The 144,179-nt window shown below is 33.3% G+C and overlaps 4 protein-coding genes across 8 annotated transcripts; 2 read left to right on the forward strand and 2 right to left on the reverse strand.

Annotated features, from left to right (window-relative positions):
• Positions 1-3,644: 3,644 nt before the first annotated feature.
• Positions 3,645-21,524, forward strand: LOC136969800 (snake venom 5'-nucleotidase-like). 3 transcript variants are annotated; one of them, XM_067264060.1, is made up of 15 exons: positions 3,645-3,802; positions 8,103-8,325; positions 12,215-12,301; positions 12,378-12,517; positions 12,706-12,831; positions 12,899-13,024; positions 13,129-13,297; positions 13,361-13,456; positions 13,530-13,697; positions 13,772-13,944; positions 17,182-17,259; positions 17,337-17,464; positions 17,694-17,705; positions 18,036-18,228; positions 20,608-21,524. In XM_067264060.1, exons 2-15 carry the CDS (start codon positions 8,151-8,153, stop codon positions 20,713-20,715), a joined length of 1,779 nt encoding a protein of 592 aa, XP_067120161.1. In that variant the 5' UTR covers positions 3,645-3,802; positions 8,103-8,150; the 3' UTR covers positions 20,716-21,524. The 3 variants fall into 3 exon arrangements, with proteins under 3 accessions (XP_067120161.1, XP_067120163.1, XP_067120162.1); XM_067264062.1 differs by lacking the exon at positions 20,608-21,524 and adding an exon at positions 20,111-20,507; XM_067264061.1 differs by lacking the exon at positions 17,694-17,705.
• A 40-nt stretch (positions 21,525-21,564) lies between these two features.
• Positions 21,565-29,606, reverse strand: Sys1 (Sys1 golgi trafficking protein). Its single transcript, XM_067264064.1, has 4 exons — positions 29,509-29,606; positions 22,055-22,304; positions 21,923-21,990; positions 21,565-21,856 (listed from the first exon to the last, which is right to left on the reverse strand). The coding sequence occupies exons 2-4, from the start codon at positions 22,220-22,222 to the stop codon at positions 21,616-21,618; spliced, it is 477 nt and encodes a 158-aa protein (XP_067120165.1). The 5' UTR covers positions 22,223-22,304; positions 29,509-29,606; the 3' UTR covers positions 21,565-21,615.
• A 300-nt stretch (positions 29,607-29,906) lies between these two features.
• Positions 29,907-49,108, forward strand: LOC136969803 (cytochrome c oxidase subunit 4 isoform 1, mitochondrial-like). 2 transcript variants are annotated; one of them, XM_067264067.1, is made up of 4 exons: positions 29,907-29,983; positions 36,115-36,399; positions 45,132-45,263; positions 48,666-49,108. In XM_067264067.1, exons 2-4 carry the CDS (start codon positions 36,123-36,125, stop codon positions 48,797-48,799), a joined length of 543 nt encoding a protein of 180 aa, XP_067120168.1. In that variant the 5' UTR covers positions 29,907-29,983; positions 36,115-36,122; the 3' UTR covers positions 48,800-49,108. The 2 variants fall into 2 exon arrangements, with proteins under 2 accessions (XP_067120168.1, XP_067120169.1); XM_067264068.1 differs by having other exon boundaries at positions 29,916-29,972.
• Positions 49,109-49,145: 37 nt separating this feature from the next.
• LOC136969802 (alpha-(1,3)-fucosyltransferase C-like) lies at positions 49,146-91,263 on the reverse strand. 2 transcript variants are annotated; one of them, XM_067264065.1, is made up of 4 exons: positions 68,288-68,401; positions 68,079-68,195; positions 51,715-51,865; positions 49,146-51,127 (listed from the first exon to the last, which is right to left on the reverse strand). In XM_067264065.1, exon 4 carries the CDS (start codon positions 51,102-51,104, stop codon positions 50,010-50,012), a length of 1,095 nt encoding a protein of 364 aa, XP_067120166.1. In that variant the 5' UTR covers positions 51,105-51,127; positions 51,715-51,865; positions 68,079-68,195; positions 68,288-68,401; the 3' UTR covers positions 49,146-50,009. The 2 variants fall into 2 exon arrangements, with proteins under 2 accessions (XP_067120166.1, XP_067120167.1); XM_067264066.1 differs by lacking the exons at positions 68,079-68,195; positions 68,288-68,401 and adding an exon at positions 91,245-91,263 and having other exon boundaries at positions 51,715-51,762.
• Between the last annotated feature and the right edge of the window lie 52,916 nt (positions 91,264-144,179).

Consider the following 144,179-nt stretch of genomic DNA (forward strand, 5'->3'; position numbering starts at 1 on the left):
TTAAATATTAAAAATAGATCCAGGGAGTTGCGTGACTTTCCGGGCAAAAAAAAAAACTTAAAATTGCATGTAGCGCCATCTGTTACGAGATTTTATTTGAAAACAATTTATATTAATAATTATTATAAAATGACAAAAAGCTTTAGGGTAGAAACAAAGTTTTATTTAAAAACAAAAAAAAAAAAAAATAAATAGATTGTAGATGCTAATAACGAGTAAAATCTTCATTAGGTCTGACCCCACTGGGACTCCCTCTATCTCCCACACCCCTCGACTTTTCACCACCAAAATTTAACAGCATCAATCCCCCTAACACACGAACCTCCTCGCAAAATTTCAGAAATTTTCGACAAAAGGCACGGGAGTTATTAAGCTTCACAGTGGGTAAACAAAATCGTGCCTCCCCTACACACTACCCTTCATAGATACAGAACTCCGCAATTTTTGGCATTTCTCGATGTTTGAAGATCCCCGAGTCCAATAATGTAAATCTTTGGGGGTCATTTCTCGACCGATCGCCATACTTTTCCCCTGTTATACATAACAGCTGGGAGAGTAATGTATATAATTTTGCTGAATTATAACGAAATATGGATTATGCCAACAATCATTTGACGTTATAAATTTGTTAAATATATAACTGCTGTCATTACGGTAATGTCCACATGCGACCCGGTGTTGTTAAGCTATTATTTATTTAACATGGCAACTGAAATCGCTAGTTTATAGCTATTATACACGAAGAAGTATTTGACAATGAAGCAATACATTAAAAAACACTCGATATCGATCTCCCTTTAAATTAACATAAGAACTGAGATCTATTGTGTTTACTACACTTTGTATTCATAGAATGTAGTAGACTACACCATTTTTTAGGTCAATACAGCTGTAATCTGCAGTGTAAGTGTGTATAAGGAATATATAAATGCATAAACACACTTACAGCTTCTATAAATGTGTATATACCCTTGTATTCCTCACATACAATGTACAGGTATGAATTGAGGCTGGCATGTAAGGAACAATGAAATATATATGCATACATACTGTATATGCTCAAATTGTAATAACTGCGCGGTATTTCATATATACAGTAGACAGGAATTATGAAGCATGTATAAATGAAACGTTTAACAGGACATAATAATTTTATATGTAGATATACAGTTTCTACATGTAGTCTTTTACATGCCTATTAGTGTTCTTTTATGTTTTATGTATACAAGTTTCATAATGGATACTATGTGGAATACAATTCTTACAGCTTCATCATTACATATACATGATTATATTTAAAAAATTCTAGTTATAAAAATGTCTGCTAGGGCGGTAAACGGCGTTGCAATACCATAATGTGTAACTGAAAATGTTTGAAAAATTTCGTAACAGCATGCTCCGTTGTCGGTAATTTGATGAAATCACTGTGCACATGAAACTGGAGTAAACAATCATATTTTCATGTTACGGAGCATGCTGTTGCGTAACCACGTACGTATCGTGACTTTTGAGACGTTTTGAGTTATACATTACGGTATTGCAACGCCATTTACCGCCCTAGCTGAAATTTATATAACTAATATTATTTTCTGTTTCAAATAAATTTCCATTACTATACAAGTATCCGCGTGAAATGTGACGTCATTTTGCCGATTAGTTTCCGAGTTATATCGTTTTGAAATGCGAACTTTAATTATAAACGCGTAAAATGTATTTCATGGTTCCTTACACGTGCCTTACACTTTCTCAATTTATACATGCCAGTGCATGTACAAATTGAGAAAGTGCACCACACACGATAATTCCAGTATATATGAGCATATTTCGCCACAAATGGCCGCTAATTGCATTATTGCGTCATTAACTGCGTTCCGATCAAACGCAATTAATTGACTTACGTAACATGGCAATTAAGTGTATTTTATTCAAAATATTACGTAAAAAATCTATCAAAAATTCATTAAAACAATTTCCCGAGACAATTCGATCGTTGGAAATAATATTTTATAAAGTAATTTAAAAGAATAAATTAATCTAATTAAATAAATAATAAAGTTCGTCTGCGCCGAATTAAACGTCATTAAATGCGCATTTTTATTTAATTAAAAACTATAAAATTTAATTTCTTTCAATGGGAAAGCGGTCATATTTTATAAAATAAGAAATAAAATTACATAATTTTTGGAAAAAAATATTAAAAAATAATAAAAATTGTTTAATATTTCAACTCCATCTTTAAACGAAAGAAAATTCAAACCGACCAATCACGAAAAGCGGAACGGAAAAACTTCGGTCGGTTTCTATAGAAACGGCGATAAAATTTAAAAATAACTTATTATTTTCTTAAATGTAATGATCGAAAACGACAATAAATTTTTATAAATAGAATAATTTGATAAAAATAATTTTAAAAGTTTATAATTAATTAAAACAGGAAACAATTATCGTCGTTCGGCGTAGGATGCGGGATGATCGTTAAGCAAACAAATTCGACGTTGCTATGGAGAATCACGTAATCGGACGAAGTTATTAAATTTATTTTTGAATTTTTTTTTTAGATAAAATTAATCGAATGTTAAATCTAATCGATTTATGTTTATTATTATTTATTTATGCGAGATAATGACTATCTAGCATGCGTTCGGGCAAGTTATTGAACTTTTTATCGATGATTAATCACTTTTATGTAAAATGTTATGAATTTTCTACCTTATAAATGCTGTAATTAGCAATTTATTCTTGGAAATTTCCCTGTCCTGTATAAAACACGATTATTTACACCGGAATCACGTGATAAATAGACCACTTCATCCCTATTTTTGTGCAGAATTTCTATTTGTTACGTAATTATAAATTAGTCTGAATTATTAAAAGTAATTTTTCGATAGGGAATTTCCCCGTCAGAACGATTTCCCTGCATCTTTTTGTTAAAATCTAATTGGATTTTTAAAAAATCTAAAAAAGAAATTCGAAAGCAAATCTATTTGAAATTTATTGTAATAATTAATATTCCGATTTTTTAATTTTATATACGTAAAAATTTAATTTTATAATTTCCCTAACGAGGGAATTTTCAAACGATAACAAAATTATTCCTGATTTTTAAATTATTTTTTTTTCTTTAAATTATTACGTTAATTTATTTTAAATCTAGATTATAAAAAAGAAGATATTTTTTTAAACGCATTTCCGTTCTGACAAAAGCTATTTTACTTCAATCGAAATTTAAAAATAAAAATATAAAAAGCAGCACTTTCATTTCCTGTTTTTCGTAAAATTCTCTAAAATGGATTTCCGGGAATATTCCCCAATACTCGGGAAGAAACATTAACCCAATTTTAGTACTTAAAACCTTCAAATTTCAATCGACGTGACATTTTAACACGACTTTTACGACTTAAAAAACCTCTAAGAAACGTTAAAATTCCCTAAAGACGCGAAGTAAAAAAATAAATAAATAAACAGACAACAATAATATCCCTACGCATTCCCGTTCTACGAAATTTAAGATGGCGGCGCGGATATTTTTACGCTTAAGCGATTTAAGTAGACTTTTAATTGGGGAATTATTTTATCGGATTTTAAATTAATATTTTGGATAGATTTCGGTTCGGATTCGAATTTAATCCTCTGAAAATCGATAAAGTTTTCCCCTGCAGGTAGGGAAAATTCCCCGATTGGAAGAAAAAAGTTGGATTGCGTAATGTGAAGGCCGCGCATGGAGTCCATTGATTAGTCGGTTTGGTAGCGGTGGAGAGAGCGTCCGGATGTCTTCTCGAAGCACAAGTGATAAATTGTGAAGGTAAAAAACAGTCGAAAAGCCAGTTTATAGCTTATATATAACCTCAGATTACTTTAATATAAGTAAATAAATAACTGTAAGCCGCGTAAATGTGTGGCCCTCCATTAAAAGTAAATCTTGAATGGCATCCTGCAACTTGACATCATTCTACACAAGAGGAAGCCATGATTTTATGGCCATTTAACCTTGATAATTCAGAAAAAATGTGGTTAAATTAAACTGGAAGCCATTTAAAATGCTTGCCAATGTATTTTTTCTTTTACTATTGATATTTGTTTAATAATATTTTTTTTATTTTTTAAAGTTTTATTGATTTCTTGCTGTCAAGGCAACCGGAGTTTCTCTTGTGTGTACCATAACTGTGCCACAAACAGTCCCACTGACCATTTGTACGTGGCGGAGATGCCGTTAGGGTTTGTAAATGTTGGAGGTTCCTTCCGTTGGATTTTTCGGGAGGTTTACTCAGTGAACGATGGGGGTAAGTTACTTCTACCACCGCAATTTGCTTCGGTTCAGCGTAGACCCCGTTCTGATGCGCGGGGAGAGGTAACGCTCGACTTCGCCTCTCGGTGAGATGTAATTTGCGGCTTAACAGATATAATCGTTGTTACGTTGATAACTGTCCTGTTAACCGTATTCCTGTTCATTTCCTCTGCAGCTCTGAATGAGGTGGTTAGGTCCTCAACAGTGCAGTAGATCACACTTGTAAGAGGAAAAAAGTCAAAGTGCCAGTCTGCTTGTCATCCTTCGTGACGTGTATTTTCTTTGAAATTTGTCCGTACGGAATTTCGAAGACCTCGAAATTGGGGTAGCATTTTAAAAATGAAAACGTTCCGAACTATTTCTTGAATCAATACTAAAAATACCCTTTTTCACTTTACTAGAGATGGCTAAAAGCCTGTAAAATGTGAGAAAGGCCACTGTGCTGACATTCGGTGGCACGATTGGACTCGCGCTGCATGCTCCGACTGATCTCGGAAGTGCTGTATTTTGTGGTGTCTCATACAAGCTGTCGTTCCTTTGACATTTTTTACTCCTGTGAGTACCGTCTACAGCACTTAAGATCCCAACTGCCTTATTCACAACTGCAGTTTTACCTTCCTTCCTCTTGTTCTCGCTACAGTCCCCCCCCATTTCTACTTGTGAACTTTTGTCGATGAGTCGAATGACTTCTCACTTCAATTTTTGATGAGAAATTTGTCTATGTTAAAGGAAATAACTTCTGTTGTATGCTGCAATTGATAATCATCCTGTTATCAATTGACACAGTTAATAACTATATTCCTGTTTCTTCATTTCCATACATGCCGTACATTGGAATGTGTTTAGATAGCGTTAACGAAAGATAAGTTTACAGTTCTTATTGCACGTGCTCTTAATCGATAACCTGCCCGTTAAGTTCCTCTTTGTGTGTCGCCTTTCGAATTAAGCTAGAGTTTGAACAGCGTCTAAATTAAGAGCTAAATTTGCAGTTTATAATAGACGTAACTTGTTACGGTTGCTCTTAATTGATAATCGTCCCATTAAATTACGTTCCTGTTTCCGCATCGGATTAAATTACAGGTTCTTATGCAACTCTCTATACTCAAATAACATCGAACTTAAGGGTTAAATTTGCAATTTATAGCAGAATATCCTCTGTTACATGTTCGTAAGCGATAACGACCCCATTAAATTAATAATTACATTTCCATTCACATAACTTCCTACGAAATTACCTTAGGGGTGCATTTTATATATCGTCAAACTTGATTAAGAAAGTTTGCACGGGTCCGTAATTAACGCAGTGTGTATGGCAGGAATGGGGTCATGGTTACAAACAAGTTTCAAAGTGATATTTTGTCAGCTGTAATTACTGCAAGTAGCATTTAAGTTAGAATAAAGTACTTAGGCTAAGTAAATCTAAGAGTTAATCAAACGCAAACAGGAAATTATCTATCCGAGCGATTAGATAATCGTTACGTGAGAGATTCCACAGATAACGCCGCTCTGATTCCGTAACAGAGTAAACTGTACATTGAGAAATTGTTTAGTGAGTTAGGGCTGTATTGTAAATTGCGTAACGGAATTATCTGCATTCAGTCGACCGTGTCGATACTCGGAATATATTAACTTAAATATCTTTTGCGTCTAGTCTGACGACCGTCTGTTTGCGCCGAGATTTTGTAAGCAGTTTCAAGTGGGAAGAGCCGTCAATGAATCACTTTGTATGTGATTTTTGTATGAAAACTTACTAAATACGAGAATGTTGAAGGAATAAATATGTTAGAATTTTATGCTGTTTCATCCTGACAACTGGAATGTTTACACTACCTGTTAGTAACTGTTTAATGTGTAAGACGGAGGAGAAAAATGTGACTCGAGTGGTATGCGATTACGAGAATCCGTAGCGAAATTGAAGTTTCACAATCTCGGTACTTGATAGAGGAATGGATTTAAGCTGTAAAATGTTTTAAAAATATAATTTTGAGCAGAACGGTGCTTATAAATCTATTGAAATCCCCATTTAATAAGTTGCACGACTTATTAAATATCAGTTTTGCTAGCGCAAGTGTAATTATTATTACAATTGCACTATTAAGAAATGACAATTCCTTACTAGTGCAACATTAAGAAATTGTCAATTCTTGTAATTATATTGCAAGAATTGATAATTTCTAATGAAAATCGCATGGTAGATATGCAGATTTATAAACAAAGCAATTAGTAACACTCAAATCCATGCTGAAATTTTGATGCCGATGCGATTTGTTGAAGCTGCTAATAAGTGTAATGTTGTGCTAATATAAGTAAATGATGGTAAGTGTGTTAAATTTTCTTCACTTTTATTTCAAGCCAGTAATTGCATTTAAATAACCTTGCATTAAATTATTTTTCTAAATGGGTAGGTCTGTTACTACAGATATAAGTGCAATATCTCCTGCTGTAATTTAAATATTTGTGTTTTGAAGCAATTTATGTTAAAAATAAACAAGAAAATGTATTTCTAATTTTAAATTCAACTTAAGTTTGTCACAGTTTCAGGTAAAATTGATAAATATTTTTGCTTTTGTGATTATTTTTATAGTAATTTTTCAGAATAGTTCTTAGAAATTATGACTAGTCATTAAGATCGTTAATCATACAGCACACTTTATTCCAATTTCTTGTAATGATTCAAGTCTTAATTATATGATAATATAATTTGAATCATTAAAAGACGTGGATGCTCAACTTTAAATACTTATTTCTATAAAAAATTACAATTTGAAATTAAACTCCTACTTCCTTATATACTTTGTAATTCTTACTAACTTTGGGCTTACTCATGTTGGGAGTTAGCAGTAGGTTCTCTCTATTCCTACTGCTGACTCTTAAGTCTTTGTTTTCTACTTTGCTACTGATTTCTCCTATTTCCTACTATTCCTCTATTTTTCAAACTAGTGCTTCCTACTTCAACTACCAATTCTTATTTTCTTATCCCTATTTCTGCTCTTATTCTTTGTGTGAACTCCTCGCAACTACTTCCTTACTTTATGCTCCCACCACTAACTCCTCGCAACTACTTCCTTACTTTCTGCTCCCACCACTAACTCCTCGCAACTACTTCCTTACTTTCTGCTCCCACCACTAACTCCTCGCAACTACTTCCTTACTTTCTGCTCCCACCACTAACTCCTCGCAACTACTTCCTTACTTTCTGCTCCCACCACTAACTCCTCGCAACTACTTCCTTACTTTCTGCTCCCACCACTAACTCCTCGCAACTACTTCCTTACTTTCTGCTCCCACCACTAACTCCTCGCAACTACTTCCTTACTTTCTGCTCCCACCACTAACTCCTCGCAACTACTTCCTTACTTTCTGCTCCCACCACTAACTCCTCGCAACTACTTTCTTACTTTCTGCTCCCACCACTAACTCCTCGCAACTACTTCCTGCTCCTCCTAACTCCATTGTTATCTAAATCAAGGGTTCATAATTTTAGCTATAATGCTATGATGTTCGTCAATGCATTCATAAACATAGACGAAGATTAAATTCTGTGAAGATTGTCTGTCTGTCTAGCTTTTTTCCTATACAAAGAACACAATTTATGATATTCGAACAACAGTAAACACTTTTGTTGTTGTCGTCGTCACAGTTTTATGGTACGCACCTTCCGCATGCATAATTTTCAAGTTAAGAACAGTAAAATTGAATGATTGTGATAATGAAAAGTGATGAATGCAACTAGAGTAGAGTAATTCCAATAGATGTGTGTGTGCTGTAAGTGCATAAACGTGTTTCTGTTAACTAGAATTTATTGTAATCGTTTCAGAGTGGCGTATCGACCTTGTTCCCTTTCTGTTTTTCTACCAGTAATGACATGCCCGCCTCGCAGGGAGTAGTGACGATTCTGCACTTCAATGACTGTTACAATGTCGAGACGCAGCAGCAGGAGCCAGTGGGAGGTGCGGCGAGGTTCTGTGCCGCCATTAAGAGTTTTGCCCATCTCAATCCCTTGGTTTTGTTTAGCGGGGACATCATCGCACCGTCAATAAGTAAGCATTCTGCTTATTTTTCAACTAATTTTAATGCAAATCGATCAGTAGTGCTGTGGAGAGAGCAATGTTAGCATTTCCGATAAGGTAGAGTACCTACCTCACCATTCCAACAAACAGATGATCGGTTTTTGGCATTTAGATCATTCCGCAATTGCCATTTAGCATCTCTGGATGTAAATATCGAAACTAGAGACATAAATTGCCACTAAGCAGCTATAAAATTGTGCAAACTGACTGAAAAAATTGCACACTACACACTAAAACTACCATCATTTCTGGTGTTAAATTAACAAATGTTCATATTTAATAGGCAAATTAAATGTTAATTTGTATTATAATTGAAAAATGAACAGTTTAATGAGCCAGTTTCTTGCACAATTTCGCAAAAAATTGCCTTCCGAATAAGTATAATACACCATTCAGTTTATAATCACAGGAAATATTCAGTGTAAAAGAGGTATAGATGCATAAGACCGACAGTTTTCATTGATTTCGTGCAAATTTTGCCGGTGTGAACCTTTATACGGCATCGGTATTTCTAAAGCTACAAACAGACGTAACGAGAATGAATGCTGACTGTAAAATGTGACTTTTCAACTCCTGTTTTATTACTTTGAAGGTCATGTACAGGATAACGTAGCTTGTTTAATATCAGATAAAGACAGAAAACAAGTTTTCTTTGTGTTTTTATTATTAAGTTTTTTACATAAGTTAAAAGGAAAAATGAATAAAAATTTAATTTTAAAATTAAAATTATAAAAATTCACTTTTTTTTAGTGTTGGAGCGACCGAACAATCATTAACAACATTAACAAATGACAAAAACTTAATCGTGTAAGGCTCAATGTCGCTTGCATGCATTGTCATATGATTGTTTACGCAAATTAAGTGACACGGTGTTTATTAATTATTTAAAAACAAGGCATCGCGAGAGAAACTAATTAAATTAATTTCTTTTTGAATTTTATTCTGAATTAGCGTCATTGTAACTAAATATTTTGGCTGTTTTTAAAGTCATTTTAAGTGAATTTCTTGACACATTGTCTTGGTGTATTGGGCAAACAGCAAGTATTTGTTTTATCATCATGAAAGATGATAAGAGGTCAACTGATACTGAAAAATTCCCATCGAGTTTATTGGATGGTCCACATCACCGTAGACTCGATAAGATCCATCTTTTGATGGTGGTAAAAACATAGTACGAGTCAACCGTCACATTACAAAACGGCCTTTAGCAATTTCGATAATACTACAGTCGAGTCCGCATAAAGGTTCGTTCACATCTACAGACACCGTACGTGGCAGACACCGCCAGGGCCGGATTATCGAATAGGCAAAGTAGGCAAATGTCTAGGGCCCGTAATTCGGAGGGGCCCGGCTTCAGTAGCCATTACCTAAAAAGAAAAAAAAAAAAGGTCAACAGCCATCCGTGCGTGAGAAGTAATCTCCGCCACGAGATCTCTAGCACCATCTAGAAATATTCCTAGGGCCGCCTCTCATAGTAATACTGATGTATGGTTATGATTCATTTTCTAAATTTAAACTTATACGTCGCGACATCGCATATTCGATGTAGCGTTCAAGTTGCTCGAGTGCAAAGTTATTACAATTCAATAGTGTTTTATAAAACAGTTAAAAAGGGTGACACCACGATATCCGCACCGGGTGTCACCCATGCTAGCTACGCTAATGTCACATTATATAAGATTTGTTTAGAAGCAACTTATTTAAATGGGGCCCCAATTTAAATTTTGTCTAGGGCCCGCTAGAGGCTTAATCCGGCGCTGGACACCGCACAGACAATAGTTTTCACATCTACAATCCAGCATGCACAGATGCATTCAGACATACTAGGGAGTGCACGCACTTAAATCATAAAGAAATGTATATTCCCGAACTAATTCAATTAATTTCTCTTGATTCATCGTTTTAACCAAGCACTGTCTGTGCGTGTCGACGACGGTGTTCATACTAACCGCGCCGACTCTCACAGAGTTGTACAGATACGCGCCGGCACAGACAAAACATTCTCGCAGACAATGCTGTCTGGTGCCGGCCCGTGTCTGTGCGGACATGATCCGCTCACGCGCGGTATATGTAAATATGCCCATTGAAAATGTATGTAATAATCTTTTTATATCTGTGCTGTTACGTGTCTGTAGATGTGAATGAACCTTAAGTCGACACCCCAAGGGGAAGTGAAAATGTGTTGAGTTATCCGATATGACGACTAAAGCAAAGTTGAAGAAAACCACAATACTACAATTAGAAAATACAGTAGTACAATGTTCCTCTCTGACCATCCATCACTGGCGCTAAAGTTAGTTTCTAAAAAAATGAGCTCACGCCACAATACGTGGTGTAGAGTCATTTTTTTCAGGAGGGGAGTCGACTTATCGGACGTCTAAACGAGTGTGGGACAGCAAAAGTATGTCAATTTACCCAGTTGTGACGAGTTAAACGGTGTCGAGTAAACCAGAGTTTTTAACATTAATGCCTATGTAAGTTGGCCGGGACCACAGAAAACTGACTACTTAACCGACGGTGTCGAGTTATACCTATGACGACTTATGCGGACTCGACTTTATTTGCACGAACAAGCCTTTATCAAGCAGTTTTTCCCCTTGCTCGATAAACAAAGGGGGAAAGTGCACTCCTAAAATGTTTTCAAGAAAATTTCCGAGCAATTTCTGTGAATAAGTTCTGCAAAACCTTTTCCCGAAGACTGTGCGGCTCGGTGGCAGCAATAGTCTACTCACAAATTACAATTTGGATTGGCATTTTTTAACTGATTCAATCATAGTATGGGTTGATCATCTGGCTAGCATAATTTCAATTTTTCCAGGTTGCCACACCAAACCCATCACTATCATTTGGTGGTGTTTGGCATTACCGTCACGAGTGATATATGATAGTACCTAGAAAGTGACATAACCTTCCTGTTATTTTACCCATGCTTTGTTAAAATTTTGCTTGATTTTCATTTATTGTATCTATTTACAGGGGGATGGTTACGTGTATTCTAACATAGTCACCCTGCAATCTGGGAAAACTGCTAATCCGGCACCCTACGGGTCCCAACGATGCCAGATTAGTGAGGGTTGACTCGTATTTGAATGGAAAATAAGAGTAAGCAATAGCCGATTGTCCCAGTCGAGAGGATGTTTCGGATCAGATACCGCGACTTGACATTTTCAATTCCTCAAAACTTACTTCCTTAGATTGCATTTATGTGAATGCAAGACAGGAAAACGAGCAAAAGAGACCTTACGGAATCAGAATTTGCACTTGTAATGCAGTTTATGCAGAAGAGGAAAACAGAGTTCTTGTGCGTAACGTGCAAGAAATACCAATTTCCCTCATCCTTCAAAATATTTCCATTAACTTCCTTTCTGTAAAGATTTATGTACTCGAAAATGCTTCGGTTACTCTAAAATGTGTCGGTTACGTGTAACCAAAGTGGTTTTCGTGCAAGCCACGAGTAATTTGAAATCTTGTTATAGGAAATAATTGAATTATTGCATATTCAGTTGATTGTTGTCGTAATTTGATTGGGTGGATCGATACCGCAAATTGGCAATGCCTTGGGATAAACATGTTCGAGAAGTTAAGTTTGTGTATAATTATTCTTTCTGTAGTTGTGCTTTGTCGAGCAGATCAGATTGTCCCAATTTTTTGAACTGGGTATCTTTAAAAGAGGGCCCCCTCTAAGAAATGGAAGTATAGTTTTTTCTTGAGGTGCATGTTAGGGAGTTTGCGGGATCTAAATGCACACTTTCCTTTCGAATGACATTGCTTTCAACGTACAACCAGAAGCATTGAAATTTACAGTATATTTCGATTGTTCTTATGTATAAGTGGGTATGATTGAATGTTGTTTTCACAGTGAGCACGTTCACGAAAGGGGAGCAGATGATTCCGGTGTTGAATTCCATCGGCGTTCACTGTTCTGTGTATGGGAACCACGATTTTGGTAAGCTTTTAAGCAATTTTCTAGGCGATTGTGTTGCCCTAGGGTATAAATTTAAGTCTTGTTGTCGTCGTTTTAGATTTTGGAGTGGACAACCTGGTCGATTTCACCAAGCAGACGACTTTCCCATGGTTAATGAGTAATGTCAATGACAACGACACTCATCAGCCTTTGGCAGAAGGGAAAGTCAGTTACGTTCTCGAGCGAAACGGGAAAAAGGTAATTGAATAACAGAAAATTTTGCTTAAATTTTCATCCGATTTAATCATGTCCGTGAGATTTTCAGACAAACCGACGTTTTTAATGTGTAGAAATCATAATTTTGTTAAGATTTTAATAAAGTGTGTGATAAATTATGAAGGTGGAACAAAACTTTCTGGGTCATTAACAAATTCTAACAATTCCAGTTTGGATTGATAGGCCTAGTCGAAGAGGAGTGGCTGTCCACCCTGGCAACCATAGATCCCGAAGACGTCACTTACATAGACTTTGTTTCCGAAGGACGTAAGTTGGCCAGACAACTGAAGGATAAGGTAAGTCCTTTGTATGTAACATAAGCTTGCAGTATAAGAACTTTTTTCCCTATTAAAATCCTTGCAGGAGGGAGTTGACTATGTCATTGCCCTAACGCACATGAGGACGCCCAACGATTGCCGTCTGGCCGAAAACGTTGATGAGATAGACCTGATTCTCGGAGGACATGATCACGTTTTTGAAGTAAAGAAGGTGAGGTTGTATTTCCACAGTCTTGTTCCAAAACTATGGATTCGATTTTAGTGCACCCGACTTTGTAACGTAAGAAATGACAATTAGCTTTCGTTTAAATTCAGGTGAATGGAAAGTACATTATCAAGAGCGGTACGGATTTCCGAGAATTCTCGAGAATAACGCTGAACTTTTCCAACCCCGAATCCGTCGACGTACAGTGCGAGAAGATCGAAGTCACTTCGAAGTTTAGCGAAGACGAAGATCTAAGGCTGAAATTAGTGAAGTACCAAGGTTGGTTTTTGAGTCAGGTGTTTAATTTTTTAGGAGACTTTCAACAATGTTGGGAATTTTCAGATATCGTCGAGGGGAAAATGGACGAGGTCCTTGGCCAATTTTCCGTGGATCTGGACGGTCGTTTCACAAGCATACGCACTAGAGAAACCAACTTAGGTAAATTCGTTGTTTCTATTTGTAACCCTGTATCGTATTTATCCGAGATTATAAATTTCGCTTGTCGTTCCAGGTAACTTTGTCTGCGATATAATGTTATCATCTACTCATTCCGATCTGGCCCTACTGAACTCTGGCACTCTGAGATCCGACCGCATACACCCAAAGGGAGACTTCACTCTCAGGGATTTGGTTACGCTGTTACCGATGATGGATCCTCTGGCCGTCGTAATTGCAACCGGTCGGTAGAGTTTATCGTTCAAAACTCAACTTTTGACTAGTAAACAAATTCATTTAAGAAACTTAACTTTTCAGGTTATCAGATCTGGCAGGCTTTAGAAAACGGAGTGTCTCAATATCCAAAATTGGAAGGAAGATTTCCGCAAGTATCCGGAGTGATCTTTGCTTTTGATCCCAGTAAACCTCCCGGAAAGAGAATAGATCCTAGTTTCATAAAAATCGGAGATGAATATCTTGATTTGGAGCAGGTAAGAATTGTAAATTAATGTGTGACAGCAGCTTTTGGGCCATTGAATTAAATTATGTTGTCTACACTTCTTGTGACAGTAGTGTTGTCAGAAGCAATTGTTTTGTGTGACTGTCTAACAATTTTGTTGTAACTGCTGCACTACTGTTGAAAACCAAGTTTGTAGTGGGCAAAAACTAGAGGATATAATGGATACGGAAACAGTGGTGCAGTGTTTTGTTAGACAAGTTCCGTATTGTTACTGAATATCTATCGTTGTATTATAAAAGTCAATTCCCTGATTTCCATAATGTGAGATTGAGAAATCTTGCTCAGACAATGAAGAATATACCAATACATCATTTTGGTGACTGTTTATACAAGTACATTTTATGAGACCACATTATATTGATCATTGAAGAACACTTCAAAATTACCGTTATGTTCATTATCCTCAGAGGATTCCCACTCTGCCTAAAATTGCCATCTTCCAATAGTTGAGACACGCATTCATCTTCTTAGATAGTGCTCTGTCTCTGTTCTTAACACACAACTTGATGTCAGCTGTGCCATCACACTGCAACAAATCTGTACCCAACTTTCACCCTCTCTGTATCCCAGTATATTTTCATAGTGCAGTATAATGCAACTCAGCAACATGTCTAAAAGGCATAACGACACTTCCAATGAAGATTGGAAGTGTCGTTATGCCTTTGTTTTTGTATTACGGATCAATACAATACCACGAGTCTCAATTTCTGTCGTCTTATATACACTATATCCTTCCTCCACCATTACTTGCAATCTTTTCAAAGATGTTTCACATTGTTGAGTGCTTAAGATGGTCGTGTGATCCAAGTACTTTGTAAGTGTAATTTATCCATCATTACAAGCTCAGTCATCGTGTATTTGGACCTTTTTCTATTAGATAATGCAATAGATGTGTGTATGTTTGCATTTATTGACAAGTAACAAATATGCTATAGTCACAGTTGAATGGCAGCCCCACCGTTCCAGATATCTGTGAATGAATCTGGACAGGTGAAATAAATGCAGGAATTTTTGGGAGGTGCTCCATGTGACTGGCTTCGTCCATTACTTATGGCCCCATCTTAGTGCCCCACAGGGTTGGAGGGTTAAAAACCTGCTTATAAGAACAACGAACACCATATAAAAGTAGCTTTATTATATATATATATATTATCTGCTACAAACAATTAAAAGTTTTGTAACCTTTAAAAAAACACTTACCACACAACAATGTCCTTCAGTATTATGCTGTAGCCATGAATAGAACATCATGTTATTTAATAATAAGATGCTGAACTAATGTAGACACCTAAAACTATTATCTTCCTAAACTGCAGATATCATTTTTGGAACAGGAGTGTAAAGGAAGTTGCCTATTAAGGCAATTTCCCTAACACTCCTCTTACTTCGATTAAAGTACGATTGACACCTAAATTTAATGATTATAAACAAGGTTATACAACTCTAAACTTGACGTTAATTTTGATCTTAACACTGATTTTGTTCTGTGTAATAATAGATCAGAAGTGGAAACCTGTATTTAATCAGAAGGCATGTCTGTATAGCAGGTTGCATTGAAAATGGAGGCTCAAGTTGTATGTTCATCATCATAAATGCAATCTGTGCTGTATGTCTGTATGTGTCAAAGTGGTTTAAGAGGTTCTGTACAAGGAATTTTTCTTTAGGAGATGCATCACAGTCCGGAAGATCCTCAGCTGACAATGATAATTTAATCGTGGCATTAATTCGAGAGAATCCACATCACACCACCAGGGAAATTGCAGAAGTGTTATCTATTTCTCGGGGATTGGTCGTTTGCCATTTACAAAACTTACAAATGAAAGTCAATAAAAGATTACCACGAAGGAATGGATGGCAATAATTTCAAAAAATGGTTTGAAAAAAAGATTATCGAAAGTAGAAAGTAATGCTGTTGTTGTTGTGGACAATGCTCCACATCACTCAGCTAAAATTGAGAAGGTTCCTAATTGTAGTTGGAAAAAAAGCTGACATAATTTCGTGGTTGGAAAAACATAGGGTTTGTCATAACGACCAAATGTTAAAAATAGAACTTTCGGATATTGTTAAAAAAGTAAAACGTAAATACGATAAATATATTATTGACGAAATAGCCAAAGAAGTAGGTGATGATGTGTTATGTTTACCTCTGTATCATTGTAATTTAAATCCCATTGAATTGATATGGGCAGATATGAAATGTTACGTCGCACGTCACAACGTTCAAGCTGACGGATGTGCGAATTTTAATGAATACAGCTATCGAAAAAATAACTGAAGAAAGATTACTGGCAACGAAAAATGATTTGCTTACGATAATGTGCAGCAAAAAAGTTAAAAGAGAAAGTCAACTGACCTGCATCCATAAATGGTCATGCCAAGTATTTGGTGGGACTGGCAGGGAATTAGCTTTAACGAATTCCTACCTCTAAATTGAACCGTTAATTTGAAAAAATGTTCCCAACTCAAAGGCAGGCGTCGAAGAAAAACAGCCAGCATAACAGAGAAAGGGTGATCTTCCGGCACGACAGTGCTAGACTGCTTGCGTCTTTAACCACTTGGAAAAAATTACTGGAATATACGTGGGATGCTTTGTGTGACCCCCCCTCATTCTCCCAATCTTGTACCTTCAGATTACACTTATTTCGATCTCCAGAATAGTTTGCAGAAGTTAGTAAATCAAAGTACGAAAACCACTTAATACCTTTGCATATGGGATAATGGAGTGATAGAAAAGTTATTTTTGTCCAGAAAATGAAAACTTTTTGATGAACCCAACAGAATGATGAAAGTAGAACTTGCAAGAAATAGTGCCGGAAGTTCAGCAAGTTTAAGCAGGCTGTGCTGCCAACTCCTTGCAAACTTTAAAGAGAATAAGGGAGAGGAAAGAACTTGCAAGGAGTTTGGCAATGCCAGCAAGTGTTATTGACAAATTCCTCGCAAGATCTTTCCTCTCTCCTATTCTTAGTTTGTGAGGAGTTGGCAGTACTCCAAGCACTGCCAAACTCCCGGCACCGTTTCTGGCAAGTTCTACTCTTATTTGATCACGTAGTACTTTCATAGCTCACAAATTTTATCCTTTGATATGTAAACTAGAAGCCACAAAAGGCTGAGTATACAAAAAGTGAAAGTAACTTACTTTAATTTTTAGACCTATTTTACCATAAACAAATCATCATAACTTTCCAATTTATTTCCAATTTTGTTACAGAAATACAGACTAGCCACTAAAAACTATCTGTGTCAAGGGAAGGATGGTTACGACGTTCTCAAAGATTGCGAAGTTGTGGTGAGTCTCTTGCCGGTGATGCCATTAATTTCAGTAAGTAAACTTGTATCGACTCATTTTTACGTACTTGTTTTCAGCTGGGCGACGAGGAAAGTCCAGAGCTACGCACTGCAGTTCAAAACCATTTTGAGAGCATCAAAATAGTGATGGGAACCGTAAACCACCGATCCCGACATCGGCAGAGTCTAGTCTGTCTTTCTCGTAGGTGAGACTTTCGATCTGGTCATTCTAATTAGTATGGTAAATGATCGTGCATAAAAAAAAAAAAAAAATCGGTTGTGTTCATTTCGAGTAGAGACACAAAAATTATAAGCCATTTTTATTGGCGCGTAACTTGTAAAAATAATCAATTCTGTTGTTCTATGTTTGGATGTCGTTCTGTGGTTTTCAAGCTAAACGGAACACTTACTTGCATCTCCGCTCCTACCATATAGGGATAGTCTGCCGTAAGTTTCTTCTCTATCCTGATTACTGGTTTGATTTTTTGCCTTGTGAGCATATTTTTTGCTTTTTTGAACAATTTTACTAATTTAAAAATTACACCACTTTTGGCGAGTGATTGAATAACAAAGCCATTCTTTTTAATGTTACAAGCCAACACAGTTTGAAATATACATGTTGTTTTTTGTTTGCTTTTATACCCGATTTCTTCTCACAGACTGCACATAACAAGGATGTTTCACCATTAACAATGCTAACTGCCGCACTCTTCCTGTAAATCTGCATTGCAAATTTGTAAAATTGTCAATCTCGTCTACTTAAGATTCTTTTTCTAGGCACAGCGTCGTAAAGATGTTTGAAGACAGCAGCTTACAGATGCGAGCTCCCATGAGGAGAGGAGTCAGCTTGGATGCAGCTGCTAGACGTACAATGTTCTTAATGCAACAGCCCTCCCTAGATAAGGTCGAGTACGAGCAGTGTAAGTTAGAACCTAGAGTGGAAGGAAGAATTTCGCTTTTGACCGATCAGGTAAGATTAAAAACTAAACGTTTTGATTTCATACTATAAAATTGCAATGACAAAGTTCTGAAACTTTCCATATTTTCTAACACGGTATGTACCTAGATGAAAACTATGCAAAGTTTAAATTTTCCACAAATCATGTTTTTGATGTTTAAAATTTATCTTGTAAGCACATAAAATTCAAAATTGGTCTTCCAAAACAAATTCTACACCATTTTGACTTGTTCCTGGTGATTGGACATGTCCAATCACCAGGAACAACAGTCTTCTACTGCATTCTCTCCATTTCTTAAGGTTATCTCACCAACTTAATTGCACAGAAAGAACTATTTTAAATAGTAATGAGAACAAGCAAAAATCTGCAATTTATTGATAAAAATACAGTGATGCCTTGTACTTTGAATCGAAACGACTTTCCGAAAAGAATTAAACTCAGAATCAATGGAATGTAAATTATTAATCCATTCCCAGACGCTAAATAATACCCATTTTGATAAACAGCAATTACATGTAATTTGGAGCATTTAATTGTCATTTTTAATTTGTGTGTTTTTTTTTTGTTATAATCAAATATACCCAAAACTAGTAAAAGGAATAAAGTTATTTAACAATTGAACGTTTTCGTTTGTTTCTAACAAACATCGAATGTATCTTAATGAATACTGTACAGAATAACAACATATTTAAATGTGTTTGTTTGTTTAAAAATTTGAAGTGGTTGTATCAACAAACATGTGCAAGATTCAATTGTTAGCAATGTAGCACACAGAAATTGAAAAAGTAATTTTTAAATTTGAACCACTTCAAATCTTTGTATTTAAATGTGTTCAATTGCTAACATTGTTCTGTTCAGTATTCGTTAAGATATACTTAGCGATAATTGTTAGAAATGGATGAAAACACTCGTACCATTAAATAATTTTATTCCTTTTTACTGGTTTTGGGTATATTTGTGCGTGTTTTCATTATGTATAAGTAATTCAAAAAGCAGTAAACTGTCAGATCTAATTCCTTTTTACCTCAACTATCAATACTATCACCTTCCTCTTATGCTTCATTGCTTCCACGGTTAACAGGTAGGGGTTACATATACACCGAACACACCAAAAGCAAATGAGTATAACACAAGATACATTTGCAGCAAGAGCAAGACACAACTTGTGCGAAACAATCCTCACTAGTGACTACCTGTACATGTAAGATCAAATACAGCCTCTTCAAATTTCCGGTACACAACGATGAAAAAAATGGATGCACAAGTTCGAACGTAAAAGCACCGTTTTAATTCTAGATCAAGTTTCTCTCAAATTTAGCTTTCGAAGTTAGAATCATTCACAGTATGAGGTACCACTGTAGTAAGATGATCTTTGAAAATTATTGACTTACAGATGAATGTTAGCGTAAATTTACTGTAATTTTGTGGAGAATTGCAATGCTTCGACTGGTAACTATTATATCAGAGGTGCATCTTGCATATAGAAAACATGGTTTGACAAAAGGAGAATAAATTAGAATAATCTGATTAATGAAATTACTTGTTATAAATAACTTTTTACAGAACATATTTAAAACCAGAACTGAGCAGGTTGAAAAAATCATATCATTTGATGATTAAAAGTGTGTTAAATACAAAATTTAGGTTTATAGCTGCTTGAGGATGCAACACAAAAATTGGAAAGCATCCATGCTTGCCCATCTTTCATCACTGTTAATAAAATTAGAGATTACTGGTAATTTTTAGCATGCTTACTGGAGAAGTTTGCATGTAATTGGATGACTCATAGTTCTGTCTAGTTATGCATGTCTTTTTTATTCCTTTTATTATTTTTAGTGTGTAGTATTAATTTTGATGTGTGTAGAAAATTACTTCTGTTTTTTCTGTTTCCAGCACATTTCTCCGTGAAAGCCTGCACCCGAACTGGACTGTCTCCGTTTATTGCTATACTTTTAAAAGCTGTTGCATGTCTTACGCACTTTTTATTTTCAAACTATATTCTGTAGATGCTCCTTTCGTATTAGAAAATTTACAAAATATTTAAAGTTTATACTTCATTTTTTTTTTTTTTTGCAAGAGAACTTTTTATACAAGAATCTTTTTATTTTTAATTCACTTCAGCAATTAGAAACTACTTATGCCAATTTCTGGAATGTGCAGGAGTGTTTAATCTGTAGAGATCGCTGCCGCAGCTATTTTTGTGCTAAAGTCAATGTAAAAAAAATGTATTAATATATTATCTATGTAAATTAGATAAACAAAAATTAAATATATTTTTATTAATTATAAATGTGCACCATTTTCTTAAATTCCAGTGGAATTTTACGAAATTTCTGCCACTGAAAAGTAAAGACGCTTTTAAAAAAAATCATTTAATTGTATTTAAACAGATGAGAGAGATATTGGCTAAAGAGAGAGAAGACAGGGGTTGCAGTATTATACAGGAAGTGATCGAAGAAGACGAAGAATCGATTTTAGAAAATGCCGACAATGTCTAACTCACGAACGAATTGTTTTGTTTATAAATAGTTTATTATTTTTAATGCATTAGTTTAGTTTTATTTAAATTTTTATATGCACTCGTTCTTTGCCTTAAAGGGAAAACAATTGAAGAAGTTGGAGATTTGCACATTATAGTTTACTCGTTGCATTTTAGGTTTGGAAGGATGTCTGAAAGTCCGATTGACTTTGATGTGGAAACTATCTTTCGACCGAGGTTTTCCTTTTTGTAGAAAATGCAATGTGAGGTGTTTAGATTCCACATTACTTGCAGTTTATGTACACAGGTTTAATTTACATATTAATCACTGTCGAATTACTCGCCAAAATTTTACAAAACATTACTGCAACCATTGTTTATTAAACTAAGTCCACAAGCGACAGTTTGGGATTTAAAGACTGCATCGGGAGTACGATGCGAGTCTAAGGAAATCCATCCATAAAAGCTAGATATCAGGATGTAATTGAATCTTCCCAATTCTTAAATAGCTGGATTATTTTGATTAATCAAATATTTGAGCAATAATCTGTTGTAACTGTGTCGTAAATGCCTTTCTAGTTCTTTTTAGCATGTATATCCATATAAGATGTGTAAATACAGACTGGAGAGAATGTACAGAATTTAAAAAAAAATTGATGTGTGTACAGTGTGTGATGGAAGAGTATAACTTAATGTCGGCAGAGAATATGTAAAGATTCTTGTAATTATCATTAAGCCTTCCTAAATTGTCATGGCTGAGCTTCTTTCGTATGTATGCATTTCGACAAGCTAACAGTCCTCTATTTGGAAATAAAATGATCAAATTAATTGTGTGTATGTTTATTTTAGCTTCTTATTTTCATGGGAATGATACTTGCTTCTTTTTTATTACAAAGAGAGACAGACATACAACTACACATCACAAATCAGCCTTTGGACCCAGGCTGAGTGGTATGGCTTTCAATTCGGTCCTCATGCACAGAAATTCTCCACAGACGCACATGATAGTTATGCAGACTATATTAAGTAACCACCAGGATAACGTGTGTGGAAAACTGCTGTTGTAGATCCAACAGGCTATCAGATGAAACAAATGGGCAGTTACAGTAAAGTCCAAACACAGTTTTGTTCTCTGTACAAAATACCAGAGTCCCAATGAACTGAAAGCAAGAAATAAACTGTAATCTGTTCCAAGTTTTACAAATTATAAAATGTTTTCAACTTACCAACACAATGAATTCAATAAATAAGATCCTACAATGCACTGTCCATGAAAATCTTTCACATGTATTTGCTGTAAAATAAATAGGTTTATGATTGCGTTAAAAAATTTTATTTGAACAGCAATTGCGACTCACCTGATATAGAAATATTTGATCTAAAGAATGAGCTGTACCGCTCAAAATGTTAGTAAGAAATATCCACATTCCTAAAGAAGCATAAAAAATACTCTGAATAGTTATAATTTGAGCCACAATGAGAGGCGGATCCCATACTGAGTAACGAAAGTGACCGCCCATAACCATAATTTCTTTCTTATACAGCTACATGGGACTTCACACAAATTTGGCTAATATTGTAATGCTTTGCACGAATCTTCATGATTATCTGAAAAATAATTTTCTTTCATTTAGTTTTAGATAATTTCATAGACATTTCAAAAACTTATTAAACAGTACACATTTTTCATGCTTACAATGTGCCTTAGGCAGCTGTTTAATATATATTTATATACACACACACACACACTATTAAAGAATTTAAAATAATTCTCTTAGATATTTTAACTGATTCTTTTTTATATAAACAAAGTGTTATTACTGAAGTTACACGAAATTATAATATGGTACGCCTTTGATTTTACGGACTAATCGGAAGAAAGGGGATTGTCTAAGTCACTCAATGTATACATCATATTAATTTTAATCAAATCAGAAATTATTTTTTTGTTCAAATGGAGGGTTTACTGTATATGATGATTTAAATTAACGTTTGTCGTCGCGTCTTACTGTTATTTTATTAATACTTTCGATAACATTTTCTACTGAAAGTTAAAAGGGATCAATGTGGTATTTTTAATTTTTAGACATCTTTAAATGTGGTAAATGAGTTGACAATGAGGTATAAATCATCATAAAAAACATCTGGAGTCAACATTATTAGCAGCGGTGTCTTATAAAACAGTGTTGCTAATCAAGAAGTAACGAAAATGGAAGTGTTTAATTGTATTGGGTTGAGTCATAGATAAGTTCCGTTAGCGAGTAAGTGTAAATGACTGTCAAATACTTGCCAGATGTTGTGTTGCTTGTTGCTTCAACTGAGTTTTATTAGTGGCTATTAGCAAATAGTCTATAAATGTAAATTTTAACACTGAAATGTCAATAATGTAATAAAAAATTATTTTTGAATTCATTTGAAATAGAACATTTGAAAGTGCATGTACACCATATCATGTTGTGGGAGTTTAAACTCGGCAATAACGCTACAGAAACAACAAAAAAGATTTGCAATGTCTACGGCAGTGGTGTAATTTCAGACAGAGCAGTTCGAAAGTGGTTTACAAAATTTCGTTCTGGTGATTTCTCCTTAAAAGATGAAGAAAGACCAGGCCGCTCCTCAGACTTTGACAACGACGTTTTAAAGGTCCTGATTGAGCAGAATCCACGGCAAACGACGAGGGAGTTAGCAGAGAAACTGCACACATCCCAATCAACCATCAATCGTCACCTCCAAAAACTAGGAAAAGTAAGCAAGCTGGGAGTTTGGGTTCCACATAACCTCAGTGGACGGAATAAAGCTGACAGAAGATCGATAGCTGCTACCTTGCTTTCTTGGCAAAAAAGGAATCTTTTTTTGGATAAAATTGTTACGGGAGATGAAAAGTGGATCACATACGAAAATGTTATTCGAAAAAGACAATGGGTTGACAAAAATTATCAGCCACAACCAGACCCTAAGCCCTGTGTGCATGGAAGGAAAATTTTGTTATGTGTATGGTGGGATTGTCGAGGAATTATCCATTTTGAGTTGTTGCCACGCAATGAAACTGTTACTGCAAATGTATACATACAACAGTTAGAGCAACTTCGGTTAAAACTTCATGAAAAGCGTCCTGCACTTGTTAACAGAAAAAAGATCACCTTATTGCATGACAATGCAAGGCCACACACAGCGAAGATTACACAAGAAAAAATTTTGGAGTTTGGCTGGTCTGTTTTGCCTCATCCACCATATTCACCGGACCAACAGATTTCATGGCACCAACAGATTTCCATCTTTTTCAGGCACTGCAGGATGCTTTACAAGGGCAATGCTTCCAAAATGATGACCAAGTCCAGGAGTTCTCAGGAGTTTTTTTGAAAACCACCAGAATTTTATGCAAGGAGAATTGACAAGTTGCCCGAAAAATGGCAAGAAGTCATTAATAATGATGGTGAATATGTGTTAGATTAAAGTCTATTTTTGTACATTTTATTGGCAAATAAATTTCAGTTTAGAAAACGGAACTTATTTATGACTCAACCTAATATTTTCTTTATCTTGACATCAATTAAGATAACATTAGCACTACATATAAAATCAATATCCAAAAAAACTTCATAAAAGTAAATGTTTGCTTTTATATAGTTTTTTTTTTGTAGTTTCTGGCTGGATATTAGTATTATGTGTAGTGCTTATTTACATATACCCAGTACGAGTTGTTGAATTTATTTATTTTTATAAATAATAAAGATTCAGAGAGTCTGATTGCATGATAATACAACTTCTTAAAACTAACATACAAACTTTTAGATTTTTAATCCAATATATTTAGCATTTCTGCTATGAAAACTCAATTTAAAAAAAAAAATGTACTGGTATTTTGGTCATGCATTGTTTACTTTGCATGCTCTGACAGCATGCCTTTTAGATGATATATTGAGAAATTCTAGAGTTGAAATGCTACAATATCTAATTTCACACTGAATTGAAGTTAATTTGTCCTTAATTTATTAAAATAAAACAACTAAAATTTTATAATGTTTTGAATCAATGTTTGGATTAAATAACTATTCATCAAACCCGATAATATTAATCAATTACATCATCCACTGCCGTAAATAATCGGGCTATAAACGATTAAAGATTATAAATAAATTTAATACTTGAGGTAGGTGTTATGCGCCATCTCTTATTAAAATTAACAACTATAATAATTTAAATAAATTTAGATTAAACTGGAAGAAAAGAATCGGCCCGAAGCGGGACTCGAACCCGCAACTGCCGCTTACCGTTCGGTTGCATTGCCAGTTACGCTACCCGGACCTTCGGTCTGATCTCTTCCAGTATATATAAGCCAAAGCCATAACCATCGACTTCTATTAAGGCACTGACTGGCTATCTAAATTTATTTAAATTATTATAATTATTAATTTTAATAAGAGATGGCACCTAACGCCTACCTCAAGTGCCAAATTTATTTATAATCTTTAATCGTTTATAGCCAGATTATTTACGGCAGTGGATGATGTAGTTTGGATTAAATTAATATTTCATAAATGTACAGGCCTTGGAATTCAGAATGTATAAACAGTGGATAGGTAGGTAGGTTTTCTGTACACCTGGGTAAAGAAGTGGCCCTCTGTATTGTTACGAGGACATTGAGAAGTGGGCCAATAGATGTCCTCCAGCTTCAAGCTGAACAGGAAAGTTACCTCTCAGGCACTTCCTTGATGTCCCATTAATGATGCAGCATTCATAAATAAATTTTAATACGTAACATTTCTAAGGATGCACATATAAGAATTTTCAAATCAAATATGCAAAACTCAATAAATTTGTCTTCAGAAAGTATTATGTTTCATGCCATTTCTATTTATTTTTGTGAAGATTTTCAGGAATTTCTCAGGGAGCACTTGGAAGACTATGACATCAAAGAACAACCAATTATATTGCTAATAAAAAAAGCTATTGATTTTTAAATGTAAACAAAATAAATTAAAAAGTAAAAATGAAAAAATTAGTGCAATATTAATTATAAGAATTGAGAAAGGCGATTTGGTCACAGGCTATAACAGGTAGGCAACCATTTTTAATACCTGTAAGCTTATTTTTAAGAGAAACAAAACGGAGGTAAACTGTCTGGAGTATAGAAGATTCGGGAGCTTAATGTTTTTTATATAATTTGAATTATGCAATATACATAAAAATATCCTTTTGCATAATGAATAAAGGCTAACTTTTATAATAAAACCCAAACTGCTGTATTGGAATTTTCATATTTAAATTAAGTATTGTTTCTCTAATAAAGTTTGTCTTAGAAACACTAGAGAAATGATACTTAAATTTATGAGCACTAATAAAGCAGAATTTAGGTTTTATACATTGTAAATTTCTGTACCAGCTAACTCTGTACGCATTGAAATTCTTCAGAATCAGAAGTTTTGATATGCAAATTCAATCAGAACCCATTAGAATATACTTTTTCTAAGTATGAAGATGCAGAATTATTGCCATTTTATCTGTTTATCCATGTTTAAGCTATTGTTTACAAAAACTGATGTTACGCATTTTTTCCGTGCAAGAGCTGAACGAAATTCTGAAGAGGACATGGTGAGGTTTTATCATCATTAAAAGATATGAAGCAACACGTAGCATGAGTTCAGTCCTTGTTTCAACAAACTGAAACTACTAATTGATCATTTTTAGATTTTCCTACTAATGAACTGAATTCACAGAAAGAAATATTCTATTTTTATACAGCAGGGTGTAACAGTCAAGATGGTCGCAACTTTAAGGGGTGATAGAACATGGCAAAAGTAACAATTATTGTAATACAATGTGTGGTTGGATGCCGAGCAGTTTACTGCAAGAGAACACTTGCTGGTGAGAAGGGCCACATTGCACACACGTCATCATTTGGAAGTTGTATAGCTGCAAACGGCAATGCCACTGAATTGCAATGACTTTACCAGGAACATTTTCCAAATACGCCAGTTGCCGATCAGAGAATCTCTCAGCGTCTGCACAAACAACTGTGTGAGACAGGGTTGTTCCTTGCTCACATCTGAAAAGCCTTGTAAATGAGGCTTTTCAGATGTGAGCAAGGAACAACCCTAAATCAATGGACCAAGAGAATCAATGGACATCTTGTTTACAAGATGCCTATTTGATTCTCCTGGAGATCTTGTCTCCAGAATTAGTGCCTCTGCAGCAGAAGTACATCTTCCAAAGTATACACCAATCACTCAATCACCATTGTGATGCATAGTGGTTGTTCATTTGAACAATTTTTGTAAATGAAACATTATTTCTTGTAAATATCCATGATTAAAATGACATTTTATTTTCCAAATTCTTCGTACTTACTGTGTTTCTGCATTCACATTCCACCACGCATTGTATTACGACAATTGTTACTTTTGCCATGTTCTATCACCCATTAAAGTTGTGACCATCGTCCTTGTTACATCCTGTATTGCAAAGCAAGTATTGTTAAATATAATTGAAAGGTATGCAAAAAGTTGTTGGTAGATGAAAATGATATATTTCTACACAATCTTTACTAAAGCAATTTTAACAATAATGCAAATTCATCATAATATCCCCCATTCATTAAATTTATATATCATTTGCTGTTTATCACAGATATAAGTAGAATATTTAATTTCAGAACTAAATGTATTAAAAGAAAATTAGAAAAAATAGTGCATACTTCTATTAGAAAGAGTACCACAACCATAAAAACTGCCTTTCTACAGAGAATGAAATTCAGATCAACCTTAAACAAGCTTATATCTTACATTCAACTTGGGAGGTGGCTCAACTTATATATCTGAAAAACTAGAAATATACAAGGCAACTAGAAAACTGATATCATGGTCATCGATTATAGAGAGAGAGAGAGAGAATCTCTCCAGCATGGAAGTCTTTTTTTGAAGTACAGTAATGAAGACTATGTCATTTGTGACATGTGGTTACAACCAATAAAATAATGTTCCATTTTTTAAAAAATTATGTTCTAATTACGTTCTAAATCACCATAAAAAGAAATTAAATATTTCCAAATAAAACTGAAGTTATGATTGTTGTCACCTTGATGGCCAAAAAAGTCAAATAATATATCAAATTTCAACCCTTGGTGGGCTATTCACATCCAAAGGTTTGACCAGAACACACGATAGGCTCAACAGAGCATGCAGTGCAACTATGATCGTCCTGGAAATAGTCAGTGCAATGACATTTCTTAGTGTTTTACAAGCTCTTAGCCATCTCTAGTAACGTGGAAAACAAGCTGATTTTTACCATTGGAACAATGGTAAAAATCAGCATGTTTTCCATAAATGGTTCTGGATTTTTACACTTTTAAATTTTACCCAATTTTTGAGGGTCTTCAAAATTCCAGACACCTATTTTGGGGCTATATCACACAAAGAATGACATGTAGACTGTCAGTTCTTTGACATTTTACTTCTGTGGGCATGTTCTATGCTATGATGAGGTCCCAACTATCTCATTCAGAGTTTCAGTTTTACTGGTGGTTAAAGTCCATGCAATGAAAGAGGGAGTTGTGAAAACTTCATTGTAAAATGGGTCTAAAAAACTTTGTTTTAAGAAGAGGTTGCAGATAAAAAGTTTAAGAGATTCTGACATAGGGCAAACCTTGTTAATATTTCTATGGATAGAGGATGCAAGTGTAACATTTTGAGATGGACATACAATAATTTTAAGTGAAATACAATAATTTCAAGAGGCAGATACAATAATTTTCTCCAGTAAGGTTGGCAAATCAGCTTAGCTGCTAAACTAGGAAATGGACCCCATGATAGGTTAACCCAATGACTGCATTCAGCAGCCTTTTTATTCAAATTTTCAAATGTTTTCGGCCAGTTTGAATAGCCTTTGTCAGGAACAGAAGATTTGTTTCTTCTGTTCCTGACAAGGCCATTCAAACTGGCCAAAAACATTCGAAAATTTGAATAAAAAGGCTGCATTTTAAAGGTTTGTGACAAGGTTTGATTATTAGTTAAGTGCAGTTAGAGAAAAATGCATTCAGCAGAATCAACAGTTGAAACTGAGCAAAAGTGTTTCAATCAATAGCTATTGCATAGTCACATTTGCCGAACAACATGACGTATGTGTTAGAGCAGGAAGCCATCACTGGTTAGTTACAGGTAGCGTAAATGAAAGACACTACTAAATGTGATGTCAAAACACCAAATACATTCCGAAATGGCACTACTGCAGAGGGCATTCGGCAGAAAAATACCCAACAGCTCTGAAACTGTCAAGTCTGCTGAACACAGTTATCGGGATCATCACATCTTTACTTCCCCAACATAGGGTGGATCCGTAACTTTCAGAACCACTATACCGACTCGTGCCTTTGTACATTCTCAATTAGGTTAGAATATGTTTTATTTATAAATTGTTTTGCCTATTTAGCTAACGAAATAGATAATATCAATTGTTCATATGATTGTAATGGGGTCTGAATGGTATAGGAACTCTGCAGCTATTCAGTACTACAGGATTGATGACATATATGAGCTGTTTATTTATTGACTTCTAATAAAGTTTGACACTTACTTTTTTGGTATAAAAGCTTAACAGATTGAACAATAAACGTATATTTCGTTAATTGGGCTTTAGATTTAATGAGAAATCAATCTTATAAATGGATGTGATGCAAGATCTCACGAACATCAGACCAAACGACTTTTATAACTGCTAAAAATGACATTTTTTAACTTATTTTAACGTTAATGCATGTTTATTACGAATCTAAACAATTTCAAATCGATTTATACACAAAATTCGAATTTAAACTTACCGACTTTATTCGCTAAATTGACAAAAATGCCAAATTAATGAACATTTACTTCGTTACATCATCAAACAACATGGCGGCAACCATACAGACGATATTCGATAAGAACGTAATAATAATTAAAGTTTATAAATCACAGTCACAATATATTTATTAATAAATTTTGTGAAATTTAATTAAATAATACATGTAAAATAATTATTATTATTTATGGATTTTGATAATCGAAACAGACGATAAATGATATATCATAAAACAATATGGAGATTGCCGCAATAATATTTATTAATATTTAAATTTTTACGCTTTCCATATATTTATTAATAAATTTTAAGAAATTTAATTAAATAATTTATTTATAATATTTATTATTTTTTTATTTAATGTGATAAAGGTGAGAGTGTAGTGATCGGGACGAGAGTTTGTCGCCATTTTGATTTGGAAGGTTAGGTGAGGAAGTGGACGAAGTAAACAAATTGTGAGTGTATTTTATTGCGAATTTATGATATTTAGTTGAAGAAAATGTTATTAAAGCGAACGAATTCCGTTTATATTAAGATTTTATTGTTTAAAAATGTGTTTGAGTGGATTATTTGACGAATGACCTTCGAGAGTTTACAAAGGCAGAAGAATTGTTTCGATTTTAAGCACGAAAAGTAGAGTTTTTTTCGAGTTTAAATAGCTTTTTTATTGTCATTTTTGCACTTATTACGCAATATATTTGTATACGAAGAGATTTAATACATTTTCAAATAAAATTGATGTTTTTACAAAATAATTAAATGACCTCTCATAGATGGCTTCTGCATCCTGTAATTAGGTTGCATAATGTTCACTTAACATAAAACAGACACGTGTTTACGTGTTAGGGTTCTGTGCACTATGTCAATATGTTACTATGCTTGGGGATTTATCTCTGTTTTTTTTTTTTTAATTAGTTGCTGTCATGTATTTTTATGTGGATTATTGGTTGGAACAAGGGTACAATTGCAGACGTGAATGACGCTGTTGGCACCTAAACAGAGCTATATAACATGTCCATATAAGCAAAAAAGTCAAATGAACTGTACCTCTAAATGTTACCCTTTGTGAGATGCAGCCACATGCAAGTTGCACCATACACCACTAAGACTATAGTATTTAATTATTTAGTCCATGTGACTACGCTGGCTTTGAGTAGCTCACTCGACTGTTTGTGGAGTACTTGATGTTACATAGTTTTAGGGGGTGTGAGGTGCTTGCACCAAAGTGCATGACTATGTGCAGTGCATTAGTAAATGTGAGCAATAGTGAACCTTGATGATACGGAGCATAGAGAATGAGGCAGCAGTACTAGTTTGAGGTAAAAGCTGTTTTTAGTCAGTAGAAGTTAATGCAATAATTATAGACACTGATCGCTGTGCCTATAAAATAACTTGCTTGCAAGGGTGATGTCCACAAGCAAGATGGCGAGCGGAATTGCCGCCATTGGGTTCCACATTTGGGTTTGAATATCTCGCAAAGGGTCGGCTGTTGGATTTTCTTTATTCTTTGCTGATAAATATCATTAGGATGTCTGGTCACCATTGCTGTACTGACTGTTAAACACATAATAGGCTTAGTGAAGCATGCAGCATGACTCTATAATGCCTGGAAGTAGGCTTTAGGTGGATTTTGGGAGGCTATATCATGCAAAGGTTCACATTTAGAGGTATGGTTTTTTCGACTTTTTCTGCTCCTATGGACATGCCCTACTGCTGTGTTAAGGTCTCAACAGCATCATTCACATTTGCAATCTTACCAAATCGAGATTCCACAAGAAACAGCACAATTACATCTATGAATGAGATGGTTGGGACCTTATCATACAACACCCACAACACCCTAGGAACAAAAAAGTTGATGGAATTGTACCTCTACATGGGGCCCCTGAAATTGGCCTACTTCAAGTTGCAGGTGATTGCAATGTTTGTCACTCAGCTAAGACTATTATGTTAATCTATTTAGCCTGTGCAGTTATGTTAGCTTTGAGTAGTCCACTTGACTGTTCATGGAGTATTTTATGTTATATAGTTTTAAGAGAGTGGGTGCTGAGGTGCAAGCGCCGAAGTGCACGACTCTGTATGGAGCATGGAGAATAGGCAGTATATTGGTACATGGTAAACTGACTTTGGAGGTGAATAGCTTTAGAAGTGTGTCATGTACAGGTTTGGTTCTGTAGACTTTTTTGCTTGTATAGTATGTTTACAATTTGGGAGTGGATGGGAACTCCTCATTGAGTACACATGATATTGTTTGGGTAACACTACATTACTGTTAACATTTTCAGGGATTTATCCCTGTTTTTCTTTAATTAGTTGCTGTTATATTGTACTTTTATGTTGATTATTGAGAGAATCAAAATCCCATGAGAAACTGGATGTAACACAAATTCACATATCAACCAGAAAATCCATCAGAAATAATAAACTTTATTATAATACACTTCTTGTCTAGTCTTGGTATATACTTGTGAACACTATGTTGGCCTCTTTATTCCTAGACTTGTTACACCATCACTGGACACAAGATCAGCCTTAGAAAACTGATTTTTTAAGGCTGATCTTGTGTCCAGTAGTGTCTTGTCCCTGTATATCATACTTTACCTGTTGACAATGGGTTCATCTATCTAACTCCGTTTTGGGGAATATTTTTGAATTGAAATAACATGATTTGTGGTCTAAACCAAAAGTTTGTTTATAGTGAATTAGGGCCTCCTATCCCTAAGTTTTCTATATCTGGGGGTGTATTCTGGTCATTGTCTCTCACGTCTGAGAGCAGTGTCTGTCAGAAGCTGGTTGCTGTTTGGCTAATCATTTGTTTACGTCTCAAGATCATGTCTCCGAGATGAGCGGGTACTTCGACCAGTTTTTCATCTGTAGCCTCTGTTTTGTTATATCTAATTTGGACGACTGGATGCTACTTACCTTATAAAACCATATTAGAAACATTCTCTATCTCAGAAAAGAATATTTTGAGATAGATAATGCTTATGATTTTTTTAAGTGGCTACTTGGGAATGCCACTGACTCCATCTTTTTTTAATGATCCTGCATCAGTTTCTGAACTGAATATGCTGTTAACCTTATCCATCTAAGTATTTCTCGAAATATTACCGTTGTAATTTCTCTATAAGTATGTATGCTTTTCTAGCTTAGGTTAATAAAATTTTTATTTGTTAAGAGACAGTGTTACCTGAGACATTTTGACATTACGATATTTAAAAACATTGCTAAACATTGCATATCTTTATCAAAATTATGTGCTTTATTTGAACACATGCTTTCCTTACCACATGATCTATAATTTCATACTCTTCATTTTTTAAAATTCTATACTGTGTTGCATGCACAGATAACCTGAAAGTGTATAATCAACCTAATAGAATTGTGACGTCAATAACAAAGATGAGATCATTATGATCAACTGGAGTTGCCTCTCTCTGAGAGACAATTTGACATCATTTGTCTCTGAAAGAAGAGATGAGAGAGAACCGACCAGAATACAGCCCCTGGTCTCGACTTTCATCTCTCTAATTCTGTTCTCAAGATTCGGGAAGGACGGACAGTCGAATGCCAGTGGGAATTTATACCGTAGGTCTGTAGTTAATTTGTAAAGTATGCAATACACTTAACTGTGAGTGAGAGACATGCTAATGGTTTTAGTATAGTTATCAGGCCATGTTTGGGGTTGAACAGACATTCCTCTTACACCTGTTAATGCCTGAAGATGATCTATTGATCAAGTTGAAAACATTGGTTAAAGGTATATTGATTACTTCATCAAATAGAATGGTTTACTGTTAGTAAAGATCTATTTTGTTTTCAATTAATTTTATACTACTAAAAAAATGATAATCTTAAGACATTCTGCATATTGTAATCCGAAATTATTATATTATGCATCATGTTCGGTTTAAAATCTTTTGTTTTTCCTTCTAAGCAATTTTTTTTCTCAACTTAATAAATTTAAGCTATGATTCATTATAATAAAATCAAATAAAATATTTTATTTATTTAACCTTTGACTATAATTTGTTTCATTTTCTTGTGTAAAATGACTTCAACATATAGCTTTGCATATCAGTTTTGTTGTGTTGTTTTCTTTCTTCGTTATTTAATTGTAATCTTGTGTAAACAGAGCTTTGTACCTGGTTTAAACTTTACTTTTCTGTTTCTTGTTTCTAGTGGAACAACAACAAACAACTTACATTTGTCACTTAAATTTTAATAATTCTCTGTTCTTTGCTATTGTTTGAATTAATCAGAACTTGAAGAGAAACTTCAAACTTAGATCTAATACAATTGTTTTCAGCTGGGATTCTGCAGTGAACTTCCGGGTGCCATAAATTGCTGAAGAAGGCAACACTCAGACAATCTGCCATGGAGGACTTTCTAAATTGAAAAACACTAATCAATTTTGTTATACACACACCGGTGTGTGTGTAGAAGTTACACTAATCAACTTATGTTAGGATTTTTAGCACGTTACTTTGAATTTTTATTTTTAAACATTCCACTTTGAAATTACTGCAATAAATTTTCATAAAATAGTATATAATTATGTGAGGCTTGCAAGTGATGTACTTTTTAATAACATAAATCGAGAAATAGCATTGCGTATTGATTATAAAAGAATAAAAATATATTGCTATCCATCATCATAAACTGAAAATAGTTTCTTTTATTATACATTCTTATGAAAATTTTTTTATTTGATAGTATATTTATTTCGATTTTTTAAATTTATATATTTAATTTTTATGAAAGATTTACATTACATGCTTTATAAAGCTGGGTCTATGCATGAGCTGTTTCACGGTCAGTGATGAGTAAATGTCATCAGATGGTTTCATTGTTATTTTTTACAAAATGACTTGCAGAAACTTAAAAAAATTAATGGAAGTTTGCAATTTTCCATGCAGATGTGTTAGTTATTCTACTTGGACTTCCATCTGATCTTTGCTTCTGGAGCTATTAATTTAGATATAACCATACTGGTCACTCATTGCACTGGGGATGACTTTAGCACCCACAGTCCTCCATGGCTATCCCTTTCATCTCAATATGGTGTATTTCTACATATGTAACAATCCATAAACCATGCCAAGCCATTAAAAATTGGGTTTATAGATTGTTTATATTTGTATATACACAACATATCAAGTTAAAAACAATAACTGGCTGAGATCCATGGAGGGCTGTGGGCACTAAAGTCATTCCCAGTTGGCACTGTCTGCAACTAGTATGGTTACATCTAAATTAATAGCTCAATTTTCCTGAAAATTTTTGATAAAAGTGATAACATTAAATTTGTTATTGTTTTTATCTTTTTATTTTTTCTAAAAGAACAGGTAATCCAGGCTCTTAGCAATCTTGGAATACATGGAATTTTCATGGAAATTACCACCCAATGTTAATGCAGATGAGTGCAAGCACATAAATATGTAAATTTAATTGAGATTAAATAGAAATTAATGTTAGACTTCTACTGTCAGTTTGTAATTTCTGTTTATGGTCATTATACTTTGTTGATTCTCCAAGAAGTGATGTTTTTTCTTTCTATTGCAGTTGGTCAATGATATTACTATTGACTCTCGTCATTAAGGCCCGATTCACATTACCGTTCCATTTACATTTATGTCAAATATTTATCAATTACGTCAAATGTACCAAACCAAGACTTGAGCATTACTCATAGTAGTGTAAATACATGTTGAACACAACTGATAAATATTTGACTGAGTGACTTGTTATTAGTGGATTTAATCTATAGTTAATTTGAAGCATATTTCTAAGATAATGTTAATATTTAATTTGATGTGGTCTGGATTATTCATTATATCAAAATTGACTGTGATGATATCATTATGCCAATTGATGTGAGGTGACAGTTTACTTTCATCATTGACTTACAAAGAATTTTGTATTTTTACTGTAAGTAAAGAATGAGCTTTAAATTAACAATATTAGGGCACTGGAAATTTACAATGACAAACCCTGATATCAGTAAGTTGATTGTATCATCATCATCTGTCCTCAAGTTATTTTTCGTCATTCTATCAGTTAATATACAAATGAAGCATAGTGGATATCAGTGTTGTAATATGCATGGAATTTATATGATACGCTGGCTTGACATGGCGAAATCACTTACGGATACCCAGCTTTATCAATCCTTTTTTATAATTCATTAAACATCACATAATAATCCATTGTTTCAATACCATAAACAAATACTAATCTTATGATGATTAAGCAATGAATAGAACATTTGAATTATATCAATTGATGGTGAAAAGATATGTTTACCTCATCATTAGTATTTAAAATGTCTTCTTCAAGGTTTGAGGTACATTTATATGGTCTTTTCCAAATAGGAATAGTCTTTAATAATGTATCTTGAGCGCCACCTTAGATATATGAATATGTTTCATTTGCATTACAATTTTCATCACAGCTAGTTGATAAAATAGTTTTAATGAGGAGAGAGAGAGAGAGAGAGAATTTTAACTGTTCCCTATATTAAAATTAGAAAAATGGTAGTTTTTAACACAATCTTTTTTCTTATTTAATTTTTTTCAATTTTTAGCTAGCAAAATGGCAAGTCATATGTTGAAAGTTGCTTCAAGACAGTTACCTTCAAGATGTATATTTAATACATTAATACAGCCATCTGCATCTTACTATGGAAGAAGTTTGATCGGCAATAGAGATGTAGTTGGATATGGTCTGAATGGAACCTACATGTACATTGACAGATTGGATTTTCCCATGCCGGCAATAAGATTTAAGGAAAATACTCCCGACGTTATGGCCTTGAGAGAGAAGGAGAAGGGTGATTGGAAAAATTTAACTATAGAAGAAAAGAAAACTTGTAAGTACGAAATGATTTTTTTTAAAAAAAATAAATACAATTTAGAAGCTTGTTTTGAACTGATGAATCATCAAAAAACATTACAATTATGAAGATCAGTTTGATTTCATAGTTGATATTGATAAGACTCATTCACATTTTCAATTATATAGACACACACTACATTTACACTAAAGTTAAACAAGTTTAAGTCAGTCATAGTATGAACAGAATTGGTTCTGTCAAACTAGTTTAAAACAGCATAAAGACTTCTTAGGTAACTACATTTACATTAAATGTAGTTACCTAAGAAGTTTAAACTTACAGTACTCAAACTTTGTCATTGCAGAGAGGTCTTGAACAGAACCGAATGTGCTGCCATTAATTTTTCATTGCTTTAGAAATATGATTGTGCTCGCTGAAAATTTGGATGCCATTTTAATCAGAATTATGATTTCAACGCTTTATATGTAACATTGTAGATTAAGTACAGGTGGCCATAATTCAAGTTTCTCTATTCAGAGCACACTGTAGCTGTAACCAGATGTACACCAAAATTTGTGTATGGATTGTGCAAAGGATGCCGAAAAGGATTTTTCAAAAAACAAAAGTTCAGAAACTTCTGTTAAGCGGATGCTTTACAGGAAAAAGAAAAATGTTTATTTGCAGAATGCATGTAAGGAACATGCCTTTTGCAGAGGCTGTTTACTGATGTAAGGAATGTTGCTCAATGTGTGCCCCATTGTTCAGGTGTAAAATTTGCAGCTGGTGAAGTGTTTACAGCTGACCATAACTGCTATACCAGGGTTGTCCAACCTTTTTTCCTAATGGGCCAAATTAGAAATTTAGGTGTATTCAGCGAGCCACAAAGGTACTTTATATACATATATGCTTTTAAAAAGTTCAAAATGTGAATGTCAAATTTTAATAAGTACAGTAGAGTCCCACTAGTCCGAACATCTCCTAATCCGAATATGTTTTGGTGGAGAGGAAATTTTTTAGCTCGCAAAATATACATTTTTTTGTAAATTTCCAATTGAATTTAAATGGTATTAATGGTACAAAAAGATTTAGAATTCCACAACAAAAAAAGATTGTATTGTAGTACTATATTAATACTGTACAAAATTAATAAATCAGTGTTTGACATGACCTATTAAAACAGCAGATCTATACTTTACACCAGGGATGGGCAACCTTCTTCCATGTAAGGGCTGCATTTTAAAACTTTTGAACTGATGTGGCTGCATACAAGAGAAAAGAGAAAAAAATGCTGGTAAATCACAATTATTTATTCATATATAATTATAAATTAGCATATGTGTGCTTAATTTAGCTTCTGGAACGGATGTAAATGTAATATATCGGAAATATTTGGTTAAATATTCATCACTGCTAGTTTTAAATTAGTTCCTATGTGTGTGTTATCCGGTTTCTTGTTTTAATTTTTACTAAATTCATTGCGGAAAAACTATTCGCATACATAAGTTATAGAAATAATGTTTGAATTTTTGTTGCATACTTCCTTAAGCTGGGAAATTGATATATTTATTCATATTTTATGCACAATTTATCCCTGCTTTATACACAAAAACAGAAACAAAAGTCATTGATGGTATTGGATCTATATAAACTGGACCTGTTTTACTACTTGCTTCTGCATTATTTCAATTATTCAGATAATCCAAAAATCTGCTAATTCGAACAGGGCTTGGTCTCAATTAGTTCGGACTAGCGGAACCCTACTGTATACATAATTACGAAAATACTGTATTATTGAGAGTAAAAAAAGAAATTATACTCTTGCAAAATAAACATAAATTCAATGCAATTTTTAACATTGCCGTCCTTTTATAATAATGTCAATACCTGCTTTTATGGTACTAATCGTAATTCTAAGAATGTTAGTTAAATGGGAATCACTCAACTTATTTCTATCAGCAGTTTTGATGTTATTCATGCGTGAAAAGAATTGTTCACAATTAGTATGTACTGTACTACTCCACGTGCATGACAGTTTTCTAGATAAATTGACAATTTCACTAAATTTATTGAGAGGATGAACTTCTTTATAAAATTCAAGAAGGGAATGTTTTCTATGATAAGTTTTCAAAGATTCCCTGCTTTGAAGTTTGATGAATTATAGCTGGTATTCAGCTGATTCATCCACATAATTAAATGAAAATGGATCATTAAACAAATTTTAATTCAGTTTTATTTTTCTGAACAGAAAACCTTTTAACAAAACTTCACATAATTTACTATATTTCTCAAAGTTCACAGGAAATTCATCTTTTCTTTTTTAATAACCTCTGAAAATGCACAAATTCACGCAGAAATCTTATCATGACAAATAAGGCAAATAATATTATTACATGTTTCATTTAAGAAATATTTTTCTGGCCGATATTGAATTTTCTCTTTTCTTAGTATTAGATGCCACGACAAATTCTGGATTATTTAAAGTTGATGAAATAATTATGAATATAATTGGAGGTTGAAAATATTTGAATTATTACATTAGCAAAAGAAATGTATAGCTAGATCTATGTCTGTATTACATACCTTTAATTAGAAAAAATGCTGAAGTGGAAGAGATTATTTTTCTTTATTTCTATAAAGAATAAATTAGCCCTTTCCACTTTGGCATTAGGCCAAGCCTCGAATCACTAAAAATGGCTGGCACTCTTTTGAAAAGAGGGATTATGTGTCTTTTTCATCTGCCTGATGAAATGTACCATTCTTTATCACTAACAACATCACTTCATTACAAAAATCTTGTAAATTTTGGCCTTTTCCATCTCCAGCACAATGGATGGAGCATGCACCGTTTTAATGACTTTCGCCTCTCCATTTTACAACAGCTCTTTGGTCAGTGCCATAATTGCTAATATTGTGTTGTTGTGTCCTCTGTCAACGTTGTACTTACGTTTTTGCAGACATACCACCAGGTTTCTTCTAGTCGTGCCACATAATCTTTTTCGATTCATAATTGCCCTTACATGGAAGAAGGTTGCCCATCCCTGGTGTAAAGTATAGATCTGCTGTTTTAATAGGTCATGTCAAACACTGATTTATTAATTTTGTACAGTATTAATATAGTACTACAATACAATCTTTTTTTGTTGTGGAATTCTAAATCTTTTTGTACCATTAATACCATTTAAATTCAATTGAAAATTTACAAAATTCGATTAGAAATCGAAAAAGATTCTGTGGGTGTGACTAGAAGAAACTTGGCAGTATGTCTGTGAGAACATAAACACAACAATGCAATATTAGCAATCACGGCACAGACTGAAGGCGCTGTTGTAAAATGGGAAGAGGCAAAAGTCATTAAAACGGTGCATGCTCCATCCATTGTGTTGGAGATGGAAAAGGTCGAAATTTACAAAAGTAAAATTACGGTTGCCTGAATGCTAGGGATGCTAATGCGCTTCCAACAGCGTGGAAATATATAATAGAAAAAAGGATGGGTCTTAAAAACCCTTAAATCATGTTTCTTTATAGTTAGCTTTGTTTAATCTCTCTTATTTGTTTATTTATTTTAGTATACACACTTCTTTCAATTCATGTAAAATTAAATTATTTTTAAATTTTAAAATATTCGAAAAATGGTACATTCCATTTTGGAACATCTATATTGTTAAGCCTGACAATGGCCTATATTAATAGATTGAAAACGTTAGTAAAAATAAAAGAATTTTAATCTCGGCAAAAAGTTGGGTGTTTGTGAAATTAGTGTGTTTCCAATTTGCAGTTCACGATTAATTTAAAAAAATTACACAATTTAATTAAATTAGATGACAAACTAAAATTTATTCCTATGGTATAAAACAATTATAGCTGACAAACGATGGTAAAGAAGAAACTATATCCCATCTCAACATTTTTTTTAAAAAGGATTTTGACTTTAAAGCATAGAATAATGACTTTTTAATCTTTCAAAAGTTCTCATTTAAAACGTGAATTTTGCTTTTCATCGCTATTATTATTTGATGAAATTTTAAAAAGTGTTTTCTCAAGTAACTGATCAAAATACTAATTGTTTGCTACCTTTTTAAATTGTCATTTCTGATTTATAGTACATTATTTATCCATTAGTAGACTTTGCTATCGACAGTCTGTTCGTTTCTTTGACGAGGAACTAAGTGATTTGAAGAGTTGTTTCTGTTCGGGTAACAAAATCCAAAAGATAAAAAGGACACAAAAATGCTGTAACAAGTTGTTTCAGTTTAATGAGACACAAAATTTCCCTGTAGTTATATGTTCATTATTACAAGATTGAAGTAAATTGCTCGTATAACTTTTTAACAATAGAAGAATGAGTATTTTTAGAGAATTTAACAATTATAAAACTGTTTAATTATTTAGTCATGATAAAATATTTAGATACAATAACTAAATATTTAATTTTTTTACACGAAAGAAACTTAATTATTAAACGTATACCATACATAATTAATGAGATTACGGCAATAAAAGAGAATTTTCCTCCCTTATTATACATCCTTTATGAATGAAAAACTCGACGATGTTCTGAATTAGTTTCGAATATTAAAGCCTTGATAATTAATTACAAAATAATTAATCTTAATTTTTGTCGTTGGCTGCCAATTTTGTTTTTTATAGTTCAACCTTGAGGGATAGAGTTGAAAGACTTTGGATAGTCAGATTATATATTTTAATAGTCGTAAACTATTAAAATATATAATATAATCTGAAAAAACTTTTTATTTGCAATTATTATACAGTTGTGAGGGGTACAGAGTTGGTTGAACTCTTGTACTACTTATTCGGCAGCTAATCGTTGAGATTGGCCCTTGGTTTGTCAAAAAGAATGGCTTTTGTTTTGGTGAATAACAAAATGCAGAGAGCGATGATCTCGTAATTACCTTTCTCCTACATCAGGCTCCCGACACCAGATAGTCAATTTTGCGGGCTATCACGCATCTAAATTATTCATATATATCTATGACGTCCGAGTGACAACGTCCGTATTTTTTCTATTTATGAGTGGAGTGTAGACTAATTGATAAGACCATTTTTATAAACAAACAAATAAAATTTAATTAATTCAAATGAAATAAAAATTACAATAAAAATACAAATGATATGAGAATACAATAAATGGAATTACAAATGATATAATCTAGGTCTATTTTTGTGGAGATAGGTCCTAGTATATAAGATAGATAGTTTAGTATCTTGCGGAGAGAGTTTACATCAATTCTAACAATATACTACCTTCGTAGCACTTTTCTTGATTCGTTCACGTTTGTTCAATTTGAGGAGAATCTTCTATTCAAACCTTTATGGCCTATGACACTCTTTTTATGGTGCTTCTATGACTAAGTCTCGTTGAAATAGGCAAATATGGCCAATTCGGGCCTTCATTATGATGAACTGCCCGGAGTTTGGCTCGCATTCTCTATTTATACCTTTTTAATTTCTTCAGATCTCTTCCAATGGAGATCGAGCTTAAAGATCATCTGACTGGGTGTGGTTGATGCGTCTTTCAGATTTAGTCACCCTTTTAGTCATGGGAGATAAAGATCTCTCTCAGGAATGACTGTTATACAAAGGAAGCGTTTGTTCCTTATTCTCTATGATTTTTTTAACTTGATAAAAAACGTCGATTTATTATGTTAAATTTTTAACAAATTGTTATTAATTTTCTAAAATAACTTCTCTAAAATTCCCGACTCTCGCACAAGTATTCTGAATTCAAATACAAATGTAGTAGCAACTACCATTCTTCACATATAACTTGATATAAATTTAAATTCAAGAATTTTTGGATAAATACAAAGCGAATTCAAATTGAAAATATACATTCTTGTTTTATGTACCAATAGCGGCCAAAGATAGCTTATGATCTGCATTAGGAATTCAAATGTTGGTGATGTAGTTCTTAAAAGACATTGAATATTCAAAACTTTTAAGAAAAAAACTATATGGTGTCCAAAAAGTTACTGTGCAATGAGAAATTTGTAATGACATAAAATTATACGTGTAGCATTGCATGAGATCTGCAAGTCGTAGGTCTTTCATTTCCACTTTACGGTATACTGTGTTACTGCCTTCTCGTAGATGTTCCAGCTTTTGGCGCCGATTACATAATTTCCCGTGGATTCCAGCTCACTAGGCCTCTGGGCATCACTCCCCAGATTTAAATATTTATTTATGAAAGTTTAATTTTTAAAACAAATTATATTTCAAATGGCAGTTGGTATCTATCTTTTGAATGTGTTATATTTTATACATCAGTAATAAGAAAATAATTTAAAAAGTACACCTGCCGTATATTGTACTTTCACATTTTGTATATTTCGTTTTTCATTGAAGTTTGTTAAATAAATACAGTATCTACTTACCATGGTTTATGGGATTTTCATTTTGTGCTAAAGTTTGTTTTTAGAAGTCCTCATATAATAACAGCATCTACTATTTGAGGGAAGCTGCTATTCAAATAAAATCTGTCTATACTCGAAAGACTCCTTCTTGCTGCTGCAACCTTTAACTCTCATTTCTGTATCAATAAAATTTCTCATATTTGTTCACTCCTCAATATTTTCCCTTTGTCTTTGTTTTAATATACAGGCATAGCTAATGAATTTTGACTTTCTCTTCTTCAGGTATTACAAAAGCACAAAAACACCCTAGAACAGCAAATAAACACTAAAATTTATTTCTACAAATGTTTTTCTTTCTTTACGATAAACATCAGGTGTTGTATAGCAGAAACCAAACGAGTCGTCATTAAAACATTTGAACGTAATCGAAATACAGACGTTGAGGTGTGCAGTCATGCGAAGTTACAATAAAAATAACTATAAAACACAAATTTAATTTTGTAGGGAAGGTGCATAGATTATAAAGCCTGTTACAAAGAAACACTAATCGCAGAATAATCCTAGGTGAGCTATAGAACAATTAAGGAAGGGAAAGCGATCAATTTTAGAGATTCTTTGTAATGGACTTACAATCTATTCACCCTGTAAAATAAAGAAATTTGTGTTTTATAATTATTTTTATTGTAATCTTGCACAATTGCACATGCCAGTATTTATGTTTTGATTATATTTGAATGTTATAAAGACGTTCTGTTCAATTTGTCGTATGATGCCCGATAATTGTTATAAGTGAATGAAAGTGTTGTTATAAGTAAATTTTAGTATTTATTTGCTGATTTCTTGGATGTTGTGGTGTTCTTTTTATTCACTAATTAGTTAAGTTGGAATGTTTTGATGTTTTGACTATTTATGTCACAAGCACTGAGTGAGAGAAAACTTCTTGCAATTGAATATAAGTATAGTGTTCTGAGAAGTTTGAGAATTGTTTGCAACAATTACTTTATTTCTCAGGCTGCTCGAGGTTATTTTTCATTTGTGATGTCATAAACTGGCTAGAATTGAAAACTTGAAAATTATTTATACTTCCTGTTAATGTGAATACAAATGATATTGAAACAGTAAATATATTTATTTAAGTAACCTCTTAAGTAAACTCACTGTTTTGACATAATATAAATAATGTGTTTAATAAAGTATTGTAAACAATATGACTCGAGTGTGAACAATAATGCATTACTCACATTGTTCGAAAGATATTGACTGTTTGAAAATTCCTTGCAGTATACACTTACGTCAATGTGTCAAGTGCCAAGCTTTTGTAGTTTTAGATCATAATTTACGATACTTTAAATATGTATTAATTTTTCTGTTAATCCAAGCTTTTGATTTATTTTATTGTCTCAAATTGTTAAATTTAACTATTTTGGGAATTATAGTGTTTCAGACGTATCGTATGTTTGTTATGAATCAATAAAGTAACATTTCATAACACAAAAGACATTGATCCTATTGAAAGTAATGTTAAATTGTCAAAACTGTACAGTACATGCCTTTTACATCTTGAATTATCAATAATATGCCACTGCTTAAAATTCAAAACTCAAAAATGATCTTATTTCCGTTATTTTAAATATATAAAATAGATCTTGTGTGATCATTGTATTCATGCGAAGATTTACTTGAAATGTTAGAAAAACTGACCAAATTTCACAAAGGCCCTCTACAGTTTCTGAATGCATGCACCTTGCATCGCATGGCACACATTCGACTGATACTCAAACTCTTCCTGTTGATTGATATGGCACGTCTGTCGTCACTCCTCCTGCGACAGCCACAATTCTGTGGCTTCTGCAGGGTACTTAGGTTGCATGATGACGAGTGTTCCGATGTACAAACTGCGGAATGCAAATCATGTTCTCTATTGCAGATTTGCCATTACTGTTTATTATTCTTCCTAATGGCAGTAGATGAGACATTCGAATGCAGACGGGAGATGAAACTCGGACAGTTACTCTACTGACTGATGTACTTGGCATAATTCTCGGATAATAATTAATTTTGGAAGACACTATATACAGTTCTTTTGAACAATGTTTAATTTAAATGCATACAAGTGTTTTGTTTCAGTTCAAGCACTAGTACGTGAGATTCAGTGTAATAATAATTGAATGTAAATATTGTCTTAAAGCTACGCAATGATCACGAACAGTATTTTGTTACATCCAACACAATGTTTTTGATGCTGCCAATTCATATATCACATACACTATATCTACTTTTTTATATATTAATTTCAATATTTTCTCGCAATAAAGCAATTTAAATAATTTTTGTGGAATTTTTTAAATATTTTTTTATCATTTTAATGACTTTCTAATAAAATTTTTCTTTTAACAGTGTATAGAGCAAGTTTTCGTCAAACTTTTGCCGAAATGAAAGCTCCAACCGGCGAATGGAAAGTTATCGTGGGATGGACACTTTGCGGAATATCTCTAGCATTATGGATTTTTATGTTTATGCAAAAATTTGGTAATATTTTCTGTTTTACACTTGTGTAGTTATAAAACATTATTTCTTATATCGTCGTCATTAATTATAAACACTTACTTATTTCTATTGCATTTTGATATTGAAGAAACAGAAATAATAGAAGCTTGCATTACATTTAATCACAATCTGGAGTGTGGTTAGGTGACGGCAACTAAGCAAGCAATCTAACAGTGCAATACTTTTTGTATGAAGCTTTCTTACTCGGCCACTTGTCTGGATACATCTCCAGATTCCAGAAATCTGCAGTTAATTTTAGATACATATGCTGCATTTGTATAATAGAATGGGTTTTATCTTGATAACTAGATTTTGGCGTTACATTTTTAAATATAACACTTACCATTGGTTAACTTTTAAGAAGAAAATGCATTCGTACTTACAATTTGTCATAGACTTTGTATAATGCTAAAAGAAATTTACATTAGGATATTCCCAAGATGGCCTTTCTAACAGACTAGAAAATTTATGCTGTGGACAGTGTTTTCAATCTATTCTGTTAATTCTATAGATCTGAATCTATTGATCTTTGATTTTTTTTAAGTTTCTTCATAATTCAGAATTATGTCATGCATTTAAAACACATCGTACGTGATGCCCAAAGCCAAATTCTCTTGTTCTTATTTACAGAAGGAACGCAGAGTAAATATTTTTGTATCTAATGCGCGTGGTTCAATGACTGTTTGCATAAACATATTGAACATTCTTTTCGAATTAATCAATCCTAAATTTTTCAATGAGTTTAATACGCAACACATTTTCTTATTAAATTAGACAGGTTAATTCTGATTTGTCTTTGATAACAAAATATTTAATATTGTTGCTAAGTTTTATTTTTTAATGTTTTAGTTATGATGACTTACCGACTTTTATGTTACTGAAGAATTACGCTTGTCTTTGTATTTTTTTAGTTGATATGCGGGTGAAATGCATGGACGAAAGAGAACATCTAAGCAATTTATGCAAGTCTCCTTTATAAACAACATGATTAGATTTTTAATTATAATAATGGCCAAAATCTCGTCGTAACCATACAAAAATACATTAATCGTGCACCTTGAGAATACATGTTAGGATGCAATTCCCGGCAGATGTATATTGGGAATTGTATTCAAATTGTCATCTTTAGTAGACTGCCAATGGTATAATTACATTAAGGTCAAATCTGCACTACCTAGCCTATCGTGTCTGACGTACATATTTATACCAGAGCGTCACAAGTTGTGTAAATACATACAATTGAATGCAATCGATAAATGTTTGATGGTTCCACGAGTGGCTTGGTAGCACGAATCGGGTCTAAGACTCGAGGCTTTGGGCCCGATCCGTGCTGCCGAGCCATTTACAAATAAAGACATCTTCCAACTTAATTGCTGGTGCTAATGATCACCCTTGATGAACCTTTATGTTCGGTAATAAAAATAAATTATCCAACGAACATTTTCGATCTTACTCATGTTAGAGTAGGAACACGTTCCAAATTTGGAATTCGTTCTTACTCTAACCTGAAGCAGACCTCGAGTAAGATCGAAAACGTTCATTGGACAATTTATTAAATGATTTTGTTACCAGACACATAAATGACCGTCCTTGACGATCCTTTAAGTAATTGTCTTATCGTTTTGCAGGCGTCCTGTTATAAGTATAGTAATTGTTTTGTTTTTGTATTCAGAACATTCATTTTATCACGACACAAACATTTTCCAACGAATATACTCAAATTTAGGTGATTTCACAATAATACATCCAAACACTAAGTGTGTCTGTATACTTTTGAAGGAAATTGTTTTGAATAATTGTATCCAAGTAATTTTTGAAGTTTATACTAAAAAATTTTCTGCAAATAGTTTTTTTTAACTCGTACGAGGCAAGAATTGTGGGATTTACACCTCCTCCGAGGAGATATTTTGCAGAAAGTGTTTTAGCAGATTCAAAAATAAGCAAATTCGACAAGAGTTGCAGATTTTGACGAGTCTGTAACAAAATGAAACTGATTTTGTTTGTTAGGAATTTAAAACAGATAAGTTTACCTGTATTTTTGTGTGAAATTCTTGTTTAGTGCTTTGGGCCGGACTGTAAAAGCAGGTTTTACAGTCCCGCGCGAAGCACTCGACTCTAGAACGGCGAAATTATCTGTAAGGAGTATACTGTATTTGAAAATTGACATTGTGTTTGGACAAATCTGTGCTTCAGCTCTGCTTTTTGTAACAAACTGCAGTGTTGTAACTAGCTTCTAGGTATGTTACAAAATTCCACAGTACTTAATTTGTTTACACTTTGTATACCTGACACTCGGTAATTCGTACACAAACACAAAGTAAACCAATTAGGACACTGCATTTTTGTGTCTGCGGGAGGGAAGAAACAATGAAATTCACAAGGGGTGACTATGCAAAACAGAAAAATATTTTGGAAATTCTTGACATTTCATCCTACCGGGTTAGTAATGTATTGTTAGATATCTGGTATCCAGTGTTTAGTCTGCAGTAAACAGTGTATACTAAACACTATCTCCTGTAATAACTGCTCATATAACATGCACCAGTTGGCCTAAATACCAGTGTCCCACTAATATCAATAATTCCCCGATGTAACGTTATATAGGGGGAATAAAAATTAGCGTCGAAAGCCCAGTTTAGGGTCCATTTATTGTATAATTTCGTTTGGACTGTTGTTTTTTTACCGGATGACGTAGCATTTTTATAGAAATGGGGTCACAGATCACGTTCTAGAGACGTTTTCTTGATAATTCTAGCCTGGAACTTGTATTTCTATAAAGATCTGGTTGATTTTGTGTTGTGTGTTTCTGCAGGGATTTTGACACACATACTTTTCGTGTACATAATACACGTTGTAGAAGGGGGTTTAGAGGATTGGGAGAGGTATATTTAAGAAAAATTCGAACTCGTCATTGTTTTCGCAATGACAAAGGTGACTTAAAGTAGTTCTAGTTCTGGTATTTAGCTAAGTCACGTTGTTTTCGAATTATTGAATAGTTTTCCTTAAGTGAAATGGACTTTTCGAATACAATTAGCGCTGTAGTTACGTTAAACACGATGCGAAATGACGTTTGTTACGTTTCCAATTAGCGAAACAATGCGTTTGTAAATGAACAACTGTTACCAGCTAATATTGTTACGAATATCTCCTGCTTTTCCAAGCGATGTGTATGTTGTTACGGTAGTTACGTAACCGCTAGGAAATTTTCCACGTGCTTTATCCATTCGAAGAGTAACATAAATCGGTTACGCGCCGTATACCGATAGAAGCGATTCGGTTTTCGTTACGTTAGTTTGAATTACGAAACGATGGCAACTCCATAACACTTGCCATTTTGATCGTATCGTTACACTAATTAAGCGTAACTGTTGTTTGTATTTTCAGTGTATCCACCGTTACCCGAATCGTTCACTCCCGAGGGTAAGGCGAGAACGTTGAAGAGGATGATCCAGTTGAGAGTCAACCCCATCGAAGGGCTGGCGTCCAAATTCGATTACGAGAAGGGTCAATGGAAGTAAATTACAATAATTAAAATAAAAAAATAGAACACATTCTTCTCTCACGCAGGCGGCCATTTTGATTTTTTCGGAACAATAACAAATTAGTACTTACTTTCCTGATTTAGAGCGTAACGTAAAAACTTGTGCGAGTTCAAAATTAATATATGACACCGATCAGAAGTTTTTTTCTATTATATTCTAGAGACGAATTGTTTTGTTGTGATTAGCATTTTATGCAAAAAAAAAAAAATGGCGTAGATTGCGAATCTGCGTCACGTGTAACGCAGTTTTGAGCTGCCATTAAAGGTTGTTACTACATAATTTAAATGGTGGTTTGTCTGGTTTGTTTAACAAAACGACACGCTTTGAACATCAGGAATATATTTTTATTAAGCGCTAACGTTATATGCGGGTTGCGAGAGAGAAAACGTTAGTTAAAATTCAAACGTAACAAGCGATCGTACACCAATTTTCAACATTCTTTGCCGTAACATCCACGCGAAAATCGACTCTAACAGACTGGGAAAACGGCGCGCGTAACGTCACTTAAAGCGCGATTGCGCCGTAACACGTACAGAATTTTTTTGTTTTGCTTTCGCAAGAGTGCAACGTTGCCACCGTCGCGACAGCGGCAGGAGGAAAGAAAAAAACAGGTAAGGGGTCATTGGACGTTCCAGACCTTTCTGGTGTCACGAAACAGGACGAGAAGAGTATTGCGCAGTGTATTTTTTTTCGTAAGGGCAAACAACAACAACACAGGTAAGTCGACGTGGCTTCGATGGCGTAACCCATCCCCGATTTTTGTAAAAAAAAATGGCTTTCTCACCCCCCAGCTATGGACGACGGTCACTCGAGATGGACGAAAGTCACGTGGTCTGCGTTCTGGTTCCTTTCGATACTGTTCTGTACCGTCATGTCGTTCTTCTGCGCCTTCTGGTACATCGTCTTCCTACCGTTTACGGTGTGTTCTCACAACATCAAGGGTATCACGGACATACTACTCATCGGTATACAACTGCCACAGCAGTGCAGCCAGAACATGATGGAGCACAAGCCACTCAAGATGGCGCTGTCCGGTGACCACAGTTGATCGGAAATAAAACGCTAAGTTACATATTTAATGGTGCATTTGTCTGTCTGTCCGAACGTAAATAACTTAACCCGGATCTTTTGATATCGTGCCTTTTGTTTTTTTGACTAGTTTAACGAGCGTAACGCGAAGGCACAGTCACTGACCCCTCCACCTCCTACACGCGGAGTCTTCCACCCACCAAGCTGCTATGTCGTCGTAGACCTTGTAGGGGGCCACGTCGCTCGTGTGAAGTTTTCGGCACAGTTCGCATATCAGGGGCAGGGACGGGGATATGTGGAACCTGTCCTTCCACTTAAAGTACGACTTGTACAGGTTGTAGTCGGATGCCACGTTACGCAGGTGCTGAGCCAAGTGTTCGGCGTCTCTGTAACTCAGAGCGTCTATGTACGAGTCGGGAGGGGCCACTCGACTGTAGTTCGCGTCGCCGAACACTATGGGTATTATGTTGTACTTGAGTATCCTGAAGAACTTCTCTGTGACGTAATCTTTACACAGAGAGTTCTCCAGGGCAAGGAAGAACATGTAATTTCTGACGTAATCGTCGAGGCACTCGTCCAGTTTGTCGTTGGGGCACCTGCCCTTTCCGCAACTGCCGTAAACGTCCACGTCGATGTAACTCTTCAGACGGTCGACGAACCCCTCCCTGTTTCCGGAAGTGGGGCAGTTGCTGACGAGCCATACCACGTGCTTTTTCTTACCCCTCCAAACGTCCAGGAGTCCGTCCGGGACGTCGGAACGGTTCCCGTTTACGGCGTAACTACCGTAGGACGTGACCACGTCCGAATCCAGCCTGTAAGACATGGTCCAGTTAAACATGCGCCTCATAAACCTGAAGGCTGCAAAGTAAGAGTGGGGTGGCGCTTCCAAGCAGTAGTAGATCCACTTCTGTTCCGGCTTCCGGTGCAGAGGAAGATCGACCACGCTGACGTCACGACAGTGGAAGACAATAGCCTCGCTGTGTAACAACCTCGTCCTGTCCGTGGTTACTTCGCAGCGTGATTCGGGGCACCCCGAATGCGACAGGGCGCCTTCACCCACGGGCATGTAGTCACGAATGCCAAAAAAAGGGGTCCACAGCAGGATCACCTTGTCGGAACGTAAGAGAACGGACGACTGAGCTACGTAGCGGTACACAACGGGGTTATACCTCAACAATAGGTACAACGCCAATACGGAGAGGACCATGGTAACAATTAAACACGTCCTGCATGTCGACAGTCGCGTGATCATAGCTCAAACTCGGTCTCGTGCATCTGCAAAGAGAACGGACACATTATAGCAACACCACCTCTTATCTACCAAACAATACAACGCCTCTCGCAACGGTGTGACGTACTTTGATCGGCCACTAAGCGTCGTCACACACCTGCCAGTCATATTTTATAAAATAAACAATAAATATTTAATCCTGCGATGTTTTAAACAAACACAATCGCTTCAAGAGAGAGCACATGGTCTTTTAGAAATTTGGTAGGAAACGGCACGTGCTCGAGCTGTTCGGGTATTTAAATCGGAAACCACGTGATCCACGGCGTGGCTTACGTCAAGCCCCTGCCCACGTGACCGCTGCCGATAACCCCGGCACCTTCCTGAACACGTGGGGGACTGGTGGGGTCACGTGTAGATGTTTTAAAGTAACTAGAGCGTGAAACGTGATCGAAGGACGAAGAAATAATCGGAAATCGTAATAAATTCGGGCGTGAGCTCCTATCGTTTGCTAAGCCTCGCCGACTGAGGTGTTTAGACGAATTCGATGCAGTTTAAGGGCTTTTTATGTATTATTTCTCGAGACTTTAGCGTATCTCGTGTTTTAAAATCGATTAAAGTTGCGGATACTCACCTTACCCGGCCGTAATATTAATCCTTTCTCGTTTTGTGCACCCCTAGCGAGTCCATCCATCTTTCCTCAACTGTCGTCACTACTGCCGTGCTGTGATTGGTCGAGAGAAGCGCTATCCCGTTGTGACGTCGATTTTTTTAAGAGGCGCCATCTTTAAATATTTTTTTTTAATTTAAAAATAATTAAATAATTTTTTATTAAAACGACTTGACTTGTTTATAATGTAGATTTTTTAAGAATATTTTTAAACATATAAATTTATTATAATCTGTTTATCGTAATTATAATTTCGTTAAATAATTTGGCAAGCCATTAACGCTAATTGCTAGCAGCGCGGACGCACCGACGGTTGCGTCACATCCGTCCGTACGATTCGTCAAAAATACAAATGACGTCATCGCTCGCTATTTGAATTCGTTCCGAATAAATTTTGCAAATTTTCTCGAAAATTTTTATTTAAATTTTAAAAATATTTCGAGAGGCTTTAACATAAATTTGAAAAAATACAACATGACCGCCATTTAATGGAAAATAAAGTATAGTAAATATGCAAACGTTAATCGACCAATAAAAATTAAGTTAAGAAAATAAATCGGCATGACGTCATTAAGAGAATATATTAATTATAAATGTTTATTTCTTAATTAAAATAAAAGTAAAAATAGATTCCTTCTAACCAAAGTAATAAATAAATAATTTTTATTGAATATAATTACGATTAAAAGTATTTCTTTTATTAAATAAGGCGAATAAATTATCGAATTCAGAATGACTTACGTTTCATGACGTCTTTCACGATCCTCAACTATTGGATGAAATCATAAAAATTTAAATTTTAAAAATTGTTTATCGGCGTCAATCTCTCCGCCACCTAATGAGTACGACGCGAACTAAATTTATTAAAATGATTAATTAAGCTAATTAAAACGTCAATTTAATTAGGCATTTTACAATTTTCCTGTAGAATAATTATAATAGTTTCCGTTTACGAATAAAAATAACAGTAATGTATTTATTTATTTTAGAATCTTAAAAATTACCAATGGCGCGTGAGATTTATGTACTGAAAAATTGCAAATGCCATCTATCGACCGGATTATGAAATATTTAAATTGCTTTTTAAAATATTAATTTAAATAAATGCTAAAACTTTACTTGAAATATTTACTTGAATTAATTTAAATAATAGATTGTTTAAAATTTATTTTCATTTTTTTGGTAAAAAGGGTGAAATTTTGGCACAAGCGTTTACGACCTTCGATCCATTAGTTCTCATTTCCGCTAAGAGATGGCGATGAGTACCTGCGTAATAGTTTCCGGTAGTAAATACACCGTGACAGTGAAAAAATGGATTTTTTCTGTTAAAATTACTTCCAGTCACATCAAATTAAACAGAGGGCAGAAAAATGATGAGAAAGGATAGGAAAAGAAATATTAAATCAACCGAAGATAATGGCTTTGTTTAGAGGAGATAATAGATAACTCCGTGTTGAAAACAACAAATATAACTGTTCAGGCAGCTGAAAAAGATCATTTAAATCTGGATTTAAATTATCAGCTACTTAATGCATGCTAGGCATGAGAACAATACATTTATTTAATTGGTTACTAAATTATCTTATTATCTATAGTGGTTATCTAACATACTATCTGGTAATGAGTATAACCTATTACCTAACTCAAGATAACTGTTAATTAGAGAAACGTTCCATTAGATAATTATCTAATGCTCTTGCAATGGGTAAAACAAAAGATAACAGATAATCTATTTACATTATTATCTAACTGCGTTCTAGGCAAGAGCAAACTACATTTATCTGATTGGTTATTAAATTATCTTATTATCTATAGTGGTTATCTAATAGAGTATCTTGTGAATGAAAATTATCTATTATCTACCGAATATAACTGTAAAATTTACTAGTAATTAGAAAAACCATGCATTAAATTCAAATGTAGCGCATTTGCAATGAATTCAGTTAATGTTATCTGAAACAAAAGATAACAAAACGATACTTTTAACTGAAGAGAAAAATAATAGATAACAGATAAACCGTTGTCACTCAAATGAAATAATTTATTCGTAATTCGCAATTTATCATCTGTTACAAATAAAAACGTTATCTATTACATGATTATCTTTTATCTTTTAAGTTATCTCACGTTTATCTGAGTGGTTTTGCGGGATTTCTTTAATAGAAAAAAAAATCCTTCCACTCGCTCGACCGAGATAACGGTAAGAAACAGCGGCTGCGTTAACTGGCGGCGTCATCTAGATAACAGATAAACCATCCTGCAGAAACCATTCACTCTTTTATCTTCAGCACTTAATCCAACTAAACCATACGCTATTAAGGCAGCAAACCACATTAATCAGATTTTATCTCTAATCAGATTAAGCGCCCCAGACTAGATAATCTGGCTAGATAAATCCGTCTTTTATTACGTAGTGCTGTGTAAGAGTTACATTCACGCTATCCAACAGACACACAGGACGGACAATGAATAAATTTCTTTTTTATTTCTTTGAAAGGGAGTTATATATATATATAGTTTTTCCCCTATAAACACGAATAAAAAAAAAGAGGGAGAGGGATAAAGAAACAGAAATTAAAGAATCAGATCAATTCCAACCAGCCAGAAGATTAGAACAAAGACGTACACGTTTAGATTTCGTCATATCAAAGACTAATATTGACAGTAAAACTCGTAGCTTCTATTGAAAACGATGGAAAATCTAAATTCTATAAAGGTAACAAAGATGAACTGGTAATGGATAGTATGGAAAAGGACTTAGATAACTGTTTACATATCCAGTCTGAAAGATGGATTTTATCTGTTTGGTAGTGTTTGATTTCCTTCAATATTTTCCAGGAATATTACCGTTTACTAAAGCTATTGATTATTCTCGAATTATTACTGTAAACATCAACTTTCAATCACCCCCCTTTTAAACGCATAAAAAAAAAAAAAAAAATACAAAAGATGATGATGATGATGATGATGATCTAGATAACGGTTTAAACACCAACTTCGTCACCCCCTTCAACAAACAAGAAATAATAATAATAATAATAATAATAATAATCTAGATAATGATTTATCCGCTTTAACGCTTGATTATTCTCGAATTTTTGAATGTAAACATCGAATTGAACAAGCAAACACGCACAAGAGATAATAAAACATTTATTTAGATAACGATAATAATCTAGATAACATTTTATCTACAATTTCGACTTTGAACCGCCCCCTAGCGATTAAAATTCGAAAATGACCGTTGTAGACAAACCGTTTTCTAGACAACCGTTCTAAAGTCTTTTTTAATCGTCTAGATAACGGTTTTTATCTAGAATAAATGAAAAATACAACAATAATAAAAATAATCATGTAGATTACCACTTATCTACAATAATAACCTGGACAGTTTAGAACGGAATAGCGTGTACATAACAGAGAGCAACTGAAAATGAAACGTAAAAAAAAAAAATAAATAAATAAGTAGAGAAAAAGTATTTCCATTCTAGAAGAAAGAATATATATATATATATATATATATATATATATATAAAATCTTTTCTGATAAAATAAAAATAGAAAATATATATTGCTAAAGGAAAAGTTATCGCGGACAATATTTAGAGTTTATATTCTGCACCAAAATCGATTCAAGTCTATCTACTTCTGATAAAAAAAAAATAAATAAAAAAATCTTGTTTCTTCCCCCCTTTCCGGCTACTATAAAAACATCCGTTAAATTTTTCCTACCATAAAATATAGTAATTTATTTTTATTTTTTATTTTTTTCTGTTATTTTTTTTATTTCGTCGTCCAATAAGAAAGTAAAATCATTTAAATTCTCTTCTGTTTTTTTTATTTTTGGATTGTTTGCATTTTCTGTGCCTAAAAAATTTTGTTTGTGAATAATGTTTGTATGTGGGTAAAAATGCATTTTTGGGTTTTTTGTATGCATAAAATGTATTTTTTAATTGTTGTATGCATAAAATGTATTTTTTCAAATTGTTGTATGCATAAAATGTATTTTTCTAAATTGTTGTCTGCATAAAATGTATTTTTTCAAATTGTTGTATGCATAAAATGTATTTTTTCAAATTGTTGTATGCATAAAATGTATTTTTTTAAATTGTTGTATGCATAAAATGTATTTTTCCAAATTGTTGTATGCATAAAATGTATTTTTCCAAATTGTTGTATGCATAAAATGTATTTTTTTAAATTGTTGTATGCATAAAATGTATTTTTGAATGTTTATATGTATAAAAATCTATTATGAACTATTTTGTATGAGTAAAAGTGTATTTTTCAATTTTTGTCTGTGTAAAAATTATATTTTTAATGTTTTGTATACGTAAAACTGTATTTTTAAAGTTTTGTATGCATAAAATACATATATACTAAAACTTGCGTGTGCATAAAAATGCATTATTGAAATTTTGTACGCATAAAAGTACGTATTAAAATATTTTTTTGCGCGTGTAAAATATGTATTTTTGAATTTAATATCGATATAAAAAATACATTTTTAAATACTCGACGCATTAAAAACACGTAGGCCTATATAGATTATTAAATCTCTGTACACATAAAAATAAATCAGTAAAGTTTGCATGCATAAAGTAAAATACATCGGCCTTAACGGACTCGAGTAACGGTGAAATAACATTAAAAATTTTAATTATGAATAATAATGGAGGATTATTGAGAAGAAGAACTGATTGGTATTCGATCTTTGGTTTTATCTACGACCAAATTCTGACTAAACCTAAATTATATGAGATTTAGGATGAATCACATCTCTCAAGTGCTCTATAATCCTCTTTTCATTGCACACACACACACACGCGCGCGCTCGCGCGCGCCCTCTCTCTTCTCTCTTCTCTCGCTTTCTCTGTACATTTTCCATTATTGGAAATGATATTTTGTAACTATAAATATTCCACTGAATGACTTTAAAAAGTATTTTCCGCTAAGAAAATTTCCGTATAGCTTAAGACCCCATATTTTTTTTTCTTTCTGTATTTCTTTCAACGTATTACTACTACCTCCTCTATTATTATGCCGTTTTTTCTAATGCTGTTATTACTAATGTTAATACTACCTAATACTATTGCTGGTAATATAAAAACACTAGGGATGCTGCTAATATTACCGCTACTGTGTGTAATTAATAACTCTTGATACTAATATTCTAATAGTATTACAGAACAAATACTAAAGTACTACTACCATTGTAACTGATAACCTCTATCTCTATTACTATTAAGCCTACCACTACTGTTGTAACAGTACTACGAGACCTGTTAACCTCTGCTACTATTACTACAGAATTACAGAATTCATCCTCTAGCGGGCCCTACACAAAAAGTATAAGTTGGGGTCCCATTTAAGTAAGTTGCTTCTAAATAAGTTTTAAATAATGTCACTTAAAAGTTTACTTAATAATAGGGAATACAAATACTAATACAATAATAAAAGAGTTTCTGGTATAACGAAAAATTATTTATTTTCATTGTTTTCTGTACTGAAGCCGGGTCCCATCGAATTACAATTTGTCCATTGATTATTCCGGCATGGAGAACTACTACTATTGTATCAGTACTACAGACCTACTTATCTCTACTACCATTCTAATTGTATTACAGAAGTACTACAGTTTTCCCACTATTTAAAATCGCTACAGACCTACTAACAAACACTACAGTACTATTCCAACACTACTGCTTTACAACTACTACTACTCTTTTATTATAAATATAAACCCATATATATATATAGTTCTTTCGTGTAATAAATCGAACAATTTCAGTGATTTAATGTTAAAAATTGTTTTGTTTGTTGCTGCTGTTGAATGCTTGTTTATTGTTTATTCGTCTCGTTCGTGACTACTCATTTTATTACACTTATTACCCAATTTATTATTCTTGTTATTTGCTGTGTTTACTTCACTTATTATTCGTACTTAATTACATCCTATATTTTTGAATATTTCTTTTAGTTTGTTGCCCTCCCTATTTGTTGATTACTGTTTATTCCGTTGTTTTCCTTCCTTTTTTCAGAGCATTGTTCTATTTTTTTTTCCTCTCTCTCTCTTTCTTCTTTTTTTGGGGGTGCTGTTTGTTCTCTGTTTGAATTCCTTTATTGTAATTATATTTTGTTTTTGTTTTACTTTTCCCCCCTCCAATATCTTCTTGTTTATTTCATCCATTTATTTCATCTTTATTCAATTTCATTTTCTTTTATTTATTATTCAATTTAATTTTATTGTATTGTACATTTTTATTTAATCGTCTTCTCTTTTTCTCTTCTCTTCTCTCCTCTCTCTCTCTCTCTCTTTCTCTCCTACACCCCTTCAATTTTTATTATACTTAAAATCGATTAATTAAAACTTAAGAGAAGGAAAAGAATTGATTAATAATTATGTTTATTTTATTAAAATTAATGAATTTTAATCATTTCTCTCCCTCTCTCTTTTTTAATTTCTTTCTTTCTGCTTCATTTTCCAACTATTCATATTTCACTTTTAATAAATTTTTTCCTCTATTTTTTCTTTGTATTTGCGAATAATTAAAATGAAACCCGATCGATCCATCGATTTCCATATATGAAATATCGCATCAGCGCTCATAAAACCCTTTATTTTTTCTACAATTTCTGAGGTAAAGGTGGAAGAGTGTGGCAGTTAAAGATGGCCAACTTCTCCTACAATGAATTTTAATTTAAATAATTAATTTTGAATTTTTTCTGAAGGGCACGCAGCAAACTATCAAAGCGCTAACAGCTGTTTTATATGATAATTATAACGCACTTTACTATCTTTTTATTACACGAATTTCATACGAATTCATTCGACGGCAGATAATTTTAAATGGTGAAATTTTATGAGTTTTTTTTCCGACGGTCGATTATCATAAAATATTGAAATATATTTCCCTTTAAAAAATTAAACGAAAATAATGTATTTTTCCTTCGGTGAGGGAAAAACAAAGTAAATTTTCATTCCTTTATGGATTAAAAAATAAAATAAAATAAAATATTCTCCCTCTGATGGATATTAAATAAAATATATATTTCATTTTTATAATTACTTAAAAGGTAGATTTACTCGAGTTTAAATTTAATAATATTACGAGACCTCAATTACCAGGAATTTCAAATTTCACTTTCGTTAATAATTACGAAAATAATGGAACGTTAGAAAATGCAATAACCACAATGGAACAATAAATTAATGATTTTACTCGGTACTCTTTGCTTGATGAACGGAATTCGTAATGAGAATCAATTAAACACCAGACCACATAAATTTAACGTAATAACATTTTTACTTTTTTTTCTTTGAATTATGACAAACTTTCTCCTGCTCTTCCTCCTCCTCCTCCTGCTCTTCCCCCTCCTCCTCTTCCCATTCTATCGATACTTCTGGCATTGAAACGTTTGAATGTATCCTTCTTCGTAACACTGTTACAAACACACAGATCCTTTAAGGTGTAGATGCGGCTTTACAGCTTACAATCATCAATTTTATCATCCTTACACGGTTAAAAGTATTGCCAGGCATGGGAAATTTATCCTCTTCCAGTTCACTATCGAGCTTCATCAACTTACAAGTGTTACTATGCCTCATTATCTGTGCATTTCCTCCCTTTTGGGACTATAAATATAATTAGATCATTTATTCTCTCTAAATTTCTCTACTATCGGCTAACAACTTTACTGAGATTTTTCTGCTGTTTTTTTTCGCATCGTCCTTCTGTACGAACAACAATGAGAAGAACAGATCACTCTTTACAGCAGCGTGTATACATTTATACTATGCCTTATTATAACAATTAAAATCATTTATTGTTTGTAAACGGTTTTAACTTTACTGAGATTTTCTGTTATTTGCGTGGCATCGTCCCTCTTCTGTAAAAACTACAATGGTAAAACAGAACTCTCTTCACAGCAGCACGTATACAGTTATACCGATTAATTCATCAAAGATTTCATCTCGGCTAAGTATCAGCTACAAAAATCTTCCTGCCTACGTACTAGAAACACGCGAAGGCACCCTGGAAAGCCGTGCAAGCTTCCAGAACAGAAAGGGGAGCACCATTAATCACATCATACTCAATCAGAACGCCGAAAGGTATTTAATAAACTGAAACGATAAGTTACATCACAGACGATATACAGCTTCAATAACACCCAATAAATCAGACGTTTATAAGTTTATATTTTTCTAGAGAAAGAGAGAGGGAGGGAGAGCAGAAGAAGAGAGGAAGAGGAAAAAAAAAATAAGTCACAATTTCTTTCAGTTCCCAAGCACTAATCTCTTGTTAGACTTATCACTTCTATCAAATAATCTCCAGTTTCTCCGTCTGTAGCAGACTATTGATTTTTCTGATGCTTTCTAATCTCCAACTGAAAAGATGACAATTTAGCTTTACTCGATTCCTATATATTTCTCTAGATGATTTTACAACCCTTATTTAATTATTTTATACACGTGTAGATACAAGTATAAGGTCTCGAAAATTTTTCCTGTTACTAAAATAAACATTTATTAACTAATGAGACAATTATTTATCGACTGTAGATTGGTTGGCCTTGTGTTATATACACTCCAAACAACAGTAATTACTTTAAGTACTTCTGGCAACAATCCAACCATTGTATTCGAGATATTTTAAATTTTGGATAATTATACACAAGAGAATAAAAGTCTTTCGATTTCTGCCTTCGAGTGAACTCGACTTCGTTTTCTGCAGTCGAGGAAATTAAAACGGAAAAATACATACGCATAAATCGTTCATAAATATTGTTTCATTGTCTGAGCTGAGGAAATTGGATAAAAATGATAAATTATACAAATTTAAATGGATATAAAAAGACAAGTATTTTATTAATTATACATGATAGCGTATAAGTATTTAAGAATTATGAGCAATGAAATAAAAAAAGACATTTTAAGCGTTTAAAATGTATTTTTAAACTTTGTGTAAGAGAATGTGTGGTTTTTTTTCTTGTGTGTTTAAAATGTTTTTCTAATTTTGTATGCAAAAGTGAGTGTATTTTTAAATTCTATGTGCATAAAAACTGCATTTTTAAAAATTAATTGTGCATGAAAATTAAATGTTTAAAATTTTGTGTGCATAAAAACTGCATTTTTTTAAATTTTGTGTGCATAAAAACTGCATTTTTTAAAATTTCGTGTGCATAAAAACTGCATTTTTTAAAATTTTGTGTTCATAAAACTGAATTTTTTAAAATTAATCGCGGATAAAAATTGAATGTTTAAAATTTTGTGTGCATTTTTAAACTTCTATGTACTGTACATATAAAAATTTTGTATGAACTTATTTTGTATTTTTTAAAAACTTTTGTATTAATTTTCCACGAATTAATATCTCGTATTTACAAGACTTTAACGCATAAAAATGCATTATAATGGTTTTATACGCATACAAAGTGTAATTTTTAATTTTGAGTAAAAAAACAAAAAATGCATTTTTTTGAATTTTTAAAATTCAATGTTAAAATTCCTCATTTAGAAACGAAATAAAATAGATTTAAAAATGCAAACAAAGAAGAATTAAAACATTAACGAAATTACGACGAAAAAAAAATTGCGGTTAGACAATTAAAAACGAAAAAAAACAATTATAAAGTTGTAAAATTTAAAATAAACAAAATATTTTATTAAAAAGTCAAGTTTATAAAGGGAAAAAATGAAATAAAATAAAATAATAATGGAACTTTAAATCGAAAATTTATATTGGTGTAAAAATTAAATTTTAAAATAAATTAAAATAATTTAATTTCTTCGAAGCAGAAAAATTAAAATCAGAGCATGAACTAAATTAATTTACGATGAAATCAAAGCGAGAATAATTCCGAAAGCTGCGTGCAAAAAATGAATTGAAATTAAATAAAATTGAAAAATTTCACATAAAATAAACGTAAATATTTTAAACAAGTTTACATTATGCCACAGTAAAATTGAGAAATAAATGAAATTATGGGAATTATAAAATTAAACTGTGTATAAAATAAAACCTTAAAAAAGAAGACCAGGAAGAAAAAATGTAAAGGGTGAAGTTTAAATTAGAAATCGGTTGTAAATTATTTATTTATTGTTTTATGATAAGTGTAACGAATTAAAGCTTAAATTCGTAATGTAAAACACGAAGGTAAAATAAATTAAAAATTACGAGCACCGAAAAAATCACCGAATGAAAATCGCAGGAAAAAGTTACCGAAAAAAAATCGCAGAAAAAACGATACCAAATAAAAATCGTAGAATAAAAATCGCATAAAAAGTCACAGAATATAAAAATCGCAGAAAAATCGCCGAATAAAAATAGCAGAAAAAATCACCGAATAAAAATCGCAGGAAAAAAGACACCGAATAAAAATGGCAGAAAAAGTCACAGAATATAAAAATCGCAGAAAAAAGAGACAGAAGAAAAATCGCAGAATAAAAATCGCAGAAAAAGTCACAGAATATAAAAATCGCAGAAAAATCGCCGAATAAAAATAGCAGAAAAAATCACCGAATAAAAATCGCAGGAAAAAAGACACCGAATAAAAATGGCAGAAAAAGTCACAGAATATAAAAATCGCAGAAAAAAGACACAGAAGAAAAATCGCAGAATAAAAATCGCAGAAAAAGTCACAGAATATAAAAATCGCAGAAAAAGTCACAGAATATAAAAATCACAAAAAATATCGCCAAATAAAAATCGCAGAAAATATCGCCGAATAAAAATCGCAGAAAAATTGCCGAATAAAAATCACCGTAAAAATGAAACCTGCATTAAAAAAGCATTAAAATTTACAAAAAAAAATTTGAATATAAAATTTTATTGATTAACCATAATGCCATAATATCTCATGACAAAAATTATTATCATTTAAACTACAATTAATAATAATAATAATAATATATTTTCTAGCAAGTTCTTACATTTTTTCCTCTTATATTATTTTTTCTAAACTTAGTACCAGAGGAGATTACTTTTAATCTAAGTAACGAGATGATAATGATGCACGGTGGGCCAACAAAAATACCAAAGTGGGGAACAACAAGCGAAAAAATATAATAAAAATTAGGAAAAAAAACACACACACACACACACATCTTTTGTTACCGACTAAATTTATTACGACGGAAAGTAGTTAAAAATCACAGTGGTTCAGCAAACACTTTTAATTAAAGGCTAGAACACTTAACTGGGGGGACCGCAGATGGAAGGAAGAACGGAAGAAAAAAAAAATCACTGCAAGAACAGTCATTAAGGGGCCACTACAGATATTATAAAACCACTATAGGTAGCTCTAATGACAGTTATAAAGAGGAATAATGGATATCTACGGCATGTAAGGCAACTACCGAATGCGATTAAAAATATATTTTTCCTACCCCCCGTTTATAGATGGGTAGTAAAATTTTCGGATCGTGTTTTCGACGTAGCAATGTTGCTCTACTGCACATATGCATGTTTCTTTCCTCGTATTTTTTTCTTCTTGTTTTTTTTTTATTTAAAGGGGATGTTTCCATTTTAACCCACCACTTTTCCGTAAATCATTCTGCCGTTTTTCATACTACGTTAAAGTGGAAGTCGGAAAAAAAGTCATAAAGTTTGATACTTTGAAAGGCTGTGTCATAAAATAAAAGGGTTTTATCTTGAGACTTGTGAAATGGAGCTGTTTGTGTACTCTTGTGTGCATTTCATTGTTTCGAGAATGCAGCTTTTGCTATAACACACAAAAATGGAAAACTCTTCCCCGGCATAAGGAAAGTAGCAGGGTTTATATACTTTTATGACTCTAATAAACAACGTTTAGTGTCGTCCCGTGTTTTTAGCTTGATACGTGATCACCTGCTCCGTATTATCAATAGTCACTGCTGCTTTATATATATATATATATTTTTTTTTATTTTTTATCCTCCCTTTTCTCTCGTTCTTCCCTTCTACTGTGATCTGTCCACTATATGCTTGGTTTGTTCCTTACAATTTCTAAAATTGCTAGTCCACCCCCTTTCTTTTTACAACTCTGACGATATCAAACGAATTGAGTTTAACGTCAATCGATTACTTCGTTTGTATTGTAAAAATGTAACAATCAGTTTGCCAAACATGATTCCCTCTTTTTCTCTACCTTTTATGTTCGCTAAAACACTAGACCAGTCCCAATACCCCCTTTGGGGAGTGAACGGCAACGAAAGGACGGTTATTAAATCCAAGTGTTGTGTCTAGGAAATAATATAAATCTCCTAAATACTAGTGAATCCCTTAAAAAAATCTTTTGATATCTTAACTGTTGTTGCTTTAAAAAATATTCTCTCCCCCTTTATAACGTTCCTCAATGTAATATTCACGTACTTTTTACTCAACTCCACTTTTAAAAGCTACTTTTAGATTATACTATATAATAAACATTCTCATGCCTTTCAAATTCGATTCATTTACATGCTCTATCATTCTAAAGCTCCCTAAGGTCCTAGAAGATTTTTTAAGATATATTTTCTTTGCTCTTATCTTCAGATCTGAAAATTAGATCTGATGGAAAACGTTCCCATACCCTTCGACGTAATCTTATAAACATTTTCCTTCCCCCAACTTTTGTTCTTGACCCTACACAAACCAAAACAAAGCATCTGCAGCTTTATTATATCTTCCTCTCCCCCCGTAGGATGACCATAAAAATCCATTATAAACTGCCTAATGTATATAATAGAATCGTACGTAGTTTACAAGAGAGGTTAGAAAAGAGGAAAGTAATCGCCAAATGCATTATTTGGAGGCGAAGGATATAATTTGCGCAGTGTCGATTTAATTTTGGTCATATTTTATAAAGCAACTTGTAAGCATCCATTATTATGGCAGACAAACAGTAATTAAGGTTGTGATTAATGCTTGTAACTAAAATTGCATCCTGATAGAGAATTGCGTTCCTTCGTCCGATAACTATCACTAGAGAATGAAGGTATATATATTGTGAAATGTGAACGATTTAACCTACAATATTAACATGTTAAAAATTATGATAACATGCCATCCAACGTTATAACATTCCTAACGTTAAAGGTCACATTACAGTTATTTAATACCCGTTTATTCTATTTTCTTTTCAGTTTTATTCTCTTTACTTTGTTGGTTTTTAATTAATTTAACCATTTCGTCCTTACTTTTTAATATTTCTTCTTTTATTCTATCGTGTTATTATTATTTTTTTTCACATTTATTTAACTTTAATTTTCTATTTATTTTTCTCCCATTAATTTAACTTTATTTTGTTTAATTGTTCTTAATGCTTTACTCATTTTTTATCACCTTAAGTCTTCTCTCTTCTTTATTATTATTATTATTATTATTATTATTATTTTAATTTTTCACATTCGACACTTGTTTTTTCGATTTTTATTATATAAAATTTTACATAATAAAATTTTTACATTGTAAAATTTAACCAGTAATTTTTATATTATAAAATTTTACCAGTAAATAGATATTTAAAAAAAATAATAATAATAATAACTGACTTTTTTTAATATCTTCTGTTTTTATATTATTACTATTATTATTTCATTTTATTAATTGTACGAATGAAAAGTTTTAATTGAAAGTTTTCATCCATTTATTAAATTTTATTGTTTTTCTAAATTTATCCACTTTAATTTAATTAAATTTTTTACTTTATTTTATATCCCTTCAACTTTTATATCCTTACGCTTCAGTCAACTCCCTTAATTTTATTACAAAAAGTAATATATATATATTACTTTTTTAAAGTGTTTGTTTATCTGTATATAAACACTGTAATAGCACAAACTAGATTCTTATTTATAATAATACATATTAATTTTTATTGTATACAAATATATTCCCTTTAAATTTTATTTTCATTTTGGCATTTTATATTTATTGTACTTTTACATTTTATTTATTTGACATTTTATATTCGAATCCATAAAATTATTATTATTATTTTCCATTTACGTGGTTTTATTTACTCGGTTTCGGTGTTTAAATTGTAATTTTTCACGCCTGCCTTTCACGTTCCATTGTGTTTATCTATCCTATCAATTGTTTTTCTGTGTTGTTTGAATTATATCTTGCATTTTTAATTTTATTTATTTAATATATTTTCATTTCTTAAGATATTTTCTACTCTTTTTCTTCGTCTGATATTTGACAAAAAAAATTTTTATTTTATTTTTTTTCATTTTTTCTTGTTTTGTTTAATTCATTTCTTTCCATTTTCGGTATTGACTTTTTCTTTCGGTTTTTTAAAGGTTTGTTTTTGTTTAATTTTTTATTTTTATTTCCTGTTTTTCTTCTTTTCTTCACAGTTTTTATTTCATTTCTTCATTCCATTCGCCAATTTCTCTTTACTTAAGTCATATTTTTTTTCTTCGTTTATTTTAAGATTTTAAGCATTTTTTAAAGAACATTTTTTCATTCTTAACTTCGATATAAAATTATCCTTCCATAAGAAAAATAACGATGATAATAATAATAATAAAATACTGGAGTGTTTTCGTTTTTATGCGTATTTTAAATCAAAGGAATGCTTTTAAAGATACATACATACAAGAATTATACCAGCAGCGAGAGGACGGGGAAAAAAGTAGAAGAAGAGGAAGAGGAAAGGGAGGAAAAAGAGAGAGAGAGGAGAAAAAAAAGGTAATTCCTGTCATGAACGCAACAAATCATTACCAAGTGAATGGAGATGCAATCAAAAGAGAGAAACATCCGATTAATGCAAGTAAAGAATTCTTAGTCGATGTATTTACTTATTCCCTAATTGATTTATTAGTGTTCTTCAAAGATGTTGTTAATACATCTTTGTTAAATTCGACTTACTCTTTCGTCTGAGAATGAATACATTACTGCGGAATAACGGGAAAGTTTCATTTATTTTTAATAAACAAATATACTGACTGACAAAAATCTGTATTTTCTAAAAGCCACTAACATCATTAATCATAAAGTCTAGGAAAATTTAATGGGTTTCATTAGATGTTTAGTTCTCTCTTCTTCAAAAATTCTTTCTAATTACATCGTGCATGTTTCAATTTACGTCTACTCTCTTTTCTAAAATGTTATTATCGCAAATTGATTTTTTTCTTCCCCCTCCTCTTCCTTTCCTTCTTTTCCTTTTCCTCCCTCGTTCTTCCTACTCTATTTAATTAAGAAAAATCTAGAATTATATCAAATCATTTTTAATTTGCTTGATATAATTTAAGCGCGGAACCGCGCGTTATACTCAATTATCTTTCTTATTTTTGCCAGTGTTTAAATACAGTTAAGTCGAGCAAATCTTTATATTGTGATAGTGATATTAAAGGTCAGATTTCTGAAGACACGACGAACGGTTGAATTTTAGCGTAGATTTAGACGTCTTAATGTTATGACATCCTGTCGTATCAATCCCTTTCGAGGTGGTGACAGTTCAATTCTGTCTTCCGAGTGTGCTGGATACACTAGACTATTGCTTTATTGCTTCATACATGCTCTGACTACACTGGGTGGTCTGGTATGATCTGCGAGAGCGTTATTTTCAACGTATCTTTTTTTAAAAGAAAGTACAGCCACCCATCAATAATCGCTCCCCTCCGACACTGCTCGGTGTTTAAAAAAATAATAATAAATAATAATACAAATGCTTTCTTTCTACACTGTTTAATCAAATAAATCTACATTTTTTAGGCATAATTTAAATAGAAGTGCTTATTTAAGCGTAATTAAAGATCGTGGAGGGTATTAAAGATGCGGTTGCAAATACTGCAAATCCAATAGTTAAATTCAGTTTATATTTAGTGACCGTAACGTAACGTCGAGTCAACCCTCTCGATGATGGTGACAGTCGAGTTTTCTCTCCTCCCGTAACGTCGTACGGGGAGTGTAGTTGTTGCTTCACCACTCGATCACTACCTCGAGTACTGTAGGTGGTCTGGCAAGATCGGCAACAGATTTAAAAATCCTTTTCTTCAGGGGGGAGGTGAACGTATCCATCATCAATAACCATACCAGATCGACACGCAACATCGGTACAAAAAACCGGGGGCGTGGGGGAGTAGAAACTACCCAATTTTTGGAGGGATGAGATATTAAATACTCCCGCCGCTAGATGGCGCTACATAGAGGCAACTTCCCCCCCCCCTATTACCCGTTACCAGAAATTTAATTACGTGGCATTTTTATTCATTGCAAAATACTGGATTAACAAAATCGACCAAAGCCACTTGTAATTACAAATGTACATTTTCAAAACCGTAATTAAAAATCTTCCATTTACTAAAGGTGAAAGAGGAATAAAGGGGATGAAATATTGGAAAAAAAAAGTTATTCTACCTTTTCCATCCTCCACTTTTCATTCTCAATTTGATCGTCACGGTTCTTAACATTTTTCCATCTGTTTTTCCTCCTAGTAAGCATTTCGATCCATCGTCTTCCACGGTCTCGTAGTTCCTACAAATAGGATCATTTGTAAGAACAGAAATTTCCTATGGCCATTATAATATTTCATATTTAACCAATTTAATACCGAGCCACAAACTAACCCAAATAACATAAAAGCGAATTTATAAAACAGAGAAGACGGGGGAGGCAATAAAAAGAAAAAAAGAAGAGGAAGTGGAGATCATCTGACCATCGTCAGCCATTTTGGTGCCACTCCGGTCGTGCCTCGCACCCTCCCCCCTTCCCCCACGTTAAAATGGAGATAATTTAATCAGTTTACGGTTAAATACTTTCGGATATTATTAAAATTAATTCTAATTAAAGAAAGTTTTTATAATTATTAACGTGATTTATAATTTAATTTGATGGACATTATTGTCGGAGTAAACTCGATGGCAATTCATTTTGATTGTTAATCTTAATTTGATTATTTCCGCATTATTGTTATTTTCCCCACTCTATTTTATTAATTGAATAAAATTTTATATTATAAATGAATGTTTTGCGATAAATCGCAAAGCATTTATATCAATTAATGCCACGATTAATTTTTTATAATTCGTTCTGTACCTTTAACAAATCGCTGGTGTGCTTTAATAAGCGAAAAAAAAGGAAGAAAATATGGAGTTGGTGTTCGAGGATTGGTAATGCCACTACTTGAATAATTTTTTCCCCACCTTCGAGAAGCGAGTGCAATTACTTTCTACTTGATGCACCGAAAAAACAAAAATTGGAGTAAACTAATTTACGATAATTGCGATCATAGATGGCGACACATCACTTATACATGCGCCCATACACGCAACACCCCTCCCCCCATTGAAAGGGTTTCGAGGGTCTCGATAACTAATTCTATATTACATTTTCGAGTGTATAGTAGTAATTAAGCTGGAATGAATCGTATCTGTTCTAATGAATTAATACCCGTTTGTGGTGTTATTACGTAAAGACCCTTGCTAACACCCTTAATATTTATTAAAGGAACGACTTTTGTGGTGGTTTTTCAATGTCTTTTGGGTAGATTTTAGCTTGTCGAGTAGTAACCAAACAATGAAAGTTTGGAGAACATCTGCGTGGAGAGGTAGGGATATCTGTTTAGAAGGGCTATTTGGTTTTCAAGACGGGGTGTTTATCGTCTAGACTCTTAGGTTTAGACCTGCATACCTAAATTCTACCTATGTAGACCCTTATATTTTTTATCTAGACAGAGGAAGGGAACACTTAAATTAGTTTTCGACCCTGTTATCTATAACAGGGTCAAAAATTAAATCAACATAAAGTAAGAACTGGGCAGGAAACCTTACAAAGAAAAGAAATCATTAAATCCACGCTTCTACACCAATCCCGAACCATTTAGATCCTGTTTAAAACTCTTGCTTAGACCCTATTAAACCTCTGTTAAAAGTCCATGGGACTTTTGAGACACTAGCAGATCGTTAGGAGAGTATTAAGTGCCTTTAAGCCCCCCTTATTAGATCCTGTTACATCAGCAAGTCTTTTGATATAATACACTGTTTAAAATAATTAACCCCCCTCTCATATTTCGTCCGATGGGGGGGTTTAAATTATGTAAAATCGTTTTAAAACGGTGTTTACGATTCAAAACGGTATTATATACTTATTAATACAGCATTAAATCACTTGTTAAGGTCTAGTGGTTCGTTGAAGCTGCTAGATCCCGTTAAGACAATATTAAGCAGCTATTAAGTCCCATTATACCTTATTATGGTCTGCTGAGTTTTACTATAGACCATTATAATGGAAACATACCACGTTATGATTTAGTGTGTTATTATAAGCCCACGTAACCTCTGTATTAATGAAACCTGCATTAAATGGTCCCTGGCGTGTTCGTTTTATACAGGTTTAACCGTGTATTATATATTTATTACCTCATATATACATATATATATTTATAAGTTCATCAGTAATTTTAAGTTTCAAATGATTACAGAGGGGGGAATGTAAAACGTGGAGGTTGGAGCGTTAAATGTATATATATATATATATATATATATATATATATATATATTCTAGTGTGATTTATGCGTATTATTATAATATATAAAAGGTTTAATGCACGAGAAGCGTTTATTAAATTTTTGAAAAAATAAAGAGGTAGAAGGAGAGGGGGGAGTTAAAATATGACGTAATTATTTTAAAGGTTGGAAAAAGAAAGAGGAGGGAAAATGAAAATTTCCTCCAAGGGAAAATTTTAATAATTAATAATTACAGAATGATAGAAAAATATTACTCTGGTTTAAATGAGAAGCGAAATTTTTGGTGAAATTAATTACGTCAAGAAATAACGAAACAACTTGAGGCAACGGCTTTGTTTGTTTTAATGCGAACAAATTGCCGTGATAACATTTTGCTTTACTTGTTTTCTTTTTCTTTTTTTACTTTCCCTTGTTGCCCCCCCTCCCCTTCCTCTTCTCCGTGTAAGGAATCAATACTAAAATGATTTACATCGTTTATACTAGATACATTTTAACATGAGAAGGCATTAGTGTTTTGCATGGCTCTCATAGAAAAGGGTCCTGCGATGGTACCCCCATTTTGCAATATTCGAATCTACTAAACGAGAGGTATATAACACTTAAATTCGTTGGAAATTCGTATAATAAATCATTAAAAAGCAATAAAACCCTGTACTGATTACATAAAGGAGTACATAATTTATTAATATATTGGTTACCTTAATGTACTCTCCATAAAATTATTCTTTTTCCCTTCTTTACTTTCTTTTTCTTTTTTTTTACTTTACTTTATTCTTCTTCTTCTTCTTCTTCTCGTGCATTAAAATTCCGAAAATGGAGGGGGAAGGGGAAAAAAAACGATCGCTTTTCTGATCAATTTATGACCCGGTAACGCGAAACCCGATCAATTTTTGAGCGGAGGTAACGGAAATCCGAGTGGGGATGAAAGTGCAATAATAAATGATTCAGAAAAGATAATTAAAATTTAATTTTTGGAGAGATAATTATAGTTTTGATGATAAATAATATTAAAAGTGCATTCTTAGGGTTGTTATTGTTATCAATATATATATATATATATATCTTTTTTTCTAATTTTTTTTTAATGCGGAGGGAGGGATAATAAATAATAAATGGGAGGGGAGGAGGAGGGAAAGTTTAATTTTTTTTTACGGAATTAAAAGATAACAATATCTCATTATTGTCTGAACAATGAGGAGTATTGTCGGGATATTTTAACAATAGAAAATCCATTACAGAATAATATTTATAGGTTATTGTCCGATTCGGTAGTAGATGTGATGATTTGAAACGCTCCTGTGTGTGTGTGTGCGTGTATGTGTGTTTGTGTGTGTGGTGTGTGTATGTGTATGTGTGTATATACTGGACATTAAAAAGGAAGATTTCTTCACAAATGTTATATTTGTTTGGCCATCACTTGTTGAAATATCGTGTTTGATTTGAAAGATATTTCATTTTCTTTTGTTAACATCCTTCTGTATGTGGATAAGTTACTATTATTGAATAGAAAGTGAATTCCTTGGGGATTTTATGATTAAATGCCTTCTGTGAAATATTCCGATATTTTTCTTCGGGTATGGAATGCAAAATAAATCAAAAAAATTAATAGAAATATATGGTGGAGAGCATCGCATGTGATTGGAAAGAGGAGAGTAAAAATGGTGGCGAGTATGCAAAGGAATATAATATATATATATATATATATATTCCCCCTTATAAATTTGCGAGAAATTTGCTCGGAAAAATAAATAAATTACAACGTTATTAAGTTTAAAGTGTGACTTTAGTAGCGTAAATTGAAAAATGTGTGTATATAGATATAGAAAAATAAAATACGAAAGAAGAAAATGGAGATGCAAAATCAGGGAGAATGTGTATATGTATGTATATAAGGAAAGTAGAGCGAATGCTAATATGAAGGAAATTATTATCAAATGCTATAGAAAGGGAGAAATATGCCGGAAAAAAAAATAAATTGAAAAATATGAAAATGTAAAATGAAGTGGGGAATGTCATAATGCAAAAGTGGGAGAATGTAAGAGGGGTGAAAATATAATACTTTCTCCCCTATGAAAGTTTAAAATTAATCTATATGTGGCACTATACAAGAAAGAAGGAGGAAAAATATAAATTATTAATGCTCTTGTCGTGTGTATTGGAAAAATAACAACAATAATTGTAGAGATGAAATCGTTTGAGTCGGAATACGAGGAGAAAACAGCAAAGATGAAGCGGAAGAATTAGGAAATAGAAAGTAGAGATAATATCGAAAATGAAAATGTACAGTACATTGACACACGTGCACACATGGAGACAGTATATAAAATTTTATGTGTATATAATTGAAGAACGGGGATAGTATTATGGAGTTTTACGAAGGGAAGAAAAAAGATGGGAGGGTAGAAGAAAAAAATATATATATATTAAAATTCAAAAATTTAAGAGTAGAGAAGCATCTCTACTCTTAAATTTTGAATTTTTGATTGTTTCTTTAAACGTAAATTGAGAAAAAGTGAGGTGTATTATGAAAATAAAAAAGGGAGGACGATATGAAAGTGAAAGTGAACCTCATACCTATATTTATATAATTGTAATAAGCGAAGTATATTTTAGAAAATACAGTACAACCTGTGTAAAGCGGAACTACACTCGTTTGGCAGGTTTTCGCTTTATTCAAGTGCCGTTTCAGACAGGTTTTTACCGTATAAAATTGAAAAAAAAAGTATTATGAAGTTTTACGAAAGGACAAGAACAGGAGGGACGAACGGGGACAGGAGGGAAAAAAAGAAAATATTAAAATTCAAAATATGATAAATATTCAAAAATGAAAAAATATATGAAAGTGCAAAACGGGGAATATATTATTTAAGTTCGACAGTGAGAAAGAGAGGGGGAAGAAATAGAAAAATAAGAAGTTTACGTAAATAAAAGAAAATGGAAAAAATCGTGAGTTGGGGGGGGGGTAAGTGAAACAAAATATGAAATTCGGGAGAAAAAATTGACCGTTTTTCAGGGCGTTGAGCTAATTTCAGGTCAGCCATCAGGAATCGGATCGTTTCCTCCTTTATGGTCAATAAAAATGATTTATGCCCTTTAATTTAATTAAAAATAATGACGTCTGATAATAACTATTATTGCTATATTGTAATATAATAAAAGGAAACGAACAGGGAGCATTTAAATACGATTTTAATAATTAAAATTTCCATGGAAAGAAATTTGAAATGTTAATGTTTATAAAGTATTCAAAGTGAAAATTAAAATATTAATTTGTTTTCATTATTAGTTAATGAGTATAAATACATATATTAAAGCATTTTTAAATAAGTAAAACTCGTGTGGTTCTTTGGCATTTTGCATAAAATTGAATATTTATAACAACTTAATTAAGTTTATGAGATTAATGAATAAGAGGAGAATCCCCCCGCCATTTTTTCCCACTCCCCTTCACTAGTAAAAGGGAACGGTGAGGAAATTAAACTTTATAAAAGTTTATTGTTGCACTGTAAGCTTGTTAAGTTCAATCTTCTCCTTCGTTAAAATGATATATTTAGAAAATCTTAATTATTGTTGTTCTGTACGCGTGTACGGTGTTAACCCGTGTATAATAATCGGGATATACATCGAATTTTATCCATTCGTAAATCTACAGTTTCAGTTTCTGAAGTATCCGACCGATAGACAGCCGGACGGACGAAACTTTCGATATTATAAACACGTGTACAGTCAGACCGACGGACGAACAAAAACATTTATATAATTCACAAATAAAAGTCGTCTTAAACAGTATTCATTTTGGTATAATTAAGTGAAATAAACTTGTTTAAATAATTAAATATAAATAAACTAAAAATGAAAATTAAAATGTTAAAATAATTTTGAAAAATATTTTTAATTAATTAAAATAATTTAAATGCGTTGTTTAAATAATAAATAATTTAAATAAAATTATTTGCATAATTAAAAAGAGTATTATAAATGAATTAAAAATCAATAATTTTATTTTAAAAAATTAAATACATTTATTAAATTATTAATTAACTAAACGTTTATATATTTTTTTATATACGGTAGAACCTGCCTAGAATGGACACCTGCCTAAACAGAGTAATGTGCAATTCCAGTTCACACAGATTCTACTGTACTTAATAGATGGAAAATAGTATTAAAAAAGTGAAAATGCATTAAAACCTGTCCGAAGCGGAACCTGCCTAAACGGGAAAATTTTTTCGAACGGATCGATTATAGACAGGAGAGAATAAGGGAGATTATAAAGGAAAGAAGAAAATCCATATAAACCGTGAAAAAGAGAAGAAGAAGAAGAAGAAGGGAAAGGGGGAGATAGAGAAAAAGGAAGTAAAAGGATAGAGAGAAGAGAATAAGGAAGAGAAAAGGGAAAGGGACAGAAATACAGAGTAAAGAAGAGAACAGGATAGAGGGGGTGAATAAGGATAGGGGAAAAATGAAAAAGGAGAGAAGTAGAGAGGAATGTAGAAAGAAGGATAAAGAGGAAAGAATAAGGAGGAGAGAGAGGAAAGAGAGAAGAAGGATAGAAAAAAAGGAGAGAAAAAGGATAGAGAGAGAAGAATAAGGAGGAGAGAGAGGAAGGAGAGAAGAAGGAGAGAGAGAGAAGAATAAGAAGGAGAAATAGGAAAGAGAGAAGAAGGATAAAGAAAGAAGAATAAGGGTAGGAGGAGAAAAAAAAGGAAAAGGGGAAAAAAAGAGAAACAGAAAGAGAAATAGAGAGAGGAAGGGAGGGATAATAAGAGAGATATGGAAAAAGAGAAAGAGAGTAAGGAAAAGGATAGAAAAAGGATAAAGAAAGAGGAAGAGAAAGAGAGATGAAGCGAAAGAGAGGAGAAGGGTAAGGAAGATAAAATAAAAAAAGAAGGGGAGAGAGCGAGGAAAGGGGAAAAGAAAAGAAAGAGAAATAAGAGAGGGGAAACGGGAGAGGAAAAAAGGAAGAGAAAAAGAGACAGGAGGAGGGAAAGAGAAGAACAAAAGGGGAATTTATCCGCGAATTTAGAAAAAAAAGTAACAAATTTACGCAACTTAAATACTAAAAATTACATATTTATAGATAGAAATTATAAATAATATATTTATAAAAGCAAACGCATATATATATTTACATATAATTTTTTTATTTTTAATAGTTAAAAAGGAGCATATTACATAAATAATACATTGGACCTGAAAATAAAAACAAAACAAAAAAAAAATGTTGGTGTTCGAGATGAGTTTGACATTGTTCTGGTCTCTAGTGTATAAAAATTTATATACTGTATATATATATATTTTTTTTTAATAAAATATAAAAATAAATGCTACAAAAAATATATATAAATTAAATTTTAATATAATAGACTAATATATTTTGTAAGTCTTTTAACAATAATTTATTAGAAGTAAATAAAAAAAAAAAATTAAAATTACATTTAATCATTTAAATTTTAAAAATGCTTATTTAAAAATATTTTTTATTATTATAATTTAATTAATATTTAAAAAATAAAATTGTATATTAATTATACATTCGCAAGAAAATTAATTTTGTAAATTAATTTATAAATTAATAAATTTATAATTAAAATTGTGTAATTATATTTTATTCCAATATTTTTATTTCTGTTTTGTTAATGGAGGAATTAATTTAATTTTTTTATTATTTTGTTTTAAATATTAAGTATGAAAATATTAAGTAATATTTTAATAAACTTTAATTACATTTTTTAAGGTTATATTATAAAAATGCAGTTGCATTTTAAATTAATATAACAAATAAACACAATGGTATTTAAAATATATATATATATATACAGTCAAACCTCTGAATAACGGACACTAACGGAACACAAAAAATAATCTTTGGACGTTATTTATTTATTTTCTTTTTGGTTAAAAAAAGTCGTAAAATAATGGCCGTCATTTAAAAGTGGTCGTTACTTGAAGGTTAATTTGAATGTATTTCACTTCTATAATAAAATACGTGCAGTACCTAAAATTATGGCATTTCTTTACAGGTTATTTTGCATGGACATTATTTGATATTGTTGAAAAAAGCTCCCAAAATAACGGCCGCTGTTTACAGGTTATTTTGTATGGACATTATTTGATGTTGTTGAAAAATGCTTCCAAAATAACGGTTGCTGTTTACAGGTTATTTTGTATGGACATTATTTGATGTTGAAAAAAGCTTCCAAAATAACGGTTGCTGTTTACAGGTTATTTTGTATGGACATTATTTGATGTTGAAAAAAGCTTCCAAAATAACGGTTGCTGTTTACAGGTTATTTTGTATGGACATTATTTGATGTTGAAAAAAGCTTCCAAAATAACGGTTGCTGTTTACAGGTTATTTTGTATGGACATTATTTGATGTTGAAAAAAGCTCCCAAAATAACGGCCGCTGTTTACAGGTTATTTTGTATGGACATTATTTGATATTGTTGAAAAAAGCTCCCAAAATAACGGCCGCTGTTTACAGGTTATTTTGTATGGACATTATTTGATGTTGTTGAAAAATGCTTCCAAAATAACAGTTGCTGTTTACAGGTTATTTTGTATGGACATTATTTGATGTTGTTGAAGAAAGTTTCCAAAATAATGGCCGCTGTTTAGAAGTGGCCGTTATTTGAAGGTTAATTTGTATTCATTTATTTAAAAGAAAACAAGTTCTACTGTAAAAAAAAACAGATTGTAAAACGTAAAACATTTTGTAGTAAAAAAATTTTTTTAAGTACAATATAATTTTTTGTACTTATAAAATTTCAGAGAAATTACATAACTAATAAATATTTTATTAAATTAAAATAAACATAAATATAATATAATATAATATATATATATATCAATAATAAAATAAAATGTAATCAGTTTTATAAAATAGGTCTATACATAAAATATTTTTTTTTTAAATAATACTTAAAGTAATAAATTTATCATAAAAAATGTAAACCGTAAATTAAAATAATAATAATAATAATAATAATTTTAATTAAAAAAACACATAAATTGATTTAAGAAAATGTAAACAATTTATATAAATTAATAATGATAATAATAACAAAATATATTCTCATTATATATAAACACTTTCAATTTTAATTTTTTTCCTCCAGCTTACAATTATTAAACATTGAATAAAATGATAAACAGAATTAAATAACAACAAAAAATAAATATATATATGACAATCATCAGGAAGAAAAAAAATCATAAAGAAATTATTAATAAAGGAAAGTAAAATTTAATAGTAAATAAAGTTAAATTGCGAAATTTTCACAAATAAAAAAGGGTAAACAAAATTAGTGAATTCCATTAGGGAGAAAAAATAAAAGTATGAAGGAGGGAAGAAAATGATACAATAATAATAAAAATAATGATATTATATATTAATAATAATACTTACCGAAAGAAAATGAAAAAGTTATTATAATAATAATAAAAAAAAAGACTAAAATGAAAAAAATAATAATAAAAAAAGACTGAAATGAAAAAAATAATAATAAAGGTAAGGACATTAATAAAAAAAAATGAATTTTTTTCCCAATCAGCGACCAGAAATTCGATCACTTTCAGTAAAAATTTAACAACCAGAAAGAAATGCGAAGTGAAATTTGCATTTTTTTTATTTTACTTTCTTAATTTTTTTCTCTTTCTTCTTTACTTATTATTATTTTTTTTCCTTCCCCTTTTGTACTTTAATAGAATGTACCAAAGCGAGAGTTAATAACTTGGATAACAATAAACAGGTAGGAGTTTATTTAACGGCGCCGGTTGCACTTAAAGCGAATATTTCATTCAAATTACATAATTTTAAATGTGTAGAAAAGCTGACAAAGGATGAAACTGTTATCTCGACAGAATGCATTTTCAAATCAACAACCGTTTTCCAGTCATTGAACTCGGGTCGACTGGCAGAAAAGAATTATGAGCAGTTTTCTCTCACTTTCACCTGACAACATCTGATGAAAGATAGGCAACTTGTGCTACAGATTGTGTATAAACCTTTTGCTTTTCTATCTTCTCATCTAGATAGAATGTGTTGCTGATAGTGTCTCTTAAACAAAGGCTCGTACACTAAATAGAAGTTTTAATACCCCCCATACATCCATTTTTTTCGCCGTGAAATCTCCTACCTTTCTTTTCGTCTTAACGGTGTCTCTGTGTTGTAATTTATTACGACTATTAATAAGAATAATTTAATAACAATACGGGATATGATTTTCGCATTAAACAGGACAATAGAGCTGATTATAAGTTATCGCATCTTATGTAAATGGATGACATCAAACTGTATGCATCAACGCGGAAGCAATTCTAACATTTAACCCAGTTAACAGAAACATTCTCGAGAGACTTATAAAGCCTGTTTTGAATTAAATATATGCTAAGTAGCATAATACAAGTCCCTGTTACGAGTTTGAATGGCGTAACGTTTCTTTAATCTTATATCGACGAAGAGAACAGAGTTAACTTAAACAGTGATTTCGGCGTGATCGAGAGTTAAACCAAACAGTGATGAGTTCTGTTCGGTTTAAACTAAAACAAATCCCGAATAAAAATCGTTTTTATCAGTTTAAATTGAGTAGAAACTGTGTAAAATAAAACGATAAGTTCGAATTGAAGTAAGTAAGAATGAAAAACTATGACAAAGCATGTTAGAACGAAATTAAAACTATGCTGAACTAAAACTTGTACTTGAGAACTGGACTAAGATGAACTAAGCTGAACTAAACTGAACTATAACTGAACTATGACTGAACTAAGCTGAACTATAACTGTTGAACTAAGCGGAACTAAGCTGAACTATAACTGAACTATGACTGAACTAAGCTGAACTATAACTGAACTATACTGAACTAAGCTGAACTATAACTGAACTAAGTTTAACTATAACTGAACTAAGCTGAACTAAACTGAATCATAACTGAACTAAAACAGAAATTGAGAACTGAAATAAAAAAAGAATACTTTTATTAAAAAATCGCGAACGAAATAGGATTTTCTTATCAAAATCTAATCAAATAACGCATGTTCAGCATAAAAACAGCATTCAATTTAAGTAAATATAAGCGTTTTAAATCGTATCACCGTAGAGTAATAACCGAGTAGACATCAATCACACTGACAAAGTAGACAAAAACGTTATACTTCATAAACATGTTTACATCCGACACTTACCGAAATCACTCAGTAAAATTGTCAGGTATATACACTAGCGGCTACAGATATATAAAAAAAGAAATGGCGGACGGATAAAGTGGTTATAGTGTCGTAATCTTCTGTGTCACCAGTTTTCATCCCCGAGAGTGTACATCAGTATCAACAAAACATTAGACGTTCTCAAGAACGCATTCAATCAACAACAAAAGCAATACGTCCGAACATTTGCAACGGGGTATCCACTTCAAATTTTCAAACGTTAACACACACAAACACAAAGACTATTATTACGTAGACGACATATTTATTTATGTCTTCCAATAAAGGTTCTGATCCCGATATTAAGTGAATTTGAAATTTAGATTAACTCCGATATTAGGCGAGATAAATCTAAAGCTGTATAAACACTTTTGGGAAAGCCTCAAGATTAAAAAGACAATATCAATAACGATAATGATTATAATAAAGGGGGGATAGTGAAATTCCATTACTAACGTTGGCACGTTGTAGAATTATTAACTAGATAGCGAGCTATAATAATAAATGATAATAAATACCGTTATTATCATCATAGTTTATGCGTTATAATAGCTTGTGTGCATACTATTATAAATTTAACCATTTGTTGGGGAGTTTTAATGGAGGGGTGCTTACAGATTTCGGATAGTGATTTATTTAAGTGCTCCTGATGAGTGATTCTTGATGATAGTGAATCTGTTACAAAGTCTGATGATTTGTGAAAGATCTTGGGCTGCTTCTAATGGCGTTATAAACGTGTTAGAAGCTTCATTTCCAGGGGGATACGTTTAAACAATATACAAACGTAGATTTCTTCTGTTATTATTATTAATTTAACGCTTTGTTTAGACGTTTTTAGTGGATTGTACTGATGGAATAGTGCTTGATAAGGGTTTGTCTACATTCTGGGATGTTTCTCTTAGGGAAAGTGACACTACAAATGAGAAAAAATAGAAACTTGGGGGATTTTGTCTGAATAATACAATGATATAAACATTAATTTCTTACATTTCTTTTGTGCATACTCTTCTAAATCAACTCCTTTGTTGGAGAGGAAGATTTAGTAAAAGGATGCTTAAGGAATAAGGAGTATTGATTTATCTAAGCACGTTTGATAAGCGATCTGTTACAGTGTGTAAATTTATAATAGATCTTGGGATGCTTCTTGAAGAGAAAATAATAATAATAATAATAAATGTGTAAAAATCCAAATTTTGGGGAGAAGTCTTCCTTTGAATAGAATATAAGTCAGAATATAAGTCAGATAAATATAAATTTAATTATTTGTTAGAGGGGTGCTTACAGATTTTGAATAGTGATTTATTTAAGAGGCATTGATGAGTGATTCTTTTTGCTAGTGAATTTGTTACAGAGTCTAAATTTGTAAAAGGTCTTGGGGGTGTTTGTCTAACGGACATTGACAGTATAAATGCGTAAATATCTAAATTTTTTTTCCGAATTTTCGCATGAATAATACACAACTAGAAAAGTACAAATGAAAGAAACATTAGCTCTTAGTTTTCTTTATACTCTTGTATAGATAGGTGTTTTATTTTTTTAGATTTTTTTGAATTATGTAGATTCAAAGACATGAATTTTTTTTCGGTGTGTTGATTGGGAAATTTGCTGATTATTCTTTCCTTAGTTTTTCTATAATCGAAAGTTTTCTTGATTCGAAATCTAAATAAAAGTTTTCGCAGAGTGTAGACGTCGTACTTCATACTTCTTTAAGATTAAAATTCGGATTTAACTTTCGAAATTCTCTATAATTCACGTTCAGGTTCAAATTCCCAAGTTGTAATACTTGTAAATTTGGAAATTGCTCAAATTCTGCAGTTATAAAAGTTCTAGATTTATCCCAGATACTGTAATTGGGTAAAATTTACAACCAAATTGGAGTTCTGTAATGATGTAAGTTGCAAAAGTATAGTTCTATAATTCTATAAATGTACACTGGGTTGAGATATGAGGTCTTATAACTCAAACATAAATGCGAATTCTGGAATTCTGTAACGTGTAAAATCTACTTCTATAATTCTACAAGATTCCTACGTAAAATGTAGAGAATCAAGTTCTAGATCAAAGCACAAATTCGCTTCTATGAAAACCCTGAAAGAGAGTAGAATTTAATTAATTGTAGACTAATCTTTTATATAATATTTATAATTAAAATAATTAATTATTTATATTATAGATTAATTCTATATTAAATTTAGTCTTCTGCACAGAGGTGAAAAAAATCAATAGTTTATATTCATATAGATTCAAATATGTACAATTTATCTTTGTGATCATAATGTAAATTCTAGAATCTAATGTTTCAGCTTTCTCTAAGCTTACATAAATCTTTTCCTTTTTATTCTAGAGCAAAAAAATCTAAAGTTTCTTCTCGTATATAGACTCAGGAATATAAAGTTTCTTCTTTTTTAAAATATTTTACAGTTTATTAATAAATCAGATCGTGTGTCGGGTCACGTTTTATCATGAAGGACCTTCTAGAATGGTGTTAAAGCGAGCGTTAATTGAAAGAAAAGGCCAATGGAAATGGGGATAATATAACTTTTTACATGAAATTATAGAAATTTAATTAAGGTTTTTATGCGGTTTTAATTAAAAAATTCATTGCGTATAAACTGCGTGTTATGGAAACCGATGATTTTCTTCTTCTAGACGTAGAACACCATTGAACAGGTTATGGGTTCGCGCCTAACCAACGGTGTTTTCCAGGTTTGTAACACTTAAATAAAGGGTTAGGAAGTCCTCTCGATAAGTACCCCCTCGGCAGATCGTCCACGTGTCACGTTACCACAAAGTATAAAAAAATATGCAGCTATTTTTATAGACAGGAAGGACGTGGGTTCGAATTCTAGTCAAAAATAATAGAAATTTTAAGTGTAGAGTCTCAAAGTTTTGGTGTTAATTTAATTTACTTAAATCTCGATTTTCAATTTGTCAAGGGTTCGGATCTCTTCACGCAAACAGCTTTAAAAAGTAAAGAACAATAAGAGAGGAAAATCTCATTTATAGTCAGCGAAAGGTCATAAAACAAACGCAATTATAATAGAAAAGTAATTTAAAAATTCATCAAAGAGCAACACCCAAAGAATAAATCAATAATAACAACACTTAAACATGAGGGAATCACATTAAATGTATAGAAAATTATAAACGTGTCCTATATAAAACAATTTAATCAAATTAATTTCACTCCGTACGTCACGCAATCTTCATTTACCACAGCGTAAAAAGCTGGCAACGTTGTAGCTAAACTTTATTTGTTTTCATCCTTAATAATTGCTTCCATTATCTTTATAAGTCATCAGATTGGTTGGTGGTATATTGAGGAGTTGGGGCCATATCTCCCGAACCAACTGTTCGATTTTCCTGAAAATTTGTGGAAAGATTACCACCTAATACCCGAAACTCCGTGCAAAATTTCATAAATTTTCGACAAAAGGCACGGGAGTTATTAAGATTTAAATTTTCGGGAGTTATAAAGATTTAAATTGAGTGGACAAAATCGCGCCCCCTACACTAACGTCAAAACATTCAGAAAAATCCCCAAATTTTTTGTTTTTTCTCGAAATTTCAAGGTCACCCGAGTCTAAAATTGGTAACATTTGGAGGGGGGTAATTTTCTGAACGTTCGCCATACTTCCCCTCTGTTACGTAACAGCCTGGAAAGTAAAAAAAAAGGAAAATAGCTGAAGAGGAACTGACACACGAACATAAACACATTACACCCGATAATAAATCTTACAAAACTAATTACTTTAACGAATATATAACCCTATAAATAACCCATTTATCGTTTTTTAATACCGTCGACTCGGTTTGTTGTTATCGGGACTGAACCCCGAGTCAACAAAATTTGCATACTTTGCCATTATCCTCTTTATTATTATTACCGTCCCATAAAATAGAAATATGATTTAACCGAGTCCATTCACCCCTTCAAAAAGGCTGATATCGAATTTAAAAATTTACATATCATCGATACACTCACGCAATATTTTTATAATCAATAACTTGTATATCCCTCAGGATTTCGATTTGCATGTTGACACACGTTGCAGAATAACAATGCCCCCGCCTGTATTCATGTATTTTTTGACAGTCGAATAGTAATTTCCTACCGTACAAAGTGTAATTTCTTTCGACTTCAGTGATGTCATAAGCAAATGTTGGTATGGAATTGCCTACTTCTATGACACGGGGATGATCCTCCGTTACTAATTTAATGCCCGGTTAATATTCATGCCAGGAGTAATTTAATTTAAAGGATTTTTGATCGTATTTGCTCCTCTCTTACACAAGAATTATTATTATTACACGTGCCAGATACGCTTCATCGCGGCTATACATCAAATAAACCATTACACTACTATAGAGCCACCCCCGTTTGTAGTGTAATTTTTTTATTGTCGTGTAGAGACGTAGATTATTAACTTAATAATGGTGAGTGAAGGTGTATTTGTCCTGTTTAATTGAGTTTATCTTTGCATTTTTACAACTGAAAAATGAATTGTATATACTCTCTCGTGTGTAGGATAGATTAAAATAATTAAATTCTAAGGAAATGTTTATAAATAAAATAAATTTTTCATTGTTTTCTTTTCAGTTTGGTCAACATTCTTCTTTAGATTCTCGGTCCCCGTATTGTATTTCAACTCTCCTTTTTTTTTTTTTCTCCTGGTCCTTTTATGTTTCCTCCTTTTTTCTCCTACTGATTTTTCTTTCCATTGTGTCCCTTACATTTTGATTCCTGTCATTCCACGTGTTCCTTACCCTAAATTGTCCCTTTCACTTTATGTATATACTATTATATTCTTTTTCAAAGCTCGGTTCAATTCATGTTTTTGGTAAGTATCAATGAATTACTTGAACTTTTAGCTATGAAAAACGTCATTACTTAAATTAAATTCTTTAAGAAATGCCATTTTATCTTCTCTCCCGTTATATAACACAGGGGAAATATGGCAATCGATCAGAAAATGATCCCCTCCCAAGATTTTTACATTTTTTGCACCTCAAACGTCGGAAAATGCAAAAAAATGGAAGGTTTTCTGCATGTTAGTGTGTAGGGTGCGTGATTTTTCTCACCCTGTTTAAAGCTTAATAACTTCAGTGCCTTTTGCCCAAAATATCTGAAATTTGGCATGGAGGTTCGTGTGTTAGCGGGCAATGTTACTATAAATTTTCTTGAAAATTGGATAATTTATTCGAGAGATATGAACTATAGAGTGCAGTTCTTTACTCCAAGACTTATGGAGTAAAGAACTGCAGTGTATAAATCGTGTGTCTGTCCGAGTAAAAACATGGAAAACTAATAAGAAAATAACCTTGGGTGTAATCCGAACTCACGTTCTGTTTAGAAGAGAACGTGAATTGTGATCTGAGACTAAAATTTTTTAAAAGTATTATTTCTTTATTTTTATAAATAAGCTTAAACGTCATTATTCCTATTGTTTAATAATTAATTTTAACAATTCTTTAAACATACAACTTACTATTTGGTTACAAAAACACAATTTAAACAAGGCAGAAAAAAATGGCGTCAGATAGGATCCGAACCCACGTTCTGGTTAGTAAAAAAAGTGGGTTCTGACCCGTTTTATTTTATAAACACGGCTTGAACACTGGGATTTGTATTGTTTGTTAATTAAATTTAACGAGTGTTCATAGGCATCGCTTATACTGGATTAAAATCACGTTTTAAATCACAAACAATGCTCTAAAATCGCCATTAAACAAGGAAGAAAAAAACGTCATTCGATTATTTAAATAAAGTACAATTGGAAAGTGTAACACTGGACCGAACAGCTGTCCATACTTCAACCATTTATTTGTCAGATAAGAAACGTTAACATAACGTTTCCTTATCTAACGAAGCAAGAGATAATATTGTTTTCTTTTAGATAAAATATCAGCATTATCGTTTGGCCGTTAACGTAATAAAATCGAACATTTTTTTCGGTAGGGGTACCACGTAGAAAGTGCTCAGAAAAGGAAAGGAAAATCAGGAAAAAAAGAAATTTACATCCCTCGCTTGGGGGAACCACGTAAAAAAATGTTCAGGAAATCAGGGGAAAAAATGTCACACCAGGGCAGAACCCCCTCTTTAGGGGTACCACGTAAGAAAATGTTCAGAAAGGAAAGGGAGACCAGGAAAAAATAATCACGCGAATGAAGAATCCCTTAAGAGAAATCAAATGAGGGATATCAATTCTTTATCTACAAAGCATCTAATTTACTCGACCCGGTGTTAGTATCGTTAATTTGGTGGTCGTAGTCGTAATGTTCAGCTATTTGCCGTTTGGTGTAACTAAACAGTATGAACAATTAGCTAAATGAGACACAGCAACTCGGACTCATTGTCTTGGTATCGCGACCGACAAAGTTGATTCACTTCTAATCAACACGCAGTCTAATGTTAGCAGACCAACAACACTGTTCATTTGCATGTTAATGTGACATGGTGACAGAGACATCTGTCACCCCACTGGGATGCTTGGGTTCACTCTTTACCATTTCTCTATATAATATGGCACCCTGGTTTTAACTTAGAGAATGGTCTACGATCGTACGGAACAGAGGGGAATGGCATAAAGTTACAACGTAATTAAATTTAACTGAGATGAGGAAAATGAGGAGTAAGAGGAGGAGGAGGAGGAAGAAGAAGAAGAAGAAGAAGAAGGGGGGATGCTTAAGAAAAAACGGAAAAGCGTACACATTAATTAAATTGTAATTAATCAAGGCGCGGTTTTGAATTAAATAGAATTTTGTTTGAAGTTTTAGTAAACAGAAAATTTAAAATTCATAAAATAATTTAATCAACTTTTATAAAACCCTTTTTGGCTGCCCCCATTCTTAAACAAGAGTTGTGTTTATACTGTTATAATTGAGTTGGGCGGCCTTAAATGCAAATTCTACTTAAATCAACACGAGTTGTTGAGTGGAAGTATCAACATCGAATAAAAATACGTTTCAATCCGAAGTTATAAGAGGAAGAAGAGGGAAAGAAAAGCGCGAGGAGGAGGAGGAGGGGGGATTGGCTCTCCAGAAAAGAGAAAGATAAAAAGGAAAAGAAAAAAGGGGGCAAACAAGGTTTTAAGTGTGATTTTCTCAATTGGGCTAAACCAAGATTTTTCCATTAGCCCGACAAAAGAAAACGGCGAGGAAATTATGTTGGAGAGGTTGAAGATGTAAAAATGTTTTACGTCTTCTACCCCCCCTCCGACATTAATTTCTCTCGAAGCAAAGGCGAATAGACTGATTGCTCTCCTGTATACACTGCTACATGTTACTGCCAGTGTGTAAAACAAGGCAGATGTGACTGATTACACCCAGCTTCCACTTAATTTATGTATCCTATCCTTTAGACAGTTGTAATGTACGACTCGCAATCATTTCTGGCATTCCTACATTTTTATTTGCCCATTTTGTAACTGAGTGTTTCACCTGTGTGTGTGTGTGTTTACAAAGCGCAGGATGAACGGAAAGATTTACTGCAGTTAATTTACATTCAACAAATAAAAAATAAGGAGAGAGAGGAGGGAAGAAGAAGAAGAAGGGAAAAAAAAAAAAAGATTTAGTACATTCGAGCTCTGTCATAATATCGCCGTTTCTCTTTTCTACCCTTCTCCTCATTTCCAAACTCATTTTCCTAAAAGGTTTTGCCAAGAATGGTTATGAGGCCCTACACATATGCACCACTCCTATATTCTGTAATTGGATAGTTGTTCTGAAGAGAATGGACGTAGATGATCTGATTTCTGAAGACTTCTTTCTTATTTTTTCTTTATTTTCCTCCCCCTTTCTTGTTGCAGACTTTTCTTTCCTCGTCATACATTGGATTGACACGAAAATGCCTTTTTTTTTTACTTTTTTAATGGATTCTCAACATGTTAGTATGCTTTACTTGAAGACGAATGTGACAAGAGAGTCGATGTTTCACGCTTCTACAACGTTCTAATTTGTTTACGGAATGAAATTTTCGATACGTCCCACGTGTTTGTTTTTGTTATTGGCTTTTCTTTTACGTCCACCCTACTTAAAATTTAATTTATGTGCACGATCCTTTAATTAATTAACCGATTTGAAATGTGTTGCGGATAAGGAGCCGACAAAACAAGAGGGATAAGATTAGATTAGATTAATAGGAGGTCAACGCAACACATGGGAGGTCTACTCCCTGGGGTCTTACTATGGTAAACTAAACCTCTATTTAGGTGTCGGGCACGCGGAGGAAACTCGGTAAACTCCACCTGTTGGTTGGGTGCGAACCCACGATCGACTGTATTCGGAAATAAGGCATTTAACAACCCGTATAAAGAAAATATTCCTCCTCACAATCTCGCGCGAGAGGAAGAAACAAGCGCTTTATATCCGGTTCACAAAGAGGAAAACAAACACTTAACTGTATGCACACGAGGGGAGAAAGAACATTTAACGATCCTCATAGGTGGAGGAACAACATTTAACAATCCACATAGGGAAAGGAAAAACGTTTAAGAGTCCGCATACAGAGAGGAAAAAACACTAAACAGTACTCATTTGGGAGGAAAAACTTTAACAATCTTCATAAGGGGAGGAAAAAACACTAAACAATCCTCATACGGAGAGGAAAACATTTAAGAATCTGCGTAAGGGAGGGGAAACACTAAACAATCCTCATAGGGGGGAGAGAAACCATTTACAATCCGCACACATGGAGAAAAAATGTCTAACAATCCGCAGAGGAAGGGGGAATATTTAACAATCGGAATAGGTGAAGGGAAAAAACATTTAACAATAGAGAAATAAACATGTTCACGTTGTTACAAAAGGAAAAATATATCCGTCACCATAAATAGAGGAAAAGCGGGCAGCGAGAGAGAGAGAGAGAAACACAAAAGAACACGAAACGACGAGTGTTTATTCTGTTTGCTAGTGTATCAACCGAGTAATCTGCATGTTGTTTTACGGTAATGAGTCATTACCGCATGCTAACTTGAAAAATGGAGGAAAATATATTATCGGGCTGTAGCAATCCCGATCGAATGGGAAGGAAAGAAGATTTTAAAATGAATAATATTCATCATATTTTCGTGCAGCTGGAAGAAAAATGAGTCGAAATGAGTGAGAAGAAGGAGTGAGATAAGAGTCGAGACGAGTTAATCGTTAACGTTTTCGCAATGAAATTATTGCTTAGAAATAATTCTCGTTTTCTAATTTAATGTTAAATATGTGTACTTTTTTTCTAAAACTCTTCAAAACTATGCAGTAACTATGTAAAAACTATACAAAAGCTAGATTCCTAACCAGTAGTAACTCTTAATCAGTAGGAACTCCTAATCACTAGGAACTCCTAATCACTAGGAGCTCCTAATCACTAGGAGCTCCTAATCACTAGGAGCTCCTAAATTTACTCAGGACACGGAAAAAAATCTCCAGCTCACCCCTCTCGTTTCGGAGAAAGGAAACGCTTTAAATACAAGTCTAACCTCTGAACAACGGACACTGATAAAACATAAAAATGGCTGTTGTTCGGAAGATATTTTGTACCCGTTCGAAAAGAACGGTTGTTTAAAAACGGCCGTCGTTTGCAGTTTATTTTATAGGAATTGCAAAGGAGAAACGGCCTCAGTTTACAGGTGGTGTCCGCTATTGACAGTTCGACTGCTTATATATTAATCGCCTTTCTCTGCCTTAACAGTAGTAAAAGTTACATTATTATTATTATTAAACGTAAATTAAGCGATTTTTAAGTAGCCCTTCTTAGAAGATTTAAAGCATCCAACCCCTTCTGTAATTCCTAATTGTATACAACTTCTTTCCGCGTTTAACACTTTAATTTCTTGTTTCTATCGTCCCCCGTTCTCCCGACAACGCTAAACATTATGTTCTTTAACACTATTAAACACTTTTTGACACTTTTAAAAACTGTTAAAGCATTTGCTCCCTTCTAACACTTCTAAAGGCTTTAGTCGATTAACAGTTTATCCATGTAGAGGAGGAGAAGAGAAGGAGGGAAGGAAGAGAAGAGGAAGAAGTAGAAGAAGAATCTGGAAACGGTGGGGGGGACGGTAACACCCAATTATTTTTTGATGAATTAAAGATGTCAGTAATGTTATTATAAGAGAAGAATATATTTCTGTCTTTGTACAATTGAAGGTTGAAATATGTTTTTGCAAAGAATCGTCCATTTATCAATAAAGTTCTTTAACTTTTCACTAGAAAATGCCTTCTAGAATATTGACAGCGGCATTTTACTTCAAATTCTCAACTGTCATCATTTCAATCTGGATTTAAAATGTATTTAAATGAAATCAAATTTGCATTTTCGATGCTCTCTCTACTGCTGAGAGAAAGAAGAAGAAGAGGAGGAGGAGGAGGAGGAGGGAGGACGACGTGGCAGGGGGAAGGAAGAGAGGGAGAGAGAGAGAGAGAGAGAGAGACGACGAAAATGACAAACTGACTTGTTTAAGCTTTCTTTGTGCAATTTGATGGATTCTAATGCATCATTTAATATAACCTACATTATTGATTCAAAATATATACATTTTGTAAATTAAATGAAGTAAAGCGGATCAATATTTTTCTTTTTACTAAAATTAAAAACAAATATAAAGCGAATAGAAAATGTTTCTTTAAAGTGGTGAGCTCTCTTTTTGTTGTTATGTATATACGGTGTTTGTTTACTGTAGGTCTACATGTATTATGTATGCTCCTCTCTCTCTCTCTCGCTCTCCCTTTTCTATATATATATATATATATATATTAATATAATAGTATTTTAATGCTGTATACAATTTTGTTGTTCCCCTTCGATAGTCGGAGGAATCGACTTGAATTTTGAACTTATTTCTAGTTTTTATTCTAGTTTCGGCTACTTGTTTTCCAGCCTGAATTTTTGTTCCTTCTCTCCCTTTTTCAGGCTTAGAAATTACTAATTTTGCTAACTTTACCTCTTGTTTTGGGGCCTGAATCTTCCCTTTTTGAGCCTTGAAGGACCTTTTTTCCCTTTTCTAATAATTTGAGCCTTTCTTATTTATTCCTAGCTCAAAAACGGAGAGATGGCACTGCACCTGGTTAACTGTAGTTTAGAAACCATCCTGTCTAACATTAATTTCAAATTAAATTAACTTAAACTGATTTAAATCCAAACTAAACTAAATTAATACGAAAATCTATTAATTAAGCCGGCCTAAGCTTTGCATAAACTAGTTAAGTACCGGTTGTGACTAATGTCTATACTTAGTTTAAATAGTGCTTAGTTTTAGCATAATTTAAAGAGTTTTAGTGTTAATTTAGCACTCTAAGGAGCAAGGTTCCAATTTAATTAGGTTCTGACTTAAATTAAATCTAGTTTGGATTCAGTTTGTCCTTATACAGTTAAATTATTAAGACTTAAGGCTAATCAAGGGCGTTTTTAAAACTCATTTTGTTTTAGGGTTGTACAGTGTGGGTGGTAAGTAACTAGGCATTAAGAAGTTGCAATAATTTTTGTAATAATAATGAAATGATTATAAAATTTGTATTGTTATATACAAAGATCAATGGGATCTCATAATTCTCATATCGATGTGAGAACAGTAAAAGAAATATGCTGCACGCGCAGTGAAAATAAGATGGCCAATGCTTATCCGTTCGGGAAAGCTCGGATTGCCGCACGCTATGAGGTGTAAAAATCAGTGGTTGCTATGTAGATATGGTGACGTACACAGAAGGAAAGTCGTGTCACATTCCGTCCGAAAACAATTAAGAATTGTCAATCGACGCTAAAACGATCACGGGTTCGAATACACAGAGAAGTGGCCGTCCACCCACGTCACGATCTAGTGAGAACATGTCATTGATAGACGGCACCAGTGTTTCCGTTAAATTATAAGAGGTCCATCCATATTTCCATTTAATACAGTACATTTTGAATAATTTTTAGCGTTATTGTTTTAAAAATTTAGAAATTATAGCTATTTCTGAATGACTAGTTATTTTCCACCCTGCCTGCATTTAAGCGAATGGAATCTAGTTCAATAATAAAAATAAGGTTTAAATTGAGCCTAAAGAAGTAAAGTAATTTAAAAAAAAAAAGCATAAAATAGAAGGAAAAATACCTTAATAAAGGTGAAAAGAATAATAATAAAGAAAGACAAAGTGATATCATTGTTAAAAGGAGAGATTCATTAACATAAAGGAAAAATTAACAAGGCTTCTATTAATAATACAGGAAATAATAATGGTGAGACAATACTTCTAATAGAGGAAATAAAGCAAAAATAGTTAGATATAGATCGGAGAAATGTCAAAAAATACATTTATATTATAATCGAGACACTAGTTTTTGTGTACAGATGAATAGGAAGAAATGTTTTAACAAAGAAAAAAAACACTTAACAGGGAAAAATGACCAATAAAACTATTAGTAGAACATTATCACAATGGGGAAAATGGCACTAAAATAAAGTTTTTTTAACCTCCTTTAACGAACTTTTGTTGTTTTTTTGCAGTATTAATCGCTTTTACTCGTTTGAAGTGCGTTAAATGCTCTCTTCTAGTCATAAATATTAAGAATTGTATAGCGGCCAAGTGGATAAAACCACAGTTAATCGTGGGTTCGCACCTCGTCACATCAAGTTTTCCGGGTTTTCTTCACACTAGTAACACCTAAATAAGTGCCATTTCCCTATAGAAGACCTCCTTACAGGCAGATCGTCCACGTGTCGTATACGAATTAATAGCACTTGTGTGTAAAGTAACACCTGGTTGGATGGAACGAACCCACTCCCTCTGTAATTTGTTCTAGTTTTTAATCATCTAAATTACTAAGATTTAGTTAAGAAAGCTGTTTTTCACTTTCGAGGTTAACATATGAGCTTAGTGCATGGTAGGATCTGGTTCGAACCCCTATACACTCCTATGATTTATGATCTGGCGTTGTTTCCACATGTTTCACTCTATCCTACTGTGGATTAGACTCACCCGTACGGAGAAAATATGGCCGCCTAAATAACCTTAATGTCTTCAATATAACGCATATGTTCGATAGAACCGAACCCGAGTTCGTCGGTTTCATCTACAAGTTAGATCATAATTAAAACATATTTATTAACCACCTGCCTACTCTAAGGAAGATGCCTTAATAGATGATAACTTGAATGTATTTCTTCCGACGGGGAACCGAACCCACGTCCTTCAGTAACTTGCTCGAATTTCAAATCAAGTTACTCAGGCATTCATTAAGAAAAATTCAGTTATATATTACAGAAAATACTGTTTTATTTAAATGAGAACCGAACCCGCTCCCTTCAATAAATTCTCAAAAGTTAATCTAAATTATCGGGATGTCAAGCAAACTTCAGTACAGTTTTATATGCAGAGTTGAACTTAATAGAAATAAATGAGTTTTTACGAGACAGAACCGAACCCACGCCTTTAAATAATTTTCTAATCAAAGCTATTGAGATACTCGTTAAGCAAAAACGTAGGATTAACAGATAAGACAACTAATACGAGGGACTTTCAATGGAAAAACCTGTCTTTATTTAGCTTATAGCGGAAAAATGTCAGGAAACTCCACGTGGTTGGTCAGGTACGAACCCGCCACCAACTACCAGTGGTTTTACTCGGTGGGACAGAGAAAAATCCACTATATTTATAAAAAAAAACAAAGTGTATTATCTTTATCTGTTCATTCTTTCTCACACTATTAATAACAATTTCATTATCTGAATGCACAGAAAATCCCCCTTTCTTTCACCAAAATTTGACTGAAAATAATCCCTAGAACCCATTTCTACTCAGAAATCCGAGACGGGACCGAACCCACGCCTTTCGATGACGTCGTAATTAATGGAAACTCCCGAAAGACCAGGAAAACAAGCACACACTAAAATAGTACAGTTGACAATTTTATTTAAAGGAGTGGGTTCGGTTCTGTCGTTAACGGGTAAAAAACATCATACTTTTTACCTGTTAACGGCGTTAAAATTCCCTTTTTATAATAGCATTAAGCACGAAAAGACAAATTTATGATAAATAAAATGCCCTCATCGAGAGGAGGTGAAAGTAAGGAAGAAAAAAAATGGTGGGGGGGGAGAGAAATTTATATACAAAATAAGGAGAAGGGATTAGGAGGAGAAAGACCGAAATCAATTTTTCAGCAAAAGATAGCCGGCAAGCCAAGGAAATTTTTAGTATTCAGTACTTACTACTACAAGAATAATTGAGATATTATCTAGAGACAAGGTAGGCCGAAGACAAAGATAGATTTGCCAATTAACATGCTTTCCCAAAACCAATTTTAATGACACTTAAATTAAAGGGAATTATTACGTACTTCTCCCCCCCCGCCCGAGTTAAAATGTAGTACAGTTTGGTGAATTACAGAGATTTACAGAATGCGAGAAAGTAATTATTTTCCTACAGGAGGAAGGTAGGGAGGGGGGAAAATGCTGCCTCTCTGCTGCCGGGGGGAGAGCGAGCCAAGAAAACGATTGCTGCCGACGACGAAGGTAAATTAAATGGAAGTTCCTCGATAACAATAGAGTTAGTGGAACGGAGGTTCGAGCTGGAAAACGTCAGTTAAGAGAAAGAATAAACAGTATTGTGCTTTTCCATTTGATTCTATTGACGAGTGGCAAAGCATTTGTTGTAATCTGGCTGACTATAAAATTGCTATCATGAATATTTATAAGGGTTCTATCTCATTAAGGAGATTCTTACGTCTTAAAGTCTGATAACGTTGGAAAATTAGAGTGGTGAAGAGGAGGGAGGGAGGAATTGGCAACCTTAATCGACGTGTCGTCGGTAAAGATTGCACTTAACTAGTTCCTATGCACGATTAATAGAATTGCTACTGATGAGTCTACTAAGATAAAGTATTCATAATTTTACTTAATACGATTGAAACCGTTGGCATTTTCAAATTGTTTATTAGTAAGTTTCGATTCATTTGTGATTCTGTAAAGTTTACTAATGCCAACGCTTTTGGGATTTCCTTGGAGGAACGTGCATTAATTTCCATTTTGATGCATCATTGATTATGTTGTGTTGTTTCACCGAGTTTCGACATTAAATATATCTATCCTCTGTCGTTTATAATGTATTTATTTTTGAATATTTAATTTTTTAACAAAGTAATTCCTTGTGTAATAATTTTACCTGTTCGGGTGCCCTCCTCTTCCATATTAACTTTGCGCCCATTTCTGCCACGTGGGCGAGGAAAAAACGTCAGTTGTGATCGGTGCAACCGGCTAAAGTGTCAGGTAGTTTGTAGAAATAAGTGTTTAGTTGAAGCTCTTATAGGTATTTGTTAAATTAATTATTTAATATGTCATTTTACCCTTTTGGATGTTCCATCTTCTACCAAACTGGATGGATTTGCCTCAGAAGGAATGAAAAAAGCGTGAGTTGCGCTCACTGTAATGGGCTTAAGTGTGAGCTAATTTTGGTTGTATTTGTGAAACTAAGTGTTTAATTGACGTGTTTCTATGTTTATAGGAATTTACGAAATTCATTTAGTGGATTGGGTGCCCATCTTACACCAAATTTTAAGTGGATTTACCCAAGATGGAACGGAAGAAAACGTCATTGTTAGGGCCTAAAGTGTGAGGTACTTTTGTTAGTACTGTATTTAGTTTTTAATTGTTAATGCTTTAAAGTTTTGTAGCGTATTTCTGTGTTTACAGGAATTTATGAGACAAAAAAAAATCGCGATTTCTTTGCTTGAATTGGGGCTAAATCGTGATGTTTGTAGAAACAAATACACAAAGCAACCAGTGAAAAAATATATATAGAAGATTTATTTAAACGTTAACAATATCTACTATTATTTTTTGAATTTAAATCCTGTTCTGGAGTCATAATTTCATTTTCCTCTTACCATTTTCGAATCTGAAACAAAAAGAATATCTTTCATTCGTTCGATCATTTGGAAAAAAAATCGAAAAAATAAAATAAAATACAAAGAAAAATCTCAATAGGAAAACATCAATCAACTGGCGGAAAACACAATAGAACCCGTTTGAAATTGTTTCAAATGTATATTTTTTATTTTTTGAATTTTTAATAAATTTTAATCTGTGTTTCTTTGTTGTTCTGTCGTTAAGATGTCTAGAATTTTAATTTTAAATATCCAGAATAGATTAAAATCTGTTCTGGATAACTTCTTGCTCCGAATTTGATACGCACGCTGCCATTTATAAAGTGCCTTCTATTGAGTGCCCTTATAAAAAGCACCCTATAAAAGGCACCCTATAAAAGGCACCCTATAAAAGTCACCCTATAAAGGCACTCTATAGAATGCACCCTATAAAAGGCACTCGAAATTGATACGCACGATGCCTTTACAAAAGGCAGAATTAGAAGCGAATTTGAAGAAAAAGTTAAAATAGTTTATTATAGAGTAAAAAAATAAAATATAAAACACTAGAAAGTTCTACTGTATAAGTAGAAACGATATTAGGGGGCCCAAATTAGAACGTGCAGCCTACATTCATGCGTAGCAACTGACGCTCTTGTGTACACGTGTACAAAAGCGTGTTATATATTCAAATCTATCTTCCTCCTATACTCTATGAAGAAAAATATAAACAATACATACAAAGGTAAGGGGGCCCGGGCCCCCTGGCCCTCCTCTAGTTGCTTTACTCCTACATACAAACTTTGGGACTGTAATAAAATAAGTCTTAAATTTGAGGCCGTATAGTATTTGAGTAGTATTTACTATTCGATTTTATAAATTTACGTGCGTAACAATTACGCAGACTGTAACGTGATAAAAATAGTTAGGTAAGTAGTAAATATTTAAGACTTAGGACGGTTTTATTCCTAACTTAGTCAGTATCTATCAGCAGTTTTAGTCTCATCAAGACACGTATACAAATTAATAATCGGTTCTATCGTATGAGAAACAATACATAACTACATTAGATCCATCACGAGATGATGGATAATATAATTCTGTATTGTCTGTCTTGATACGATCGATTATTAATTTGTTTCTGATATTTTTATTCTATGATAATAATAATAATAATTTTGTTTATCCTTATGTATTTGGTTTTATATACATCATGAGTCTGTCTGAATTTGAGGTAATGTGATATGTTTTATAATAAGGGTCGTATCCTAGTTTATCGAGGTACAGAATTAATTTTTGAAGTTTTTAGAATTTTCAGGTATTATTTTTGAATTTTTTAGAATTGTCAGGCATTTTTTTGTTTTATTTTGCATTTTTTAGAATTGTCAGGCATTGTTTTAGTTTTATTTTGCATTTTTTAGAATTGTCAGGCATTGTTTTAGTTTTATTTTGCATTTTTTAGAATTGTCAGGCATTGTTTTAGTTTTATTTTGCATTTTTTAGAATTGTCAGGCATTGTTTTTGTTTTATTTTGCATTTTTTAGAATTGTCAGGCATTGTTTTTGTTTTATTTTGCATTTTTTAGAATTGTCAGGCATTGTTTTAGTTTTATTTTGCATTTTTTAGAATTGCCAGGCATTGTTTTGGTTTTATTTTGCATTTTTTAGAATTGTCAAGCATAGTTTTTGTTTTATTTTGTGTTTTTTCAATTTTTAGATTTTATTTTTTGCATTTCGGTTTTTTTTCAGTTGTAAGGTATTATTTTATGTTTTTAATGGTAATAAGAGATAAAAAAAATTAACTTTAAAATCTCTTCCAAGAAAAGATTACAAGTAGGAAAAATTATTTTAATTATTTTAATAATTATAATTAAGCAATAAATTGTTTTGTGACTTACTTTTATCTCTTGTTATATGAGATGTAAAAAGTATCACTCGATTAACCTAGAAAACTTGAACAGCAATAGAAGTCAAGGCATTCAGATTAACAATAGATATGTCTACAAAGTAGTAATTAATGAAAAAAACAGTAAAAAGTAGTAAAATTTATTGTATAGAAGGTTATTATTTTACAATTTTTAAGTAATAATGTTTATATTTAATCTCTACTTGAAAAAGTCGCTAACGATCACTAATAACTGATTACGAATTAGAGCGAAAAGGATACAGAATATTGCAAAAAATTGTAAAATAGTTATCAAAATGATACAAAAAAACGGACGGGAAAACGTCTGCAAAAATCACACATAAGATTTAACAAAAGATCAACGTTTGAAAACCCATTGAAAATAGCAAAAACTGTGATTTATCAAGGGTAGTGTTGAGTAAACAATATCAAAGATCAGTGAGAAAAAATTACAAAATTGAGCAGAAACAGAGGTATTAATTGAAAAACTAGATTAAATCAGAAAAAACAAATGACCAGTGATTAGGGAAAAGTAGAAAAAATTTACAAAAGCTCAGCAAGAAAAAGATGCAAAATACTGAAAAATTTACTTTCAATTGGACAAAAGAGCAAACAAAAAGTTTCAAGGGAGCAACACAAGAAAAAATCAGCTAGTATCCCCTTTATCACGTACTGTACGTTCTGTAAGATTGACGTTTATATCCCTCCGTGTCTACTTTTGAGGCGGTCATGTTGGCGAAATACATTGGTTACAGAAAAAAAATGTACAGAGAGTTACAAAAATCACTACTGATCACAGGAAAGAAGTTATTGTTGATCACAGATAAAGAAACCAGTGATGATCACAGAAAAGAAATTTATAATTCACAGCCGTGTTTTACTTTGATTAGCAGTATTTTGTGATTTCACTAGAAATGAATAAAAGGCACGAAAACTGCAAAAACCGATCAGGCAAGAGATACTACAACTTTCACACCGTTCACACACACACACACACACACATCATACACATACTTTCACTCATTAAACCATTAAAGTTCAATTACAAAAGTTACATTTAAACAATAGGAAGCAAAATTTGACGTATCTTTGAATCTTTACAGCATTAAAAGAAACTTCAAGGGGGAGGGAATACAAACAATAGAAATCGAAGTAAGAACGTGAAAAATGGAGGTCAACTCGGTGTCTAATATATACACGAAAAGAAAAAAAAACAAACCACGCACAATAAATCATTTAAAGTTATTAAACTTTAACAATAAGTTACATTTGCCATCAACAAATTGAAGTAACAAAAGGAATTGGAAGTTTACATTATTTCGGTCATGGAACTTTTCATTTTATGGAGGATAACAATAGATTAATCTTACCTGAATCTCGACAACCATTACCGATATTATAACTTTGGCAAATAATTAACTTAGTTTAGTTAACTCAAACAACGCATTTAATTCCGAGTTAACGTTGGTCGTTAAATACACTTTCTGTTGATTATTCGACGTCATTAATAACGACGTTGCGCTTTATATAAAGCTGCGGTTCTGATATACACATTATTACACCCACTATATACACTTACTCCAAATTGAACTATTTGTAACAAATGATAAATATTAATGTGTCTTTTAGCGCTAATACTATATGCAGTACTTAGTCTGTACGCTTTGTTCTGGCCTTTAAAGTATAGTTTACACCGTGCTATAAATACTAGCGCCTTACCGGGTGGGTGGAAATATGTGTATCGTTCGTGTAGGGACGTTATAAACGTTTCTATGACGCTTCTGCCTGTGTAGTTTTATTATGGAGTCCTGCTGCTTGTGTAACTTTATGTAGGGACTTTCTATATATCACTGTAGAGTTGTGTGTGGTTCATTATTTGACACACTGTTTCTTTAGGGGTCTAAATAATACCGAAGATTTGCGTGTATAATTTTATTATTGGGTTTTTCTGTTTCATTCGGGTTTCTCTGTGTATAACTTTACACAGGATTGTTCTAATTGTTTCTATATAACTTTTAAGTACAATTTTACATAGGTATGAGGTTATACAGAATGTTCGACTGTATATAAAATTATATAAGGTTTATATTAAAGAAAATTGCGTTCTGTTTTGTATATTAAATGTTTATTTTAAGAAAGTAAAGTATTTATATTCTATTTTCTAATTATAACTGCCTTTTATTGTTTATATCAAAGAGTAATCCTTGTTTAGAAAATGGGAAATATGTAAATATGTACAGATTTTTCCCTGTTTGTTGCTAAGATTAGCTGAAAAACACAAAAGCGCGTTAAATTATTAATAAAATGTTCTTATTCTGTTATTTAATAATTATTTTATAGCACTTCTGTACACTAGAGTCATGTAATATGTATAGGGCAGTTCAGTAATGGGGCAGTTATAACATATAATCATTGTTTAGATTACTAGTTAAGTTTTTTTCACATTATTAACTGAAAATGGTTTTCATAATTTATATCTCAAATTACAAAATGATGAGAGATTATTATTGTTAGCTGTAATAATTGATTAATGTATTGATGTGAATGTGCGCTAAAACAATAAGAAATTACATTCTACTTAGTAATGAATGTCTACACGAAAACACAATTTTTTCTGCTAAAAAGTAATATTTCTAAGCACCCTGTTGGTTTTAAACTTACCATATATGTTGTATGAGTAGGCATAACTACAAGCTCATAGAATACCGTATAAGAACCATTGATGTTACAGCATAGTTATGCCTACATTTAGGCTCTTTAATGTCTTGTAATGGAAGAAGAACTGTACCTACATTGTATATAGGCCTATGTTCTACTAATAAAATTCCCCCTCTTAAAATGAGAATTGTCTTAATATTTTTAGATTAATTTGTGTAGGTATGCAGGATAGGCTATCCCGTGTAGAAGTATGAAAGATAGGTATACTTATCTACATATACCAATCCTACACCCTACATCCTATCTACTTACTAATTCTATTCTATATCCTACACATCTGTATACACATATATATATTATTTAAAGCACAAAATATTTCTTTTAAAACGCGAAATCTTTAAGCACTTTATATACTGTGTATAATATAGATATGTTCTATATCAAGTTATTGTGGTTATGCCTATATATAAACTATTTATCCCCTTAAAATTGAAAAGAGGCGTAACTTTCGAAGAGGAAAACTATATTTGTAGCTATTCTATTTTCGAAACAATGTAAGAACCTACTTTAAAAAGAAACAATATACAGAATTTAATACAGGGGAAAGTAGAAAACATGGTTTCTTACCCCCCTCACAATACCTGGTGGCATATAAATACACACTTAATAATAAATATATAGAGTTTTTAATATAAAAGAATGGAACGTTAAAAAGCGTTAGGGGGATGCAAAATTGGCATTTCTGGAATCCTAGCGAGTAAATTCACTCAATAAAACATAATGCAAATACTTTTTTCTCTACAATTATTACTTATAAATAAACGTAATCTCTATTCAACGTTATCATTATGTTAGCAGATTGCAAGAACATTTACTTTAGAAGCTGCTCTATAAGTAAATAAAGCAGACAATGATATTGCTACAAAGATTTTTCTCCTAGTTGCCTGGAAGGTGGAGCGAAAATATTAATATCTGTAAATTTTCTCCTTGACACGTCTTTTGTTGTTCACTCTGCTAGACTCTAAATTACTCCTGTAAATCTCCTTCATTGATGGCTGATAAAATTGACGATGAGTCTCCTGCAAACAGCACGTTATTCTTAATCCTTCTAAATGTCTTTCAACTTGAAGAGGATAGTGTACGGTATATATTTTTATTGCCGAAACGTATTTAGTTCTCCCTTTTCTCCATCTCTCTCTCTCTCTCTCTCTCTCCTAAAATGTATTAAAAAAGAAATTGGTGGGGAGACATGCAGACGTACGCCGAAACAATGTAGTGAAAATGTAGTAGTAAAAATGTAGTAAAATGTAGTAGTGAAAATGTAGTAATGAAAATGTAGAAGTGAAAATGTAGAAGTGAAAATGTAGTAAAAATGTAGTAGTGAAACTGTAGTAGTAAAAATGTAGTAGTGAAAATGTAGAAGTGAAAATGTAGAAGTGAAAATGTAGTAGTGAAAATGTAGTAGTAAAAATGTAGTAGTGAAAATGTAGTAAAAATGTAGTAGTGAAACTGTAGTAGTAAAAATGTAGTAGTGAAAATGTAGAAGTGAAAATGTAAAAGTGAAAATGTAGTAGTGAAAATGTAGTAGTAAAAATGTAGTAGTGAAAATGTAGTAAAAATGTAGTAGTGAAACTGTAGTAGTAAAAATGTAGTAGTGAAAATGTAGAAGTGAAAATGTAGAAATGAAAATGTAGTAGTGAAAATGTAGTAGTAAAAATGTAGTAGTGAAAATGCAGTAAAAATGTAGTAGTGAAACTGTAGTAGTAAAAATGTAGTAGTGAAAATGTAGTAGTAAAAATGTAGTAGTGAAAATGTAGTAAAAATGTAGTAGTGAAAATGTAGTAGTAAAAATGTAGTAGTGAAAATGTAGTAGTGAAAATGTAGTAGTGAAAATGTAGTAGTGAAAATGTAGTAGTGAAAATGTAGTAGTGAAAATGTAGTAGTGAAAATGTAGTAGTAAAAATGTAGTAGTGAAAATGTAGTAGTGAAAATGTAGTAGTGAAAATGTAGATAGTGAAAATGTAGAAGTGAAAATGTAGTAGTGAAAATGTAGAAGTGAAAATGTAGTAGTGAAAATGTAGTAGTGAAAATGTAGTAGTAAAAATGTAGTAGTGAAAATGTAGTAAAAATGTAGTAGTGAAACTGTAGTAGTAAAAATGTAGTAGTGAAAATGTAGAAGTGAAAATGTAGAAATGAAAATGTAGTAGTGAAAATGTAGTAGTAAAAATGTAGTAGTGAAAATGCAGTAAAAATGTAGTAGTGAAACTGTAGTAGTAAAAATGTAGTAGTGAAAATGTAGTAGTAAAAATGTAGTAGTGAAAATGTAGTAAAAATGTAGTAGTGAAACTGTAGTAGTAAAAATGTAGTAGTGAAAATGTAGAAGTGAAAATGTAAAAGTGAAAATGTAGTAGTGAAAATGTAGTAGTGAAAATGTAGTAGTAAAAATGTAGTAGTGAAAATGTAGTAAAAATGTAGTAGTAAAAATGTAATAGTGAAAATGTAGAAGTGGAAATGTAGAAGTGAAAATGTAGAAGTGAAAATGTAGTAGTGAAAATGTAGTAGTGAAAATGTAGTAAAAATGTAGTAGTAAAAATGTAGTAGTGAAAATGTAGTCGTGAAAATGTAGAAATGAAAAATCTAGTAGTGAAAATATAGTATTAAAAATATAGCAGTGAAAAATCTGGTAATGAAAAAAATCAGCAGAAATCCTTCTTCAAAAAACCTTCAGACAGATGTAGCAAATGCTGATCAGGAAAGATAACCATTGTGACAGGAGCCATTTTAGAGATTTATTGAAAGCTGCGGGGCAAACTCCTCTAACAGATTTTCTTTCGGGGGAATGTTTTCATCTCTTGCTTCGTGTTTTTACTTTATATAGACTTTAACTAATACCGATGATTCATAGCTAGGTTGGGGAGTTTAAATAAGGACATAAGCCAATGTTAAAATAACAAAAAGAAAGAAAAAAAAGTCGTACGGACAGACGGTTGTGCGAATGCTATTATTGCTGGCTAAATTAATGTTCTTATTAGAGTATTCAGAGATAGTGTGACGTAACTGAAAGAGAAGGTAGCGCTCTTCAATCCTAATCCTTTAAATTCAACAATGAGCATACTTGAACACCTGTCTGTTGACTAAGAAACAAATATCCTTCAATCCTGATCCTTAAAATTCCAGACTGAACGATGCATAAATGAAGTTCTTGAACACCCACCACTTGCCTGTCGATAACTTTATATCGCTTTCCATTTCTTATAATTCATTTCTCCTATCAGATCTTTCTATCAGTGAATTTCATTACTTTAGATTTATTTCGTGTCAGTTATTTTATCTGATATTTCACTTCTAAATATATTACACGGGATTCATTTCTCTAGTTGACTCTTTAAATTTATCTCATTGGATTCATTAATTAAGATTTATTTTTATGTAGGTTCTATTGTTTGACGTCTATTTTTCTACCCTTTTTTTAATTATTGGACCTTCGCTTCTTTTGTTACTTTAAAGACTTTTTTGGCCAGATTCATTACTCGAGATTCATTCTTTGTCAAAATTATTAACGAGTCATTCATTGTTCAGTTTTCTCGCTTGTGATTTATCGAATAATAAATCACAAGCGAGAAAAATGACGTTCTCGAGATTCATTTTGAGATAGTTTCGTTCTTTATGATTCATTTTTTGTGGTTTCCTCTTATAATTCGTCTTTAAATCATTTTATTTTTAATATTTTAAGTCTGTTTCTGTCTTTGAATCAGTTTATTTATTTCTAGATCGATTTCCTTCCAACTTTTCTTACTTTAGATTAATCCTTACGTCCTATGTCTCTGTTGACGATTCATTTTCTATCTGTTTATTTTAAATTTTTCTGCCGTGATTTTCAGCTGATAGTTGTTTAAACACCTCATTCATACAACAGGTACACTTTAAACACTTCAATGCTGAAAAGCAGTAGTTTTTTTGACTGAATTTAAGGCTCCAGCAATCGTGATTCGCCTTGTTGTTTACATATTTCCCAAGATTCGTTTTCTAGCAAGCTAGCCATTCTTTTTCTATTTATCCACTCTAAAAAGACCCTTTTTGTAAAATGTTCTTAAGCTTGTACAGACACTACGTCCCCTATACACTGGCACTACGTCCCTTATACCTTTGCACTCTATTTCCTATACGCTGGCGCTTTTTTCCAATACACTGGAATCCTGTACAGTGACACTTTATTCCTTATAAACTGACATTTACCGAATTTAACATAACACACTACAAAAAAAGTATCCACAAAGCACTCCATCTTACCCCTTCCTCAACATTCAATTTACTCGTGTCTCCACTACAACGACTTTTAAATTGCAGGCCGTTTAAACATCCTATCCACCCTAACACGAACACACAACACGGGATTTTTTATCACACAGAAAACACGATCCAAAAAAAAAATCACCCCTCAACCGCAGCACGCGTTTATCCTTAACAATTACTCGAAAATAATGATTTATTTTTAATTTTAAGGGGAAGGGGAAAAAAAGGTCTCTTCATTGATTAAGCGGGCAAAATTCCAATAAGGGGCATTAATTCATTTAAATATAACTCGCCGTTATAAACTTCAATTTATTATACACACAAAAACCAAGTGAATAAAATAAAAATTTCTGCTTAAAAGAAGAAGAATAATAATAATATAAAATGGAAAAGGAAAAGAGGGAAAAAAGAAGAAAGGAAACAAAAAGGAAAATGAAACATAACAAAAATGGAAATTTTGAACTGGAATATTCTTCTGCTGTATTAAAAGTTGGCTCGGAGCCATATAAATGCAATTACCTCAAAACACGGATCGATCTCTCTATAACTACGATTTATTTAAACAGAATTTATATACAAATTGATTTTTGTTTGTTTTTTTTTTTCCTTCCCCATCTTAAATTTTCGAGTGGGGGGGAAAAAACATGTTTTTCTAAAATTTCCTCTTTTCCATCTTTTAACACGGGGTAATTTTTTATGTGTTTTTATTATTCGCCTTCTAATGAAAGGGAGGGGAAAAACGGCCGCGTAGGTGTTAAGGTAAATAAGCAATTTCTCATTAATTTCTTTAAGGGGTTGGTTTATGTTCCGAGCTCGTGCAGCGTGTGAAAACTGTACACGCTTCCTCGTGTATTAAGGCCCTACGGGCCCCCTCTTCATAGTTTCATACCGGTGGCTCAGTAGAAGACGCTATTCAGCGGGATTTTCATCTCCTTTTCAACCGTACATAGGTACACTACCCTTCGATTTCTACGAATTGTGGAGTATAGTAGCAATAGTTGAAGGATAGTCTGAATGTATGACTGAGGAGAGGGACACAAATCGTGAAATGCATCACAAGTTCATGTATAGTAAAATCCAATAAAGTGGCACGAAGTAGCTACACGTGTAATGTATGTTCGAGTACATTTTAAAAACAATATGCTTACTGTTGGATGTTGGGTATGTCTGTTTTGGATGTATACTTTGTATTTAATAATGTAAAAAGTTTTGTATACTTGTATATTTATTCATACGTTTTATAATAAATACTGTGTACACATTTGTATATATTCTCTATTTTCTCGTAATAAATACTATATACTGTACTTCCATACAATATCGCATAAATATTATGCATACATCCATACTATAGAGGATAAATACTGCTCACACATCCATATAATGCAACACAAATACTGTGTACAGATATGTAAAAATACATATCTGTACACGTTTTCTAATACAGTAACATGTGAAACTGTAAGCATGTTAATTAACTGGTGGGTACATATTAAAAGTAACGTTAAATCATCCAATTGTTCAACGTTACAAGTAAAATAATAGATTAGCATAAATTTTGTATGTTGGCTTTTGTTGTAAATTGCCTGATTATTCCTTATTCAATCCCGAAGTCTTGTAACTGAAATATGTATTAAGTTATAAAGGAAGCGTGCATTAATTAATTATCAATATGTAGGAGAGAGATGGAACTATCTAGTTTAGTTGTTTTCCCCTCCTGTTAATTAAGTTTGAAAGACCCCTCTGAACTAAAGGGATTCCTTAAATTCGATTTATTTATTTCTTATTTAAAGAAAGCGAGATTATAATGTCTGTTATTGCCGTTTCCGTTATCTTTAGCGTAGATTTGGCGGGATCTAAGTATAAATGGACTTTGGAGATCTTTTTTACATCATGTAATGCCTGTATCATATGATATTTCATATTATACAAGATCTATGATCATACTAATACTGGGTATCGACGAACATAGGTTTGTGAGTGTCTGTAGGCCCTAAAACTTTAAAACACTAAGTAAATGCCTGAGTTGTTTATGCCTAAAACCGTCAATGATGGATTCAGTTCTTCCGGAACCCTATGCACAGAAGAAGATCCCACTAAATACAAACAGTTGTAACTGTAGACTTGCTTTGATTTTCTCTAATTTTGAGGCCTACGAGGCCTCGGAGTATAACGCGATGCCTGACTTGCCACAACGGGTTTCTGCCATTGAAAATCGTTCATTGACTCATTGAATTTATTTATTTATTTGAAAAGTTAAAGGACTGTAACTGATAATAATGAATAAAATGCAATCAGAAAAGGGAAAATCCATGTTTACAATATCAATTTATACAGCAATGTAAATTAAAACTGAAAACATACAGTAAAAATTCAATTATGATCATCGATTTGTTGCTGAACATTAAAAAATTCTAACAAATTTGCCCAGTTTGGTGCTTGCAGACTAGTAAAAGAGCAGGAAAATTCTAACAAATTTGCCCAGTTTGGTGCTTGCAGACTAGTAAAAGAGCAGGAAAATTCTAACAAATTTGCCCAGTTTGGTGCTTGCAGACTAGTAAAAGAGCAGGAAAATTCTAACAAATTTGCCCAGTTTGGTGCTTGCAGACTAGTAAAAAAGCAGGAAAATTCTAACAAATTTGCCCAGTTTGGTGCTTGCAGACTAGTAAAAAAGCAGGAAAATTCTAACAAATTTGCCCAGTTTGGTGCTTGCAGACTAGTAAAAAAGCAGGAAAATTCTAACAAATTTGCCCAGTTTGGTGCTTGCAGACTAGTAAAAGATCAGGAAAATTCTAACAAATTTGCCCAGTTTGGTGCTTGCAGACTAGTAAAAGATCAGGAAAATTCTAACAAATTTGCCCAGTTTGGTGCTTGCAGACTAGTAAAAGATCAGGAAAATTCTAACAAATTTGCCCAGTTTGGTGCTTGCAGACTAGTAAAAGATCAGGAAAATTCTAACAAATTTGCCCAGTTTGGTGCTTGCAGACTAGTAAAAGATCAGGAAAATTCTAACAAATTTGCCCAGTTTGGTGCTTGCAGACTAGTAAAAGATCAGGAAAATTCTAACAAATTTGCCCAGTTTGGTGCTGCAGATTAGTAAAGAGACAGCAAAATTCGAACAAGAACCACCGATTTAGTAATGAATGTTTAATTAAAAACCAGCAAACATTTTAAAAAGAAATCGCCAATCGCCAAAGCTTTCGGTTTTCTGGAATAAAAAAAAAATAATAACAGTTGTTAATGTTCACTAATTAAGTGAATTTTCGTGAAAAAACACCGCTTAAAAACTTCATTACTTTCTCTAAATCACTAGGGGCAAAAAATTGCATTCAAATCTAACTGAATACTCGTCCTACATAAAAGAAAATAAAAAATAAACCCGCATACTAACTTCAAAAAAACGAAGGGAAAAAACAAATTCGATAGAAACAGATCAGAAGCGAATGAATGTTTATGAATATATAATAAAAGAAACCTACACAAATATTCATTTTATAACAGCAAATACAAACATAAAAGTTATTATAAATTTAATTGATTTTTTTCCTTCTTCCTCCTGTTCCAAAAAGATATATTTTTACATCTCTACATATTTATTCATAAATATATAAAAGCCGGGCGTATATATATGTGTACACAGTTGTTGATGTATATACATCATACCTCGATCTAGCGTCACCGTTTTTCTGTCTTTAAAATTGATGCAAAATCGAGTGTGGCGCTAAACCGAAGAATCTCAAACACTTGAAAATTATGTATATTAATGAATAAGAAGCGGCGGATTATTGCTTCATGGGTCTCAGGCAAATTTATATTAGGGGGCCCCATGTACAGTGTTGACTTCTTCCTCGAGATCTTTTCGGAAAAGATTTGTATGGGGCCTTTCTTTGCCCGTAGAATAAAGCTCACTGTTAATGGCATCCGTACACTAGTTTGAGGGGTAAAGGTTTCGGTCACGTGATTCGATGGTAACAAATATCCTCTGCGGTGCTAAATCCTAAATTTGGTAATTCAATGATAAAAAAGGAAGATCCGAGAGCGAGCATTTATTGGCGCTGTAAGAGGGTGGCGTTATAACGGAATCTGAGTAAAATGGAAACCTTTCTAAACTGAAATTCTTCAGAACGGAGTGATTTTCTATGTTAAAAGACTGCTCAAACATGAAGAAAATGTACAGTATAACCGCTTATACTGTATATATATATATTATTCTTTCCGCCCTGTGGGCCCTAAAAGGCCTTTTAACTAGGCCTATCGTGGGTTTGGCCAGGCCCAGAGCGATAGACTGACACCACAACCATTCGGCCTACGGTGGCGTTATATAGGATGGCGTTATATGGAGGTTTGACTGTATTTACACAATTTTTTACGATATATACACAGTTATATATTCATATAAGCTTATATGTATATACTATACATAATAACGCGTGTATAAACTTACATACAAGCATGAGCAACTACTGTTTCTATATATATAGACAGAGAAAAAGAAAAACAACACAGCAACAACAACCGTAACAGTGGAGAAAAGACGAAAATAAATGGCAAAGTTGTTTTGCCACACATAACACAGAACCACTCTAACCACTAAATTATATTTTTCGTCCATTGACGTCAGTAATAAGTTGTCCTCCTGTTGGTTACACCATCGATAAAAATCCACCAGACAATCGGTAATGTTTATGAACGTGTATATATATATTTCTCCCCCCAACAAAAGTGTAGGTAATAAGAAAATGTATAATTTGACGTTATAAATGGCCAGATATTAGCAGTAAATAATGTAAGCCTCATAAAATGATCGTAGCTTGAGTAACATTGTAGTAATTCCTGCACTCTTGGTGCCACAGCTTATTTTCATTTTAGCATAGAATTTATAGTTCAATTACATTACGGCTTTTTAGAAATTTCGAACTGCGAAAGGAGGGAGGGAACCACCAAGAATAAAACATAGAGGAAAAAAAAAAAGATGGCGGGCGGGAAGAAGAGGATGGCGGGGGGTCAGAAGGAAGAAGAAATTCTAGATTGTTTTGCATTTTTATTATTAAGGGAAGTGAAGGAATGGAGATATACAATACGAGAAAATGCAATAAACCAACTCGTCTGCGACCGTTAAGGCATATATCGTCCATCCACAACAAACATTGCTTACACAATACAGCTTCTTTCAATAAAATGAGATCATCCGAATGTCTTATTTCGATTCTTTTTCCTTGCGACGATATCTTTATAAAAATATTCCATCGATAAATACCGCTTTTATGAATGAATATTTGAATTACAAAGGAAATTCGCGATCCGTCGCGTCCTACGACCTCTAAATGACCTTGAGAGAAGACATACCTGTTTAGTGTCCTCTACAACGCTCCAGTTTTCGTTTAAAGAAAAAAAAGTATATGTATATATATATTAAATATACTCTTTAGTTAGATTTGCATAAACGATATATGCGGGTTTTTTTTAAAATTTATTTATTTATTACTATTTCATGAGAGCTCGCACGAATTACAAAGAGGCGTCGCGTGACGGCGAAACGATCTCGTCACGCGTCGCGTCGATTACAGTTATGGCGATGTTTAACTGATAACGTCTATCAAGATTACTTGTTTTTTTTTTATTAAGGAGGAAAAATAAATGAAAATGTTCTTGTTTTAATAAAATATAATTTAATTTTTTTTTTCGTACATTTTTAATGCGCTTGAGGTAAGTTTAAATAGGGGGAAAGTGGTGTAAAATTGAAACTAAAATCTACTTTTTGGCTGTTATATAACAGAGGGAAAGTATGGCCAAAAATGCAAAAATCTCATATATTTTTGGACTTAAAGAGCCTTGAAAAGATTAAAAATGCAAATAAAAGAGTTCGGGTTTCCTTTACCTGTACGTATGGATATTAAGTGTGGAAGCACGCTATTTCTTTCATCCATTTTGAAGCGTAATAACTCCCGTGCCCTTCGGCGAAAATTTCTGAAATTTTGCAAGGAAGTTTGAGTTTGAGACTGTAATTTTTCCAGAAATTTTTACGAAAATCGGACGGAAGGTTCGGGAGATATAGCCCCAACGCCTTAATATCTCTCGAATCAATCTAAAGTCTTAAAGGTAACGGTTGCAATTATTAGGAGCGAAAACAAATAAAAATTGCCGGGTAAAGTTCAGCAACAACGTGATTTAACGTTTTTTTCTCGGCCTTTATCTCGTAAAAATTCGATATTTATGGGCTAGTGATCAGATCTTGCATAGAACGTTGCGGCTACACTCGGATTTCAGCACGTTCTCTTTCCAGAAAATTAAGTAACTGTTACGTTTTCTTCCTCACCTGTTTAAACCGTTACGCTACTTTCTACAGGTGATACGGACAATCGTAAAGGCTGAGTCGACAGTACGGAGTGGCAAAACGAAAGGAGAAATAAAGAACACACGCGCGCGCCTAAAGAGAAAAAAAAGAGAGGGGGGGGGTAGAAACGTAAGGAAACAAATCAAAAATTACTTCCAGAGGGGGGTGCAAATAAAATAAAAAAGTGCCATACAAAGCACATTAAAGAGGATTTTCATCCACTCGGTGTATCCAAAAGAAGATTTCGCTCATCTCGATAAAGAGTTGTGCAGTTTCGTAATGCATTTTGGAGTGCAGCAATTCCATGTTTTATTTCGCCGTTGTAATGCTAACAAGCATTGAAATAACAGTCATCTCCTAACATTTGTTACTATGGCAACGATCGAATGGAAAGTTCTAACTGCCAAGAACATGACATCCTATCAACTCTGCATAAAAGCTGGAAGATATACCGTATGTCAATCTCCTTGAGTGCCTTTCACGATGGATGGAAAATGTTTCTGGGACCGTTGTGTTCCCTATTAAGTTAAGAAAAGAAGAATATCACGCGACAATGCCAGATGGAAAGTGCACGGTTTTTTCCCTTTTTTCCCTCTCTTTTTCCCTCCCCGTCCGTTTTTTATTTTTTTATTATTATTATTTTTTTTATATATTTTCTTCCAACCTCTTAAACCCCCCTTTCCTCTGTGTGCCTGTGTGCTCTGATGGGTTATGTATGATTGGTAAGAAGTGATTTTGTATGCAAAAGATTTTAAATTCGTCCCGTTTGTGTTTTTAATGAAATAAAAGGTTTCTTTTTATTGAAAAAAGGAGAAATATATATATATATATATATAAGGAGGAAAGAGAGGAAAAAAACACTCGCGTGCTCCCTCCCGCTCGATATTTGGCGCTTGCGGTTTGTGTGTTGCGGTGGCTAAGAAGCCAAGTCTTATACCCACGGCTTGAAACGGATATACACTACCTCTAAAAGACATACAGGCCATTCTAACAGCACGCTTACCTCTGATGACCTTGAAGTGGCGCGACGACACGCGACGCGTCAAGGTCATCGGTGGAAATTGCTAATTAATCAGCAAGCAGAAAAAACGAATATTCAGGGCAGTTAGTGCATAAGTTTTATTTTATAAAATAAATTAAATAAAAATATTCTATTCCATTATTTAAGTGGCGTAAAGGCCCACTCGTATGGCAATCCATTAAAATGAAAAATGAATAAATATTCTCTCCCTACCTGGGCAATATTTTTCTCTCGGTAAATATATGAAAATAATGTATTAAAAGATAAATTTTGTAATATTACCGAAATTTAATATTAAAAATTTCTATTTTTGTTTTTTAATGCCTAACTCGCTCCACTCCGTTGCCATTGCCCCACTTCAAACTCCTCCTCCCTCCTCCATTTTTTTTCCCCCTGTGTAATTTATTTCCATGGACTCTTTACACGTGAAAAAACGAAATTAAATAAGAATTTCGCATATTATTTACATTTAAAATTTAATATATTAATAAAAAAATACGTTTAAAATAATTTATTAAATAAATTCTTACTCGTCCCCGGGTCTAACGCATGCCACTTTACCGCCGATAAAATTAATTACCAGGGCTGTACGTTTGTCTGTACGTTGCTAAAAATGCGGCACGTGTGAAGAAATAACCTTATCTTGACAGCTGTGCTAAATAATAACTCGGTTTCTGACCAGATAATGCTACAATGTACGTTTGTACAGTGAATTGTACGTCTGTATGTCTGAAAGCTGTTAGATAAAATGAACGTGTAAAGAAATATTCTTATCTCGAAAGTTGTGCCAAATACTAAGTTTCGGACCTAAAATACGCTATTTTGCCCTTCTAAGTATTACTTTTAAGCCTGTATTAACGTTAAATATTCAATTAACTGCCAGCCTGTACACGTGTCTGAACTCTGCTAAAAACCTATAAACACAGTACGTATTCGTTTACAACATTTCTAACCTCGCAACAACGTTTACCGTCGTTATAAACGGGAGAGAAGAAAGATTACGCTAATACTTTATTACCTTAATCGCGTTAACAACACACACTTTCCGATAATTCTGGGAAATTTTCGCTTAAACAAAAGCGAAACAACAACCCCCCTTCCGTCTACCTACTTAAACGCCTTCTGGCGGGGGGGCCTACGGACGTGACGTCATTTTATTAGAAGGGGAAACGTTATTTAAAGACAGCCAATCATTTATTTGGCTGCGAGGAAAATATTATTAATATTTTGTAAGAGAATAACTCTTGTTTATACTCAGGCCACGAGGAGAATAAACATTCTTCATCCTGTCAACCCTGCGAATGGGAAAAGGTTATTTTAATCGCTAAATAATGGATTAAGCAATCTCTTTTAATGCTTCCTCTCCAAATTAGCTTGTGCATCACAATATTTGAATTGTGCACCAATTATCTCAAGGGATTTAAACTACAATGAATGACTAAATATATATATATATATATATATATATATATATATATATACATACATATATATATATATATATGTATATATAAAGCAAATTCTCTTTCTCTCTCTCCCTCCCCGTTTTCTCGTGAATTATTAATCGATCGATACGCCAAAATTCAAATTTCGCTTTAAATAAACTATTGTTGTGATTCATAGAGAATGGAAAAAAGAGGAGGAGGAGGAGGAGGAGGAGGAGAAGAATGCCACGTCTCTCGATTTTTGCACCTGTTATAAAGGACGTAGCGTTTTGTGAAGCGTAGGCTGCCTTTAGAGGAAATTAGAAGATGTTTTAATTACCGAACACTGGTCGTGGGTTCGTGCCTCGACAACTGCACGGCCACGTGATTTTTCCGTGTTCGTAACACCTAAATATGGGCCAATTTCCTGTAAAAAATCCATCTGGAGGCGTTCCTCCTCGGCGGATCTTCGGTACAAATAAACCGAATCGAAAGGGGCGAGCGTTTAAAACGCAACAGAGGCACAAAATTTCAGCTCTTACAACTGTTAACTGAGTCTTGGCCCACCCTGTGTACCTCCTCCACGATTTATTTATCATCTTTACGTGATTTATTCGCATCTCTTCTGTGATTTATCGCGTGCCTTTCCTTTCCTCGATTCATATACTCAACTCCCTTTCTCATTGATTCATATGCATTTTGCTTCTTGATTTATCAGGCATCTTCCCTTATTGATTCCTACTCGAAATACTCCTTAATCTATTAAGTTATTTCGACTCGTGTGCTTATCCTCCCGCTTCTTAAAACTCTCGTATGAATCAATAAAGTGAATCAAACTTGAAGTCAGACGTTTGACTTCGACTCACGCTATTCACTTTCCCGATTTATCAAGCTTCTAAAACTCGAATCTCCATATTTATTGATTCGTCTTGATTCAAATGAACATCCTCCCTGATTTATCTAACACACTTTGATTTGTAATCACCTCTTGATTATCAAACTTTATAAAGCATCACTGTTATTCTGGAGCATCTTTACTTAAATTACTTTGAAGATTTACGCACGTAATCAATGTTTTTTGACAAATATTTCTTTATTTTCCTCAATTTACTCTAGCATCTCCTCTTAATTCCCACGTATCTCCAATTATCAAGCACGTTTCTCTAATTAATCATCCAAATTTTCTCAGATTTATCATCCTAATTAACCCCAGAATCATCATCCAAATCGTCCTCTTCGAAACACTTATATACATTTTTAATTGTTATTCTCACCTTCAGAAAACAAAATAAAATGGTGGAAAGAAACAGGAAAAAAAAGAAAGTAAATAGAAGAAAGAATTTTTATGAAATTCGGGTTATTTTAAATTTATTCTTTTCCTCCCAACATAAAAATATATTTTTCTTGAATGATGAATGTGAAGAATTTCTATCGTTCTAAGTGCTGTCGATTGACATTTTGACAACTCAGATATCATTCTGTTTCGAAATTTTGACGGAGTTCTTTTCTTTCCAAATGTGAAATTTGTCTTCTTCAACTTAATATTTTTAAACCCGAATTTCTTTTTACCCCCCCCTTCCATCCCTCCCTTCCTCCGGGATAAATCTATACGGGGTGGGTTTAACTATATTGTAGAATTTAAAAAGTATATGCCCACTCTCCACTTTCTGTTATAAATTGAAAACATGCTGCACGGTTTTTCTTTCATATCCACTTAAAGTTCCATTAGTTTAATTGAAAATTATTATCCTTCGTACAGGATCTATCACTGATAAAAACATAAAAGAATTGAAGATCAATTCCTTTAAGACTCTTATTAATAAATTGAAAACTTCTCTAAATATTTTGAAATTACTTCTAGATATTTAAATGGGTTTTATTTTTATCAATAAATCATTTTATAGCGGCGTAACTTAATGTAAATTAGTGTCAAAATATTCGACAAGTCAATTGTAAATTATATAATTTTATAAGTGTAATAGGCGATTGATCATTAAAAACATACCGTGGCTTGATGAATAAAGGCCATAGGAAGCGAATAATATAGTAAAAATATATAATTCCTGAACACTTTTCAATTTTCTGGTTTCTAGTTTTGATTAATTAACAGCAAATTACTTAATTTTACACGTTAAAGAAGCAATTAACACGATAAAAATTGTTTTAGGGTGAAGTGAAAGATGCGAAACACCACAGAAAACCATTGTAAAACACCGAAGAGAAGCTGTAAAATTATATATAAACGCGCGGAAAACTTACACATTTATATCAATTTATAAGTCGAGTAAACAATTAATAGGACGAAATAAATTTTAACATGATAAATAATGATACAAGGAATTAAATTTTCCATAAAACCGATGAGAAATTGTGAAATTCTTAATCCTTTTCTATAGACGTAGACTGGATTAATTATCATTAATACTCTTCAGAATTAATAAATTAATGCCAATTTATTCACAAGAATAAAGTAAAATAAATAATTTCGAATCCGATTTATAAAAATTAATTACTTTCGTGAAGCAAAATATTAAAAAACAAATCGATTTGGCGGAATTATAATCAGTTACATTTTTTTTTTAATCCGTTTCACGAAAATAATCAGTTTCGCGAAGCGTAATCCAGAAATGTTTTTTTCTCTAGAATTAATCAGTTACACGAAAGAGAATAAAGGAAATGGATTAATTTTCAATCCACTACTCCAGAATTAATCAGTTACACAAAGCAGAATAGAGAAATGGATCGATTTCAATTCATTCTCTAGAATTTATCAGTTACACAACAATGGAATACACAAACGGAATAATTCTCGACTGATTTTCTCTAAAATCCTAATCAGTTACACACGCTCGTCCATTGCAAACAATTTAATTTTTCTAGAATTTTAAATCGTCATTATTAAAATAGAAAACTATGGTTTTCTAGAATTTTAAATTATCTGGAAAAGCTGTTTTATCCTTCTGTTTAATTGCGTTTTTATTTCTATTTAAGAGTTGCTGTTTTTATTTAAGTGTATCTTTACTTCTGTTTAAGTGTAGCGTTTCCTGTATGAGTGTAGTTTATCCTGTTTAAGTTTATTTTACACTTAAATAGGATAAAATAAAATCTGCTACTCTTGAATAGAATAAGATGTATTTCTATTTACGTGTATTATATATATAAGTGTAGTAAACTTTATTTAAGTGTAACTTAATCTGTTTAAGCTAACGAAAGTGCAGTCAGGGTGTAACTTATTCTATTTATAAATATCTTACACTATCTAAGTGTATTTTATTCTATATAGGTGTAGCAAACGGTACTGAAGTGTACTAACAGTATTGTAATTAAGTATTCATTCTGGGTTCAATTTACATAAGTGTAGCTTGCTTAAAAAATAAAAATGGAGTGTAAATTCCAAACAAAATAATATAAATCACGCTATCTTAAATTTTATATTATTATTTTTTTGTACTATTTAATAGTAACAACAAAATATCAATAAGTAAGTAAAAGGTAAGCACGAAAAAAAAGAAAATTAATTAATTAGCAAAGAAATTATTCTATTATTAACAATGTCTGTTTCAATATGGCTGAACACATCTGTCTGCGATTCACCTGTCATTTACAAGATATAATTTACAGAGTAATCTGGCATTCATGGACCATCTGTTCTCGTTACTGCTGCATCTCATCAAAATGCAGCGAATAGCTTAATATTTACTTTTGTCAGTAATAGAGTTTCAGTAATAAAGCAATAATTTCCCAAACGTTACCCTGGAAACCAAACAATACAAATACAATAATTTAAATCTTTTACAGTGTTTATATAGGACGACTTACTGTTCTAAATTAAATCGGGGTGGAAGGATTTTTCTTGCCTTTATAAACTCTCGTGTAAGAGTTAGAGCTACTGAGTCGACTTTTCTTAACGTCACGACGTCGCCGCCATGTTTTTTCCCCTCTACTTCCTAGTTTTAATTAGTTTTAGGATGTTTTCTTAGGCTATTAAGGAGTTTTAAGTGCGTTTTTGAGGATGCGACGGTCGCGGCGCGCGTCGCTTGGCCATTCAAGATGGCGGTGGTACGCGATACGTCTACGTTACTGAATTTTTTTAAATATAAATTCTATGCTAATTTTGCACACTTCCATTTTTTCCCATGAAAAGTTAACACGTTTTACTTATTTATATTATCTTCAATCGCTCCTAAATGCAAAATCGTGCGTACAAGTGCTGTTTGAGGGGTTATTTTATTCTATTATTTTTTTAGAGGAAATTAATGGAGCCGGGTGTGCGGTTACACGAGTAATTGAACGATCCTAACACGAAATTTGGTGTTCTATCAAACTATACTAGTTACAACCATCGATGATTAATCATTATAAATTAAACATAGGCGATCCTACGCATTAGTGATATATTAAAGTGTCCCACATTAACCGGTGATTACGCTATGATTCGTGACAATCGTGACGTCTGCCACGTAACTGTGATTAGAAAGACGTCATCAACATTTATTACAAAGTTGTTGTTCGACTCTTATCACTTACAATCGTAGCATTTTGTACATTTTCTGCTAATCTCTACCGGGGATCATCTTTACTTTGTTAGGAAAGCTCGCAATCGTTTCCATCTGTTAATTACCACACCCAACATTTCATGGTTACGATAACATCTCCCCCCTTTTGCTTCTTATGAAATGGGCATTGGCAGCGCGTATCACGTGACTACGTGGTAATAACGCAGCATGCATAAAGTCTGCTGGGGGAAGCGAATTGTGTGCCACACAAAGGGGTGGGTAAGTGTGGGTTTATAATGGTAAAAATTTCGAATCAAGGTCGAGATGTATAAGGTGTGCGCTTAATAGAATACTGTGTAACGTCTGAGAATTTGAGTTATTCGTTAGGAATCCCGTTACAACGGGGTCTGGTTTGATTCGTGATCTGTGTGCAATGCCGTCTTGTATGTTAGCATGATTTCGTTACTCAAAATGTGCATACTTTTTGACCTTTGCAGTACTTTTTGCACCTTAAATAAACCAGCATAAATAGCCCCACACGAACGACCTTGCATTAATGCAATCGCATATTTGTGCAGACTTTAAATACATTGCATACAAACGTATTTTCTGGCATATTTTATCTAAAATTAAGATCGTTTTTTTGCAACAATGACCTTGCTTTCACGCGAAGAAGCCCTTGAACTTCGTTATAACGAGGTTTCACTATACCCGAGGGTAAAATACATATTCATAGGAACAAAATAAGACTTTTCGAAGGACGAAATTCAGGAAGTTAATGTGCAATTTACTGGACAGACCTAAATCGGAATTTTCAGAAGGTTAAATTACTCGTAGCACACCAGTCACACAGACACACGCGACACACAAGAATGGAACTTTTAACAATAAATTTAAAAAATTCCCTACTGTAACGAAAATTTCCCTACTTCAAACAGAATTTTCCCACATAAAAGGGAAATTCTCCACTTGAAAAGGAACTTTCCCCATACCAAACGGAAATTTCCCCACTTCAATTAGGAAATTTCCCCACTTTAAACGTAAAAAATTTCCTCAAACCGGAATACTTTTTACGTTTTAAGTGGAGAATTTCCTAATAAAATTTCTCATTTTTGGGCAGGACCTATTTGCATTTTCTATAATAGATTTATCCTAAACTCGTGTAGTTAATTACCTTTATCCATAAAAGATGGCTGGAACAAACTGAAAATGTAAGTAGATCATTTACTAAACAGGTTTAAAAGGAGAAAAACCTTTAAAGTAGGACAAACAAGAGTTACTAATATACATTATCCAGATTAAATAACTTTCGGGGTCGTTGTTACTTCTTCAAAACCCGGTAGGCCCTATACATTTAGTGATTACTAGAATGTAGCAAATTAAAAAAAAAGAGGGGGGAAGGAGAGGAGGGAGGACGAGATGTTTGTGTCGGTCTTTCACCTTTATACTCAACTGAACTAGAATTATTTTTTTATTACTATTATAGTAAAACGTACTCACGTAGCGTAGTGAGGATTGTAAATTGATAACTTCTATACTATGGAGAGCTTCCATAACATACAGTAGCTTGTCACGTGATTGAAAACACTTCTCGAAACACCTCCCTGAAAAAATGTAACACAATAGTAAGGAATAATAAATGGAAGGTGATTTTTACGGGGGGACTCCGCGTAAATAACGTAACAATATTAAAAGTAAATCGAAAATTTCACTTTTACGGAAAAGCCCGTCGACATTTTTGATAGGGCCTGGAAGCAGGTGGGGCCCCATGCCACCGGCCACTGATTTTGAACAAATTAAATACGTAGAATGCTTACTTATTAATGAAAATCACCTTCAGAGATTAATTTATCACGGGGCAGAGGGCCACTGCGGGCCCCAATTTTTCTCCGGGCCCGCTGTCCCGTGTAGACGACCCTAGGGGAGCCACCGGATATAAAAAACAACGTAACAATAGTCGATTGAAAAAGAAGAAGCTTCATTTACACAGGAGCTTCCACGTTAGGGAGTACTGTAATTTGTAAAATTAGAAAAAGGGGGGAAGAAAATGCTTCATTCATCATTTGGGGTGTAAAATTCAACCCATAATAACTTTAAAATGCTTAAAATTAAATATAAAATAACGCAATCTGTTATTTTTAAGTCGAAACTTTTGACGAATGAGTTAAGTAATGAGTAGTTCAGTTTAATTCTTAAAAAACAACCATTGTTCAAAGTGTGCTTCCATACGTCGAGGGAGGAAGAAAACTTTAAAAAAGATAGAAAAAAGAACATCTCGCTAACATTGGAATGTGTTTACAACATGTTTTAAAATGATTACTATTGTCCGGATGGCCACGTGTCAACTTAGATTGAATCTCTCGTTTCTCAACTCCAAGTGACAAATTCCAAGCGATAGAGGGGGGCGAGCGCATATATTTTCACATAAATATGCAGTAAAACTAGTTAAAATATCAATAATAATGATACATTTAATAAGGTTAAGATCGTATCTTAGCTTGGTAAGTATCAAGAAATGATTTTGATCCTTGGCCTAATTTTATTTCTGACTTTTTTTTCCCTCCCTGCCTCCCTCCCTCCCTTCTCTCGTCACTCCTTTCTCTCCGTTTGCTTTACTTGCTGGACGGGAACAATGCAAAGAATAAAATTATTTTCAACTGTTAATGCTAAGAATGGACTGTTAAAGTCCACGTGGAATGGTAACTTTGTAAGTGGTGGGTGACTCCTGCCCAAAATGAATAAAGTGAGGGGGAGATTTTCTGTGTGTGGAGCTGGTGTCTTTTGTTTAGTCAAGGATCAATCACTGCTGTAAATGTGGTCGGAATCACTCTATTGTCCCCATTGTATCGGAGAGAAATTGCTTTTTTTTTGTCCCCCTACCTAAAATTTGTATTTTTTTTTTTTTAAATTCTTGTTCCATTTTACGAGGTTTTGATGTTTTTATTTATTTATTTATTTTAAATTAAGTGTCAAATTTATATTGGCAATATATTGTTCTATATTTATGTTTATCCTCATATTTGAGGACACGTTCATCCTTAAATCGAGAGAAAAATTTGAATTGATAACTGGTGTGAAAACCGTAAATATGGCCTTAAAATTTTGTATATATTTTTAGTTTAGAGGTCTTTATTTATTAATGAAGCCCTCTAAATTCCGTAGGAACGTCTAAACATCTCAAATTTCTAGGAACATTTTACACAAAGCTCTTTATTCTTGAAAATACCTTTAATTCTGACATGAAGATTCCCTCTACTCCTCTGAAATACACCTCTAAACTAGGAACACTTGGGTAAGAGTATATATCAATACTATAACACGCTGCTCCTCCTGCTGTTCTTTTAACAATTCCACGAATTGTTAAAGCAGCAGCATAAGGAGCAGAAATGATTCTATAAATTCGAAGGACAATTCTAGACCCCAGACAATTGACAATAATTCTTCTTCGACAGATCTAGAATCTAGACTAGAGCAAGATCATTCGTAAATCGAATGCAAACTCTTCGATCTGGATCTAAAACACACACCCATACATACAAAATTATTTATAAACTACACTTGCCTATATTCCAAAAACCTGATTAACAGGACGGACATATCGAAGACAAGTCACATTTCTTTGCAGGTCACGTTATAAATCCTTACATTCTAACAAATGATTAGATTAAAACATATACCGGGAGGTCCGAAAGTCGGTTAGCCCTGGTTTCGAGCGTATCCCAAATCGACTTTTGGTCTACACTGCACGTTTAGATTCTTGATGCCATCCGTTTACTTGTCTGACACACGAATTCTTGCATTGAAGTGTTAGAAAAAGGTAGGAGCTATGGAACGAAGGCTTAAAAAAAGGCATTAATTTCGGAGAGATAAAAGCCATTTTCAGTCTTATCACAAGCAGTAAAAAGGGTCCTCATCTTCCACTAGAGATACTTATTGACAAATTACGCTTGTCCATCCTTAAACAAACACTGGTAAACGTGATCAACAGGGTCGAGCCACCCGGGAGAGTGGTTACCTAACCTTGACTTCTTACATACGTGCCTTGCCACTTCTATCTTTATATAACGATTTTCTCGGTTACAAGAGAATGTTACGTCGAGAACTCTCCTAAACACACAAAGAGAAAAGCCATGACGACGGTGATACATCACGTGGGATGGGATGTAAAAATTCCTATGTAGATAAATAGTTATTGTAGTGGGGGGACGAGTATCTAAATGTGTAATTAGAAGAACAAGTGTTAGTGTAGTTCCACACTTTCTATTATCAGATTAGTTCATTCGTAATTATGCTTGTCACTTGATAATGGTGTTCTGACATTACTCATTAGAATTATTACACCGAGGATGGAGATTCGAGTGACTGCACGCGCAAGTAAAGTGACAGAATCTCTAAGTTTGATCGAAGAGAAAGCACTTTTTTACTTGCTCCTTTTTATAATTCTTCCCCAACGAAATGACATAAATGTCAATTAGGCGCTTTAACGTCTTATTCAATTATATCTCGTGTCGTATAATTTCTTTGGATATAAGAAACTATATCAAGAAAGTTTGTCCGAGAGTATGGTTAATGCATAAAGTAAAAGCATCCTGAATTTCCCTTCATCCCTTATGCCAACTCCTGTGACTCCCCCTTCTCTAGGTGTCTTTTTTTAATAGATGTACATCATGATCAATGAAACAACTACTTTTAAACCCTATTGAATGGCCTTGTACACGTTCTTAGCATGTTAATCAATGTTTCGCGTTGTTTAATGCTCATAAACACGTTTCGAACGATCTAGAATTCTAGATAATACTCTATACACTGAGCTAAATATTCAATGCTCAAGATTTAATAGATTCTGAGCTATTATTGAACGTCAACATCCTCTGAACGTTCAAAAATTCTCGAAACAAACAGTCCAGAACAGCTAGGCCTACTTAGTGTTAAAGAGTTGTCCAGACTGTATTATTGATTAATAGAACACATTCTAGAACCCATTCTACACCCAAATAATAGAAGTGTAGCGGGGAAGACAGCATGGTTTCTGTCGATACTGCTACAAAAATCTAACCTACAAACCCTGATATAACGTCAAAACGACCGATTAAAGTATGACTAAAAGAATCGCACGCGTATAATCAAAAAAATATTCAAATAATCCGACACGTAACGCCGTAAGGTCAATGCTAAATCCATCTCACCTATTTCTGCACAAATTTATTCATACATGAAAGTAGCAAGGCAGGGAGAGGGAGGAGAGAGAAACGTAGAAATGAATTTACATCCTGGTTCGTTGACCCCGCGCGAAAATAAGAAAAAAAAATGGCGGGGGCAGAGAAGAAAACGTGCAACAGAGCAATTACAAACGTTGCACCAGTGCGAAAGTAGAAAAAATAGTTTGTGACAGTGCAGAAAATGTGGGGAAAGCACGTTGCACCAGTGTCAGAGTAGAAAAAGTAGTGTAGGGCAGCGCAGAAAAAGCACAATTACAAGTATGTACAGTAGAAAAAAACATGGCGGGACAGAGCAGAAAACGTGCAACAGAGCAATTACAAACGTTGCACGATGCGAAAGAAAATCGTCGATTTATTAACATTAAACATGTCATATTATAACACGTAAAATTCGATTTGCAAAACTATAACTAACAATGCCTTAGGAGACAATGATTGTCACGTAAAGTGACAGAAATGAGTGTTTATAGTGACAATTACATCTCCTATACTGAGTTAGTTTAATGGAAACGAAATGTGTTTATAATTTACATTTTGCGGAATGCACGCCCGCTAAGCGCATATTGATTTCTTTGAAGAGAGAAATTCCAATTAATGTTAAATTAAATGTTGTAATGGTGTAACAAGGCATTGCTCGTGTACCTGTATTTGATTAAAGTGAAGTCGGAATAAACCTTCATAATTGAACTCCCAGCCAAACTCTTGCTGCACTCACAATGCAATTTTCCTTATTCTTTATCCTAATTCCTTTGTTTTCTGCAAGTGGAGAGACGACGGGGGAAGGTCTTTCGAGCAATTGTTTTGCGTAACGAGCTAAGAAATTCTACGAAATTCGCGTTTTTGGGGGGTTGTTATGACCTGTAAAATGGCGATTTTAATGGTCTTAAACTAACGAAGGATGTGCGAAATTCATAATATTTGTGTCATTAGTTAAAGGATGTAAAGGATTGAGATATTTTTGCTGGGAAATTGTAAAATTTACACTGTTTTTTTGGTGTCAAAGTATTAAAATGACGTAAAGAAGGGTCTGTTTGTTCGTTTGCGCAAGGCAAACACGGCAATCTGCCGAGGGGTATACCTCGGGAGCACTTTCTGAATGAAACTGGCCAATATTTAAGTGTTACGATCGTGAAAAAACCGGAAAACTCCACGTGACCAGTCTGTTGGCGAGGTGCGAACCAGCGACCTCTAGTGGCCACTACTGAACCCCTAACAATGCTTTAAATTGTGTAGACAATTATGATTTTCGCATCAGAATAGCTTGTAAGCAGAGCCATGGAGCGGAGGATGTGGGTATTTTTCCCTAACTTTTATGTTTCCTAACAGGGAATAATGAAACATTCCAACAAAAAGCTCTCCCTACACCAAATATTTTCCCCCTAAAATATATTTTTAAAATAAAATAAAATCTCGCGGAATGCTCGAATAAAAATGCTTTTTGCTGTAAAAAATATTCTTGTAAAGTTTACCACAAACAATGCGGTTGTAAAATATTTTTACAAAAATATTCTTGTGGGTACTATTTCATAATAGCTGAAGAAGGTTCAGAGCAACATCAACCTACTTCAAGAGGCTCAAAAGTTACAGAATAATGATAAAATACAAAAAAAAAAAGGGAAATGCAGGAGTGTAGCTATGATGTATCTATAGGAAAACTGCTGTAAGTCTCCCTCAAGAGGCACGTAATAAAAATATCCAAGTGATGCGGAAGAGGGATCTAAAGAATAAGCTGTAAAGCAGATATTTACACAAGTTACTCCAAAATTCAGTTAACCACTGTAAACAATAAACTAATGCTAAGTTGAAATTTTTATTTGGTTCTTCCTTTTATTTGTAAAAGAAGGAAGAGAAGAACAGGAGCAGGAGCAGGAGGAGAAGGAAGAGGAGGAGGAGAAGAAGGAAGAGGAGGAAGGCAGAGGAAACAGGAGCAGAAGGAGGAGGAGAAGAAAGAGGGGAAGCAGAGGGAACAGGAGCAGGAGAAGGATAAGAAGGAAGAGGAAGAAATCAGAGGAAACAGAAGAAGGAAAAGAAGGAAGCAGAGGAAACAGGAGCAGGAGGAGGAGAAGAAAGAAAAGGAGGAAAGCAGAGGAAACAGAAGAAGGAAGAGGAGGGAAGCAGAGGAAACATAAGCAGGAGGAGGAGGAGAAGGAAGAGGAGGAAAGCGAAGAGGAGGAGAAGGAAGAGGAGGAAAGCAGAGGGAACAGGAGCAGGAGGAGGAGGATCGGAAGAAAAAGAAGAAGCAGGGAAATATTTTTTCCAATACGTGAATTCAGTTTGTGATTTAGTGAAACATGCAGTTAACTTTTTGTTTGGGCCACCTTGAGTATACATGAATCATATTATGAATCGTAACGATGCTGGAGAGTCGTTAGAAGTGTAGAAAGTGTACGGAAAGTCAAAATAATGTGGAAGGTGAGTGTTTAATGGGACTTAAGTAAGCAGAGTGGTAGACACGGATTACCACGAGAGAAGTTAATTCATTGTGATTCACAATATTGGAAGTGTGGAAGCATGAAGAAAATAAGACAGGAAGGAAAATGTTTAGCGTGATTAACGGAGGTGAGAGCGTTGATAATGGAAACTTTGCTATTATAGTGTTGAGATTTTTAAAATGTGGGAGTTGAAATATATAAATTAAGAGTTTCTCGGCTTCCATGTTTGAAAATTTACCCATTTTAATGAAAATGCGCATTTTTACTTCCCCGGCTGTTATATATAACAGAGGGAAAGTATGACGATCGGTCAAAAATCACCCCCCCCAAGATTTCCGCATTTTTTTCCCAGGAAACGTTTAAACGATCGAGAAATGCAAAACAATTGAGGTTTTGCTGTACGGATGGGTATCAGTGTGTCTGGGGGACACCAATTTGAAGCTTAATAACTCCTGTACCTTTTGACGAAACTTTCTGAAATTTTGCGAGGGGGCTGGTGTATGAAAGAGGTTAATGCTGTTAAATTTTGGTGGTTAAAGGTCAAAGGAATGGAAAGATAGAGAGGGGATCATCCCTCATATCTCCAGTGGGATCGGAGTTAATGAAGATTTTACTCGTTTTAGCATTTACAATTTCTGTCATTGTATAATAGTTAATAGTATTAAAATGTTTTTAAATAAAAATCTCATAACAGATGGCGCCACGCACATTTTTAACGTTTTTGCCTGGAAAGTTACATAACTCGTTGCTGTTTCCTACCAAAGAAACGTTCTTTACAGAAACTTTTTAAGAGTTTAACATTACTTAACTAGGTAAACACAGCTTTAGTTTAATAAATGATGGAATGTTTAAGATTTAATGGGAAGTAATTGATATGTAAGGCTATGAAATAAACGAGCCTTTAGTTAGAGTCATGAAGGCAACTTGGATCTTTATTATTAAAAGGAATATAAGGATCCTCTGCGTAAGGAGTCGAGAGATAAAGATGCAAACTCTGAATAAACAAGAATATGAAGAGACGAGATAAGAGGATATCTTTTAGAATAAAGATCAAAAATAACTTCTTCCCGAGTATATTCCATTCATCTTTTACTCATCACAAAGTGCTATAGTATCTTGTCAAAAGGGGTACTGAAATCGCGAGGTCGTCCCGTTATCCAATTAATTACCTGGCTTTGTAGAATTTTAGGAATTGCCTCGAGGACACGCAGCGAACATCGTCCTTCTAACATATTTTAATAATTTTACGACTGAACGAGTTTGTTGCATGTGATCAAAATCAAGAAAAGCATACATTAAAAAAAAAAGAGAAGAACTAGATTTATAGCTTGTATCTTGTAGAGTTATCGCGAGTTCCATAAAACAAAATCAGAACAATAACCTAAGATTTTCTAGAAAATTTTCTAGATTATTTCGAAGAGAGTAAACAGAATAACTCTATATATTATAAGGCTCCTTGTGGAACCAAATTAAAAATTCAACTTATGTTTATTTCTTTGGCATTTCTCTCTGTCTGCCTCTCTAACAACGACTTCATAATGTAGTGTTTTATTCGTATTTTCCATACTCCTCGTTTTCCTCTCCCTAAAAAGTAAAAGAACGAGGAATGAGTTTAGCCCCTATTTTCCTCACACTCCTCCCAAAAAATAGGAGTGAATTTAGCCCCCTATTTTCTATGCATTCCTCGTTCTTCTCCTCAAAAAAGAGATGAGTGGCTGAAGCCCTATTTTCCTCACACTCCTCCCTAAAAAATAGGAGTGAATTTAGCCCCCTATTTTATACGCATTCCTCGTTCTTCTCCTCAACAAAGAGATAAGTGACTGTAGCCTCTATTTTCCTCACACTCCTTCCTAAAAAATAGGAGTGAATTTAGCCCACTATTTTCTATGCATTCCTCGTTCTTCTCCTCAACAAAGAGATGAGTGACTGTAGCCCCTATTTTCCTCACACTCCTCCTAAAAATAGGAGTGAATTTAGCCTCCTATTTTTTACACATCCCTCGTTCTTCTTCTCAACAAAGAGATGAGTGACTTTAGCCCCTATTTTACCATACACTTCGTTATCCATTACCAAAAAAATGATGTGTGGGTGGAAAATAGGTGCTAAACACTACATAGTATGAGATTATTATTATAGAGAGAGAGAAATTGAAAAGAAATAAACAAAAATTAAGTTTTTATTTCTCTTATTTATCGTTCTTTCTCTTTCTTGAGGCAATTCAACAGTGTGGAAAAGTAGTGTTGGTTATGTTATACACGACGATACATAAAGAACGTAGCTCCTCTCCTTGTCTAATTTCTGTGTTTGGAACAAAATGAAGTAAAATTCTTTAGCTGTTTATCTTCGAAAAATAACAGAGAAAGTGAGCTTTGGAAATTTGGGTTAATGGTTTATAATTAACTCGGCTATGTCCGTGACATTATTTTTCTCTTGAAGTCCAGTTTGAAAGAATTTCTTGACATTTTCCTTTGTTCGTATTCTAGATATAAATAAATGGGAGGGGAGACAAATATATATACTCTTACTAAAAATGGAGGTGTATAAGTATTTATTATAATTAGAATTATAATTATTGCATAATTTAATTATAGAAATTGCTCATAGAAGAACTTTAAACGAGTTGTAAAGCACTTTTATGATGAAAGTACTTATAGAAAGTACCTTAACCATAAAATTAATTGCCATGATGAAAGTGAATATGATAAATAAGTGCTTTTATCATGATAATTACGCAATATTTATAACATAGCTTTAAGGTAAGTGAGGCCCCAATAGGGTAAACTTAGCAGCTGTTTTCTTGTTAAATTTACCATTATTTTTGAGAATTTTATGGTACTTTTACTTAGAAATTTATCACAGAAATCCCTACAAACGTCGGACTGTACTTTCGAGAAGTTAGGAGATATTTAATGTTCCCATGTTCGTACTTAGTACAGCAGATGTTATTCACAAAGTCCCCTCATAGTCTAATGGAATACATAATTCATAGAATTTGTTTTAGTGAAAAGAAAAACCTTTGCCTAATGCATTAATCAGTATATGAGAAACACACACTTCAGAAAATAAGGAATATTTATTCTTTATTGAGCCTATTTATTGTATTACAAAGTAAATATAATATTTAAAATGACATGGAAATGAATAAATAACTAGAAAATTTTCTGATTATCACTACTGGTAAATAGGCAACAAGGTTCTCACTCTTCACTATTGACTGGTAAATAGGCAAGGTTCTCACTCTTCACTATTGACTGGTAAATAGGCAAGGTTCTCACTCTTCACTATTGACTGGTAAATAGGCAAGGTTCTCACTCTTCACTATTGACTGTTAAATAGGCAAGGTTCTCACTCTTCACTATTGACTGTTAAATAGGCAAGGTTCTCACTCTTCACTATTGACTGTTAAATAGGCAAGGTTCTCACTCTTCACTATTGACTGTTAAATAGGCAAGGTTCTCACTCTTCACTATTGACTGTTAAATAGGCAAGGTTCTCACTCTTCACTATTGACTGTTAAATAGGCAAGGTTCTCACTCTTCACTATTGACTGTTAAATAGGCAAGGTTCTCACTCTTCACTATTGACTGTTAAATAGGCAAGGTTCTCACTCTTCACTATTGACTGTTAAATAGGCAAGGTTCTCACTCTTCACTATTGACTGTTAAATAGGCAAGGTTCTCACTCTTCACTATTGACTGGTAAATAGGCAAGGTTCTCACTCTTCACTATTGACTGTTAAATAGGCAAGGTTCTCACTCTTCACTATTGACTGTTAAATAGGCAAGGTTCTCACTCTTCACTATTGACTGTTAAATAGGCAAGGTTCTCACTCTTCACTATTGACTGTTAAATAGGCAAGGTTCTCACTCTTCACTATTGACTGTTAAATAGGCAAGGTTCTCACTCTTCACTATTGACTGTTAAATAGGCAAGGTTCTCACTCTTCACTATTGACTGTTAAATAGGCAAGGTTCTCACTCTTCACTATTGACTGTTAAATAGGCAAGGTTCTCACTCTTCACTATTGACTGTTAAATAGGCAAGGTTCTCACTCTTCACTATTGACTGTTAAATAGGCAAGGTTCTCACTCTTCACTATTGACTGTTAAATAGGCAAGGTTCTCACTCTTCACTATTGACTAGTAAATAAACAAGGTTCTCACTTTAGTATTGACTGATAAATAGGCAAGAAGGTATATTACTTTTCACTATTGACTAAACACAGGTATAAAATTTTGTACTTGTTTATCTTGACTATTGACTAAACACAGGTATAAAATGTTGTACTTGTTGTATAGAAAAGTATTTACGGTATATAAAGCTGATATTGGTTATAGAGATTTAGACGTATTTAACTTAAAAAATAAGTGATTTTATTGAGCTTTATACAGTAAAATGATTCTATTTACAGTACTGACGTAATACAAGCAAGGGTAAGTAAATATTTTTGCTTGTAATATCCCTAAAAATAAATTTTGTAGTGCTGACAGGAGCGTAAAATCACTAACTGGAAAGCTGTAAACTTTCATTTATTGACTGTAAGAGTCATACAAATTCTGTATAAATACTCCTCCGTCCTTTTTCTGAAGTTGTACCATACAACCTCAGAAGAAGGACAGTTGTTCAGTATGGTAAATTCAACAAATGAAGAAATTTATAGGGCACACAACAGATTTAGAAGATGCAAGTGACAAATGAGGAAATTTATAGGGCGCTGGAGATATTGTACCCTACAAATTCTCTTATTCGTTGGATTTGACTGCACCACGCAACAGTAGGGGTGCAGTCGCGCGGTATAGTCAAATACATTATTATAAATGCTCTTGTGAATTTAAGAGGTCCTAAATATATTGTGCCCTATAAATTGATTTCGAATGCCCTATAAATTCCCTTATTTATTCAATTATCAAAAGTAAGTTTTAGAGCAGTTTTGAGGACATTTTAAACAAATTACTTGAATTAATTTGCATACATTTTCCCCTACAACTTGTTGAAATTAAAAATAATAATCACGAATTTGCATATAGTATTCGGGTATGACAATTAGCGTAACTGGATATCGAGTATGTAAAATATACGTATTTTTTTTTTTTTTTATGCGTAACGTCAAGGAAACAGCATATATTAATATATAAGTTTCATATATGTGTATGCGTTAAACTCTTTATGTATTTAATTAGTATAGAAATGTATAGCCGAACCTGTAATAGCCACGATCTGCTAACCACAGACACCTCTAAAAAGCGGCCATTTTTGAAATGACTTCCAAATAACGCGTGTTTTTAAATCTTTACGTCAGTGACCGTTGTTGACAGGTTTGACTGTACATCATTTATGAAAACACAGCTTTAAATAGTTATATATATTTTTAATTTTTGTCCTAAAATTCCCATAAAAGTTCTTTTTTTTTACATCAAAGAACGGTTGTTAGAGTAGAAGATCCCACGACACATGATATAACAATAAAATCAATTGTTGAAAGCTAAATAGATTTATAACACCCGCAAGAGACTTGAAATTTACTCGTTCTCCGAGGTATTCGTTTATTTCATTTTTTTTTTTTTTGTGTCGGTGTAAAGCCAGATAACAGTCCATTTGAGACAAAGAAAAGCATTAAATTAAAATATTTTAACACGTGCACTCTTTAAAACGTCACACGCATTTCAATTGTACATACTCTTGACTACATTCGCAACGAGAACTTAAACGGGGGCAATTAAAAGAAAAACAGATAAATCTCCTTTGTTTCCACTGCATACGTTTAACCTTGAATTAAAGTTATTCGCCAGATGAATTTTGATAAGTCCACCAAATTACTAAGTGGAAAAAAATGCGTGTAAAAAAAAAAAAATGGTTTCTTTCCCACGATACTTGCGTGTAAATCGCCTAAATTGACTCAACTAAGGGATAAAACACGATGCAGAATCTCGTTATAGCGTTTACCTCTTAACTTTTCTACTCGCTGTAACGTTTGGCCATTAAATTTTCCCCGTTATAACGTCTAAATCGTAGCTTTTTACTCGTGAAAACGTTAAAAGAGAGTTAAAATAATCTAGTAAATCGTTGAAACATTTAATTTACGACGCTATTAACTCGTAACTGCTATCCACTTAAAAAACTTTGTATAGATATATAAACATTATTTTATTAAGATACTAAATAATGGGTGTATGACTCTTATTTTTTTCTTGCTTAATAATAATATATATACATATATATATATATAATATACATAGAAAAAAACTTAAATATCGAGTAGAAAATGACCTTGAATGGCTAATAACAGTCAGCAACCTATTCGAAAGAGCAATTATCAGCAACAATTGCAAGAATTTGCCATTCTTTACAACGGTCGACCTCCAACCTGACAAGAAGACCTTGATTAATGACATCCAGACTGTTTTTCTTTCTCTTCTTTGCTTTTCTACTAAGCTACTTGCTACTCGTCGAATGCACAACAAATTGCAGACACTCTTGCTGGAAATGTTAAGAGTTTAATTCCTTTTTTTTTATATTATTTCTTTCCCTTTTTTGGGCTATTGTCTGATGGTTTCTTGGCATTTCAAGAGGCCTCTTTAAAGCAATTTCTTTCGTCCTTCCGATTTTCCCGGAAACTACCTTTTCCCCAAAAATTCCTTTACTCTACTGATTTTCCCCTAAACCTAGGAATAAAAATCCCTAAATTTAGGGAAAAATCAGCAGAGTAAAAGAATTTTTGGGGAAAAAGTAGTTTCGGGGAAAATCGGCAGGACGAAAGAAATTTGGGGAGAAATAGTTTAGGGTAAAATCAGCATGATGGAAAGAATTTAGGGGAGTTAGTGTTTAGGGGAATCAGCAGAATGGGAAAAATTATGAGGGAGAAGTAATTTCGGGGAAAATCAGCAGGACAGGGGGAATTTTGGGGGAGAAATAGTTTAGGGAAATATCAGCAGGATGGGGAAAATTGTTTAGGGGAAATCAGCAGAATGGAGAAAGTTTAGGTGGGAATTAGTTTGGGGAAAATTTAGGAGGGATATAGCCTATAAAGTCTGGGCCCATATTGGTTAGTGGAGTTTCAGGGACAAGTAGCGACTTTCCAAAAATAATAGGACTTGTAATTGTTTCCTTCGAGAGAATCTCGCAGGCGATGTCCAGATCACTTGGTCCTAAACTAAAAATTTGGGTGTCTGTAATTATCAAAGACAGTGATATTTTTTAATATGCATTACACCCGGAGCAAAACTGTTTAGGAAGAATTGTTTCAGTTTCTAAGGGAAACTCTGTCAGTTTTAGAGGGAATTTCGGAGTTGTTTAGAGGTTTTTACGACGTAACGTTGGTAACACTGCTTGAAAAGGCATAAATGTTTAACAATATAAACTCGAATTTTCTCTATAAATGATATTTATAGCGAAAATTCGAGTCAGATCGAGCGAAACTATGAAACAATTCTAATGTTGGTTATGCGTAAAGCTAGTATTAAGCAAGAGCAGAAAGGGCATCCTATTAAGCATGCCTGTTCAGGTATACCTGTGTAGTTCTACACCCGGCTTTAGAGGTAATTAGACATTGTTATTGTTTAGAGAACATGAACATAAATCAGGCAAAGTTAGCGTGCAACAATATATCGTTATATCGAGGGATTCGTCTAAAGCAGAACATGTTTCCGAGCCTCATTTAAAGTACTATAACCAAGCTTTTAATTAATGAAAAATCATGTGAATACAAAGTTAATAGTCACGTGAATAGTCCATAAAATGAATAATAATCACGTAATGTGCATTGGTAATCACATGAATAGTCTGTAACAAGATATTCTACAGTGTTATAAATGAGGAAAACATTTAAACCGTGATTCTGCATGAATTTTCCTCTAAAGAGAAAATGCTTTAGAATCTTTACTCTAATGAGAAAAGCATCTGAAGCATGAATCTTCCTCTAAAGATGGCGTCTAGTGACTGTTGATTCGTGTAATTCCTATTAGTCTAAATTGAGTTAGAATCATCGAAAATCATCTAAAACCACTGCTTTAGATAGATTGATTAGTAAATTTAATCCATAGTTGAGGTAAAGTAACCATGGATTCACATGGATTTCCATTAGCTTGGATCCTGTGAAGTGATAGAAGTTTAGAAAAGTGATTAACCGGGCTATTCCCATAAAAAATTACACCAATTTTTCTACATTTTAAGGGAAATTTACTTTAAAATCGAAGATAAAGTCATAAAGCGGGTCATAAGTCATAACTAAAGAGTCAACAAAAAAGCACGTAAGTTATGTAAGTTATTATTACATAAGTTAAATTAATACACATAATATCATGGCATAGTAAGGATGCCCAACTGGCTAATTGGCCCCCGGAAAATTACCAATGCCTATCAATCATCACTACAAATCAATAATGCCAACGAAGCGTGCATCATCGAGTCAATTATTCGGGATTCTAAACCATAAACATCACTGTAAAGAGAGTGCTAAGAAATTTTTAATCAGATCGAATGAAGGATCATCCTAAATTCAATTGTGTAATAAAATTAAAGTTAGGTCTGTACCATATTTGTAATAACATTTTGTAATTATGCCCCTAAAATCACGAGATCCATCGATCATCTCGAAAAAAATCAATAGCTTTCAAGGTATTGTGCATTATCGTTATTAACTAACAATTGAAATCGGATTGTAGAGGGCCTACAGTAGAAAACGCGATCTTTAATTTGGTACGAAGTAAATTCTGAAAGGAATTACTGTTGGTGCTTCAAAGATTTCCTGAAACAAAAGCTGTTGGTGCTTCAAACTCTTCCTGAAACAAAAGCTGTTGGTGCTTCAAACTCTTCCTGAAACAAAAGCTGTTGGTGCTTCAAACTCTTCCTGAAACAAAAGCTGTTGGTGCTTCAAACTCTTCCTGAAACAAAAGCTGTTGGTGCTTCAAACTCTTCCTGAAACAAAAGCTGTTGGTGCTTCAAACTCTTCCTGAAACAAAAGCTGTTGGTGCTTCAAACTCTTCCTGAAACAAAAGCTGTTGGTGCTTCAAACTCTTCCTGAAACAAAAGCTGTTGGTGCTTCAAACTCTTCCTGAAACAAAAGCTGTTGGTGCTTCAAACTCTTCCTGAAACAAAAGCTGTTGGTGCTTCAAACTCTTCCTGAAACAAAAGCTGTTGGTGCTTCAAACTCTTCCTGAAACAAAAGCTGTTGCTGCTTCAAACTCTTCCTGAAACAAAAGCTGTTGCTGCTTCAAACTCTTCCTGAAACAAAAGCTGTTGGTGCTTCAAACTCTTCCTGAAACAAAAGCTGTTGGTGCTTCAAACTCTTCCTGAAACAAAAGCTGTTGGTGCTTCAAACTCTTCCTGAAACAAAAGCTGTTGGTGCTTCAAAGATTTCCTGAAAGTGATTGGTGGAACCATGGAAAGGCCCATAGATCCGGGCCTTTTTACTGTTGAAAATAAATAGATAAAATCAAGTACAAGAAAAAGATTTAAATATGACGGTATTTATATCAATGCATATGTATATGTAACACATACAAGTTTACAGCACTAGTGGTTGCATCCACACTTGAACTGGGGTTCTCATGTTTTAATTCGGACCCCTCTCTAATATCGGCTGTACTTGCGCGGTGTTAACTTCGGAACTTGCACATTTTTTTTTTTTTTTTTAATTCACTTGGCACTAATTAACGATTACTCCCTCTGTTTTAAAACGTACTTAAATTTTTCATTTTTAACATTCTCTTTGGCGCTAAATGCGGTATTTTTTTCCACATAGTTATTTGTCTATAAATTCGGGATTTCGCCCGCCCGTTAACGGAAAATTCGCTTAAATGTCCCGTGATTGATCTGTGACGTAATTGGTTTAAAAACAAACCGCGCGACACAGATCGCGCCCGTGCAAAAACCTCTTATCATCACCCCCACGGCCGCGATCCTTATCACCCTTTCCTAATCGATAAGAAGGGAGGGAGGGGACGGGGGGAAAGAAAACGCCGATGAGGGTTGGTAAAAATTTTCTCACACGTAAAACTTTACATTTCAACTCATTTGCCATAGGAACATTTCTCTTCATTACAAGCAGATGCTTTTGTTGTTACTGCTCAGTGATTAACTCTTGATTAAGAATTATTCTACCATTACGAACAGTAATTATCGTAGTCTGTTGTCGGAGAACTCATTTCGGAAGGATTAATGTAAAATAGCTATCGTTACAACGAGCTTCTTCAGCGATAACAAGCGCAGAAAGGGGAGAGAGAGAGAGAGAAAGAACGGGAGGGGGGAGAAGAGAAAAAATATTTTCACTCTTCCTACCTCTCTACAAATCTACGTAGTGACAAACTGAATAACTTACTTGTCTAAATTCATTTGACAGTAATGAACGTTGTCTTGGATGAAGAGTCATTGTTTCAAATCAGCCCGATTATTTATTTGGGGCTCCGGTCACGTGACGGTGTCTCTCTCTCTCTCTCTCTCTCCTTCTCTTTCTCTCCCTCTCGCTCTCTTATTGTACGCTATGATCTGTTACTTATTCATGAAGTGTTGCAAAGCAATACAATCGTGCATCAACATTTGTATTCATTTACTTAACCTCGGGTCAAACTTATTTTACATAAGTGAAGCAGCAAAAGGGAAAAATTTCGCATTTTCTCTTCTTCTTTTCCTTCCCTTTTCTTTTTTTTTTTTTAGCGCGTGTTTATGTATCGATATTATGAATGATGGACGAAGAAATCTATGGAAATGGATGATTAAGATTAACGTCGATTTAAAATATAATTTACTTTAAGTTCAGAAACACAGGAGGGATAGATAGCCTTGGGGAAGCAGGCACAACTTTTCGGACGCTCGAACAGGAGAAGACCAGAAGAGCCTTATTATTTGGACTACCCCAAAGCTAACTTACCTTTTCCGACACGTGATCAGGAAAGCCTAATTTTTTTGAGCTACCCAACTTTTCTGACACTTGAACTGGTGGAGAAGACAGGAAAGCCCTATTTTTCCGGCTTTAAATGTCAATAATGAATAAAATTTCCCTTCAGTCTGACCCTCATCAGTTATAACCTCTACCCTATCTATTTCCCTCTTGACTTATAATTGCGAGAATGTAATGTCATCAATACCCCACACGTATAGAAGTATTCCTGCCAAATTTCCAAAAATTTAGGTCGAAATGTAAAGTAAAATACGGGCCGACACACATTTAGAGATAAAGAATTTTGTCCACTCCTTTTTGATGTTTTTACAATCGGGGGGGTCCTTAAAATGTGGTGAAAACACCAAAATCTGACCCATTACAATACCTATAACAGCCTAAATTTTTGGTGCGAAATCTTAAAATTTGCCACCTTCACAAATTTAGAAAGACATCTGATAAATACAGTAAAACCCCCTTAAAACGGAATCTGTATAATACAAAAACCTGCCTAAACGGCAAATATTCTTGGTAATGAAACGATTTTTTATGTTAAAATAAAACACTTCTCAAAACGGAAACCTGCCAAACCAGAAAAATATTCGCTACCGTCCGTTTTACACAGGTTTTACTGTAAAATGAAAATGAAATAAATATCGAATTCTAGAATGAATTTTCTATCTAGAAACTATAATCTTACAGGCCGTTACACTCCATCAGGGGCTTTAAAGACTTTATAACACCGTAAAAGTATAAAGCAGCAATAGAACTGTAAAGAGTAGAAATATTTATTAAATGGCAAACACTTTTGTATGGATGTAAACTCGTCCATTATATATATAAAATTAGCAATTTCCTACAATGTTATTGATTCTTTACCGCGATAGCGATACAGTTAATTAACTTCATAGTTTTCTAGTTTATAGACAAGAGAGGAAGGAATTTATTTCCGAAAAACATAACGGTTGTCAGGAGAAGAATATATCTCTGTGAATAAACGTGATAGATGGGATTGTTGCAAGCAGTTAAAGAGATGGAAGAGAATCTAGATAAACGATCAGTTCTGGAAGTGTGATAATCAATCCAAGAATTATGACCGAGTAGTCTAACTACAAATAATGATAGGCGAAAAAAAAGATATGAAATTGCAGGAGGCAAGAAGGAAAATTCCCTTCGTGTGAAACGGCAGGCCATCGCTGCAACACGAAGTTGAAGCATCTAAAACGGTTCTACCAAACGGGATTAATTTACTGTTTAATGGTTGTTGTAACGGCTTTTCTAGGGCCCCCTCGCCTTTAAAAAAGGTTGTAAGGATTGATGGGATAAGGGAGTGCCTTCCAGAAGGACTATCTATGAAAAGCCAGTCCTAGTTAGGTATTAGAAAACCCGAAAAATTCAAATAAAAATATGTAGAAATATTAATTAACTGATCAAGGATTCTACAGTAGAATAAGATTTAATTAAGCTGAATAAAATCGCATGCCTCCTAGAAGTGAGTGACGAATCCTTGAGCCTTCTAGAGCATCCTTGAATGGTCGTGGTATTGTGAAAGAAATACCAGGACCATTCTATATTCTGATATTTAAATTGATAAAACTCCTCGTTGAAAATCTTACTGTGGTGCTTCCAGGAGCAAACTCTTCCAGTTGCGCGGTATACTATAAGCAGAAAGAGGGCCCCCAACAACAGGGGCCCAAATCAACCTTTTATAGAAAAATCTCTTTCAAAGAGAAATGTATGAAGTCAGCACTGTACATGAAGCCATCTAATTCAGATTTGCTCGGTTCACATGAAGGTATAACGTGCTCGTTGCAAATCTTACGGTTGAAGGGTCGGGAGTCAGATCCTTGCCTTTATAAATAAATAAATAAAAATCAAACAAGTACAGTATAAATATTTAAATGTAAAACACACCTTCATACACATCTATACACAATATCTAAAACTTTCCACAACGTTAGCTGTTACAACCGTGGTGAATGTAGCTTTCGCATTCTACTTTAGGCCCCTTAATTTCGCTTCTAGTTACACTAGTAATATTTAGCGAGGAATTTACAGTATTCTAGTGTCTTAAAATGTACAAATAGACGTTTACAGTAGCTTCTCTTTTATAAAAGAAGAGGAAACGTAAATATTCTATACAATACATACAATTTAAATAATTCATTTCCCGTAGAAAACGGCATTTAACCCATTGAATTGTAGATAGAGGATAATAATTTATATGAATCAGTACGGGTTAATCATTAATAGATGCATCACTACCTCTAAAACGGCTTATTATTATTATTATTTTTTTTTTATCACGAACATCACGCGTGTCGAATATATTCTGAGAAATGTGTGACATAACTGTCTTTAAAGAGCGTTGAAACAATACAGAATAATCAAAAATCCGTTAAATATGCAATAGACACGTTTTTTGAATCGTAGTTTAACCAATCGATAACCGAAAACCATAACCGTCACAATGGGAAAATGTTATTCGTGAATCAAATCAGCCAACCTTACAATTGGCTTTGATGCTTCCTAATGAGGAGCAGGCTCCTCATTGCAAACCTCACAGTTGACGTTGATCCTATTGAGGAGCATACTCCTCATTGTAAAATCTTGCAGCTTACTTTCATGCTTTCAAATGAGGAGTAAACTCCACACTTGAGGGCACGTTTAAGGGGTAAAACTCTGTTTATTCGATAATTAAAAGTCAGAAATACGTGATTTAAAATCTGTACATAAATGCCCTTATAAGGCGGGAAGAAAATATTCTAATCGAAAAATTAAACTTCCTTTACGAGATTTTAATGGCATTACTTGGTAATTCATCAAACTTGAAAGTTGAATCTCACTTGATAAACTTGAAGGTGAGATAGGTCAGAACTCAACAAACTGACTCAACAGGAACTTAGGTGACGTGTGCAATGAGATATAATAGAAGACCGGATATCTGTTTTCTATCAAGTCTTTGTTAATAGAGTTATTTGGCAAATTGGTACCATATTAATTCCAGAAAGCAGCCTACGTCAAAAATAGAAGTGTGTCAATACAAATAAGTTTCTCTTCTAATTGAACTTGACACATGATTACATACAGAAACTGCATTATATGAATTATAATAGAATACTAGAAGAAGTTTTAGATAATAATAGAACTATTTAATTAAGAAATCACATTTTAATTACGCATTATTACTACAATATGAAGGAGAGAGTACGTTATCGAATTTCTAGACTATAGCTTCATTAGGCTATACTCTCTCCCTACAGAATATTCCTTCATAATACTCTCTCCTTCCAGAACACAGCTTAATTATATATACTCTTTCCTTTATATTTAAATAGTTCTAGAATGTAGCTTCATTACACTATCTCTTTTCAAAATATAGCTTCATTATACTCCAAGATAGGACCATTAAGAAGATTCAGCAGAGTTGCGTAACTTTCCTGGCAATAAGTCAAAATTGTATATGGCGCCATCTGTTATGCTATTTTATTTTCAAATTTCTTATACTATTAATTATTATAAAATGGCAAAAGCTTAATTTTGAGGGTAGAGAAGAGTTTCAATTGTAAATGCTAATAACGAGTAATCTTTAAGTCTGATCCTACTCGCGATACGACACGTGACTCCCTCTATCTTTCCACCCCCTCGACCTTTAACTACCAAAATTTAACAGCATCAATCCCCCTAAAACACAATCCTCTGTGCAAAGTTTCAGTTTCCGAAGGAAGACACGGGAGATATCAAGCTTCAAATTGGTGGACAAAATCGTGCCCTCAACACACAGACAAACCAGTGGCGCGTTATCCTATGTGCGAAAGGGGCAATTTCCTGGGGCAAGCAGCAGAGGGGGCCCCAAAAATTCTTCTGAATAAAAAAGTCCAAAGTCAACAATACACATTGGCCCCTTAATTTAAATTTGCCTGGGCCCCGTGAAGCTATAACGCTCGGCTGAAAAAATCCCCAATTCTTTATATTTTTCGACGTTTCGAGGTCCCCAGGTTCGAAAAATACCGGAAAGGAGGGTCATGTTTTAACAGGTCATCACACTTTTTCTATTGTTATATAACAGCAGGGAAAGTAATAAACAGCATGGAGTGCTTCCAATAAATACAATCAGAAGAGTTGAGACAATGGTAGTAATTGTTTATCCGATCAACTAGAGATTAAATTCGCTTGACCAACGATTGTATGATCCTTAAGTTACCGGATCAATATAATCGATGCTCAATAAACGTGATTACAATTTGACATAAGCCCGTAACCATTACAGAAAAGGGATTGTTTCCCGTCAGCGGAACAACCACCAAACGGATAAAGACCACAAATAGGAGGACAATTCGTCATCCCTACGTAAAATCACCAAAATGTTCGCATGACGTAGCCCAGGTAGCGTCAGAAACAGTGTAACAACGATAAATACTGCGTTTAATCACGATACAGAAGTATTGTTTAATATAAAAAAGTAGAAACTGAATGGTCCAAAGAACTGCCAAATCTTATTAAATAATGTCAAACAGGCTGGAAGGTCTCATACAATATAGAAAAGTCAACAGAAAGGAAAAATAAGAAGGCAAACCTCTAAAAAGAAAAATCAATTTTTCTTGGAGTAAATATCAAAATCCATTTTATATATATAAAATAACTTCATCTGGGCGATGTTGTCTGTAACAACAATACAAAGAGTCTCTTTAAAGTAAATAACGTCATCTCCGTCGACACTACACGTCTTAAACTTGATTTAGAATTGTATTTTAATGATACAATTGTATAATATAAGTGACTTTTGCAATAAGCCCCATCCATTTTGGGCCTACTTACTAAAAAGACTTCACTATAGTTATAGAATACTACACCTTCTAACGTGTCTTAAGGGCGCTAAAACTAAGAAATCTACGAAAAATTTAGGAATGCATCGCTGTAGGGCCTCGGATAGTTCTTAATACTAGGAATACATCAGTACAGTTATAGAATCTTAGACATTGTACACGTGTGTGATAAGGGCTTTGCATTGTGTAAGGGGTCGAACAACTCCATCGTTGTTTAAGGCCCAATTCTACTTTCTTGAAATAAATAAACCTAAACTGTATTTATTATAATGAACTTTAAACTAATTTTAATTCTGTTATAAATTAATTTGTTTGAATTTATTAGATTAGTTAGAATTATAATTAATTTAATAAATTCAAACGAAGTTAATATATAGCAGAATTCTTTAAAGGCTATTAAATTTAGTTAAAAGCTTAATTAGTTTCTCTAACTTTAATTAGAATCAAACTTTTAATCAAAAGTTTTCAAAAATTGATTAAAGAAATTTAAGAAATTTTTTAAAATAATTTTTTTATGTCGTCATGGTTCATGATAAGAGGATCACGGGAATAAAAACATTTTCCTTCTATCTTTAACATTTATTTTTACCTAGCATTAGCCAGCTTCCATCAGCATAATGTTCCTGTATTAGCCAGCTGGAATAATGCTCTTGCATTAGCCAGCTTCCATCAGCATAATGTTCCTGTATTAGCCAGCTGGAATAATGCTCTTGCATTAGCCAGCTTCCATCAGCATAATGTTCCTGTATTAGCCAGCTGGAATAATGCTCTTGCATTAGCCAGCTTCCATCAGCATAATGTTCCTGTATTAGCCAGCTGGAATAATGCTCTTGCATCAGCCAGCTTCCATCAGCATAATGTTCCTGTATTAGCCAGCTGGAATAATGCTCTTGCATCAGCCAGCTTCCATCAGCATAATGTTCCTGTATTAGCCAGCTGGAATAATGCTCTTGCATCAGCCAGCTTCCATCAGCATAATGTTCCTGTATTAGCCAGCTGGAATAATGCTCTTGCATCAGCCAGCTTCCATCAGCATAATGTTCCTGTATTAGCCAGCTGGAATAATGCTCTTGCATTAGCCAGCTTCCATCAGCATAATGTTCCTGTATTAGCCAGCTGGAATAATGCTCTTGCATTAGCCAGCTTCCATCAGCATAATGTTCCTGTATTAGCCAGCTGGAATAATGCTCTTGCATTAGCCAGCTTCCATCAGCATGATGTTCCTGTATTAGCCAGCTGTAAACCTCATAATGTTCTTGCATTAGCCAGCTGTACCTCATAATGTTCTTGCATTAGCCAGCTTCCATCAGCATAATGTTCCTGTATTAGCCAGCTGTAAACCTCATAATGTTCTTGCATTAGCCAGCTTCCATCAGCATAATGTTCCTGTATTAGCCAGCTGGAACCTATAACGCTCTTGCATTAGCCAGCTTCCACCAGGATGATGTTCCTGTATTAGCCAGCTGGCATAATGCTCTTGCATCAGCCAGCTTCCATCAGCATAATGTTCCTGTATTAGCCAGCTGGCATAATGTTCTTGCATTAGCCAGCTTTCATCAGCATGATGTTCCTGTATTAGCCAGCTGTAAACCTCATAATGTTCTTGCATTAGCCAGCTTCCATTAGCATAATGTTCCTGTATTAGCCAGCTGTAAACTACATAACGCTCTTGCATTAGCCAGCTTTCATCAGTATGATGTTCTTGCATTTAGCCATGTTCATCATTGTGATGCTCCAGCATTATTCAGTTTTCATCACGATTCTGTTACCATTATCCAATTTCCTACATCCACGATCCTCCATTAACCATCCTCATCCTCATGACAGAAAAAGACGACGAGAAAATAAGTTTAAGAGAGTAGACGAGGCAGACGAAAACCCCGATAAACCTCTACCAAGAAAACAGAACATCCTTATTAAAACCTCTAAACCGATTTTAAACAAACATCCCTCCGATATCCAATTTAGGGAAAATTAATAACACTAAATTTTATTTAGATTATCCCACTAAATTCCCTAAATCATTTAGTAAACAGATAAAACGAGATTTAAGGATAAGCTTTCTACTAGATTATGGACATACAAACGAGAGAGGAAAATAAAATGGTGGGTGGTCCTAAATTCATTCGGCAATTTATTACCGAAATCCCCCCTCAATTTCTCTAAAAAAACAACAAAAAAAAATAAAAAAATTAGGACATAAATAGAAGAAAGGGGACGAATTTTTATATTCAAAAAGCACTTTCTACCCCCCTAAAAATGGGGGATGTTATTTTAGTAGTAGTAACAATTGGAGTGTTGCCAAAGTAGTAATGAATCCGAAATCCAACTTTATTATAAGACAGCAAAATATTACTTTCCTTGTATTTTCCCTTTCACTTTCTCTCTCTCTTTTTTTTTGAAAGGTCCATTTCCACTTTTATGAAAAACCGTAAAAATAGAAAGAAAGAATAAAAATCATTACATTTTCTCGGTTAAAATAAATGGAAGAAGATAAATAAAAGTGGTGCAAGTTATTTTTAATATGTGGAAGATAAATTTCTAAATTTGATCTTGCTTTTGTGTAAATAAAATTTAATTAAATCCGGATGCTGCTATAGTAATTGGGGAGCGCACAGAAAAATATTTAATAAAATAAATCTTGTGTTCCACACACACACAGAGACACACACTACAAGCTTTTCTTACTGTATCTTTTCTTCACTGATGTATTATGGAATGGGACTCTTGCAAGGCATAAACGTACCCATAATTTGAAATGCATGCGTAAAAAGTGCCCATGTTTATGGCATGAAGAGATGATAAATAGATGGTAATGTTGTTGCTACACTTTCCAGGCGTTCTTTATTGTTTTCATCCTTAATTATTTGCTGCCATTACCTCAAGTCTCTAGATTGCTAGGGAGATATTAAGGGTTTGGAAGCCATATCTCTCGAACCTATGGTTCGATTCTCCTGAAAATTTCTAGAAACATTAAGGCCTAACGCGTAAACTTCGTTGTAAAATTTTTTAAAATTTTGCCTAAAGGTACAGGAGTTATTAAACTTTAAAGTGGGTGAATAAATCGTCCCCACATGTACCAACATCCATAAAAACAGAAACAATATCCAGTAGCGAGTTGCTTAGCTTTTCCGGAAAAACTTAAAATTGCGCGTGGCGCCATCTGTTATAATATTTTTTAAAAAGTTGTTATATTATAAAATGATAAAATGAAGGTAGATACGGGTTTTATCTTTATTAAGTCCGATCAAACTCGAGATACGACGAGTGAACCCATTCTAACTCCTTACCCTCTTGACCTATAACCCCCAAAATTTAACGGTATCAATTCTCCTAATACACAAATCGCCCTGCAAAGTTTCAAAAAGATTGGACGAAAGGCAGGGGAGTTATTCAACTTCAAAGTGGGTGTAAAAAATCCTGCCTCCCACAAAGGATTCGAGTTTATAGATTAGTTAAGGCTTCTCGAAGAATAAAGGCCC

Source organism: Centruroides vittatus, unplaced genomic scaffold, assembly GCF_030686945.1.
Source record: "Centruroides vittatus isolate TY-2023 unplaced genomic scaffold, ASM3068694v2 contig_181, whole genome shotgun sequence".
Taxonomy (NCBI): Eukaryota; Metazoa; Arthropoda; class Arachnida; order Scorpiones; family Buthidae; genus Centruroides; species Centruroides vittatus.

Excerpts from the sequence above, each read along its gene's own strand:
- LOC136969800 (XM_067264060.1), top strand. The coding sequence starts at position 8,151 with ATGCCCGCCTCGCAGGGAGTAGTGACGATTCTGCACTTCAATGACTGT. Across the intron at positions 12,518-12,705 it reads TCGAGCGAAACGGGAAAAAG|TTTGGATTGATAGGCCTAGT; the intron begins GTAATTGAATAA and ends TAACAATTCCAG. Across the intron at positions 13,945-17,181 it reads AATATCTTGATTTGGAGCAG|AAATACAGACTAGCCACTAA; the intron begins GTAAGAATTGTA and ends ATTTTGTTACAG.
- Sys1 (XM_067264064.1), bottom strand. The coding sequence starts at position 22,222 with ATGGTTATGGGCGGTCACTTTCGTTACTCAGTATGGGATCCGCCTCTC. Across the intron at positions 21,991-22,054 it reads ATCAAATATTTCTATATCAG|CAAATACATGTGAAAGATTT; the intron begins GTGAGTCGCAAT and ends TTTATTTTACAG. Across the intron at positions 21,857-21,922 it reads TTATTGAATTCATTGTGTTG|TTCATTGGGACTCTGGTATT; the intron begins GTAAGTTGAAAA and ends TCTTGCTTTCAG.
- LOC136969803 (XM_067264067.1), top strand. The coding sequence starts at position 36,123 with ATGGCAAGTCATATGTTGAAAGTTGCTTCAAGACAGTTACCTTCAAGA. Across the intron at positions 36,400-45,131 it reads TATAGAAGAAAAGAAAACTT|TGTATAGAGCAAGTTTTCGT; the intron begins GTAAGTACGAAA and ends TTCTTTTAACAG. Across the intron at positions 45,264-48,665 it reads TATGTTTATGCAAAAATTTG|TGTATCCACCGTTACCCGAA; the intron begins GTAATATTTTCT and ends TTGTATTTTCAG.
- LOC136969802 (XM_067264066.1), bottom strand. The coding sequence starts at position 51,104 with ATGATCACGCGACTGTCGACATGCAGGACGTGTTTAATTGTTACCATG.